The sequence below is a fragment of the Perca flavescens genome, chromosome 4 (genome assembly GCF_004354835.1).
Source record: "Perca flavescens isolate YP-PL-M2 chromosome 4, PFLA_1.0, whole genome shotgun sequence".
NCBI classification, from domain to species: Eukaryota; Metazoa; Chordata; class Actinopteri; order Perciformes; family Percidae; genus Perca; species Perca flavescens.
In genome coordinates this window covers 28,420,005-28,537,504 of record NC_041334.1, presented here as the reverse complement: position 1 = coordinate 28,537,504, position 117,500 = coordinate 28,420,005, and the positions used below count along the sequence as shown (strand labels likewise).

The 117,500-nt window shown below is 42.2% G+C and overlaps 2 protein-coding genes across 4 annotated transcripts in view; both read right to left on the bottom strand.

Annotated features, from left to right (window-relative positions):
- Positions 1 to 5,471, bottom strand: part of mdfi (MyoD family inhibitor) — a 33,914-nt gene extending 28,443 nt beyond the window's left edge. The window contains exons 1-2 of the mRNA XM_028576136.1: positions 5,404 to 5,471; positions 3,961 to 4,162 (exon numbers count right to left, since the gene is read on the bottom strand). Coding sequence (XP_028431937.1) covers positions 3,961 to 4,111 — 151 coding nt within the window. The 5' untranslated portion in view covers positions 4,112 to 4,162; positions 5,404 to 5,471. The remainder of the gene's footprint in view (positions 1 to 3,960; positions 4,163 to 5,403) is intronic.
- A 14,419-nt stretch (positions 5,472 to 19,890) lies between these two features.
- foxp4 (forkhead box P4) lies at positions 19,891 to 114,518 on the bottom strand. 3 transcript variants are annotated; one of them, XM_028575521.1, is made up of 18 exons: positions 113,904 to 114,518; positions 80,168 to 80,338; positions 62,178 to 62,267; positions 50,927 to 51,049; positions 47,855 to 48,010; positions 44,296 to 44,434; positions 41,615 to 41,816; positions 40,999 to 41,097; positions 39,336 to 39,434; positions 36,070 to 36,157; positions 34,812 to 34,895; positions 32,515 to 32,740; positions 31,829 to 31,905; positions 31,633 to 31,734; positions 27,735 to 27,856; positions 26,990 to 27,056; positions 25,752 to 25,921; positions 19,891 to 25,382 (listed from the first exon to the last, which is right to left on the bottom strand). In XM_028575521.1, exons 2-18 carry the CDS (start codon positions 80,327 to 80,329, stop codon positions 25,235 to 25,237), a joined length of 2,154 nt encoding a protein of 717 aa, XP_028431322.1. In that variant the 5' UTR covers positions 80,330 to 80,338; positions 113,904 to 114,518; the 3' UTR covers positions 19,891 to 25,234. The 3 variants fall into 3 exon arrangements, with proteins under 3 accessions (XP_028431322.1, XP_028431324.1, XP_028431323.1); XM_028575523.1 differs by having other exon boundaries at positions 44,296 to 44,431; XM_028575522.1 differs by lacking the exon at positions 113,904 to 114,518 and adding an exon at positions 111,763 to 111,799.
- Positions 114,519 to 117,500: the final 2,982 nt, after the last annotated feature.

Below are 117,500 nucleotides of genomic sequence, written 5' to 3'. Positions count from 1 at the left end.
AGGGCCATCCAATCTCTGTACAACCAAAGCGAGAGCTGTGTCCGGGTTCTCGGTAGTAAGTCGGACTCGTTTCAGGTGAGGGTTGGCCTCCGCCAGGGCTGCGCTTTGTCACCAATCCTGTTTGTAGTATTTATGGACAGGATATCGAGGCGTAGTCGGGTGGGGAGGGGTTGCAGTTTGGTGGGCTGGGGATCTCATCGCTGCTCTTTGCAGATGATGTGGTCCTGATGGCATCATCGGCCTGCGACCTTCAGCACTCACTGGATCGGTTCGCAACCGAGTGTGAAGCGGTTGGGATGAGGATCAGCACCTCTAAATCTGAGGCCATGGTTCTCAGCAGGAAACCGATGGAATGCCTTCTCCAGGTAGGGAATGAGTCCTTACCCCAAGTGAAGGAGTTCAAGTACCTTGGGGTTGTGTTCGCGAGTGAGGGGACAATGGAGCGGGAGATTGGTCGGAGAATCGGGCGCAGCGGGTGCGGTATTGCATTCAATCTATCGCACTGTTAGACGAAAAGAGAGCTTAGCCAGAAGGCAAAGCTCTCGATCTACGGGTCAGTTTTCGTTCCTACCCTCACCTATGGTCATGAAGGCTGGGTCATGACCGAAAGAACGAGATCCAGGGTACAAGCGGCTGAAATGGGTTTCCTCAGGAGGGTGGCTGGTGTCTCCCTTAGAGATAGGGTGAGAAGCTCAGTCATCCGTGAGGAGCTCGGAGAGAGCCGCTGCTCTTTGCGCCGAAAAGGAGCCAGTTGAGGTGGTTCGGGCATCTGGTAAGGATGCCCCCTGGGCGCCTCCCTAGGGAGGTGTTCCAGGCACGTCCAGCTGGGAGGAGGCCTCGGGGAAGACCCAGGACTAGGTGGAGGGATTATATCTCCAACCTGGCCTGGGAACGCCTCGGGATCCCCCAGTCGGAGCTGGTTAATGTTGCTCGGGAAAGGGAAGTTTGGGATCCCCTGCTGGAACTGCTCCCCCCGCGACCCGACACCGGATAAGCGGACGAAGATGGATGGATGGATGGATGGTTCAGAGTAATTTCACCCTAGGGTCCTTTGCACCACGACCTTGAGCCAAACAACCCCCCAGAAGCTCATAAAACAATGGATTGGAAAGTTTGTAAGTATAATAAATATTTTTGTTGTGTCTCTTTTCGGTGTTGTAATTTGTAGACTTCCCTAAGCACTTGTCTTACTGCTGGTAGCAGTAGCAGCAGAGAGCAGAAGCCAGCAGGCAAGTGTTATTTAAATAAACTCCTGGTGAACTACTACTGGTGTAAACTTTCCAATCCATCGTTTTATGAGTACATAACCTATTTGTACTGGTGTAGAAGTTTGGTATCATTTCTTGCATCATTAGTGGGGTAATGTACAAGATACACTCTTGGATCCATTAGCGCCTGCACTAAGCTATTCAGCTGATAACGCTAACTCTCCCAATGTTCGACCCAGGTGAAAAAAGCTTCTGGGGGGGTGTTTGGCTCGAGGTTGTGGCGCAAAGGACCCTAGGGTGAAATTACTCCGAAACATCACTTTAATGTCAGGCCAAATTAATGAAGTAACATGATTCAGTCTGATTATCAGGCTAGTCAGGAACAAGAAAAGAGACACTAATGGACATTTATTATGGGCTGTACATCATGGAAGTAAACCAGGAAGAAAAATAACACAATCTTGGGACCTGTTATCCCTTTGTTATGATGCATCCATGGGTAAAAAAACGACTCAAGTCTGTTAGATCTACTGTATATGTGCCTGTTGTGTTGTTCCAAAGCCCTGCACTCTGCAGGCTGAGGGATGGGTGGGGGGTGAAGCATAGCACTGAAAGCAGGGCCTTGTTGCCCTCAGTGGTAGCCTGACCAATCTTCTCCTCCCCACCTTGGCTCACCTACCCACACACACACACACACACACACACACACACACACACACACACACACACACACACACACACACACACACACACACACACACACACACACACATACACAAATTAGTCCAGTCAGCCAGACAAGCAGTCTAACTTTAGTGGGATAAGCCACAGTTATACTTTGGGTTGGCTTCCTAAGAAGCAAGCACAGGTAAAGTCAGCACAGCCACGAGAACATGCTCAGGCACAAACCTACAGTTTAATAACTCTAAAACTCTACGCAGAGGTATTATCATTAAATCTGATGCTGTATTTACACTCATCATGGTGAACCGCAATGTAGCGGAGAACAAAAATGTGCGTGTGTGGATTCTGTGATTTTGCACATTCAATGCAGTTATAATAAATTGGGTTGAGACTTGTCTTTAGAAAACAAAACAAAAAAACTCCATCAACCATTGGAGGTTTTTGTGGCAGGTTCCCATGGCAACAAGCCACTTAAATCTTTGCACACTTCTCCTAACTATTTACCACACCTACCCCAATTGCCCCATAGGACCTGCGCTCTGATCTAAAGTCTGTGCTGTTGTTTTGTCACTGAAGCTTTAGGGAACTTGATCCTGGATGAGTCATTCAGGCACAATACTGCCCTGAGTTGGGCCAAGTTCCCTTGTTTCCGCCCCAGTGTCAGTCAACCCTTACCATGACCAATCACACAAAGGGGAAGGGTCATGGATTCATTCCCCAATTCCCATGAGTCCCATTGTGGTCTTTAAGCGTTCCACAGCGCTGAACTGGTCCTGACCCCTTAGATCATCCAAGGCGGCACGTCCCCCACGCAGACCGAGAAAATGTTTTTATCTGTCAGTGAGAAGGCCTCTGACCTAATGAATCAACATGACATCCACCAAAACACACAATGATTTTGTAGGAATTAATGGGAGAGTCACTAGAACACAGCTTCTGAGTCTACCAATAGTGATTAGTAATTACCAGTCTGTAAAATTTTAAACATAACAGTGACTCAAGACTATTCCACTCTGGAAAACTAACATCAACCTATGCACACTTTCACAAAGGTGAATAATTTGGTCTATTAATGGTCTCCTATAGCTTGGGGAAAAAAAGGAAAATGTGTTGCATCCAGCTATATATTCACTCCCACAATGGCCAACCTTCTACCATAATGAGAGTCATATGCATGAAAGAGCATAGAGAGATATTCTCTCTCAGCATAAATACACTAGCTTCTCTTTTTCATAATAAATGGCTTGAACTCTTCATAAATACTTTCTGTTTCACTTTTTTTGAGGCAGCCAAACTTACAGTAAACACAGACACACACAATCCATGTGAATACACAATGAATGTTATTGCAATGCAGAATTGTCTAGCTTGGTTATTTGTTAAAAAGTGATTATTCTATTCATGACTTGTATTTATCAGAAATATCTCTTTTACAAAGACAGTTTATTTTGTATAATAATTTATCATTCAGTTTAGATAGACATGACTATAGAAGGAAGTTGTACAATACCGAAACCAAAGCATTAAACGAACGGTCTTGTACGACTGTCATTTACTTACAAGACATATCACACAAGAAAACATTAAAGTGTGAGTTTGATTCTGTTTATAGGTCTTGTGGCTGTGGAGGGTCTGTCTGAATTATGTGTTGGGGACACTGAAGTGAAATGGACTATTTCAAATTATCTGATTATTGTTACGGTTATGATGCAAGTTGTAATCGTTGCATTGTCACGATGTAATGTCTGTTTTGTGGACCCCAGGAAGAACAGCAGCTGCAATGTTGTAGCTAATGGGGATCGTAATAAACTAAACTAAAACTCAACACACACCAAAAAACAACAAAGGGCCTTTAATAGAACTCTGTGGTAGTAGTTATAAACCTACTATTCAAGGCTTGTTCAGACCCATCACATAACTATTCTGTGATGGGACTGTCTCTTGTTCTTTCTCCAACATGTACTGTATAAATACACACAGAAACACTAAACAAACAGCTACACACCAGATTTAAAAAAAAGCTGTTTGTGTAGGTTTGTCTGTTTTTCTACTGCAACTTCTTCCTTACCTGGACTAGGACAGGGCTTTGGGTTTGGACAGCTGTTTGTGCTCTCTGCGGTCAAAGTTGCGTGTGAACTGGGTTGTTGAGCTGGTACACTGGGGTCCACCTCATCAGGTGGCTCTGGGGAGATGGCAGGGGCACTCCTCTCCTCATCCATGGGCGTAGGCCTGGCTCTTGTGGGAGGAGGTGGAGGGGCCAAGGAGTGAGCCTGAAGCAGAGAGAGGAGACAGCCAAAAATATTATTACAGATATGATCACATGGGTCACATGAAAGATTTCTCATTGTCTTTTTAAATTGAGCAACACGCCAACAGGCCAGTGCTTTAGAGAGAGAGAAAGAGAGAGAGAGAGAGAGAGAGAGAGAGAGAGAGAGAGAGAGAGAGAGGTGTAATCATGCACAACTTGAACCAGCATGAATCCCTTACAGCTATAAAATAACTAAAGGAAGGGGCCTGTCGTGCTACTTTCATCAAACAGTGGTAACACACCGGATGTGCCTAATCATAGCCTACTTTTAATTAATAGTGTTTAAACTCTTTAATGTTATGTTGTGCAAATAATAACAATGAGGGTAGTATATAACTAACATGAGATTTAAAAAAGGCAACCTTAATAAAAGCAATAATTCATTGTAAAGATCACACACTCTCAAAGAATAACACGGATACAATACAAAAAGCTGCCTAAATATTGTTCATATTTACTTAATGTATTACTCCCAGTCAAGATTATGAGTTTTCTTTTAATTTTGAAAAGGGTCGTTTCTCAAGTAGATGCAATAATCTATCATACTTAAATAGACTAAAATACTAGACTGTTATTTTTGGCCCAAGACTGCAGCCTTACTAAATGGTAGCTAAGCGACATATATAGCCTAAATGAGATATCTTATGACCTTCATACTTGCTTAATTGCCCACCGACGTGTGTTTTATCTGATGGTTTAGAGAGGAGCTGAGCAGGCAATCAAAACCGAGCACCGGACCCGTTAACTGTGTCACGTGCCAACGTGTGTTTGGCGCGCGCCAACCCTGCCAGAGCAGCTCAGCTGGACAGCTGTTTGCGCGCTCCCGTGGTTTTGCTCTGCACACATTCGCTGCCCCCAAAAGTTTTGACAACTTACCTCTAAGTTTTATTTTATTATTTTTTTTAAATGCGCTTGATAATGCGACGTTTAACGAGTTTATTATAAAAAATGTATTCGTCCTTAAATAACTACAATTGGCTTAGTTTTATACGGTCAAAGGTGTAAAGAAGTTTCGGCAACAGAGAAAAAGACATCGCAACGCACACTTAAACACAGTGCTAAACTTGTAGTTTAAATAGCATGCGTGTACACATGTTTTGCAAATAGTTAAGCATACCTTTAAAGAGAAATGTACGCTGAAATTGAATGTATTAATAGGCCTAGGCTACTAAATGTTACTGCTAACGGCCGTATTCTGTTTACCTGTATTGCACGTCTGCGCCCTGCTTTCCCTAAACGAGTCCCTGCATGCTCAGACCGAGCGCAGCTCCAGTGTGGCGATCCTTTTTCTGTTCTGCATTCATGCTGCACAATTACTCGCTTTGATCTACAACAACACAGCAAAACAACTTCTTACCTTCTCTCTGGCTGGAACGCGGTGCAGCCAAACCTTCGGCTAATTCATTCTCTGACCGCTCCAGGTGGACTTCTCGCCCTCCGAGACCTTTCCCGTCCTCTTTCCCTCCACTCTTGACACCTTACACGACCACCAACTCTCGTTTCGGCTCATGTAAGTTCCCCCCCCCAAACTCCCAATTCAATGCATTTTTCTCCAGCGAAGATAGATTCTCTCCGCCTCCAAAGTTTCTCTCTCCGGCTCGCCCCGTCCTCCAGCAGACCAGATGTTGGGAAGTTTTGTGTGTCTCTACAGGCAGCTCGCTTTGTCTGCAGTGCAGGGCTTACTCACTTTCTGTTGCGTTTCTGCAAACAAAGTCCAAGTAGGCTACACCACTGTCCCAAACTTGTTTAAACTCTTAAAATGAGCAGCAGTATCCGACCTGTGTCGGTCTCTCCTCTCTCTTTACTCCCCACTATACTTGCCTCAGACTTCTGTACTGCAGCTATTGGACAGGAAACTACAGTCAGCAGTGATTGTGCTTCCTCCAGGCTACAAGCTCGTTGGGCTGAACTATACTGTCATATAATTACCCCTTTAACCCGAACCAGACACAGCACTAACACAGGGTAGCTTTCATCAGGAATTATGAGCCCAGGAACCATATGTTTTGTCATTAATGATAGAGTTACAGTTTGTGAATATAACTTTTTATTTAAGGTCAAAGCTGTATAGCCTACTCACTAAAAATCCCATGCCACATTTTGATGCTCAGTTATGAGCACTATTTTAGCTATAGTAATGGCATTTTAGTCTCCTATAATATAGGCCCACCATATGATATACCAATAATTTTCTGTGAAGTCATTGCTGCTATATTATTATAATTTCAGTTCTTAATAAAAAACAATACTGTATGTGTGAAAAATCAGTTGGAGAAATGGCTCGTTAGCTACTTTTTGTCAGCCATTGTTTCTTATTTCAACTATGAAGAAACTCTGAAAACATTACATAATTTTTGAAGATTTTTTCACTTGTGATTTTAGTGTATTTCAGTTCTTAATTTTCATTTCATTCTTAATTCTTTAAACCACTGGCCTTTTTTTAACATGCCATGTACACGTATTGTACTCTGACATGAGTCAACCAAACCCTTGTTCTTCAGCTGCAGGGCCACTGTTTTCATGTTGTGACTCACTGTGGGAATTTTTTTTATTAATTCTGTTGTGCACGAGATCTTTTAAGATGTCCCAGTACAAGACCAAACTAGGTTAGGACTCATGATTCATCCTCATAATAGTAATAGTGTACTCAAAAGCAATTACAAGAAACCCTAAAAAGCACATCCCCACCTGTACCCCATTTGCCGATGACAGCTGGTTATTTTCAGAAATTTCAAGAATAGTAACTTTCATGTCAAAAGCACTTGATAACCATGTTATCAAGTGCTTTATTGACTAACTGAATTAACAAATGTTACAATTTTGCACTCTGTAATCTAAATGAAGACTCATTAGTGAGACGAGAAAGTACTGACTTTAAGGTGATTGCCACAATATAGATAATGTAAGTCATCTGACATTTAATCCACTTCGCAAACAAAAAAAATTAGGTTTAGCTAAATACAAATTAACCAGGGAGGCTAGATAATAACAGTATTTACATTGACACTCATACAAATATCTGTCCTAATTCACTATTGTCAAGTGGTTACCTTTCATAATTGAGTTTTCAGTATTCCGTTAAATGACGGTTGCTAAACAGATGTGCTTATGTTGAAAAATAATGGCAGTAGGTGTACGTATCAAAGGACCTGATATTCATGTTTTAAGACTTTTGATACCATTAGTTAACCAGCAACAACAAATGTTTCAAAATAAATAAGAAGGCTCAATCAAAAATAAACACTTCATGTCATTTAGTGTATTTTACTTTGCAATAAGATAAATTAGTAAAGGTTAATGGCCAACAATAACGATCATAATGAGCCTAATCTGTCTGTCTGTCTTTTTTCTTATGTTTTACAATAACTTTCTGACTTATCTCCAACTTTGTTGACAATAGTCTTTAATTATTGTTATTACAAACAATAAGGTAAGTGGACTAAAACAAATTACTAAATTATAAGAATTAGTTGTGTTGTCTGGGTCACACAGGATAAAAACCTTGTCTGCTCGGGCCATATTGACACCTGGAGCTTGTGGCTGATAAGAGTGTTTCCTGTAATTTACGTTTAGAGGCGTGACAGGGGCGTGAGGTAATTCACAGCAGCAAATCTTCTGGGGCTATTTCTTGAGACAGGCTCTATTTTCACTAACAACTTGATAACCTCTTGTTTCATTTGTGTGTACAATCATTCATCTGAGACATTCAGGCTTTGACACTGAACTATTTGTAGGATCCATGCTCTGTGGGAGAAAACGTCTGTCTGGGCACGAGGGTCAGAGATTGTGTTGGCAATGGTAGCGTTAGAGAGCAGGATTATTTTTGTCTGTTTGTCTTTTGTTTTGTGAAAGAAATCCAGACATACTGTATTTTACTGCTGATAGGTCTGACTCACTTTATGATCCAAATATTTTTGTTATACATATATACAAAAGACAAACAGACAAAAATAATCCTGCTCTCTAACGCTACCATTGCCAACACAATCTCTGACCCTCATGCCCAGACATATACATAATTCTCATAGATATAAAATTAAGACAGATATTTAAGATTTCAGATAATTCAGAGGGGCTGTTCCAGTATAAATGTCCCACTTTTTTTTATTTTAACAAAACCAGGAAGTATGAAAACAACCAAAAGCAGCATTTCAAAGTCTCTTTGAGCTAAATCATATCAACACTTTTCAAATAGTCAACCTTATTTCATCTAATTTAAAGTGTGTTAAATATGTTAATGAGGAAATTCTTGTCTTTTATCGGATATCATAAGATCAGCTAAAAATGATACCGTACAATTATGGTGTTATAAAAACAGACGTCCTGCATATACAAACCAAATACAAACTTCAAAAGACCCTGAAGACTGTTGACATTACGTTGCGGCTACATTAAAGTCTTGTGTGTTTGTACTAGATTCAGTCTAGCTACCTATTCCAACACTGAACAATGGGAGAGGAGAACTTTTCTTGTCATCAGCTTCCTGAAAAGGTTATGCTCTCTATCCTCTTGCTTCTGTTCACGACTCACATGCTTTACCATTCACCACAACCACGGGGCTCTCTACAATACAGTCCGATAGCTTTCATTTCTATTGCTTACTTGGTATTTACATACTTAATTAAATGCTAGTGATTCGCACGTACTTAATGGTAATTTAATCAAAACTTTTGCTTTAATGATTTTTAAACACATTTCTCACAGAGTAGATTTGCCTTTGTTCTTTTTCCACAGTAATTGGCAGCTCCCTGTGGAGGTGAACAAGGACTCTTTGGACCATCCAGTGTCTAATGCACCAAGTAGACCAATATAGCAGCGTCCCTCCACATTCCTCACCTCCAACAGTGCTATCAAATCAGCTTCCAATTATGAAACAGGAGCAGCTGTTGATACACACATACATATTTTATTGTGTGCAGACTAGAGGGACAGAAATAACTGCAACAGCAGATTATATTTTGTCCCTGGTCCTGAACTGCATGTAATTACTGTCAATACCGCTCTCATTTCTGTACAGCAAATATAGTCTGGATCAACGGAAGTACATTGCCAGGATAAGCCTGACAAGCTTTGCCTTTGGCCCTTCGCAATAACCTCTGAGCTAGCAAGCTCACATTACCTGCTGAAAATGGTAAGTTTGGAAGAAAATTTGGTTTGTGCAATAAGGCAGGCCAGCTTGCCTCTTTCAGTGAATGATTGTAAAGATTTAAAAAGAATATGGAGGGAATTGCTATGGACAAAGTACACACAGCGATACACTGGTAAGAGCAAATTACATTTAACCATGTATCCAGCTAATTTAAATATCTGATGTTACTGTATTGTGTGAACAGTTAACTTCATTTAAATATTGTACACCAAGGGCAACTTGTTCTCACAAAGGCAATCATGTCATGCTTCACTTCACAGCACGTAGACCTGTTTAGAGGCTTTCCAGTCCACTGAGATCCAGAAAGAAAGAGCAGGCTGCCTTCTCTAGCTTGACAGCACTGGAGGACTGAGATGAGAGCTGTTTCACTGGTCCAGGACTTCTGTCCAGACTGCATGAGATGGCACATCCAAACCCTATACCCAGCGTCAGATCAGCAGAAAGGCAGGGTGGGAGGGGCAGACGGAGGCAGAGAGAGAGACAGAGTGTGTGTGAGTACAGTGCATGTGTGTGTGTTTGTTTTGTGTGTGTGTGTGTGTGTGTGTGTGTGTGTGTGTGTTCACAGAGAAGTGAAACTGGAACTACACGCACAGAGTATCTACAGAGACCGTCTCCGAATATTATTCTAAACTTTTGACGTTGATTGTTTCACTGGTTTTGAACAGTTTGGTGTGATTGGGACAGAGAGAGAGAGAGAGAGAGAGAGAGAGAGAGAGAGAAAATGTGGTTCCAATCACTCACAAAGATGCTTTTGTTCTGTGGCTGGGGCCCTCTCTCTCTTTCTCTCTCTCTCTCTCTCTCTCTCTCTCTCTCTCTCTCTCTCTGCCACACATGGAGTCGTGGAGTTTCATCCACTTTTTCATTAGATGCATGACGTCTCTGAGGAGGGCTCTTGCTAAAGACAGATGAATTAGCATTGTTTATACACAGTCCATTGATGCAACTATTGTGAAAATAATTAGGTGATTGGTAAAGAAACATGCCGACTTATTGGGACACCCACCGCTAGCCTAGTTTAGCACAGATCCTGGAGGTAACCGGCTCCAACTGGCCTACTGCTCCCAATAAGTGACAAAATAACGTCAACATTTTCCTATTTACATGTTGTGATTTGTATAGTCACAGCGTGTACAAATTATAAGGTCACATGAGACACAGCCGTCTTCTAACCGTCTACATACTGGGAACTATATTCTCAGAAGGCGAAGCTCTGCTACTCCTGCTACTTGGGCAGAGTGATTTGCTCGGCGCACACAAGAAGCCCCGTGGTGAGGAGCAGAGAGTAACAACGGTGCTTTTCAGGTGTTGCGGTAATCACTCTGCCCAAGTAATGCAAATAGGAAAATGTTGGCATTATTTTGTCACTTATTGGGAGCAGTAGGCTAGCTCTATATATGGGTGCCTGCTCTACCAGGCGAGCTACCCAGGCACCTGGAGCCGGTAACCTCCAGGATCTGTGCTAAACTAGGCTAGCGGTGGGTGCGCCAGACAGAGTTGCGACACGCACAGAAATGAGAAGGGTATGTATGGACTTATCTAACTCTGGGGGATACGGTGAATAAGATAAAGTCCCAATAAGTTGGCGTGTTCCTTTAAGACTAAACAATTAACCCTAATGTTCAATAATAATAATAATAATATGATGTAATATAATGATGTTCAATCCTAATGTGTAATATCTATGCTTCATGGTTGGTTCTGATTCAGTAGCATTCACAGTATTTGTATCTGATTCTGCTGTACAATTTTCGGTCGCCTACTACTTCTGAATACTTTCAGCTACAAAAAACATTAAAATATCAAAATGTTCAGCTCTTTAAGGACATTTGTGATTGTATTCAACTTTTCTCCACCATTTATTGTTCTTAAAATATTAAGCCTTTTTTACATTAAAAGTCAATGGGGCAATCTTTAAATCCTCTTCAGGCTTCTTCTACTTCTAAATGCTACTCCTCCCACAAATGTTCAACTACAGATGTTATTTAAACTGTAAACTATTCACAAAATCTTCAGCTTTTAGAAAATGATTCAGCTTTTTGATATCTTTTACAGTGTTATCACTGTTTAAGTTTAGTGCTTCTTTATGCTTTTTCTGCATTTTTAAGGGCTGCTCAGTGTGTGTGATTTCACAGCTGCACTGCAAAGGAGAGAGAACATTGTCTTTAAACTTTCTCTTTAACTTGCTCTCACAGCCACAATTCTTACTTATATACTTGTCTACTTTCAGCCAATGTACTCATTTAAGCATAGGACATATACATTTGGCTCAGTGAGCCTCCAAATGACAAAAGCCACAAACATTCTTTCATTGACAGCCCTTGTTAAACATCCTTAACATTTCTGGACGAAAGCACAGAGTACCAGTTTTTCAAATCTTTTTTATTTTATTCACAAAAAGTATTTAGAAATATGTTCGCAAATGCTTTCTGGGGATTACGGATAGGTCATATATTGATACCATGTATTGTTTAGGCTTTTTTCAGGCTTCTTCAATATGAAGTTTAGAAAGGCTCTGTCAGTTAATGTCAGATAGATATACTATACTATGACTATTTTTATAATTTTTTTTGACATCCTATACCATAACTTATTTATCACTTTTTTTCAACATACTATACTATGACTTTGTTATCACTTTTTCGACATACTATGCTATCAGCATAATATTTGGTGGCATAGTGGCTCAGTTGTTAGTACTGCTCCAACTACCACCAGCAAGTAGGCAATGCAGACTCTGACCCAGCTTCGTTTCCCAGTCTGAGCTGGCCCTTTTCTTGATGTTTTGTTCGACTGACTTTTTTATGACTTTTTTCGACTTACTATGATTGTTTTCAAAATTCTCTACTATGATTTTTTAAACATACTATGCTATGACTGTTTTCAACATAATTTCTCTCGTGGCATTTATTTTCAACATATTATACTGTGAATTTCTTTGACATACATACTATGACTTTTTTATCACTTTTTTTGACATGCTAAACTATGACTTTTTATCACTTTTGTTGACATGCTATAAATTGAAACACTTTTTTCGACATGCTATATTATGACTTTTTATCACTTTTGTTGACATGCTATACTATAAATTGAAACACTTTTTTGGCATACTATACTATGACTTTTTCATATACTATACTATGATTTTTTTATCACTTTTTCAACATACTGTACTATGACTGTATTTTAAACACTATTCTAAGACTTTTTTATGACTATAATTTAAATACCATTGTAAGACTTTTTCATCACTTTTTTCTGCATACTAAACTATGACTTTTTTTCGATATACTACGACTTTTTTTATCACTTTTTTCGATATATTATACTATGACTTTTTTATATACACTACTATGACTTTTTATGACTTTGTTGGACATACTATACTATGACCTTTTGATGACTTTTTCTGACATACTATATTATGACAATTTTCAACATATTATACAATGACTTTATCACCTTTTTTCGACATACTTTACGATGACTTTTTTATATACACTACTATGACTTTTTATGACTTTTTTGGACATACTATACATTACTTTTGTTAACACTTTTTTCGATAAACTATACTATGACTTTGTTGTCACTTTCTTTCAATGTACCATGGTGGTACGGTGGTTAGCACTGCTCCTGCAAGTAGGGACTGCTATCTCTGACCCCTGGTTCAGTTCCAAGTCTGGGCTCTGCCATTTTGTGTGGAGTTTGCATGTTCTTCCAGACTTTCTTTGACATACTATACTAAGACTTTTTTGTGACTTTTTTCGACATACTATAGTATGACTTTTTTATCACTTTTTTTTAACATACTATACTATGACTAGTTTTCAAATACTATTCTAAAACTTTTTTTATCACTTTTATCGACATACTGGGGAGCACGCTCCATGAGGTGAGCTACTTTTTGACTTACAATTTTTTTCGATTGCTAAACGACAGTGGGCACAACTGGAGTCACATGTGCAAAACACTAACTACAGTCTGCACAGCAGCAGTTCATGTGGACCAAACTCTAGTTCGTTTTTCATTGCTTGAACACAGTTTTCAAAACTCTACACACTTATCCAATGACTTTAACCACAACGTGCACAACACTGTAGATTTACAGCACTTTGTTCAAATGCTAACACACTGCTGTCAAAACTGTTAACCACACATTCAAAACAGAATAGATTTCAGTCTGGTGCCTATCAAACACTGCTGATTGCAATTTTAGCTGAAAGCCTAAGCAGGTGTCTTGTTTTAGACTAGTTAGTGAACATATATGGTATTTATACAGAGAAAGCTCAGAAAGCCTTTTTTTGTATACAAACACCAAATAAGAATGAAACAATTATACACTGTACCGTTTGAGAGAAACAGGTAAAAGGGCAAAGATACCAATATGTCCAGGTAAGATGTCTGAGGTTATGTACACAGCTATAAAAAAAGTGAAAAACACTATATCTTTACAATAGTAAAACTGTGTTCTTACTGTTTTTCAGAAAGTAATGGCGGTGAAAGCAATAGAAACACCACATTCATTAGTATTTAGAGATGATGCAGACATCCAATGTGATGAAGAAAACTTGCCACATGATGCTGGAGAGAGGCAGGATTAGTCACACTATTCTTTGGTACTGTTACGTATGTACCTTTAGTTTTTTTTCCCCAGTAATTCCATACATTACTAGAGACAAAATACTTTATTGAAGAAAACTGCTGATTTTCATTCCTTCTTTTTTACCTTATGTAAAAATTGGTATGCTATACAATCTACATTTTTTCCTTAAATAAACTATTGAGTAGTGTCAAGTCACTCAAATTGTTCAAACTGTAAAGATGAAAAAGTTTGTAATTTCTGTATTGGTGTTTGATGCTAGTGTTTTTACTCTCAGTGTGTTCTGAGTGACAGTGTGTGTTATCTCAGTGAGGCTTGTGCATACTGTTTGGCTGCACTGAGCCTGTTTTGCAGGTGATGTGAACTGTTTAGCTCAGGTGACTGTTGGTAGTCCAGACTGTAGTTTGAGTTTTGCACATGTGACTCCAGTTGTGCCCACTGTTGTTTAGCAATCGGAAAAAACTGTAATGTACTATGACTTTTTTTTTCGATATACTATACCATGACTTTTTACAACATTCTATACTATGACTTTTTTCGACATACTAAACTATGACTTTTCTTATCACTGTTTTCGGCATTCTATACTATGACTTTTTATCACTATTTTCGACATACATATGACTTTTTTGTCATGCTATACCATGACGTTTTTATGACTTTTTTGTCATACTCAAACAGTTTAAATCAAATCCTACTCCTGTTGTCACTGGTGTTCCCCAGGGCTCTGTTTTAGGACCACTTCTGTTTACTATTTACCTTTTACCTATTGGCACTATTTTTAGGAAATATGATATTAAATTTCATTGTTATGCCGACGACACCCAACTTTACCTATCTTCTAAACCTTCATCAAAGTTTCCCTCTTCTGCTCTTGGTGAGTGCTTAAGTGAATTAAAAAATTGGTTTTCAAGTAATTTTCTAAAATTGAACAGCAGTAAAACAGAAATTCTTCTTGTTGGTACAAAAAATACGATAAGTAAGTCAAATATTTCTTCTATGGTAATAGATAACTGTTCTGTTCCTCTATCGAATCAGGTCACAAGTTTGGGTGTCATTTTTGACACAACGTTGTCTTTTGAAGCTCACATTAATAGAATTACCCGTTCTGCATTCTTTCACATTCGCAATATAAATCGTTTGCATCCTGTTCTTTCACTCAGGAGCACTGATACGCTGGTGCATGCTTTCGTAACATCACGAATCGACTACTGTAATGCTTTGTTTTATGGGCTTCCTTCAAAATCTCTCCATAAATTACAGTTGGTACAAAACGCAGCAGCTCGAGTCGTTACCAAAACTTGCATTTTTGAACACATTTCTCCTGTTTTACATAAGTTGCATTGGCTCCCGGTTAAATTCCGTGTAGATTTTAAAGTTTTGCTTTTAACTTACAAAGCACTTCACAATTTGGCTCCTTCATATCTTCAAGATCTTCTTCATATTCACACTCCTTCCCGCTCTCTAAGATCTGCTTTTGCACTTACACTTGTTCTGCCACGCACCAGGACAGCTTCTATGGGGTCACAAGCTTTTGGCTATGCTGCTCCCCACTTATGGAACTCTCTTCCTGTGGAGGTTCGCAACAGTTCTAGTCTCTCAGGTTTTAAATCTCGTCTTAAAACGTATCTGTTTAGGCAGGCTTTCATGTGATTAATGTTTGATGCTGTACTGGTTTGATTTTTCTTTTTCTTTTTTAAATGTTTTTTTTATAAATTTTGAAAGGCGTCCTTGAGTGCCATGAAAGGCGCCTTTAAATAAAATGTATTATTATTTTTATTATTATACTAAACTATGATTTTTTATGTCTTTTTTCGTCATACTATACTATAACTATTTTATGACTTTTAAAAAATATTATTCTATGATTTCTTAATGACTTTTTTTCAACATGCTTTACTACGACTTTTTCACTTTTTTCAACATACCATATAATTACTTTATTACCTTTTTTCAACATACTATAGTATGACAATTTTCAACATACTATACAATGACGTTTTTTGATATACACTACTATGACTTTTTATGACTTTTTTGGACATACTATACATTACTATACAATGACTTCATCACCTTTTTTAGACGTACTATACTATGACTTTTTTTATATACACTACTATGACTTTTTATGACTTTTTTGGACATACTATGCATTACTTTTTTAACACTTTTTTCGATAAACTATACTATAACTTTGTTGTCACTTTTTTCAATGTACTGTAGTTGCATGGTGGCTCTGTGGTTTGCACTGCTTTTTGTGTGGAGTTTGCATGTTCTTCCAGACTTTCTTTGACATACTATACTAACTAGACTTTTTTTATGACTTTTTTTGACATACTGGGGAGCACGCTCTACAAGGTGAGCTACTCTTTCATCACTTTTTGACTTACTATACTACGACTTTTTTTCAATTTTTTCGACATACTATACTATGACTTTTTTATGACTTTTTTCAACATACTATACTATGACTTTTTTGTACTGCTATACTATGACTTTTTTATGACTTTTTCATCATATTATGCTATGACTTCTTCATGACCTATTTCGACAAACTATACTATGATGTTTTCATCACTTTTTTCAACATGCTATACTGTGACATTTTTTAAAAACCTTAAAATATTACACTTTTGTTTAATATATTATTTTTATTATTTAATATTTCAACAAAATTCTTATTAATTAAAACCATTCCCACTATTCTTACTACTTAACCTTTTTCAACATACTATACTATGACAATTTTGGACATAGGCTACTACTGTATACTGACTTTTTTATCACTTTTTTCTACATGCTACTATACTATGACTTTTTCAGAACTTTTTTCGACAAACAATACCAAGATTTCTTTTATGAATTTTGACATACTATACTTTTAATGGCTTTTTTCAAAATGTTATACTATGACTTCTTTTTACAATCTTTTCATCATACTATACTATGACAATTTTGGACATACTATACTAACTTTTTTATCACTTTTTTGTACATACTATACTATGACTTTTTTTCAATATACTATGCTATGACTTTTATATAACTTTTTTTGACATACTATACTATCACTTTTTATGATTTTTTTCTGACATACTATAATATGACTTTTTTCAACATACTATACAAAGACTTTTTTATCACTTTTTTATGACTTTTTTCGACATATTATGCTATGACTTTTTGATCACTTTTTTCAACATGCTATGATATGACTTTTTCTCACTTCTTTTGACATGCCTATACTATGACTTTGCTTTAGTAAAAAACTTAAAATATTTCATTTTTGTTTAATAGATTATTGGTATTATTCAACATTTCAATGAAATTTGTACTCATTAAAACCATTCCCACTTTTCCAACTATTCTCACTACTTCACCTTCTTCTTGCCCAATTATGCCAGCAATCTAGTTTAGCTTTAGCAATTAATCTTTTCAGCATTCACAAGCATTTTCTGCAGGAAATGCATTTTCTAAATAATAAGATCAGAAGATTTTTCAGTTATTAATATTATCTGTACACATATAGCAGTGGGGTCTGTGTGACCCCAAGCAATAAGCCACAAGGTTGCACACACTTTAAATGTTATAAGTCCATAGAATAACAAAACAATTTTAGTAGAAACAAGAGAAAGAGAAAGAGTGTCCACTCAAAAGACTGAATAAACAGATCGGGTGGGTGCATGCAGCAGCAGATACACAGTATGTTTTGTTGTTTTGAGTGAGTTTGCGGGACAGCTGACTCTTTCAGCCACAGACACGAAGGGGAAGAAGGGTGAGGGAGGATGACCGAGTAAGTGAACTAGAAGAGACGGACAGAGATGTTAGCATGGCTCTCAGTAAATTTATTTTGTGACTCACAGGGTCTGCCTGGACCTCAGTGCTCTCCATGCTGCTGGGACTAGCAGCCCTACACACACACACACACACACACACACACACACACACACAAACACACACACACACACACAGACACACTCACGCTTATTGATTTAGCATTGCAAGTCCATGAACATGCACTGACAAGCAGATGCATAAACATATATACAAATCTAGGTTCGCAAACGTACAACACATACATTCCTGTGCACACACCTACCACTTACTATGTCCAGATGAGCGTTAAGAAATATATTCAGCACTTTTGCCAAACTCTACTGTGCCACGCCAAGAATAACTTCTTTGTGTGTTGCTCTGCACCCTGGCTCACCTTGTACAAGTATATAGTACTAAGTTTCTGCTTAGTATTCATGATGTGTGCATGCCAGTGACTGTGTTTCTCTGTGTGTGCATGTGTGTCTGTAATAGGCTTAAGATGGGGTCTCTCCCAAAACCAAATGTCACAGGGATTTAAGCGTCAAGAGTAAGTTTCCTCCCAGCTGACTAATGGAGAAGTTCACTAAAAGCACAAGTTTCAACTTTCCAAAAAACATCCAGCCGGTTTCCATTTTTTTCTCCCTGTGGCAACACATCCACCATGCAGTGCACAGGTGTAAAAAAAAGGTGTAGGACATGCGCCAAACCTGCGAGTTAGAGAGACACAGGTAAGAAATAGAAGGAAAATGGAGCAGGTGAGTGAAAAGAAAAGTACAGATAGGTCACAAAAACTAGTTTCTTTCTACTATGTTCAGCATCTATTCAATAATCTCATAAGACTTCAGCCACCTGCATTTATGTTATTCACTGCATCGCACACACTACAGGTAGTTCTTACTTACTTACTGTAATGTCTGTTCTGCACTCTCTGGCCCACCCTGTTGGTCGGGCCATGTCAGTGGACCACAGTGATGTTTGTTGCTGGGTTTGTGTTTATGAGATGCTGCTTGTGTTGTCCGGTTTGTTTACTCCTCCTGGTGGCCATTCTCTGTATCACAACACATGCTGACCTCTCTGAAGGCCTTGCATGACTAACACAGGCTGAACTTGTAGCCCAAGGAAATGTTGCCATTTGAGCAGCAGTTTGTTGTCTAATAAGGTTGGTCAATGTATAATAGGTTTAAATAACTACTATACCGTGATGGCATCATTGGTATGATTTGATACATTCTTTAAAGGCTTTGTGTGTTTGGATAAGGGTGCATGTTTTTTCTATATACTATGACCTAAAAGAAGTGTGTGTTTCTCTTTAAAAAGCTTAGGGCCTTAGCTATTAAAATGGCAATGTCCTCCGGAAAACTCCATTCATAATGAAGCCTCCACCAGCAAACAGATTGTGACAGTGGTTGAGATGACACATTAGGATAAAACTCACCATACAGAGTTCTTACAAGAAAGGAAGCTTAGTGAGATTTGCGCCAAACATTCAACTTTACATCATTGTTAGCAGTTCCCTTAAATCATCTTTCCTTAATTAAAGTGGTTTGTGACTGCAGGAGTCAAGTGTTTATACAATTAGTCTGGCAGTGGTCACAGTGAAAATTGGAGTAGCTGCATTTAATACAGTATATTTTCTGCAAATATCACTGCTTTTTCAGTTAGTTTATGCCTGTTATGTAGTCTCATCTTGCAGCAGGGCAGGCTAATCCTTTCTTAACATAAAATAAAGTATTTAAATGTGGTAATTAGTTTCAAGGGTACTTTTTCCATATACCAGTGGCTTCCAACCTTTTAGTTATATGACCCCTTAAAACAATGCATTGTCTGTTAGTAGTTGTGATCAGTTGGCCATAGTAATTTTTCCTTTGCAAACTGATATATTTCAAAACCTGTTTGAGATCTAAGGAGGTTAAATTAATAAGTAATACATAAGAGAAAAGCAAAGATTAGAGGGAAGTCAGAAAAATAAACATTTTTTGTTGCAAAAATCAATTTTTTCTGCCTTCCTATCCTTCATCTTGTGGCCCTGGCCCTAGATGTTTATCTTGTGATCCCTTTGGGGGTTCCACGATGTGGGAACCACTACCTCTGGAAACGAAACAACAAGGATGCAGCGTTGGACAGTGTAATAAGTATTTTATTGCATTTTATAATGCCATTGTCAATAATTAGTACAGATTACATGCAACTAGACCTACTGTACAGTTTTTTATTGTCTGCATGGACAGACACAAGAAGATTCAGGTTACAAATACACAGATATATGTGTGTGTTTTTATACAGCATGAAGGAAAGGGCAGTGACTGGCATTACATGGCTACCCGGGGTGGAGGGTCAGGGGGCTGGGCTCCACTGTCTGTCTAAAGCCACCACCCAGTCCCTGTCCCCGCCTCTTCCTCGGGTCACACTTTCAAATAACAAGAAACAGAAAGGATAAAGAGAGGTAAACAGATAAACTGAAACTAAAAGAAACAATACAGAGAGTCACTGCTGAAAATGTACACACATTCCTTAGGTTTAACCAGAGGAGAGCTGAAGTGGTAGTTCCATCGGATTCTGGCTGTCTACTTGATAATACCGTCAGGCAATGCTCCACTTTGAGAGTCCCTTCCCCCTCACATGACACCTCAGAACTGTCCAATCACAAGTCAGGATTTGGGCTCCCTGTGTCCTTTGAATCAGTCACCAGCCAATAGTAAAACACTATTACGTGGATGTACGAGAGATAACAGCTATCAGTAAAGGTAATCAGTGAAGTCAATGGAGACTTTTGGAAGTAGCTTGGTTTTTGTTTGGTTAAAGTTGTGGCATTGGTTTGGTTACAGTTTGGTTACAGTTCAGAAGTTTGGACTAAGCAAATGGGTTGCTTTCAATGCCTTTGGTAGTCAGAGGATGAGCTGCATCTCTGAGAGCCATTCCACATTTTGGTATTGAGACTACACAAGAGAAGGAGTATCAAAAATGCAACAGGGCCAGGCTTTGATCTGCCTCTCTGGGACTGGGAGATGAGGTTTGTGACTGGTCACCACCAGACAGGTGTGTGACTCAGTGACACCCCCATGGCGCCTGCAGACGATTGACAGCTCTGCGGGTCGGAGTTCAGCACAGGAATGACGGGTCAGGGGTCACAGGGAGGGGTCACAGGGAGCTGGGACACATATTGGCACCTGAGAGGACCAACAGCAATATCTTTCTAGAGCTCCGCAATTTTTTTTTAAAGCAAGAGAGGGGCTACATATTGTTACATTTTTTCATCTTTCTCTTTTTCTTTTCAGAGGTTTTGGTCCTGTCTTTGAAAAAAGTCCTTCTGAGGTATCAATACATAATGAAGTAACTTTTTAGTTTGTTTTCCATTTGTTTTTTTTTCTTTCCTTAAAAATGCATAAATGCAGTACAGAGACAAAAAAGTATCAAAATAGACCTAGCTAAGATAAATATACAAACAGGTGTTACCTAAACCACTGATCTAACTTTTATTCTTTTCATTTTTTTTGTTGAGATAATACACTTAAAAAATCAGCGTCCCAGACGTTTTATGAAGAACTGAAAAAATGAAAACAAACAAAACAAAAACAAAACTAATAAACCAAGATACCTGCAGCACATAATATGATAAATACATATACTTCAGCATTAGCAGTACAGTATAGGAATCAGAGCTGAAAGCTTTACAATAGCTAAACAGGTGCAGAAAACAAAGAAGAGAAAAATCAAAGGACAAAATGAGAAAGAATGCCCTGGAGAGATAAGTCAAGCAATAATATACAAGAATACATCATGTTATGCCAAGCTGGAGAAAGAACAGAAGTGTTACATGGCGACCTGTGAACAATCTACATCTTTATAAAACAACTTTGTTTACAGGTGTACATTACATCTATGTACTGTATGCAGCAGTTCCTCTTGGTTTGGATATTACTAGTAGTAGTGATGAGTTTCATTAAGTGTGTGTTGGTCCTCTCAGTGTCTCTGCGAGTGTTTGGCGGAGCAGGTGCTGCTGTGTTGTGGGTCTTTGGATTTCTGGATGGTCAGAGCCTCTGTTGCACTAACCCATAGCCCTGCTTCTATGCTTTTGTTATACCCCTGTGAGTTTGTGTGTGTGTGTGTGGTGGCACTGATATATTCTGTCCATCATTACCCCCGACAACCAGCTCCCTGCAACACCACAAAGCCATTAACGACCAGTTTCTCGTTGGCTGAGATCATGAATATGCACACATATTGTCAGAGCACACAGTTGAGAGGCTGTTCACATAGCTCAGTGCTAATCGGGTGCAGGAATATTGTCAGTTTTTACACAGCTGATAGAAAACTTTTCATATATAGTAAGCACTTCACAACAGACTTTGAGACGTAGAGAGTGCTTTAGATGTGGTTTACGGAGAGGTAGTCATTTTTAATTCCATGGAAAGTGAAACGTCTCTATGTTTTTGGGCTCAAGCAGATGTGTTAGGGAGTCCAGATCACCAAATAGCTTTTTTTTTTGTGTCAGTCATACAGTAAGTGTAACAACAATTTTGGCATTCGATATTATCATCGAGTAAGAATGGAGAAAAAAAAATATTTTAGAGAGGTCAGTCTCCCATTGGCTATGTGTTGAACCGTTTTGAAAAGGAGGTAGTGTTATTTTTGGTTTTTATCTTGTTTCAAGATGTCTGTCTGCCACTTTGTACTTTGTTAGAAATCAGTCTCTAATGTGACAGGAAACAGTCCTGTTTGAACACAAAGTCATCAGAAAGGTTCTTTCATTAAATAAGAAAAATCGTCTGAAGTGCAAGAGATAGTTTGACAAAAAGTATGAAAATATGAACCCAACTTTCAATTACATGATGTCCCTTGGTTGTTTTCCTCTTACATGTTGTTGTTTTTTTCATTATTTTTAGTTGTTCCCTCTTTATTGTAATATAGATGTTTTTGGAATAACTCCTCCCATGTGACTTTTGCAACCACATTACAGTACACTTCCTCTTCCTGGAAATACTACATACAGATCAAGAGGGTATGTTTGTTCCCTAGATTGAAAAAAACTCCAAATGTTCGCTACAACAGCCCCAGAAAAGTATCCTTTATAGCGAAAAGTGTTCAAATGCCTCTCGAGTGCATCATTTTTAGGCCTGCTCATACAGAAGTAGGGCCAGTCCTAGGATTGTGTTTGGAACACAGTTTAGCCTGAGCGTGGGAGAGACAGGGTTTCACGTCTAAGTGCTTTTTTCTTTTCTCTTTCTTTTTTGTTTTTCAGAGGAACTGTGCGAGGTTTGTTAATACTTCTTTTTGGCCTCATACCTAATGTGAGTCATTCGTAACCGCTTATCATGTAAAAGCTTTGATGTCTCCAAATTTGAGTTTGCTTTACACACTTTGGTTTTCGGAATGGTCAGCACTGTAACCCATGTATAATTTCAACATAATAGTTATATGAATACAATAATAAGAATTCAAACTCCTGGTTTGTTGTCTTTTGGCCAATCCTTTAAGAAGGAAAAAAAAAAAAAGAAACTCAAAAAGGGCAAAATAAAATACAGGGTTTTTGGTTTTCTACATCTTTCTTTGGTTACCTGTAACAAAAATAAAATGGGAATAAGCAGATAATAGATTAAAATAAATGTTAAATTTGGCATGGCACTGTAGAGAAAAGTAATGCTTTTATGCTCACGGAAAACAAACAAAAACATAAATCGCACGTGCTATTCCTTTAACACAAACTCACACAGTGAATTGCAGATAGCTTCTAAACAGTAACTATTACAACCATAGAGCTTTGAATCGAAGCTGAGCAGAGTTGCCACATTTGGTGTCCCGCGGAAAAGAATTCCCCCTTATTTGTTTATCAATTTGGACACAGTTCCCGGCAGAACCTTTGTGGGATGAGGTATTCTCTGACTGCAGTAATAATATATATATATTTTTAAAGCATTACTGATATTTCTCAACTAAATAAACAACCAAAAACAAGCGAATGAGAGAGAATAAAAAAATGATTCAGCTGTTAAATAATCTGTTTGGATAATGGCAACTTTAAGTGCATTTCCAAATTTCTTGCCTGCTACACTTGGGACAGAAAGGGGTGGGAGTAGGGGTCAGGTATCACAACTTGGGACAATACTGCGCTTTTTGTTGTTGCCAATACTCATTTGGAATGGTGTGAACAGCCAGAGTAAATCAAACAATTTACAATACAAAAACAAAAACAGCATTCTTAGAAATAGTACGTCAAAAGAGAACGCCACCGTGGAAATATTGATCCTCAAAAATAAACAATGATAATAACATCAAATAAAAAAGGAAATGACAAAAGCTACCACACGTTTTTTTTTCTTGTTATATTCCATAATCATGAACAGTTTTCTTTTTTAGTCACAATATTTCTGTAGACGTTTCCTCCCTCATTTCTCTCTGCTTCCCCTCTTTTCTTCTCTTTCTCAAAGTGTTCCAGGCTCATCGCTCCATCCACAGATGGAGGAGAGGAGAAGGACAGCACCAAATGGTCCATTTCCTGCAGTCTTTTGGGGATGGGAAGGGATGAGGGTGGGGTAGGAAAAGTCTTTTTCTCACTTAGAAGCAAAGAGTTTAAAAGACGCCAGTCACTAAGTGTCTTTGCTGGGGGGCAGAAGTTTGGTCAGGGACCAGGGCCACAACCTCGCCGTGGGCTCACAAGCTGACGTGGGGACAGGAGCCTGCTCTGCAGAAGTGTTGGAGCACTGTTGGTGGTAATCTTTGAAAGCGCTCTTCCTTCCTTCCCTCCCATCTTGAAGCCTGACAGTTTCATTTCAATCAACTCAAAGAAAATGAAAAAGCAAGTGAGTGACTCAAAGATGGGGAAGAAGGAGAGGTATAGGCCTACTGCACAGCCCCTGGTGACTGCTCCAAATCTATATACACATGATCCTGTGTGTGTGTGTCTTTCTCTTTCAAACACACGTGCGTCTTCTCAACTGATTTTGAGATAAAACTGCTAGCCAGGCAGCCCGAGACAACAGCGAGGAGGGCGTATGCAGAGTGGTTGGGCAAGGAGGAGAGTGTGTCCAAACCTCTAAGGGTCTCTACACAGAGGCTGATATGACCAGGGAGGATGATGAGACATGGTTTGACAAGTGAATGTGTGTGTGTGTGTGTGTGTGTGTGTGTGTGTGTGTGTGTGTGTGTGTGTTTGTTTATGTGTGTATGAGTATGTATGCATCGAGTGGCACATCTCTGTGTGGAAAAGAAACACATGGAGGTAAAGCAGTGCTCCAAAGTCTTGTCTTTGCGTCTGTAAGTAATGAAGGTCATCTAACCCTGTTTGGAGTTTCTCAATGTTGTCCTTGGTTGCTTGCATTTTCTTAAAAACTAAAAAAAAAAAAAAAAAAAACATTCTCTTTTTTTCTCTCTTTTCTCTTAAGCTATCTTTTCCTCTTCACGCTGACGAGAGGGCTCAGGGATTGATCTCGCTATGTCTCGTCCCTCTGGTCCTTCTGGGATCTGTCCTACTCCAGCTCCTCGGTAGGAAGATCCTCCTCCAGGTCGCGCTCGTCACTCGGCAATGGCAGGTTGTGTGTGATGCCGGCCAGGAGGGATACCGACCGACTGTCCTCCTCCACCTCAGTGGGCTCCTCCTTCACATGCACCTGGTGGCTGGAGGAGAGAGAAAACAGCTGTTAGCTGTCAAAGTTTTTAGGCCGGATGCCAATAGCAGAATTGCTCATGCCAAATATTTTCTGGCACCTTCAGAGTGAGTTCCCCAAAATACAGTACATCAACATATATTTGCTTTGTGTCTGGGTTTTATTTGCAATATTAACCTGCTTTATTTATTTTTTATTTTTTCATTATTCTTTACTTAAAGTTTAGTACAGTTGAGGCAATCAAAGCACAAAAAAACTATATACATTATAATTTATTATATAGACAGACAACACTGACTCGCTGATATATATATGCCACTATTAGCCACTATTCTAATACACTGGCTCTTTTCCTTTGTGTGCGTATGTCCATGTGTACCTGTACTGGTGAGGGCTGAGTGTGGGGCTGCAGCTGCCATTGCTATTGACCTGCTCCACAGTGGAGCTGACATCATCGTGGCCCACATGCAGCATGTTGAGGCTGGCCGCAGACGGAGTCACCAGGGAAGGGCTGTTCAGCAGGGACAGACTGCTTTCTGCCAGAGCCGCCTACACACAAACACACCCACACACACACACAAAGAGTTGTCCAATCACTTTAAATAGAAGCTGGGTTACATTACAGTTGTTTTTTTTTTTCTAAAAATATGATTCATCAAATCAGAAGAATCTAAATGGCAATGGCAAACAATTTTTGTAAGTTGACACATAACTACATGTAAAACTTATAAGAACTTGTCACAGCCACAATGGAATGATGGATAGTTTTTCTCTATTTTAATCCACTAACTTGCTAGTGAACTTGACAAACCACTAGGGGGCACTTATATACAGTGTTTCCCCCCATCATGGCTTGAACATTAAACTCCCTGTTAAAAGTGTGTGTTCATGAGAAAAGTCTCAGGAAAGGTGAGCCACGACCTCAACTTAAACGCACACACAAACACAGTGAAAAATCAATGTCTGCAGAAGAGAAACCAACTGAATCAACAGGAGCAACTTCTGTCACTGCTCCAAACGCTCATATCCAGCTGTTTGTAGATGAGACAGGTTGGACACTAGCTGAGAAACTCATCCCACCGCCCCTCTCAACAGAAAAAAAAGACAAAAGGAGGGAAATTCTAACTGGCTCAGAGATGGATTTTCTGGGACAGGCGATAATTTTATGCGGTAACCTTAATTGACAACTACTTGATGCTATAAATCATCTCAGTGGCAAAATTGCAAGTGCGTGTGGGTTCCCTGTGTATGTCTGCGTAGGAGTGAAGAGATGGGTTTAGTGTGTGTTTGTGTGTGTGTGTATGTGTGTGTGCTTGCAGAGGTGGGGGTCCTGCATGTGTGAGAAAGTGAGATGTGAGGTGAGAGTGTGTGTCGGTGTGGGAGGAGGAGGGAGGTGGTGTTAACGTCGTTAGGGAATCTGCTAATTATAAGAGGGAATTGATATTAGTGCCCTTGATTGCGATTGGCTGCTTGTGTATGTGTGTGTGTGTGTGTGTGTGTGTGTGTGTGTGTGTGTGTGTGTGTGTGTGTGTGTGTTGTGTGTGTGTGTGTGTGTGTGTGTGTGACTGAGAGAGACCGAGAGAAATGTTGAAAATGAAAGGAGAGGGCATTCCTTACCTGGTAGCTGGCATTTAGGGATCCAAAGCCCAGGCCTGAAATCATGTTTTTCACCAGAGTGGGACTTCTGCACAGACACACAAAGAGAGAGAGAGAGAGAGAGAGAGAGAGAGAGAGAGAGAGAGAGAGAGAGAGAGAGAGAGAGAGAGGGAGCGAGAGAGAGAGGGAGCGAGGGAGAGAGGGAGAGAGAGAGCGAGGTGTAAGAATCACAGATTGAGCACATATGTGAAAAGATGTCACCTCAGCCAAAGCTCTCTGACAAGGCTCCCAAATATGGTTGTTACAAGTGGTAACATACACAGACTGTAAACAGATGATAAAACACACATATGAAAGTGTCTAATATATCTGGCGTGCAGGTGTGTGTGTGTGTGTGTGTGTGTGTGTATGTGTGTGTGTGTGTGATTATCCCTGGTTTCTCTGGCGGTTGAGAGAACATCTGTTTACATACGCTAACAAGGTTTTTTTTTTTCCTCTCACACAGCTGCTTACTAATGGTGTCAACAAACAGGGAAAACACACACACATACAGTACAGTGTGTACACGATAAGCCGGCAGCACTTTTTTTTTATTGCTGAGTTGGCCTCTTCCTAATAATAGACGGTCCATTTAAGCAATCATAGTGCCAGCACCCATAAGCTTACACTCACATCAACCTTAACTGTGCACTCTGTGTGTGTGTGTGTGTGTATGTGTGTGTGTGTGTGTGTGCGTGCGCGTGCGTGCGTGCGTGCGCACACTTACCCGGTCATCTTTGGTGGTCTCCTCTTTTGGTATTCAACTTCATCCACAGTCCACACGGCTCCCTTCACGTTCTCAACGCGAACAAAACACTTGTGCAGACTCAGGTTGTGGCGCACAGCATTCTGGGAAAAAGGAGAGAGGAAAGAGGAAGAGCTTTAACATGACTTGAGTCCTTAGTACAGGTATTTTATCGTAATTTATTATCTAATATTTAATTTGTTTTCTAGTTTCTATACAGAAACTTGAATTTAGTTTATTTTGCCATAAATTAAGTTTCTTCTTTCTTTTCTTTCTAAAGGACCGAAGAGTATTGGCTTGTAGCACAGAAAAACACTTGCATGGAATGCATGAAAAAAATTGTAAAAACATTCTAACCTTTATCTTTATAGTGACACATAGTTTACACACTTATATTCTCGGATGTCTCCTGTTAATTTCAGAAATTCCTTAACTTAAATAATCTGAGCTACACCTCTTAAATAAATGATACCCTATGACTTCTATAATATTCCAGCGGGAAATGTGTCCTTGAAGAGTAACCAAACACCAGCTGAAATTGTTATTTTTGTTCCTTTACTTGAAATTCTCACTTAGCTGGAGGTAATAACACTCACTTAGAGTGTGTTCGGTACAAACAATGCTTTCCAGCTTGATGTTAAGTTACCTTTTAAGTAGGGTGACCTGAGGATCCTTTGTATACACACACACATGCTCCATGTACAGAGCTAATACAGGGTAGCAGTTCTGTAGTAGCGTTGTTTTATCTCAGAATATTTCTAATCAGTCACCATCAGCACACACACAGAAACACACACACACACACACACACACACGCATCCACAGGCACTCAGACAGGCACGCAGGCGGGCACACCGCTATCTTCGTCTCACCCCCCCAGGGACAGGCCTCCCTTTTCATCTGCTATTTGTAGTTTGTTCATGCCCAATTTCATTACCAATTTTAATTCGTCTATAATTAAATCCTGCATATTCTCTCTGACACGTTGTTCTAAGCCGAGAGGGAGGGACAGGCCAGGCATGCATCACTCCTCACCGCAATTACACACGCAGATACACACATGCACGCACACACACATACAAACACACACACACACACACACACACACACACACGTAATTACACTAGCCATAATCAGGAGGAACCCTTTCTCCCCCGCATCCCCTCAACCCCCGAGCTGTGATGCTAAGTTTTGTAAATGAGTCTGACCCCAATCTGCGCCCGCCACCCTGACAGTGCAAGTGCAAACACACACACACACACACAAAAACACACATACACACACACAGGCGCCAGACACCAGTGCTATTGCAATGCTATTTGCATTCGTCTCCGTGATGAAAGCCTAATTCTCCCAGTTAAAACATTAGCAGTCATTTACAGTGGGTCACAGCACATGTGCCACTCATCTCAACTCCCTCCGGCTAAGAGAGGGGGGAGGGGAAACTAGAGGCAGAATTTTGGGAAGAAAGATGTGTAACACAAAAAAAGGAAAGAAAAAAAAAATCAAGAGTCTAAATTTATTTTAGGTTCTCCCAGGTGTTACTAGAAGCATGACTGTCTTTATATTGTAAATGTTTGAGCATTATGATCAGTCTGGTTGGGTTTCTGGGGCTGCCTGATTCAGGCTGGGATAGGCTACTCCCATATGATGACGAATAGAATAATGAATAAACAAGCATTAGTGATGACTTTGCAACCAGATTAGTGTTAAATGGTGGTCGATGAATTATTCAGATCCTGTTCTAACCACACTGTGAAAATACTACAAAATAAGAAAAAAAGTAACAGTCCTGATTTGAAAGTTTTATTTAAGTAAAAGTATGTATGCGTTAGCAAAATGTACTTTAATAATCCAAAGTAAGTACTCAAAATGCAGAAAAAGCCCCCTCTGACTGTTACTATTATATATATATATATATATATATATATATATATATATATATATATATATATATATATATATATATATATAATAGTAACAGTCAGTTATATCCAATGTAATATATATATATATATATATATATAGCAGCATTTTGCTGTTGTAGTTGGTCAAGGTGGAGCTAATTTTACATCTACAACAATGTATTATATTTCATAAAATATGCAAAGTTACTTCTAACTAAAATAAATAAAAAATGTGGTGGAGTAAAAAAGTACAACATTTAGAGTAGTATAAAGTAGTATAAAATGGAACCTCAAATTGTTACTTAATTACAATACTTCCACCTTCCAGACTTCCAGTCTTTAATGCATTTCTTTTTATTCTTATTCTATTTTTTTCAAATTTTCTTTACATGTCGGACCTATACTAGGTGCATCTGAAAAACAAAAAACTGTAGAAAACAAATGGGATACTTTTCTGGTAAGTTAAACAAAAAATAAAACCTCAGCCTGAAAGCCTCCAACCCATCATGCAGCACCTTGAAATCACAATCTCATTTTTTCCTCATCCCTCAATCATCCATTTCTTTTTTCTCTCGTCGTCTCGTCCCTTTAGTTTCTATGATCAATGACTTCCACTCCCTGACACCGCTGCTCCCCTCATGAAATATAACGGCTTATTAAAGGACATACATCTCTACGGCCCTATTTGACTCACTGAGCTGCTATATAAATACATAAGGCCATGGCGAGCTATATTTAAAGGTCTGCGAGGCCAACGGCACAGGAAGCAGACACCAGACATTAATAGTTAAAATTCATAAAAGTCAGATGAGGAGGTAAATATATTCCTGGCTGCCCCATCTCTTAGCCCTCTCCTCCCTCCCTCCTTCCATCCCTCCATCATCATCCCATCCCTCCCTCCTTGGTTTAGGGCTATTAGAGGAAGGATAGGGTCTCTCCTCACCCCTCCTCCCACTGTCTCTCTCCTTGCTCATTCTCTCACTTTCCCTCTCTGGAGGAACTGACACTTAAATTAGTGTGAGTTTTCTGTAGAAATGGGTCAGCACCTACAATGGTGGGATCAGGCCGTGTGTGTGTGTGTGTGTGTGTGGGAGAGTGGAGGTTGAGCTAGAGAGACTTCAATGTGTGTGATCATGAGCAGTGTGTGTGTGTGTGTGTGTGTGTGTGTGTGTGTGTGTGTGTGTCAGCTTTTTATGTGCATCTCTGTAATGAGGCTGTATAACGGCTAGATGTGGCTCTACCGGGCTAAGTGGGGCCGACTCTCCATGTGCCATGTTGGAGGTGAGAGAATTGTTTAGGGCTGAAAGGGAGAGAGATAGAGAAGGAAAGAGAGTGGGGAAGAAGGAGAGAATGAGAGCAGTGGGGAAGTGTCTCATAAAGGACAGAAAGAGCCAATAACTGTCAAATCAGTCATATATTTAGGAGCTGAGCAAAGTCAGCTTTAAAACTTGTGTGCAAGTGTGTATGTGTGTGTTATTGTATCATTCTGTGAATGAGTGCTAAACGTAGGCCTTCAAAGTGAATTCACTTTCTGCAAAGTGAGGTCATTTTGGCCAATCCCTAATGTTTCAAATAACACTGCAAAGCCTGCCTGTAAATTGTGTTTTTCTCATTTGGGGTCTCAGCCTGCATCTGTTTGGGTTTTGGGCTTCATCAGTGGGCACAGACCACAATTACTTTGCAGTCAATTAGATCAGCTTTTATCCAGCCAGAGTTGTATACAACATTTTAGTCAAAATATTGTGCTTTGATTGAACCGGCTTTAAACCTTCAAATAAATCTGAAGCTGCTCATTTTCGACATCATCTTAACGACTCCAAACCAGTTTGCTAACTGGTCGTTTCTTCTATCTTCCATCAGTTGATTTCCCATTTAATTTTCACATTTAGAATTTGCATTAGTTACATCTAGCCAAAACAATGTCCTGAGAGGGACGCAGTACAAAGGAGAGTGTGTATATCATAAGCTTTTACCTTCCATGTGGCTGTGTTTCTCCTGAAATAGGCAAACTTTCGTGTAAACCAGTTGTAGATCTCATTGAGAGTCAACTGTCTGTCTGGGGACTCCAGAATGGCCTGAGGATGGGGAGAGGAGGCACAACCAGATTTAGAAGAGGAGAACACAGACGGAGAGAGGAGATGGTGAAACTGGATCACTGGAGAGACTTACATGACGTATAAGAGAGGCGTAGGTAAAGGGAGGCCTGACATCAGCGTTCTTGTAGAACTCACAGTTCTGAGCCAGCTCTGAAAATGAGGTATGACAATTGTAAACATGTGTATTGTAACACATGTAAAATGTATACCAAATTGAAATGAAAATAAATGGAAATGAAAAAATAAAATAAATTCTAAGTGGTATTTTAAATCCATATAAGGATGGAAAAAATTAAAATATACTAAAACTAATATCTTAGCAGTGTGTATCTATATGCTTGATATTATTCTCCTATTAGGCACATTTTAATCCTCACTTTTTTACCACTTAAAGACTTGTGAAAGTCTAAAGTCTATGAATGGGACTTAATTCTCAGCCACATACTACAGTATATGGCTTGGATACCTGGAATTAAAACTAACGCTACAGTAATTTTATTGCAAGAAAGCCAAGAGATGGCTTTCATTGAGCCATGAATGAAAGTGATTTCTAAAGTAAGATATATTTTATTGCTCTTGCAAGGCAATTTATGAAAAAATATGCACATAAAAACAGCAACAAGTACCCTAAGAAAAGACAATAGCAGTCATCAAAACTGGATCAAAAAACATACAATTTGAGTCCATTATAAATCAATAATTAGATAATGCCTAATAATAATAACAAACAAGAAGGGTACTGAGTGAGTGTATGTCTACCTGAGGCGATGGGGGTGCAGTACTTGTCGGAGTTGCGCCTACGTATGGGCCCAACACCGTGCGTGTGGGAATGAGAGTGTGTGTGCAGGCTGGAGGAGCTGATGACTGAGGGTCCCTGGCGCAGTGGGGTGATAGGGGTGGCAGCTGAGGTGGGGGGGTGGGGAAGACCCTCTGGGTAGAGATCACTGTCCCGCTTTAACAGAGAGCCACTGGAAGCCAGGTTCAGCTACAGACACAGAGAAATTAGTTATTAATTATTAGTATTAGTATTTAGTGTGGTGTTTACAGTGTGAATACATTTATATAATGGAGGCTGATGCCATCCTAAAAAAAGGTGAGGAAACTTTACTTTGCAAATAAAATGGGGTAAACTAACTTTAGTTGGGCTTATCCACTATTAATATTAAAGAGAATTGTTTTAGTGCAGGGACATACAATGGATTTTCTATATGATTAATACTTCTCTCATGTTTACTTTAAGGCTTCACCATCTGCTGAGTGCTGCTGCTGTTTACAGTGAAGCATAATCTACTGTACATAGAACAGGTTCAGGGTCAGGTGATACCAATGTATTAAAAAAATTGTTTCTAAACAATTCACTTAAAAGTTGTGCAATAATATTAAACCATCTGAGGTTGTACTGTAACTGCTCTGCAATACATAGAGCATAGAAATGATGCAAACACACAGTAACGAGGGTCGGATGGGCCACGAGCCTACTACTACCTTCATTTTAAAATAGTTAACCTAAAGCAATATAGGGCATAATATTCAGGAAGTGCTTATGTTAAGTCACATTACATTAAAAATGAAGTCCCCAACGCTCCCGATGAATATGTATCTCTACCATTGACCAAATGTATTGTATAGAACCACACATGCTTGCACACACTGAACATGCACATACACACAGCGCTGGCTGCTGCAATTAAACAGGCGCTTAAAAATACAAAACCACACGACAGCATGTTTGTAAGAAGGAAACAAATACATGCACTCTGCGGTGGTGAATTCTTCCCTGACCAATACGCACGCATGCCTACACGCACGCATGAGCGAGCACACGCACGCACGCACACACACACAAACACCAACACAAACACACAAAACACACACACACACACACACACACACAACCAGTATTCCGAGTCTCTCTGGGACAGCCATTGCAGGGCTGCTAATTTAGGACTAATTAAAACGACTTTGTGTGTGTGCGTGTGTCTGAGTGTTTGTTCTCTGTGTGTTTGTTGTCGTCTATATGTATGTAAAATGTGTGAATGGCCATCTCTTTACCCTGCCCCCTCTCTGTACCATTTAAGCAGACGGGAGGAGGCAGGGCTGTTTAACAGGTACTTCATTAACGCTGCAACCCTGCCACATCACCACGGCAACAGTCGAACCCTGTTAATTGAGGCCAAGCTTTGTTTCCATTCCTGACGCTCCTCCCCTGCCCCTCCTCCTCCAATCCCTGACCCTGAGGCTCGTCTCCGGTGGTGACAGAACACGCCTCTTCCTGATTTCCCATTAGTTGTTAATAGCAGCTGATCCCCCAGTGATCAACGCATCATCCAGACACACAAGAACACACAAACACACACACACATACACATTGCCACTCAGCTGCACCCATTTATATCCCCTCAAATTAAGACACTCTACCTCTAATTGACAATTAATTTCAACATCTTCATATTTTAATAAGACTCCTCGTCAATCTGAATAATGAAATATTCATTAGATACCTAATAACAACCTCACCAACCAGTGTGGACACACACACACACAGACACACACACATCAACGTCAAATTTCCCTTTTGTGGGCACACACTGAAAATACTGTGAGAGACCGCTTTAGCTGTTCTCTCTCTCCGACAAGCTGAAAAATTGCAATTTTCGAATGCTGAATCGAATACAAAACTGAAGTTCAACACGGACACAGTTTGAATGTTGGAATGTACAACTTTCTCTGTGGAATGAGAACATTGTGAAAGCATAGTTTTCTGGTAAATTAAATGCACGATATCATGACAAGTTTAAGAGTTTGGAAAAGAAAAAGACAGAAAGTAGTCCCTATGATTTCTAAATAACACATTAACCCTCACTGGTCAATAGGGGGAGTAGATACCAAGCTACAGTAAGAGAGGAATGTGAAATCCCAAGAAGGTTTAGGGATAAAGAAACTGTTCAATTAAGAGGAGTCTGTAGGCGAATAAGAGATACAAGCAAAGGTTTGGGGTCAGAGAGTTGATGAAAAGGTCATGAAATCCAGGTTTTGGGGTGCCAGTGTGTACTCACAGGTTGGTTAAAAGGCTTTGGCTCTGAAGGGCGCATGTGCAGGTGGGTCATCATGGCCTGGAGTCGCTCGCTCTCTTTCGCCAGCTGTGAAACACACAGGGGATGGTTATCACCATGAAAAACACTATCTCATTTCATAATGCTTAGATTGATATAATGTAGTATTAACACAGAATTACAATTACAATTACACCTCAGGCAGAGAGATGAATATAAAAGTCAGCCGCCTCAGCACCCGGAGCTCTCTCACACACTCACACTAGCCTGCAGACACACTCGTCCCCGTTTGACATTGTTAACTGCCATTTAATGGGTGCTGCTACAGCCTGTGGAAACGCTGCATCTCGCATGTCTGTTTGTGCATGACTACAAGCGTACACACGTGTAGCCTCCAGAAACAACGGATCTACACTAAGACAGATAGCACCATTAACATACTCACACACTGATGAGATGTGCAAATATGAGACATTCAAACACAATGCCTGTGCTGCTGCTGTTTGTGTGTGCTATCGGAGGGTAGAGTGGTGGGCTGCCTTGTGGACTGCTGAGAGACGAGGTGACATGTCAGAGAGAGAGAGAGAGAGAGAGACGGTCGTCCTGATGTGATGTGACACCAGCTGCCTCTCTGTCACTTTGCGTTCCCTGGTGGTGGCTTCAGGGGCTCAGCTAAATGCTGTTTACCACCACCATCAAACACAATGCTAACCCTAACCCTAATGCTGGACAGCAGACACACATACGCAGTGATGTGAACGGGGTTTTTCTGAAGTGTTTTGGAAACTATGTCAAGATGTGTGTGAAGGGGCAGCCTTTGTATTCTCACTTTTCTTACTCACTGTTTAGGAACAGCATTTCACTTCTTGTCCAGTGTTGGTATTTTGCTTTTGCTGGAGCATTCAGATGTTTCAAGAGCATTGCGTGCATGAGCCACTTTGAGAACAAGAGAGGCCATGCAGCCTGGTCCTCCGCTTTCTAGCTCATGTCTCTCTCTCTCTCTCTTTTCTCTTCATTCTCTCTCTCTCCCTCCTCCCCTCTCAGCCTCGCTCTCTCTTGCTGGTGACCAGAGCAGCTTTATAATTGGAGCAGCGATGGCAGCTTCCCTGCTGACTGCTCCTTTTAAATTACAAGCTCCACTGCTCTCCATAAACTCTGCCCCCTGCCTCAGACAAGTTACTGCCATTGACAGGATGAGTTTGTTTGTGAGCAAAAATGAAGTGTGTGTGTGTGGGTGTGTGTGTGTGTGTGTGACACTCACCTGTATCTCCAGTTGCTGAACCACCTGCATCTGGACTCGGCACTGAGCAGTGCTGCGATCATCTAGGGCGTGCTCATTGTTCAAGTGCCTAGAGGTGAAGGAAAAATGCAAGATGATAAATTGATATCTACAAATAATATATATTCTACAAAAAGATGAAAGCACTGCCAGTCCTAACTCAATGATCATTTTTTAGTTACACTAAGTCAATACAATCCTTGTTAAATCAATTCACAGGTCCTAAATAATGAGTAAAGTAACAAAACCCAGCTCTTTCACTTTTATTTAAACTGATTTATGAGCTGTACAGCGCTATAAAAATAAATCATAATCTTGGAGGTTTATTTTGTCTAGTGAAGGATGCAGCAGCTGTGTTTTGTGTGTGTATACTTCATTGGTGCTCAGTGAGCCATGATCCAAGACAACCACCTGGATATGAGCTCATGTGTTATCACATAAAGCCTTATCTTCAGACTTTCTGTTAGCTAAACTCCACTCCACATATTAACACTGGTGCGCATGTGTGTGTGTGTGTGTGTGTGTGTGTGTGTGTGTGTGTGTGTGTGTGTGTGTGTGTGTGTGTGTGTGTGTGTGTGTGTGTGTGTGTGTGTGTGTGTGTGTGTGTGTGTGTGCGTGTGTGTGAATGGTGGCGCGGTTTGTCTCCTCAAATGTGGGAGGACCCAGGACCTTCTGATCTTTCCCAGCCCACCCCTCCCTGTCTCCTTTCCTCTATCCCTTTCTCTCTGCTCTGTCATCGCCAAGGTTATTCACAGGTTGCTGCTGCCTGCCCGGTGTGTGTGTGTGTGTGTGTGTGTGTGTGTGTGTGTGTGTAGTTGTGTGTGCTGTAATCAGAGTGAGTTTTGCTATATCCTGTGGTGTTAAATTATAATCTGTGTAATCTTCATAAAGCCACTTTTCTGACTTGTTTATTGTGGAATGTTACACAAGGAAATATGTGTTTATTTGTGTATGTGTGTGTGTGTGTGTGTGTGTGTGTGTGAGTCAAGTGTATGACTATTTGAGTGTGTGTGTCTTTAAGAAAGCAGAAAGTTAGGCAATATCAGGCGAAGTCAAGAAATGAAACAAAAACAATGATGTCATGGCATAGCTAATCCAGTCAGATAGACTGCTCAACACAAGTGCACGATAATAATAACAAAAACATGATCTCACCCCTCTCTTTCTCTGTTTCGCACTCTGTTAAGCTCTCTCTCCCTCGCTTGCACTTCTGTACAATCTCCCCTTCCCACTCGCCTTCCCCCGCAACTCCCCAAATGCCTATGATTCACACTCATTCCAAACAAAATCTGCCCCCAAAACCCTCCCCTCTCTCTATAGCCGGGCCATAAACAGTAGCAGTTTTTTTTCCCGATGTGTCCCGACAATGAGGCTCTGTTTACTCCTCTGAGTGCTGGCAGACAAGGCTTTAACCCACATTACACCCAGCTCCACCGACCACAGCCAGAGTATTATACCAGAGGACGGGGAGGGAGGGAGGTGGGAAGAGAGAAGAGAAGAAAGGCCTGAAATAGTGGAGTGTCTCCCTCCTCTGTTCTTCTGCTCTACCCTTTTCCCTCCTGGGGCAATGACTAAGGCTTGCTGGAAGGGAGTGCACTGTCGGACTGACGGCATTATCTGTCACTGCCTCTATTTTTTTTCATCTCCCTCTTACACACTCACACACACTCTTTCACTCTATCTGTCTCTTTCTCCTTCCATCTGCCCCGGGGCTGCGTGAAATGAGACACCAAACAACAGCTTTCCTCTCCAAACTTTCCCAGCCTGCCTGCATGCTTTGATCTGACTGTCCGATGGCATCACAATCACCACGCACACTTCCGTGATTATGTGTGTGTGTGTGTGTGTGTGTGTGTGTGTGTGTGTGTGTGTGTGTGTGTGTGTGTGTGTGTGTGTGTGTGTGTGTGTACATATTTCATCACCCCGACTTATTAATATCTCCATTGCTCAAATAGCTAAGAGTTCCACACCGATAATGAGAGTGTGAGTTTGTTTAGGGCTTCATTAAAGGCTTGTGAAGCCTTCGTTAGCAGCCACAGTGCCACGGGGATGTCCGCTGTACTGTGTGTGACAGAGGAGGAGGTAGCAGAATGTCAAGGCCAGTGAGTGCATTGACACCCCCCAGTGACTCCAAACTGGCAAATAACATGATGGAAGCAGAGCGGGAATGAGTGACAGAGAAGTTTGTTTGATGTCGTTTTGTTGTGAAAACAAAAAGATGTGCATGCGGATGAGCTAAGTGAGAGTAATTTTCTATTTAAGCGAAAAAATAATGTGTCTGACCTTCAGAGGAAACGCATACAAGACACAGACAACAGAACAAAAAAAAACACTAACCAAGTGAACGAAAGACTTGGTGACAAATACTAACACAGGAACAAAGAGGAAGAGGACAGAGTTGTAGTTCCAAAGAATTCCTCAAAAAACAGAGGACTTACATAAATGTTGAGTCTGTGTACCCCTGTGTGTGTTTGTGTGTGTGTGTTGTGTGTGTTGTGTATGCATGAACGCGCCTTGGTGCAAATGTGATGTAACAGATTGCAACTGATGAATTAGTGAGCCAATGTGAAACACCAGTGTTGTATGTGACTGACACTCCACATTTAGCACAAACAGTAGCTTCACTTTGCTCTGCTTGATCTGTAGTTCCAGAATCAAAGGTGTTGTGTCATTTTTCTACAATGCTACTAGGTCTAGTGTTGTTGAGCCTTTTTAAAAACAGGTGTGTTTGTTAAAAAGAATCTTCAGAATCCGTTTGGGCCTGCTTTTGAGTGAATTTAAGGACGTTTTAATGTGGTCTTAAACCTGGTTTGTGGTCGGGTATGAGAGCGAAGTGTAACTGTAACTGCAAACATTTGGGTTCACAGCCAAGACGTTTGCACATTTGCACATTACCACCTGAAATTGAAAACAATGCTGAAGTAAGACAATTTTGCTGATCTTTATCTGTGTGATGTTTTGAAAAAGTCTGAGAAGAAGTCTGGAAATATTGTCTTTCTCCAAAGTAACTAAAGACACATTCAGCAGCCAACAGGTTTCATAGGTGTGCTGCTCAAAACAGACCCTCTACCACTGTTTTCAACTACAGCATTAAATATACAGTATGGAGAAATGTCAAGTACTTCAGTTTTGAAGTAGTCATCCCTATCAAGTACTAATATATGCTTTTCATTGTTTAGTGCATTACTTCCATCTGTAACCCCAACATACGCATCAAATTTCATATATTTGGGTTGTTGTTAACTTACTTGATGAACTGTCCCATGTCCTCACATAGTGCTTCACAGCCTGGCCACTTACACTCTCCATGGCCGTAGAGAGGATGGGAGCCGGCATGCTCCTCATGACTGTGGGGGGAGGAAAAATACAGAAAGAGTGAGCTAGTAAAACAGATGTTACATTTTTCATATGCTGTTATGTACATAACACATACAGCAAATAAAAGCAATTACTTTCTCATAATAAGAAGCAAAGCCTTAATATTCCACTCTTTCACATGCAAACTCACACATGCTAAACTAACTGTAGCAGCAGAAGTATCAATACAGCCATCTGAGTCTGGTTAGCAGTCATTTAGTTTGTACAATTCAGGAAGCCAAGTGCAGAGAGAGGAGGATAGAGCAGAGTGGGGTCAGTTACAGAAGCCAGGCAAATAAGGGAATTGGTCCAGCAACCTCAGAGGCACATTCTTAAGTCCATGACCTGTCTCTCTCTCCTTGGCGTATGTGCTGCGCATGTGTGTGTGTTGGTGTGTGTTCTTATGTTTCAGGAGTTGACACAGAGTCGGCACAGTACCAACCAGCCATGACTGATTGGCGGCGGCTGCCGTCATGTGCTGGTTGTTCTTTTGTGGTGAGCTTACGTGTGCGTGCACATGTGTGTTTTTGTGTGTGCATCTGTGGATATTTATAAGCATTTGTGTATTTGTATGTGTGTGTGGCGATAAAAGCCTGGGCCGGGTTTGGTTTGGGCATGGGGTAAAATAACTGTGTGTGTGTGTGTGTGTGTGTGTGTGTGTGTGTGTGTGTGTGTGTGTGTGTGGCAGGTCCAGTAGCAGATGTGGTTCAGACCTGGACCTTCGCCTGCGACTGCTGTCTCCACATATTTACATGAGTGTGTATGTGTGTGTGCACGTGTGTGTGGGGACTGGGATGGGGATTCTCCCAAGTCAACATCAGAAGTTTGTCTAACAAAAAACATTTGTCTCGCAGATGGAAACATCCCTCTCCCTTTGCTTTTTCACCTCTTCCTGATCATATGTGCTGGCTGAGGTTGGAGTTTGTGTGTCTGCACGTGTGTGTGTGTGTGTGTGTGTATGTGTGTGTGTGTGTGTGTGCTGGCTGTGGTTGAGTCAAGTTAGAAGCAGCTCAGACAGCAGACATGACAAACTGCTGGCAACCACATTCTCCTCCACATCAGCCATGCATTAGCTTAGCAGGCTAACACACGTATGCTACCCTCTTCGTGTCTACTAAAGCCACTTCTGTTGGGCTACCAGCAGCACATTGTAGCTGTAGTATAACAGTTTGTAACATATTTTATCAACTAATAGAAGTTAACCCCCTCCTTGATTTTTCTTTGTTTATGGAGAAGGATAACCCGGAAATGAGTAGGGGGAAATGCGATGCTACCAAGCTACAGCCAAGCGGACAAATCACAGTTAATGTGGTCTGCGTCACCGTGACGTGTTGTTACATTTTCTTGAGAGGTGCACGTCAGGCTACGGCATAGAGTACAGCGTAGGGTACGGCGTAGGGTACGGCGCAGGGTACGGCGTAGGGTACGGCGTAGGGTACGGCGTAGGGTACGGCGTAGGGTACCTACTGCATTGATTTAACGCTGGACTATAAATTGGACTTAAATCTTGTCCATTCATGTTTGCGTACGTGTGAGTGTGTTTCTGCTACTCACTGGCTGCTGGGGGGTTGGCCACCTTTGGAATAAAGGGGGACATGGTCATCTCCGCTGTCTGACTTGGTGAAGGAGGATATCCACTCAAACAGTCTGGCTCTGAAAGACGGAGACAAGCCCATGAGCAGCCAACAAAAAGCCAATGGGACAACACAGTCCTCATACGTGTGGTACAAGTACTCCTAGCACATGCATCCCCAATATGTCAACATGGTAACAAGGAATTTATGTCTACAGCAAATTCAGATCCACAAATATAGATGACTCTCACAAATAATTGCCATTTTCTAGCAGATGGCCTGCACACACCATCCTCTCCTCTCCTCTATACTATACTTGCATGTGGTTGACAGCATACTGGCAGAACTTACTGAACCCAACACACCTCCTATCAAATGAGCTGAGAGACATTTACACCCTGGTGATGTGTGATATGCTGCATGTGCATGTTTTGTGTTTACTACGTAGGTATGGATGAACAGCTAAAAGCTAAAAGTTAAAAGTCTGAAAATGACAAGAGTGTGTGAGTTAGAAAGACTGCAGGTCAAACAGAGGACAGACGCACCATCACAATGTGGCTATTTGAAGTATTTTAACATACTGCACATTACTGTACCTGTCTCTCTTTGGGGTGTGGCTATGTCCGTTGACCAGGCTGTGCAATGGGATGTGAGCACTGGCAGCTTTGGGGAAGGCTGAGGTAGAATTGGAGCTATTGGTGCTCAAGTCCAGGCCCTCGGCCTGTTTCAGGGCCTCCTCACTGCTCTGCACCCCTGACACCTCCTTCCACAGCTGTTGGAGGTCTGACGGACACATTGCTGCAGAGAAGGAACGCACAGTTAACTTGGCAACCTAACTCAGTTGATCAATTTCACATGTTCAGTGCAAATATGATTATATGGTATTTAAGTTAAGCTAATTCAAACAAAGCTAAGAAGAAATATTGTTAATAATAAGTCAGATGAGACCACAAATAGACACTGTAAATAAACTGATGTAACAGAGAGCTGTGACTAACTACTGTATTCTAATCCACATAAAACAGAAACAGCAACTGTTACAGTCCCCTGGGAGTGGTTAAGAGACGAAAATAGGACAAACTAAAACAAGAGGTTCATTTCTGCATGTTTTTGTTATTTTTCCAGATATCCACTATTCCTTAACTATTTCCTAATCTCTGTTGGCAATTGCTACTGTCCACCAGCACCACTGTTCCTGTCACTACCACTATTTGTCTGTCTGACAGGGTGGGTGCACACTTTGAATTCTTTCTAGTCGCAGCTTTGTTATTTCAGCTCCAATTTCACAGTTAGAGACGCCTAAAATGCCACAGCTACTCCGATGGATCTTACCATGCACGCACATACACACACACACACACACACACACACACACACACACACACACACATACACGGACCTTGCAGCAATCCAAATATTATGTCTGCTTTGTCTGCATTCTTCTGTGGTCCCGCCAAAACAAAAGTTCTCACTCTGGAGGAATTAGGGCGGTGTGTGCCTAGATTTCTATACATGTGTGTGCGTATTATCCAAGAAACCCGACCAATCTGTGGACACGCCCTGAGAGTGAAAGTGTGAAGTAGATAGCGATTGTTAGATAAAGTGTTTCCTCTTCTGACTTGTCAGACTAGCTTATACCACATCCATTCAAACAAAACATGTATAAACAAAAATACAAACATGTAGATATGTAACTTTAGAGGAAAAAAGAGAAGAGAAATCTTAATTTTGTGTGCATTCAGATGAAAATGTTCTCTCACAATTTTACTCAGCTAGTGTTGAAAAGGATGAGAGTGCTTGTGCTAACTGTTATAAAAGTACACACCCACATCTGGCTGATAGGGTTATATTTTTTCACACTGATGTCCGTAGACATGAGCCTTTAGTTAGAAGGTGGGGTCTAACAGGATGAAGTCAAATGTAATGGATTTTTTTGTATAAGAGTGAAGAAACTGCTGAAACACTCTCAATGATGGGTCTGTGCTTAGAAAAAAAAAAGTTTGATTCTCATTAAAATTAGTTTCAGTGTTGTCATTAATGAACATTAGCAGTTATCAGATATCAAAGTACCTCCATCTTACTGCAGTAAGAGAAATAAACAAAAAACCACAGCAGGACCCCCTCAAGTCCCCCCCCCCTCGACTAACTACTCACCGGACACAACAGCCCTTTGAGGCGGGGCAACAGTGTGTGCAGTTGTGTGTGTAAGTGCGAGTGTTTATGCATGTGTGTTTGTGTGTTTGTGTGGCATGGCTGGTCAGAGGAATGCGCTGGCTCACGCCTGGCTGAGCCGTCACAATGGACCAGCTCTTTCACACTGCAGGGAAATTCCACTCTGATACGGAGGGAGAGAGTGAGAAAGAGAAGGAGATGCCAATGCCAAATGTTTGCAACTGTCTGAAAAATAATACTCTTCCATCCAAAACTGTGACCTCTGTCTTTTCATTTGTTTTCAATTTGTATCCACTCTCTCTGTAAACTTGTAATTTAATTTACCCTAATCACACAAAGAGTACAGAGCGAGTATGAGAGTTTGTGTTCTTGTGTGTGTGTGTGTGTGTGTGACTGCATGTGACTGCGCATTAGAAAAAAAGAGAGATCAGACAGACGGAGGGAAGGAAACTGGTCTGTTTGGTCAACTCAGTCAGCGCTTTAGCAATGTTACGGCCACTTTAGAGCCCCTAAAGCATTCTCCACGTGTGAGGTGTGTGTGTGTGTGTGTGTGTGTGTGTGTGTGTGTGTGTGTGTGTGTGTGTGTGTGCGTTAGACATTACTGTGTACAGACAAAAGTGGACAAAGACACACACATATACACACGTTCACTAAGGGCGGGCCAGTCAACAGTCAACATTTATTGTTATAAAATCATGCTGACAAAATGAAGGGACTGTGGGAGAAGTTACATATAGGAACAAAAAAAATCCAGTGGGCACAGCAATAGCAAAACGATGATGTTTTTGCGTCTGGCTAATCTCAAGTACACACACACACACACACAAGCATACACACACTCACACAAGCACATGCACACACCTCCAAGCAGGGGGCTTAGTGGCATATTTTACCTATTATCCAAATGAGTACCTTCCACAAACCCACCAATCAGGTTTCCTTTTATCTTTTATAGGCTGATTAACTTAACAGGCTTCACATGCGGCATTGGATACAGGCCTGTGTGTGTGTGTGTGTGTGTGTGTGTGTGTGTCTCCGTGTGACTGAGTGTTGATGGTTAGGGTTGTGTATATGAATGAATGTATGTGTGCGCGCATGCACGTACCTTGCTGCAGAGACTGCATGGCGGCGGTGGGCTGCAGTGGGACCAGACCTTGTCTCTGGAGGTTGAGGATGTGCTGCTGCTGAAGCTGCTGCATCTGGATCAGCTGCTGCTGGAAGGCCAACTGCTTACTTCCTAACTGCTATGGGCCAGCAGACAGAGGGTAGAAAATGTTATGAAGTTAAGTTTTTCTTACTTATTTCATTTTATCTATTAATTCTAAATAGATTTATATCCATTCTGAAAATAAGTCATAAACACCACCACTGGTCCTTGTTCACATGCGACCAACTCATTTATTTGTCAATTTGTGACCAAAATTAGCACCGCATGCCAAAATGTGTATTAATAAGCCCTCTGATCATTTTGTTATAGTATACTGAAGCAGTGCAGAATCTGCTTGCACCCACAACAAACAAATCTTTTGAACCAAATGCCAGATTTTGACAGTTGCCCTTGATTTAGTCTTTTTTTCTTTTACATCTAAAAAAAAGCCCCTCCCTGTTCTGTTATAATGCTTTCAGTTGGTCTGCTTGGCCCATTACATGATTCAGTCTCAACAAATTCAACTAACACCATATGAAATAAAGTTCTGTATTAAAAGGAAGAAAAGCCCAAAGCCTGAGGACCCTGAGGATAAAGAGAAAGAGAGAAGGGAGTGAGTGAGGTTGAAGGGAGAGTGGGATAGACTATGGGTGCATGGCGATAATGTCGGTGTGTGTTACGGTGATAAATGTCCCCTTTCCTGCCCTTGCAGTCTGGGGCAAACCTGGCCTGTGCTGTGCTGTTTGAAGTCTCCCTTCGACCAACCCCAAGAGAGATTGACTTTATCTCTCACAGATAACTAGTGGAGAGGAAAAATAAATAAATACAACTTGAGGAATTGCTCATTGTGTGTGCAGGTGTGTGTGCGTGTGTGTGTGTGTGTGTGTATGTGTGTGTGTGTGTGAGAGAGAGAGAGAGAGAGAGAGAGAGAGAGAGAGAGAGAGAGAGAGAGAGAGAGAGAGAGAGTGTGGCAGCCTGGAACTCTTTGAACAGAGAGGATCTCACAGGAAGGGCAGATAGGTCACTTCCTTTCAGACTTGGTGCCTGGGGAGAAGAAGTGTGATGGCAATGTGTTTGTGTGTGTGGGAGGGGGCTGTTCAGGAGTTGTAAGGGGGTGTAGAAGAGTAAGCACAACAAAGATTCTTTACGAAAGAAAAACAGAGAAGGATGAAAAAAAGAGAAAACACCTTTTTATGCTATACAATGGTTTAATGGAATTTGGTTTCTGTGTCAAATTCTCATTTGTTGTAATAAACGGTCCATCATGATCTGATTGTCCTGACTGAACTGTTTCCTCCCGCCTTCCTCTTTTTCTTTCACTTTCCATCCCTCCTGCCCACCCTTTTCTACTTGTCTGTCCATTTTATTTTTTCCAGTCCCCCCTCTGTCTCTCATTCCCTCCTGGGATGTTTCTTTAAAACACACACATTGTGTGTGTGTGTGTGTGTGTGTGTGTGTGTGTGTGTGTGTGTGTGTGTGTGTGTGTGTGTGTGTGTGTGTGTGTGTGTTCTGTTTACATTAGCTGTGGCTGAGTGGCCAAAGCTAGCGCAGTAACAGGCTGTCAATGTGATTTATGAGCACATCACACACTGTCTGAGCCTGCCAGTCACACAGATGCACACACATCCACACACATCCACACACACACATACTGTAGACAGACACTCGTAGATGGGCACCCACACGCACACGCACACACACACGCACACATCTCTTGTGATGGTCAGAGTCACTTCATTAAGCTGACTCCTGACCAGTCCCAAATGCACCGGCAACACACACAAACACTGACTCAACATACACATACATACTCTTTCTTTCAATGCATCACTTCCTCACAGACAGGAAAGTGAGGAGGAATTGCAGAAAAGAGGGAAAAGGGCAAAAAGTCACAGCCACTCAAGCACAAACACTCTAAAAGGCATAAGAGAGATTTTCTGTTCTCTCCCTCCTTCCTCCTCTGACTTCTTTGTCTCTTCCTGTTCTTTTGTTTTCTGGGTGTGTTCAAGGCCTGCTGGATTTGGAAGTTGGTTAAAATCCTATTCCACACCTGGTCTGCCGAACACTACTCTGACCAGTATCAGTTTATAGGGTAAGAGACAATTTTCATGGCTGATGGCTGGTTATCTCACACCGTCAGACAGGCTTACGCACAGTACATAAAGGAAACACAACCCTGCCTCAATATCTGACAGTACCTGCTTGACGAGGAGAGATACGAGAGTTGACTTAAAAGGTGTTTTTTGGTTTTGATTGATGGCTCGCGGCAACTGAAAAACACTGACTGCTAGAAATGGCCTTAGTCATATCAGCTGTATGCAGCTCTGTGGGGAGGCATTTTCCCTCAAGTGTATGTGTTTGTGCAGTGAACCGTCATACATCAAAGCCTCTCCCTCTCTGCATGTATGTGTAGCTGTGTGACCAGTGTTTGCACTTGTCTAGTTGTTACAGGAAAACAAACCTGAAAACTGGGACAGCCTCAGAGAGAAGAGAGAGAGGGGAAAGCGATTTAGACACCCTCTCAACATGCGAGTCAACCACAACTGGTTTGCTTTGGTCACGGTCGAGTTGGTTGACCGCTGTCGGAGAGGAGGTTGTGTGTGTGTGTGTGTGTGTGTGTGTGTGTGTGTGTGTGTGTGTGGGGGGGGACGGAGGGGGAGGAAGAGTAGGAGAAATCTAGGATGTGTCTCCTCATGCGTTTATCAGAAAAGTCTCATGAGGCCCTACCCTTAAGTCTGTCTCCTGCGTGGCCCTCTGTGTGTTTGGTAATTCTGGTGAATGAGCATTCATGTGACAAAAAAGTCTCTGTTATACACATACAGTCCACACATGCACAAACAGGCACATACACACACACACACACTCTTGTACAAGCAGGTTACAAAAGTAGTATTGTCTGATCAATTGAGATCTTTGTTGTGCCACGATGTTATCCTAGTTGATCTTCTGATATCCTGTGTGTGTGTGTGTGTGTGTGTGTGTGTGTGTGTGTGTGTGTGTGTGTGTGTGTGAGAGAGAGAGAGAGAGAGAGAGAGAGAGAGAGAGAGAGAGAGAGAGAGAGAGAGAGAGAGAGAGAGGAAAGCAAGGGAGGTTCCTAATGCTGGCGGGGGTTAATTGACAATTAAAAGAGTAGCAGACCCCTCCTACACAGAGATTTCACCTCAGGCTTAGAGCTGAAGGCATGCAAATGAATACTTTGGCAGGGTAACATATGGCTTAGCACAGAACTCCTGCACTGCCTCGACATGGCATGCTGGTGGAAGAAATTAAAATCCATATTCACTAATCCTTGCATTGAGACAAGCTTGTACAAACAACAAAAATCTGGACCAAAGGAGGATAAGAAGAGAGCAGGGAAAAGAGAGCTAACATATGTATCCTATATATTACACCCTTCATGTGATTTTTTTCTCCCCTTCTGCTGGCTCCCATGTCAACCACTTTTAATGCGTTTAAGGGTACTTCTGTACTTCAGAGTATACTTGAGCTGAGTGAGCGTGTACGTGGTGAAGTTCACCTCTTTTGCTGCTTGCTTCCCGGCCTGCTGCTGCTGTTGCTGCTGCTGTTGCTGCTGCTGCTGTTGCTGCTGCTGCTGCTGCTGCTGCTGCTGTTGCTGCTGAGTCAGAAGCTGGAGATGCAACTGCTCCTGCTGCTTTTTGTAGTACTCCTGTAACTAGAGACAGCCACAGAAAGAGGCAGGCAGGGGGAGAGGAGATGGAGAAATATGAGGCGAGTGAGTCACAACACAATTTGTATCAACCTCAACAATACCGCAGTCGTCCAACAGTGAAACGCCCCACTATAGTCAGACACCGTAACTTGAATGGGTGTCTCAAGGAATGCAGTTGATTTTTACTCCTCTCAGTGAAGGCCGCAGTTTATTCTTGTGGCACTGTGCGGTTCATTGACAAACCACACACAACAAGCAGAGAGATCTGACAAAGACTGTCGAACAATATCATGGAGCTATTATGGTGTGTCAAGTTGTCTTGTAAGGTGATTGTTGTGTATGAAAATGCTACTGTACCGCTGCTGAACCTGCTTGGATTATTAGTTCAAACGCTGTATATAAGGATCTGACTGTGGTCAAGAAATACACTGCACGCTCGCAATGCATCACGCAAAGGAGAAGCTTACATAAAATATAGAAAAAATGTGAGAATCTCACACACACACACACACACACACACACACACACACACACACACACACACACACACACACACAGTCTGCATGACTGACCTGCCTGGACTGTGTGGGGGCGCATACTGGCCACCAATGTGTTCATCTTAACTAGCATTTTCTTTTCTGGACTGAACTAGACTGAAACTGCCAAATGGAATCATTTAAAACTACAGGATTTAGTATTGCAGATAATTTATGGAAACACACGCACATGAATTCATGATTCACATATATTCTCAAACACACACACACACACACACACACACACACACACACACACACATACACCCACACACACACACACACACACACACACACACACACACACACACACACACACACACACACACACACACACACACACCCGGTCTCCGCTGACTGGCCACAGCTTGTCTGTTTGTTTGAGTTACTAATCACTAATTTACTCAGGAAGCTCCATTAAGATTCTAATCTTGCTGAGAGGAGAGCAAGGCGGACAGGAAAACTCACACTGACCACAGTGTATGTTTGTGTGTCTGTGTGTGTGTGTGGGAGGGGGGTTATCCTCTTGAGAACAGCCTGTACATGTGTCCGTCGGCAGTTTGTCTTTGTTTCATGGTGCGTCAAATGTTCAAAGAGGCTTTTCAGCAGAGAATGACTTCACAGTGCAGCAGTTGTTTGAGTCTCTCATCCGTCTGACCCTACAGTGAACAGACTACACACCACTGCCCGTCTTCACCACACAGTCTTTATAATGTGATGGTCCTGCTCTTTTTTGTGCAGACTGTTTTACATTTACAGTTCCCATCTTATCCCAGTCATAGTTTCACTTTTGCATAATTTACTGTGCTTTAGTACAATGACATTCCTTCTTGTCCCTAATTTATTTTAAATGCAGGGCTCATTCCATCTTGCTGCTATTTCTTTTCTTTTCCATCTGTCTCTCCTCTCTTTTATTGCTCCTTAGGCCGAGTTAATCTCTCTTTTCTGCATCACTAGCCCTGATCGCCTCCTCATCACACACACTTTCTCACACACACACACACACACACACACACACACACACACACACACACACACACACACACATAATTAAGTGATAATTAAGGTCTTTTTAATGATTTGATTCAGTGGCTCTGTGCATTAAGAGTATGTGTAAGTGAGGCACTCACCTCTCCAGCCTATTACCATGACTTTAGTGAACACACTAAGAAAGAAAGGCAGAGCAGCTGTAGCATAAGTAAAGGTTAGAGGAAACTTAAAGGTTAAAACACACACACACACACACACACACACACACACACACACACACACACACACACACACACACACACACACACACACACACACACACACACACACACACACACACACGCACACACACACACACACACACACAAATCCACAAATGAGCGCCCAGTGCAGCAGTGGGCCGTAAACCTTACTTACACATTCTTACACAATGCTGTATTGCCATGGGGATATGAAATTTAATGCTTCAGTGAGTGATGTGTTGGTTGATTGTTCTGTATGTGTGTGTCTGTGTAAAAGTGCCTGATTTGCAGATATACACTAAGAGCAAGTCCATACTGTGGTTAATTAAGTGGGAGAGCAATGTTAAACTCAGTGGTTTTAATAGTGTGTGTGTGTGTGTGTGCATTATCAACCCCTCTCCCCATCTCCTTTTTTCTCGTTAGAGAAAAAAAGAGATGGTGAAGAGGTTCTTAGGCATCTACATGTCTGTTTCCAGAAAGCCAGCACATTTCACATTTCCCGTATGATCCATGTTGTCAGATCTTCCCACTGCAATTTATACTCGCCTAAAGCTACCACTCCTTATTAAATCTTGCCTGCATGTATGTATGTATGTCTTTTCTAGACATCCCCTATGCCGTAATTACCTCTCTATCCCCACTCTGTTAATAGCCCTCTTCACAGCGTTTAAAAGGTTGCGTGTGTGTTTCGCGTGTGCAGGTAGGAGGTCAAAGGTTGGTGCCGTTGAGTATTTGACTGATCTTTTGCAGATGAAGAGTGTTTATTGGTTTGTGTCGACATGGCTAGCCCTCTCTCACCTACCAGGCACCAACACACACTCCTGAATCCCCAAGATTCACTGGGTGATGCTAAAAAGTGTGAGCGTGGATGTGTGCACATTTGTGCCTGCATGCGGGTACATGTGCATTCTCCAAGCAACGATGCTAAAAAGGAGATACTTGAAATGACAATGTGTGTATAAGTGGATATGTGGATCTGCATTTATCTTCAAAGATCTCTGAGCATTGAATAAAATACAATCACACCCAGTGTGTGTCAGTGCCTACTAAAACAGACACATCCAAACATGCTGGCCTGGGACCGGGTCCAACCAGAGTGTGCATATGTGTGTGTGTGTGTGTGTGTGTGTGTGTGTTTGTGTATGTTTTACCTGCTGTAGCATTAAAGCCTGCTGTTGCTGCAGCAGGGCCTGGAGCTGAGGGGGAGACAGGATCTGTTGCATCTGCTGAGGAGTGATCATCTGTGGACTCATCATAGCCATGGACACAGGCACCTAAAGATAGTACAGCACACAGACATGTTTAGATTATTCCCACTTAGATACTTGTTTGCAAAAGTAGGACAACTCAATCAGTGGGTTAAGCTTTGTGTAAAAGGGCCCAGCCGGCACAGCGAGCTTTAAGCATGACTGTGCCTGCAACTGAATGCTCAACTCAAAACAAACAGTGTGAATGGAGGTTGTACAGTATACTGGTATGGACAGGTAAAGTTAGAGAGGTGTGCTGTCTCTTATTCTCTGTTGTCAGTCACTGCTAAGAAAAGCTGGCAACATCAGACAAAGATAAATAGACAGACGCATCACAGCACACACATATTGTTGACACTTTCCTCCACAAGGCTGGCATTGTATTTGTAAAAAAAAAAGAAAAGAAAACTGGCAATTTCTGTGACAACAGGCAGATTAAAGGACAGATATGCAATCTCACTATAAAATATAAAATCGTATCTCCTTTTATAAACACACGATTAAGACTGCCTCCGATTCTCTTTCCACACAGTCAAGCCTGGCTAAGAAGAAAGAAACAACAAAGTGGCTAACTGATGAGATGTCTATCTCATCAGATAGAGCTCCAGGCAGGCAAAGACAGAGAGAGAGAGAGAGAGAGAGAGAGATAGATAGAGAGAGAGAGAGAGAGAGAGAGAGAGAGAGAGAGATAGAGAACTGAGAGAGAAATGTGGTTACTCTTGCAAATGTGTTGTGCAAGCATTCTTATTGCACATGCATTGTACACAGATGGGCAGAGATGCTAATCTGATGACAAACAGTGCAAAACTAACACACATGCATAAATGCAGACTGAATATATAATAAAAACCACAGAGACAATCCTGCTGACTAAGTGCTTTTGTATTTATTTCCTGAATTAAGGTTTGAGAAAACAATAAGAAGGAAAAAGATACAGACAATGAGAGATATTTAGGAAGAGAAAGGGAGTGAGATTGAGTCCGAGAGCTGATATTTCCTCTCCGTTTACAGGCTGAGTCTTCCCTGCCTGCCTCAACATCAATAAACTATACTGCCTTCTCAATACAAATAATCCTGTCGGTTAAGAGGGGATGTCTGTTTTACAGAGAAATATAAGGGTGAGTTATTACCTCTGAAATTGGCCATTTATCGATATTCACTCCGGGGTGATATATCAATCTCTCTCATGGCCAAACTGTGTGAGTCTGTGTGTGGGCTTGTGTGTGTGGGCTTGCACAAGTGCCAGTGTGTGCAGAGCTCTCTTCAGGCCAGTCTATCTTCTCACCACCTCCATCACCATGGCAGGTAGGGAGGGTGATGGGAGAGGGAATTGTGCAGTAGGGAGCAAGAGAGGAGACAAGCTATACCCCTGTCACTGGTAAAGAGGTAAAGAGCTGATTTGACTTTGTAAACAAGATTGGCCATAAATACTAACACTCTTTTACCCACCTGCCCTCTGTCTCCCCCTCCCTGCCTCTCTTCTTCCATCCTTCTCTGTCTCTTTTTCTCTGTGTGTGTCTGTCAGTGGCCCCACACTCTGCCTTTATCAAAGCAGGCTTTCCGAACTAACACACTCCCAGCAGCATGTAACGGCGAAGGGATGGAGAATAGGGTTATGTAGATGAATGAGCTGTAGCGCAAGAGTGTGTGTGTGTGTGTGTGTGTGTGTGTGTGTGTGTGTGTGTGTGTGTGTGTGTGTGTGTGTGTGTGTGTGTTTGTTTGAGCTGAGGGAGAAGAAGAAGAAAAGACAAAGTCAGAGTGGGGTGAGGCAGGGGAAGGGTGGTGTTGTGGCAGTTGGTAAAGGAACAGGCAGAGAGGATGGGGTGGTGGGGTGTAGCGAGTAGGGTGGGGGTGGTGATGGGTGCCGCTTGGCGTCATGCCAGCTTGCCCCCGCCGCTGGGCCTTGTCAGTCTAAGCTGCCAAATGAAAAGCTGTAATTAATTGCTCTTGTGCATCCCATTCTTCCTCCTTGACAACTCATACATTCTATTTTATACACACCGCCATTGACATTTTCAAGTCACAGGCGTAATAATTACTGGAGTTATAGCACCTTTCTGTGTGTTGGCTGACGCTCTGACGCCAGAATCAAATGCGCGCCCATGTTTGCAAGTGCTGATATACTGTAATGCGTGTGTGTGTGTGTGTGTGTGTGTGTGTGTGTGTGCGTGTGTGTGGGTGTAAACGTGCACATACGCATGTGTTTAGGGCTCAATGCGTGTGGCAGGCTGAATGCTGAGTAGTTAAGGTTTGACGCCATTAATTGCCCCTATAATCTAATATCACAAAGCGTGGTGATTATGGGGCATGCGTTGCCACCGCCATACGACACCGCCAGCCTGAGAGCGCCGCCACAAAACAAAAGCCTCGCCATTAGCGATTTGACGGGCCAGGACAAAAGCCCTTCACAATGCGGAATTATATTTTCATTCGGCTTTGTCTCTCCTGGTGAATGATTTCTCCCCTTTCATTGGACTGTGAATAGGGAGAGTCTGAAAAGCTGGGCGATTTGAAGTCAGCCATTTATTAAATGCATTTAATTTTTCTTTCCGCTGTCGTCCCATTTTTTTCATGTTGCATGTTAATTTAAAAGAGAGAGATGCGTGGTAGATTACATAGTGGGAGAGAGGTGAAGCTTGGGGGGAAGTAAGTGGAGGGGCGAGCAGAGAGACGGGAAAAGGAAGGGTATCATCCACCCAGTGGAAGAAAGGAAAGGAGACAAGGAAAGGACAGAGATGGGGGGAAGAGAGAAAAATAATGGTTGAAAAATAAAAAGATGTGAGACAAAAGCAAGGAGAAATGTGGCCTGGATCTTAAGATGGTTGCGACAGCAAAGACACACAAATGCAGGTGAACAATCGCACAATCCTGTACAGAAGGTGTTATAAGTATGAATAAATATGAAAGTTGAACCACCAATAACAGTAGGATTTTAAGATGTCACTCCTTTCATGAACATGCAAGAATCAGTTGTACGTGCAAACACACACACACACACACACACACACACACACACACACACACACACACACACACACACACACACACACACACACACACACACACACACGCACACATGCACACACACACACTGCTGAGGGGGTCGGGGGCTGACAGAGGTCAACCCCTGTCTTGGAAAGAGGGAGCTGGGGGTAGGGAGGGAAGGAGGGAGTAGAGGAGAAGCGAGACAGCCTTGTCGTTTACAGAGAGTGGAGGAGTAATTAGAGGGGTTGTTTGAAGAGGGAGTTTAACTGATTAACAAAGGAAGAGAGGGAGCGAGGGAGTGCCTGAAAGATGGGAAGGAGAAGGAGGAGAAAGGCATGGAGTCCCAGAGGAGTGAAGAGAGAGATGGAAGGGGGATGTAACTTGCATTTCAATGAGCCTTCATTGCTTTCTCCTCTCCTCCCTTGATGACTTTTCATTCTAACGAGGAGGAAAGCCCCACTTTCCATTTCAGATGAAACCTCGGGAAGAGAAGAAGGAGGGCTATCTGATATTAAACCAGCATGCAGCTGGGGGAATAAGCCCAGTGAGGCTCAGCACCATGTTTATATAGAGACAAGCTGGTGATATGACTGAACTTTGGATTTCACACCTTCACCTTCCTTCTAATTGAGATATCTGACTACAAATACACCCAAAACGCAGCATCCTTAACAACCACTTAATTATGCACACCAAATTGTGACATTTAAAATAAACAAAGATGCTGAAGCACACAAACCATGTGTTTCTAAAAGAGCAACATCCAGCATGCCCTCAACAGATACATTTACTGCTATTCACCTCATGCTAGCTCAAAAATGCAGCCAGTATGTGGTGTGTGTGTGTGTGTGTGTGTGTGTGTGTGTGTGTGTGTGTGTGTGTGTGTGTGTGTGTGTGTGTGTGTGTGTGTGATGGCAGTAAGTGGTGAGAAGAAAAAAGGCTATAATCAGAATCTAAACAGGCTCTCAGTCTAAATGATGCGGGCCCTGCCTCTGGGTCTATGGGGACACGCAGGAGAGAAGGATAATTGAAAAAATGACAGAGGAGAATGCAGGAGGAGGAGAGAGAGGCTGACACAGACCTCATCCCCTCCTCCTTCTCATCCCCCTCTTCTGGTAGGAACAAACCCCAGCGCTGTTTATCCTTGTCACTGAGCATTACCACCTCATCCTGGACGCCTGCCTCTATTCCTGTCACACACACACACACACACACACACACACACACACACACACACACACACACACACACACACACACACACACACACACACACACACACACACACACACACACACACACCTAGAGGCGCATAAAAACTTGTCTTCCAGTCTTTTGTCCACTCCATAATAAATTGTTAAAATTAATGTTTTTCTGGCATCTTTTTTCTTGGATGCCACTATTGTCACAAACTTCTCTTTTTCTAATTGGACAGTGGCAAACGTTTGACACATTAGCAGCAGTGATAGAAAAGGGAGAAATCTGTGCTTATTCATGCACATGGCAACTGCATGACCCTGTTCTGACACTGTAGCTGCCTGCAGGCTGGGGGGTAAATGACAGCCTCCCGTTTAAAATACAGTCACCACTGCGCTGGCCGTGTCTTGGTGTGTAAAAGCTTTAATGATGGAACTCTTCTCCTTCTTTTTGGTTGTTTATTCACCAGCTATCATCACTATCGCTCCTTACCCTGTTTCAGTCCCTCCAGGTAAACAGCCTGTCTGTGCTCATCATGCCAAGAAATGAAAGGAGAGCATGTGGGGGTGGAGGAGGTGTGAGGTGGGGGGAGAAGAAAAGCGAGGAGTGAAGGAGAAAAGCATTTGAGTGGAAAAAGAAATAGAAGGAGCGCCCACTGTGCTGAGAGCGTTGTTTGGAGCTCAGGGCCTGGCCTCCACTGGTAGTAAAAGGGCCCCATTGTGTGTGGTGAGTACCCCTCCTCCAGCTAATCTGCAGTGGGGCCAGGGGCCACATTACTCTGGAGGGAACTGATGAGCGAAGCCAGGTGGGGTTGAGGATGAGACAGGCATCTTACCGCTTCAGACGTTTTGCTGAGTAATGTTTGTCTGTCTATGAACAATGTGTGTGTGTGTGTGTGTGTGTGTGTGTGTGTGTGTGTGTGTGTGTGTGTGTGTGTGTGTGTGTGTGTGTGTGTAAGCTGGTGCCAAAAAACATCTCAATGTGCCAAAGGAGTTTTGAGTTTTATTGAAACTTTGTGTGTGAGTTTCTATCTACAGTATTAGTAATTCCCTTTACATCTTGTGTATTTTTGTGCAAGCCACTACAGCATATGTTGTACGCCAATGTGGCAGAATGCAGTGTTTTTATTAGTTATTTAGTGAATTGTACATAATTCTGCATAAAAGCTTTATGTTGCTGAAGACATATTGTCGCTGTTCAGTAAAAACAATGTATCACCAAATGTGGGGATTTTGAATTGTTCAAGTAGTTTTTAATGGGTTCCTCAACTTCTTAAACTGAACAAACTGTTTGAGAAACAGTGGATTGTCTGAACAAAGCTTGACATTTTGGAGATATATATTCATTTATTTTTGAGCTGCTTTACTGCAATTTATTACATTGTTTGCAAAGTTGCTCACAGCTAACAAACATACTTTAAGCAATAAGGTAGTTTTCACATCAAATATGATCATATACTGTAGATATATATTTGGCTTTTGGCAGCTTTCCAAAAACAAACTGAAGTGGAGTTAAGGTAAGAACAAAGGGGCTGGGATGAAGGTTGGAGGATGGATGACTGGTTGTGTGAATGCATGAATCTAAGGATGGATGAATAGATGAAATGATAAAGGTGTGAGGACAGTAGAGGGACCTAAGCCCACAGAGGAACGCAGGCTGCTGAGAGCAGCGAGTTGGGATCTCAACTGGCCTATTGCTGAGCTGGGCCTTGTCCTATACTCACGCAGAAACACATCCTTATACACGTACACTATGCATAACACTCAGCTCTCCCTGACAGGGGCCAGACAAATGAAAAAAAAAAAAAACGTTAGAAAGGACAGTGAAAGACCAGTAAGTTTAAGTGGAAAATCCTCCTCTTCTTCCCCCCCTCACTCCCTCCCTTCTTCTCCCCTCGTCCGCTGCCTCCATCTATCTAACGCCCCAGTGCTTCAGAATAAAAATGACAACACATTTCCAGAAACACACACACGGACACACACACTCAGGGCATTTCATTGGGAAGTGTGAGAGGCCGTTATCGACCATATTTCATTACTGATTTCACTCATGTTTCAAATCACAAAATAAGAGTTTCACACTTCAGTGGCCAGACCCAAACCTCTCCTCTCCATCCTTCCCCTCTGTCTGTCCACCCCTCTACCCATAGCCAAACCCATTCCACTGGCTGCTCAACCTCCTCCTATACACCCTTCACAAACTGTCAGGACCCCATACTAGCCCCTAACACACACACACTAACCTACACACATGCGCGTGCACACGCAGCCCCAATTCCCTCCACATCAAATAAGAGAAACTGCCAACTAAGCACTTTCATTGAGTGGACAAAAGGAGTGCTTTGGGAAAAACACTTTGAAAGGAAATAAAAGGGAAGGAGAGAAGGAACAGCTTCAGTACCGCAGACTCTGGGGGGCTAAACAATCATCTTTCCACGTACTTTTGTTGATAAGTTAAAAGACGTTGAACCCTGCCTCAGAATCCGTATGTTTGGTAGTTTTAATAAATCTGTAGTGATCCAAATAAGGCAGCTGGGGGAGGCAGAAAACTATTTAGCGCCATATAGAAAATGGGTGAATTATTGTTGTAATATTGATTTAAAATGTTTTCATTGAAATAAACTCTGCTTTAAAACTGACATGACTCAGTTTCTTTCTGCGTGGCTCCCTCTCTTCCTCCATCCCACTGTGCTGGTGCCAGCCCTCTTCAGAGAGCAGAGAGGCAAGCTAATTAACATATCTCTAATGAGTCTTTTCATTTTTTTCCTAATTAAACGAGCTCCTCAATAATACATGAAAACAGGACACCACGCTATTCAATTACATACGTATGGGCCACAGCCAAGCACGTGCGTTAATCTGTATGTGTGCATGCCAAGTGGCAGTGTGTTAAGTGTGCCAGGCGTGTGTCTGCCAAGTGGGTGTATACAGTATGTGTCTGCTTGTGCCCTCCCAGTGTATGAGCGCCTGCCAAGTGTGTCCATTGTAGAGAACGTGTGGCAGGTCATGGAGGCATGGTACGCATCCTGCTGGGTAATCCCCCAATTGGCACTGTCTGCCAACTGTGTGCCCACCAATTCACTCAGTGGCACGCTTGCCACGACCAATTACGGTATCTGTGGCCACTTATGTGCAAGACCTACTACAAACACACACCTAAAGAGTGAAATTATCCAAATACCGCAGAGGGTATGGATATCCCATACAAAGTAATGGCCTTTTTCACATTTTTTTAATTTGGTTTAGCCACATGTTAATGCATGCCTTGCTTATGGGAACATTAGCAGTAGTTGATGAATAAGGACATAGAGTTACGACTATCGACTTTCCAAGCCAGTACAGGATTCAAACCTGTGATTGTGTGGTTGTGCATGATTTTTCATCTTTTACCTATTTGTTAACAATCCTCAATTTAATATATCATATCCCATGTTGAGTAAACAACCATAAAAATCTAGTTTAATTATTAAACATCATACAATAGTGAGCAACAGACCGACAAGACCATAAGCATAACAATCTTTGTAACACATCCAGTCAACATGGCAGTATTTCTCCTATTTCCAGATTTTAAGTCATTATATACCAGCATTATTAAGTATTATTTCTGTTTTAGTAAAAATGTATTGCTAACGTCAAATTAAAAACCTGTATAGTTTTGAATCATCAAACTCCCAAATAATTCCTCATACTACTCTGAATATTGTGCTATTCAGCAAGTGTAGCTACATTTTTGTTGCACACAATCAATTTTTCCTGCAATTGCCTGTCTAGAGACTTGAGCTATTGTCTAGGTTCTCTTGAATCTGACACATGACAGTGACACGTACACACGCAAGCAAGCACGCACACACACACGCACACACTCACACGCGCACGCGCGCGCACACACACACACACACACACACACAAACACACACACACACCCACACACACACACACACACACAGAGTGGATTGATACCATCTCACACAGCCAGCCAAACACAGAGACCATCTCGGAACAACCAATCAAAAAGCAGATATAATCTCAGAGTTTCTTTTTCTTTCAGCTCAGATCCTACCTTCTATTATAAATAAAGAAAAGAAGAGAAATATGATGGGGAAGGGGGGCATGGTGGGTGGGGGGGCGGCTTGTCAGCGTAGACCAAGGCTTCTCCAGAGAAGTCAAGACACAAATAGAAGTATTCCCGCTCTCCCTGTCTGCCTCTGTCGTTCTCCCTCAGAGAGAAGGGAAAAATCTAATTATCGAGCTCCTAAAGATCTCATTATTGGCTGGGGCTCATTTGCATGTGTGAGAGCAGCCCAGCAGGAACCAACCTGAGGACGGCCATTTTGTGCCTGATGTGAGCCACTGTGTCACTGTACAGTTGTTTACTGCCACCTTCAGAAATGTCCAGATTAAATGTCTGGCCTTCACTCACTCCATCGCTCACTCACCCTCTCTATGGCCGACGGATGATTGCTTCAATTACAGCAACTGTGATGATCATATGATCAAAAAACTGGAAATTACAGTAATTAAGAGATTTCTGTGCACCAACTTAGTAGTCAGGCTTGTTGTGAGGTCTGGTAAACAACTTCATTGCTGCTGCTGCTGCACACAAACAACATGCTTTGGTGCTTGCGCCTGTGTTTCTGACTGCGAGGATCCAAGTACAAACACACACACACACACACACACAAATGTAAATCAAAGTGTGTGTGTGTGCGTGTGTGTGTGCATGCGTGCGTGCGTGCGTGTATTGGCAGGGTATGTGGGGCCATGCGACCTGACAGCTCAGACAACAGAGATGTAGCGTGGATGCCCTGGAGAGTACAGAGAGGCTGGCCAGGCCAGGCACCAACAAACAAGACAAACAAGACAGATATGGAGAGAGTAAAGGAGGGGGTAGTGTGGTGTGTGTGTCTGTGTATGTGTTCAAGACAGAGAGAGAGGGATGGTAGTGGAAGGTAATATAAGAGATGTATGTATAATGCAGTTCAACTAAACCTGCGTTTGACCCCATTTATGTGAGAATATTGTAACAGGTTAATCCCTTGTCTGGTTCACAGAAACTCAACGGTAGTTTCTTACATTTCATTGCTAAACAACAGATTTACAATACATGTCAACTTTCTGTTCCCTCTACATGCTTGCGGTCTCTTACTTCCCCACTCTCTCTCTCTCTCTCTCTCTCTCTCTCTCCCTCTCTCTCTTTAGTTCTAAGTAAGGGAGAAAATAAATCAGCAACATTTAATTAAATCCCTTTCTTATGCCAAAGCAGAGTTGTGTCCGATATATGTTTGACCCAGGTCAGAAGGAGGGTCTGATGACACACACTGACCCATTTGGATCAACCTTCAATGTGGATTTAAACCATGTGTGTCAGTCTGATAAGAGTATAGGAGGGCAAGCCAGAGACCGGACTTTAGGTGAATGAACTACTGTGACACATGTATTAATATATTAATTTAGGCCACATATGCACCATTTTGTGTTGATTAACAGTATAAATGCAATTTCAATCTTTGGGACACTTTAACAATAAAGATCTAAAACAAAACGGTATCTATTTTATTCTCTTACCCCTTGAAAGTCACCATGAACCATAATGTCTCCAACTGCCAGTTTTTATCCAAAGTAAATAAAGTGATTCTGGTTCCAATTCGTGTTTTGATTAAAGTGTAATCCGCCAGATCCCCTTTTATAAAATTGTATTCCATTTCTGACATCTTTAGTAATAAGCAGTCATTCATTCTGTAGCATTTTTGCACTTCCCAATTAAACTGTGTGGCCAACACGGCAAAATCTTTTTCTTTGGTCTTTTTGTTGATGACGTTTGAGCTTGAGGTCTTTTTTCTGCTCTGTCATGGAGGCCACTGCTATTCATACTAAAATCCCAGCTCTTCCTCTGTTTATTTCAAACAAAACCCTCTTCCTGCTGCTGGCCATACTGTATAAAGGGCAGTTTCTTTTCACCAGAGGAATTTTCCTGGAAAAACATGAGCCAACACCAAATATTTATGAGAACAAATGAAAATGCTTCCATGAAGCATTGATTTTATGATCTATCACTTACATGTAAATGTTGCAGCATATCATTCTAAAACAGAATTGCCTTTTATCTAGATGACCTCTACTGTATTGTCACCTTTAAATGAGAAATGTTTCCCATTTTTACCATGAGCACCTTACTGGCTGCAGACGCTGCAAATGAAATCTGACATTATCCTTGCTTCTCACATCTGCCTTTCTCTCCCGTCCATCTCTTTTTTCATTGCCCGTACTGTGTTGGTCCAGCTGTCTGTTTATCATGTGGCACGTTAATGAGAAGAGCAGTGCAATAGGCAGACTGCTTGCTGCTCAAGTAGACCCATGGCCCCACTTTATTGATATGAGGCATGGCTACAAATCACACTTCTGCATGTACTCTGCACATCACATAATTGTAAAGAACTGCCAGAAGTAATGTCATGTGTGATATTCATCAACGTACATTGATAGTAATAATGTGTGTGTGTGTGTGTGTGTGTGTGTGTGTGTGTGTGTGTGTGTGTGTGTGTGTGTGTGTGTGTGCATGTGTTTCCTCCTCAAGTGTCTTTTACTGGGATTCCTGCACTCCAGCTAACCCCACTCTCTCTGCTTACTGTGGAATTCAACTCTGAAAACAGCTCGCTACCCAATCACTACAAAGACCTCACACACACACACACACACACACACACACACACACACACACACACACACACACACACACACATACAGAAATAAAGAAAGAGAGAGACACAGACAGAGAGATAGAGAGAAAGAGAGAAAGGGAGAGAAAAGTATGCGCCTATATCACTGTGTAGTTGACGTGGCAAGTTGGTGAAGGCAAAGCTGCAGCAGCCAGGGGCTTAATATTATACAGATTCTGACAAAGCAACACTTGGGTCATGCATGTGTGTGTGTGCATGTGTGTGTGTGTGTGTGTGTGTGTGTGTGTGCTCTGACCTGCACAGGGCTCTGTTTGACCTCGTTGCTGCCAGAGGAGTTGAGTCCAGAGGCCTGCTGGAGGAGGAACTGTCTGGCTGCCTGGAGCGCCTACGAGGGAGAAATAGAGATGATCAGATGTTCATCGTGCACACGTCATACCGTGAATTATTTGCAGAATCAAACAACACACTAATAAAAGTAATACACCTTTAAAACACACCTTACTTCAAATATTTTGACAAAATGCATTGCTAGGTTCAGTTTCAAACAACAAATACCCATACAATCAAACTTGTTTTCAATTTAGAAAAAAAGAGCAACACACATGCTCTCCCACTAGCCACTCTCTGCACGCCCTTTGCCAAGCTGTCAGGTTGGATTTCCTCAACCTGAGACATCCACCTGGCGCACGTACAGCATGCTTGAGAATCTGCGTTTGTGTGTGCGTGTATGTGGCTGAATTAATCCCAACTAATTCCAGAGGTGTCAAGTAACGAAGTACAAATACTTCGTTACCTTACTTAAGTAGAAATTTTGGGTATCTATACTTTACTGGACTAATTATTTTACAGCATACTTTTTACTTCTACTCCTTACATTTTCACTGAATTATCTATACTTTCTACTCCTTACATTTTAAAAATAGCCTCGTTACTCATATTTCAGTTCGGCTTGTTTTCATTCCGGCTCGTCATCGTTCAAAAAAACACACACAAAAAACCCTATCCAGATCGCTCCATCCGGAGAGAGTGAATGTGATTGTGGTTGGATGAGAAGTATAAACATAGTCATTCCGACACCCTATTGGTTTGTACGCGATCCATCAAACCTGCACAGACCCGGTGCTAATACGCCACCGGTGCTTTAACGACCGTTATCTACCGGACCGAATAGCAACGCGGATTTCGGTGCCTTATTTAGGTGCCACTTAAATGTCTGCGCTTCTCTCTGATGTTCCGAAAACTGACGTTAGAGGGAACTGAAACATCGCCTCACGGGACGCTAGTTAACACTACAGTTGGCAGCAGCTAACATTAGCCTACGGTTAGCTAGCAGCAGGAGTAAACGGTTAAAATTCTGACAGCTAAACGGTGTAAAGTGTGTCTGTATTTCACTGGAGAGGATTGTAACACCAGACTGTAGCTGCCGTTGTCTGAAAAACACAGAAGAGATGTGTCACCTTTTTCAGCCCTTCTGAGTTTGCAGGTATGATTTTAATATTACATTATTATAGTCATATGATTTTGTCCTAACATTTTGGGGTTAAGCTGTTGTCCTTAATGGCATTGTTTCCCCCTTACATCAGGGGTCTTCAACGTTTTTTAAACCAAGGACCCCTTAACTTAAAGTGAGATGTAGCAGGGACCCCCTACTACATATTGTATGAAATTAAGTTGCCTATTAAACTGGGCCTACAATAAAAGTTAGGGCAACCTAAAGCGTTCTTACATACCCTTTTTTCATAAGCTATTAAAATATTAATTGTTGGCATGATTTATAATATTTTAATGTTACATACTGTATGTGGCACAGTAAATCTAGGATTAACTGTATCTGTGGGCTGATATCTTAGGGACTCCCTTACCTATAGGCCAGTAAGCCTATCATCAGTGGGAATTTATATTTGCTAATAATATGTTGGAATTATGTTAAGGCATTTTAATTTTAAATGACTCAAAGATAATAAAAAGACTCAAAACTGTACAATAATTTGGAGGCCCCCCGGCAATGACTTTGAGGACCCCTGTTGAAGATCTCTGCCTTACATTACTTTTACTTTTATACTTTAAGTAGTTTTGAAACCAGTACTTTTACACTTTTACTTAAGTAAAAAGCTTGAGTTGATACTTCAACTTCTACAAAAGTCTTTTCAAACCCTAGTATCTATACTTCTACTTGAGTAATGAATGTGAATACTTTTGACACCTCTGACTAATTCAAAACCTTCTTTAACTCTGAACTCTGACCGTCTCCTTCTTTTTAATTATTTGTTTCTCTGCCCTCCCCTCTGATTCATTCTCTCTTCCACACCCCTTTTCTCCTCCTCTTCCTCTCTTTCCGGGGAAGGTGCAAAGTGGGTATTCCACATCCTCTGAGGCAGAAGTGTGTCAGCATATCTTTGTGTGTGAGTGTCAGAGTGATGTAAGGAGCTGTTTGCCCTGATGTGCCCTAAAGTGCTTTGACTAACCACCACCCACCTCTTCATTCCTCCTCCTCCTCTCCCATTTCTTCCCTTTCTGCCCTCCAGTGCTGTCCATTCAAACCAGTGACACCATCGCTATCCAGCTCTCTGTCTCCTTTCAATCACTCTGCCCTTGAGTGTTGCTGATTCATCCTTCCGACACCGCTACCTCAGCCATCCCTCCCACTGCTTTGCCTGTCATACCCCCCCCACAATACTTTCCTCCTCACCCTTAATTTTATTATAAACTGTATAAATGTCTTTATTTCATTACATTTCCCTCTTTTTTTGCTGTGTTGCTTGTTGTAGCCTTAAAGACTCAAGCTCTCTATCATTAAAACAAATCAGGTGCAGAGGAAAGGGCATTTTTGTTGGAATGTCTGAACTGCTCCTTTAACAAAACAAGAAAACACCCATCTCAAAACAAAAGAGCCGCCTTGCACTTACTGTAAGCGCACACACACACACACACACACACACACACACACACACACACACACACACACACACACACACACACACATACACACACACACAGCACAACCTCATGACAGAGGGTTAGAGAGGGGAGACAGCAGGATGCACATTTGCTTCCTCTGACTCAAAGGGGAAAGGTTCCCTAGTAAATATTGATTTATGAAAGTGTGTGTGTGTGTGTGTGTGTGTGTGTGTGTGTGTGTGTGTGTGTGTGTGTGTGTGTGTGTGTGTGCGTGTGTACACCACATATTAACGGCCAAAATGAGGGATGTTCTTTACCATGGAAGCTCTTACTCAATCATGCATCACCAGAAATCTGTTCTACTGCATCATTTCACAACCACAGAAAATTGTAACACTGTGAAATGGTGCAGCGCACACACTTACAGTATATTGTCACATATTTAATGAATTGTCAAATTAGAAGCTCGGGTACATTAAGTAACGTTTAATTACGAAAACAGAGAGGAGAGATTAGAGGGAGACAGAAAGAGAGAGAAGTCCTCTGTGCAGTCTGAGTGATGAAAACCATCTGTATCAAGCCCACTTGCTAGTTTTGCTGAGACCGCAATTAAAACACACACACGGACGTTGGTGTGTATGTGCTTACACACACACACACACACACACACACACACACACACACACACACGCACACACGCACACACACACACACACATACACACTAACACTTTTACAAAAATCTTGGGAACCCCCTCCCATTTACTGGTTTGACCTCAGCATTAAAGCAGGCACAGACATACACACATAGAAACCCAAAAAAAACACAACCGCCCAGTTTGTTGGCATGTGGTGTGAATTACTCGTTGAACACCATGTCTGCCCAAGAGTGAGTGTGTGTGTTTGTCTGTGTGTGTGCGTATTCGTGTGCGTTGGCAGGAGTTGGGTAGGCATGTCTGGCAACAATAAGGGACAATTCCACCCAAATTACCACCCTGATTACCACTATATTAAAGAGCCATTTATGGCTTTCATAAACGCTACAACCAAGCAGAGGTGATGCCTGTCTCCTCTCCTGTGCCTGTATTCATGGATGTGGGTTTATGCAAGAGACACGAACTACCAACAAACCAATGCAATTCTCTAGATATTTAAACTAAGTCTGTATTGTAGATTTCAATCCCTTTTTATTCAAATTTGCCACAGCTAATAGGCAAAGCTGTTGGAATTAGATACTGTAAAGACAGATTTTAAGTGTACTTTTATACTATAACTACAGGAGGAAAAGTGTTTATTATCGGCTGATATACAGTATATAGAAACAGTAATGCATTGATTGAATGTGTCCCACAAAACATCACACAAAACTCTCTCTCAATCTTCTACACCTATAATTGTCTTGGAATTAAACAACTAAAATACAGACTTTGGTAAAGGTATAACGTTATATGATCATCATGATATGATCTCAAAGAAAGTTGATATCTGGTAATATTGAATTACTGCCCAGGCGTAGGGCAGCCTAAACACAACAGTTTTGTCACTGTTTTAAATCAGTCTGCAAGGCATAGGAAACTGCAGGTCACTATAGCAACAGTGCTTCTATTTTACTTTAAAATAGTAGTGGTAAAATGTTGTTGTTTTTTTGCCTTGGTAAGGGCATTAGTATATGAGTAATAATACACTATGAAGCATTATAAAATACCAAATCTTCACCAAATCCTTCATTTTCTTATATCAGGACATATTCTTTTGCACTATCGCTTCAAATCTCTACATAGTACATTACATTTTACACATATTCAAAAGCTGATGATCTGTTGTATTTGTGTCTGTATATGTGTTTTGTATTAGAAAAAAAAATGAAATTGTCAACAAGTTATTGGAGTAATGTTACTGCAAATGAAAAAGCTGCTTTTCTGTTTTCACCAAACCTATAGATTTTATGGGTATTATGTCTTGATTGGGATGGGAGCATTGTAATTTCACATATTTTATGGGTGAATAAATTGCACCTTGAACTTTCAACATATGAAATGATAAAGAGGACAACAGGAGCCAGTGCCAAACTATACCTTGTCAAGAAGCACTCCGCTGCTTTAACCCTTCTCTTTCATTTCTCCTTTTCACATTCACTATTTTCCCTTTGACCTGGGTGAGCTGTAGCATTGTAAAGTATGCCCTCCCCCTCCACCCACTCACACACATACACACCTCCTAGACTCCCCCACCCCAACTCCCCGCTCCCCCTGTGGCATTCTTGGGGGCGCACTGCACCTTTAAAGAAAATATGAGGGAGGCCTAAGAGGGAGGCCCAACAACAGAGTCTTTGTGCTGCCGCGGAGCACGCACACACACACACACACACACACACACACACACACACACACACACACACACACACACACACACACACACACCCGCACACAAATACACACATCAGTGGTGTCAGACAGGTTTTATTAGAGTGAGAGAGGGAGGGAGGAGGAGGAGGAAAGGGAAGGAGGGGTGAGGAGGTCACTGCTCAGCTTGGAGGCCTGAGAGCACAGTGTGAGTGTGTGTGCGTGTGTGTGTGTGTGTGTGTGTGTGTGTGTGTGTGTGTGTGTGTGTGTGTGTGTGTCACTTCGGTGTGTGAGTTCTTCTGACTTGTCATCGCTCCCCTCTGTAAATCATCGCCTCTGACACAGCCTTTAATAACAGTGCATTTTTTAATTCAGCAGGGTCACACACACACACACACACACACACACACACACACACACACACACACACACACACACACACAAAAGGCTACTTTCTATCCTTAACAGGATTCCGAAAAATGGCTGACAACTAAGTTTCTTTGAAAGGGGGGAGGGTTGGTAAGGCAGTTAGAGGATCCATTAGAAGAAAAGGATGGAAATTCCATTTTGCTATGTGTGTATGAGGATCTTGTAGCACGTATGGGAGTGTGTGTGTACATGCTCATATCCATACTCTATGTGAAAGTGTGTGTGTGTGTGTGTGTGTGTGTGTGTGTGTGTGTGTGTGTGTGTGTGTGTGTGTGTGTGTGTGTGTGTGTGTGTGTGTGTGTGTGTGCCTGTGCCTGGCTCAGGTTGCTAAAGCAAACAGGTCTGTATGTGTGATGAATCTGGCCTCTAATCCGCCCAGTGTGTTTGGGTGAGACAGGGAGAGAAAACGCAGGAATAAGCAAAGAAATCTAAATAGAGAGAAGTAGCAAAGGAGGAGGGGGAGGCAGGGAGAGAGAAAAGAGAGAGAGAGAGAGAGAGAGAGAGAGAGAGAGAGAGAGAGAGAGAGAGAGAGAGACACAGACAGGTGGGTACCATATGTTGGAGTAGTCCGTCAGCACAGACTAAGGTCCATTGTTGACGGCCGAAAAGAAACAAACCGGTCCCCCTCCTACCCTCTCCTCCTCATCTCCCCCCGTAGATAAACAGCCCCCGGGGCAGACAGTGGGCTGTCCTTGAGGGAGAAGGAGGAGGAGGGGAGGGAGTTAGGAAGGGCAAGGGGGAGGCAGGTGGTATCAGATTTCTTTGCTCTAAGACCAGAAGAAGAGAGTACAAAAAAAAGTAAGGAGCACAAGTGAGGGTGAATGAGAGGCTCATTGTTGCATCTGTCCGCACCAAAGCCAAACCAGGCTAGACGAAGCGCGTGCTTCAGATGTTTCAGCAGCGTCGGACACAACAGATCTCCAAACAAGTATCCCCTTTTCGCCTTACCAGCAGCCTGGGAAGACAGGCTAATAGCCATTCCTAAACCCCTGTTCCTTCCCATGAGAGAGCGAGAGATGGTGAGAGGGCTAGAAGGATACAGGGTGAAGACGTAGAAAAGAGCTCGTCACACCCAGCTGCTTCTCTACAGGTCTGCACGCTTTCTGATTTTTGGATCAGTGAGAGAGACCGGGTTCAGAAAGAAGCGGTGGATCTTCTTTTTTTTGCACTTACTTCCCTTTTTCTCTCTATCTCCTTTCTTGAGTGCTGTCATTGAAGCTGAAAGCCAAGCTAAAGCTGCGTCAATGCTGCCGTCCTCCTGGGTCACCCTGCTGTGATCCCTTGTATCCGTTTGCACTGCACTTCCTCACATTAGCACCAAAAGAAACCACCTCCAAACTCCAATAAACCCCTCTCCTACTTTAAAATACTCTCTCCTTCTGGTCTGTGCTACTCTCGGTTAGCTTTCTCTGCCTCTAAATCTCTCTTATCTTTGATCCTTTCTTTTTCTCTGGATGCTCAGTGGAGTATCACGATCAGAGAAGAAGATGAAACAAGACTGAACAGATGTAACACAATCTACAAAGCATGTAAATTTGTTAAAAGCATGATGATACTACAGCACCACCAGCTCACCTGTGTTCAGAAGCTGGTCCAGTATTTACACACACACACACTGTACACAAAGTGGGATTGCTGAAGAGGTGACAGTTAGTGGGATTGCGATATGACTTTGGGGCATATGTGAGTGAAGGCTTGGTTACAGCCGCGGTGGAATCTCACGTATCAAATGGATCACTGTCAGCCACCACAAAACCAGATTGCTTTCCCAGATCACTCCTACTTTCTTTCTCTCCATCTATATCACCCGATCTGTCTCTTGCCTTCACTCTGCTTCTCCATATAATGTATAACTCACAAAAGTTTGGATGGCATTTCTCCAAGTCTAGTCTGTCTGTCTTGTGCCCTGCCCCCTCCCCCCTCTTCTCTAGAAATCTGTTACCCATAGCCTTATTCGCCACAGTAAATTCTGAGAGCAGATATGGGTTAGACGGAGGCCTAAAATAGATTGTCCAGGCCAATGGAAACCAAACCTTGTGAATGCAGCTGTTGGCCTTATGAGAGGAGGCTCGCCATCCCTTGACTGTCAGACAAAGACCCACTACCATGACGGCAGCTGTGGGACTGGGATAGGTAGTTAAAGGTAAAGCCGTATTTAGGATTAGCAAATCAATATTTAAGGGATGGTTATAATAGATTTGTCGCATTTTAACAATGAAAATAACTACCTTATACAGTTTTGTTACTTTAAATTGCTGAGAAGATTGACAGTCTCAAAGCTCGTTGTAGTTCTTAACCGTGCAACCATCGAGGCCAAAGTCTGGAAGTTTGTATCCCAACTAAACATTATAGGAGCTGATTTCACTGATGCTCATGTTTTCCTCCAGACGTTACATTTTATGGGAAGTTTGCGGGATTATGTTTGGGCAACAATGTAAGTAGCTCTGTAGCACGGAAAGGGGGGGAAGTCTGCTGAGCAGGTAGCAGCATTTACTTTGTGGCAGTAAGCAATAAGTGGTCTTAAAGTAGCTGGAGAAATGTCAGCACTAACACTAACTTAATTTGTTGGGAGAAAACTTTATAATAATTACAACAATTTAAGAAGTAATTTGTCAAAAATACACTGATTTAACGACACATTTAAATTCTTTAAAGGTAGATGCAACTCTACTATAGGTCCAAGGTGTAAGGGAACAGGGAGTGGTTTATATATTTAGGGCAGATCAGGGGTTTCTAGGGGTAAACATACAGGGGTAAGGGGTAGTCTGAACCAAAGCCTGCTAAAGCTGCTCAATTTCACGGTGGGTTACAAATAAACTATGCTCTGCCAAGACTTCGCCCCTTTCCCCTGACTCTTCCTCACATACTCTTTTCCTTTTTCTGGTATTAATCAGGTCTTTCCGGCTTTCCTTCACCAGCTTTCCTGCCATTTGTTTTTGCTCATAGCAACGTGGAATTTAAACCAGTTGTCCACCAATATAACTGAGCTTAAAGAGCACTGAATACCTCAATCTGTTTAGGCTGCCGCCGAGCTGGAGCTATCTGGGACACCTTCAGAAACACCAGCCAGCCGCAATCCCGTTCAGCTATTTAATGTAATGTTTCCGCAATATAAAGGCACCGTTCGAGAGCTGAGGTTTTAAAACGGCTGAAGCAAGCTACTTTGGGCCCAGACTGACCATTAAAAAGAGGAAAGACCGCGTTCAAGAGCCAACGCAATAAAAAGTCACAAACTCCAAAAGAACTTCAAAATATGCCGTAATGTTTGAAAACCCTGGCCGTTTTAGATTTTTTTTCAGATCCTATTTTTCACAAAAGGGACCTGTTCTAAACTACGGGGACCCTGCCGTTTTCCAGATGGTTCTCTTCAGTTCAAAACTGTTTTGTTGGACGAGAAAACCTCTCCCCTTCAACTATGTCCTTACACTCATCTAACGTTTCTATTGATTCACAGGGGTATACGCAGAGTCATAAAAAGGAGCTGACTGAATACCCAGGACTGCTTTATATCATTACACGATTCATCATCATACACACACACAGAAAGAAATCTACCTATCTTCCTAAGGAGATGTTGTCAGCTTTTCTCTGTTCAGTGAAGGGAAAATGGCATAAAGAGATAGACAATTAAAGATAATGATGAGGTGAGCAGAGACAGAAAGAAAGAGAGGAACTCCCAGCTTGATAATATAAAAGCAGCTCCCTCTGTACTGTAGGCCTCATCTTAGTCCAGGCGACTAATTGATGGCAAATAGCTCTAAAGCGGTTTCCTTCCACACACACTCACACACACACACACACACACACACACACACAAACACACGTCATACATTATATACACATATGCAGTTTCCCTGCGGTTTTCAACACAGCTCGTTTGGCAAGAGAGAAAGGTCTCACTCCAGACAGACCCAGCCCACAGCGGAAAAACACACACTCACACTCACACACACACACACACACACACACACACACACACACACACACACACACACACACACACACACACACACACACACATACATACACACCTAGTGTACCATGTACTATTTAGCCCTCATCTTGTATAAGATAGGACAGTTAAGTAGTTTGGTTATGCTCCTGTGAAGACAAGGCCACTTAGGTGTTAGGAGTTTAAGCTGCTTCTCCTGCCCAACAAGAGCAAGTCCTGAGAGGCTAGACTGTGAGGCGAGGCCAGCCCATGATGAGGATAGCATTAGCCTGGCAACCAGACCTCACATATGGAAACCGTTTAACTGTTATTATTAATATCCCAAAAAAAAAAAAAAAAAAAAATCAAACTAATAACACATGCAAGACACTGCCAAGACTCAGCTCAGGAGACAGAGGGAAAACACATACATACACAAACAGAGACTGTCTGCCATGTGCACATGCATACACAGACACATACACACATCAAGACAAATGTACACACACAGACGCCTATTGGTTAAACAGAAAAACACGCTCAGTGGCCTGTAAAAGTATTAGCCTGCCTGCCTGCTTCGATGGAAATAAACCTCTTTCATGTTTTTGGTTCAGAGGGTTTTTACACCTGGTTGTGGCTGTGGAGATGGAGACGGACACACCCTCGCACCCACCCATACCACACTCACACACACATACACACATGCGCGCATACAAACACCGGAAGTGGGCAGGCACAACAAAGGCCGGCTCCTCTACCAGAAGTTCTAAACAAGAAAAAAATCTTTAACTTCCCCAAATAAGAAGCAGGGGTGTTTTCCAAAAAGGGGAAATGGGAAAGTATGTGTGTGTGCTTGACTATGTGATTTAGCAAGAGGGTCAATACAACCAGATGTGAACAGGCACATTTTTCAATTTAGAATAACTCAAAACCCAGTTTATTCTTTTAAAACTTGTTTGACATGGTATTTTGTTGATGTGGGTATCGTTTTATCGCTATTATTAAATTTTTTAATTTAACAATTTTGTTTAGAAACTTAGGAAAGTGGTGACTCTGCAAGACAACTGTTTAGTTCATAAGGACAGGAGTTATATGATTAACTCACACTTATTTGGGTAAGTAAATAGAATGTTATTAACCCAACTTTTTTTTATGGTGAGGAGATTTTGCAATGATACAGCCTGGTTCAACTTTGACCTACTGTACATAATGTAGTTTTGTGTGTCAGTATTTAACTAATTAATTTCATAAAGTGCCAACAGAGAAAAAGCTTCAAATAAAGTTTTCAAAAATCCCATATTAATATATAGCAGTATTGTTGCAGTAAGAAATCTAAGGGTTTGTCATTTGCTGATTTGACTTTGTCTTAATGAGAAGACAAAATGCTATCTTACTTAATCTCAAATTAAGTTTCACTGTACTTTTTTCAGATGTTTTTAGTTACGTAAACTTGCAAGGCAAGACAACAAATGCATTCTGCCTGTCAGGTGAAAAAAGGCTGTCACACACTGTCCCAGAGCTCAAGACAAAAGCAAAGAGAGAGAAGAGCTACATTCCTCTCCTCCTCCCTGTTGACTCTAATCTCTCCTTTAAAACGGCTCACACAAAGAACCAGCGTAGACTAGCTAATTAGCAACACTTTAGGCCTCTGCAGCTATTGTGTGCGTGGTGTGTATATGCGTGCGTTCATTGTGTGCACCGCTGGGCTCTCGACTGTTTCCTGGGTAACTACTTGCCTAGCAGCCTTGTAAGCTTTCCACATTTTGTCTTTACTCTTTACCTTCTCTCTTTCCCCTCTCGGTGTCTATCACTTTCTGTGAGTACGGAGTGGTGGAATGAAGGCGTAAGGGACTTTAAGAAAAGAGAGGAGACTTAGGTCTAAGATATGGGGATTTTTGGACCTGTGTGGATGGGGGTTGTAAACTAATGCTCTCTTTTTTGAGTGCCTTGCCCCTATTGAACTCCATCCAAGCACATGTCAATTAAAACCAATTACGGCTGCTTCTTTTTGAGAAAGCAGAAGACGTTGACCAGTGTGAACAGGCATCAATGCACATACACACACACACACACGCAGTCTCACCTCAGTGTCACTGACTAGTAGTAGTAATGAGGTCATGCAGATTTGCTCGCTGACCTATGACCCCTTAAAAAGGCCTCAGTCACCATGGTGATACCTTCTGAAGAGTGAGAGTCAACAATCAACTTTTTCATCCTCAGAAACTTTTCCATGAAGAGTGTCTGTCCTGTGTGTGTGTCTGTGTGTGTGTGTGTGTGTGTGTGTGTGTGTGTGTATGTATGTGTTATTTACCTTACGGTACAGCTAGGCCTGCTTGGTGTAAGTGCTTCCAAACACTCCCATGGCAACCAAACCTAACCTAACCCCTTCAGGTGCCCGGGGATGTGTGTATAGCTCAGTCTCCACAACAGAGACAGGACACACAAACACACACACACACACACACACACACACACACACACATCCTTCTTCTGTTGGTATCTGTCTATTCTTGTCTCTGAGCCTCTTGGCTGGTTGGGTCAACCAACCGTGACTGTGTCCATGCCGGCTGATCTGGACTGGTGGACCATGTCTACTGTCTGTCTATTCTTTATCCACAAGACTCGCAGCCTTGTAGCATGCTTCTTCAGAGCCCCTTACACAATAAACGTCATCATTAAGTAGATTTTAGAGTTTCAGTCCAGTCAATGTAAAAATGATGACATATCTATTAGCTATGATTTCAGAAACTTGTCAACCCATGGTTGCCCCTCAAGAACATTACTCTTTAATGAGAGAGCAAAAGAGTATATGTCATACAGCAGAGAAATACAAAAGGAAAGGAATTGAAAGGACATCAATAGTTAGAACAAAAATCACCCTCAGTGGATCTCCAACATTCAACAGTCTTGCTGAAAAAAAGCCATAAAAAGATTTTATGGACGCTCATAAATACAACATCTTAGCATCTCGGAATAAGGTCTCAATGTGTGACAAAATCACTGAATGACAGATATGAGGAAGGAGAGTCATGTAAAATACATAACTGACCATGAGATTTGCACGTGTTTATGTCTGGAGTGCAGGAATGCAAACATGTATCTGATAAAGTGCATATGCCTCAAATCCCCCCCATACAATTCTGAACTGTATAATAGTTTTTATCAATCGATACGAGCAGATTCATATGCTGATAGACCGAGAGAAAAAAAAGGCAAGTAAAAGTCAAAGAAGACGGATAAAGGGACCTGGTGGTGCTTTTAAGACTCCTAGAGGAAGTTGGTGTTCTATAGGTCTCTTTGTATCGCCGCGGTAACAGCAGTGGGTGTTCTGTGATGCTAGGCAACCGAACTGGCCCCTCCTCTGTCTCAGCATGGCCTTTGGTGACCTGTGAACTATACTGACCTCAAACATAAAGAGGAAGGCCTGGCCCAGACCGAGCGAAAGCTTTTAGGAGGTGACAGCACTCAGAGAGAGGCCTGGGACTGATTTACTGGCCCGCACACACGACAGACACACGAAAACCCGCACACACGCAGACGGACATATAGACAGGAACATGACACACACGGGATACAACCTGTCATGCAGATGCACAAAACGCCAAGTGTAATGGAATTAAATTAAATCCCACTGCACTGACAAACTAGAAAATGTGTCTGAAGATTTTTCTTCACCTCCTCCTCCTATTCTCTAGTCACCCCTTCACCTCCGTCTCCTCTGCACTCCTGACCTGAAAGTGAACTCTGGTGGACAGCTGGAGGTCAAACAGAACATAACTGTCCCAGTGACCAAAATTCACCCCCCATAATTTAGCAACGGCCACGCAGCCGGAGCTATAGAATCGCATGTGTCTCGAAACCTCCCCACCTCCATCCACACAGGCCTTAATTACAGTCTGGCCAATCTAACAGGAAGCCATACGTTATCTGAATCATCCAGCATCTCTCATCATCTGTTATAACACACAGCAATCTCAAACATCTGTCGGCACAACACTGCCGGCATCAAACCTAAATGCACAGTCTTGCACATGCGCACACACAAACACACACAAAAAAACAGCTATCTTTCATCAGTGTTTGTGGATATCTGAGCTATGTATCGGTTCCCCCTGATCTCCAGTCATCACTGTGGCTCCTTAATTACACCCTTCATTAACTCACATCAGCTATGTGCATGTGTGTAACTGTCTGTGTGTGTATATGATAGAGGGATAGAAACAAAGATTGCCAGTATATGTGTGTGTGTGTGTGTGTGTGTGTGTGTGTTTGTGTGTGTGTGTGTGTGAGACAGCAAAAAGAGGGAAGCGTTGAGGAAAAAATTTATTATGACAAATAGGAATTGGGATAAAAGCTCTGAACCAATTTCTAAAACTGCCTTTTCCTCAACCAGTGTTTCTTTTTTCTTTTAAAAACCTGGGGAAGTGAGACCACCGCTACAGTCTGCCTCTCACTTTCTATATGGGCATAAGAGCAAGTTAAGGGCAGCAGAGAGAAAAAGACAGAGAAAGAGTAAGAGGGGAAACCCCTCCCTCACTGTTTAAGCTGACCGATGAGTGGCAATCCTAAGCGGTAACGGCACCTTTTTGTCACCATCTCTCTCTTTCCTCTCCCTCCTTCTTTCCCCTCCTCTCTTCTCAAAATCACCGGCCGTGACTACTTTAGCTGCTGGAACACCAGAGGCGATTCATTGATAGCGAGGGAAAAGGAGGAGACATGAAATGGGTGAGAATAGAAAGGAGAGGGGTTAGTGATGGAAGTACACACATCGGGAAAAAAATAAATGGGGGGATGAGAGACGTGAAGAAAAGGAAAGAATTGAAGACACCTGGTTCTCATCAGTGCCCCCCCACACACACACACACACACACACACACTTTGAGGTTTGTTAGGATTTATCCTGCTTACATTTCTCCTCTGCTATGCATCATTTCATGTCTACACCCATGCCCTGCACCTCAACAAAGTGCCATACACTCTCCACTGCACTCTCACTTTTCCACCTCTCCTTCCTCTCGCCCTATAACTCCCGTCTTTGTTTTCCCTCCCTCCTCTCTCCCCTCGATGATGGGGCAGAACTGGTCTTCGCCCCCTCTTCCCTTTCTTCCCTCTCTCTTCACTCTCTCCTGCTCTGTTCTTTCTGGGGAGGCAGACAGGCCACATTCCACAGGGAGGCCCAGGCGCCCTTTTCTGACACGTCTCAGCGTTACACCCCTCCCTCATCCCTCTATTCCTCCTCTCAAGCACACCAATATCCCCCTCCTCCCAATGTGCTATCTCGTAGCCCCTCCTTTTACCTTAATTCCCTCTGGCTGTATGTCCCATTTCCCCAATTCCTCCTCTCCGCACACCCACTTCCTCATGTGTCCAATGACAGCAGATACCTTAGACCTTGTTTTAACTACCTACCTACTTACCTACCTACCTACATACCTATTTATCTATCTATGAGAAAGACAAAACATGAAAGAGAGAGAAGGACAGAGTCAGGAAAGATGGAGATCCTGAGAGAGAGACAGAAGACGGAGAGAGGCCAGTGGAGGGGTTTGATGGCTGGAGATGGCTGTGATTTCTCTCAGGTTCCCAAGGGGCCCAAGGAAAAGATGGCTTTGTGTTCTGACAACACTGCGCTGTCAGGAGTTCTGTGTGTGTGTGTGTGTGTGTGTGTGTGTGTGTGTGTGTGTGTGTGTGTGTGTGTGTGTGTGTGTGTGTGTGTGTGCGCGTGTGTCTTTTTTGCTCCAGTGCGCACTGGCATGGTGTTTAAGCACCAACACTAGTCTGCACTACACCTTCAGGTGAGAGACTCAAGCGTGGAGGAAAAAGGAACAAGAGACAGAGGAGGAGGAGGTATATCTAAGACTTTAAGGTTGAAGCATGAGAGCAGGCTCTTATATAATGCTGTCAGGTGAGCAGTGTCAGTAAGGGCTGTCTGCATCAGACAATATTGATTTTATGATTGGTGTGCACAGCTAAAAATACGACGATAACACCATATGAACAGAGCAAAAATTTACAGATTTCAGGGTTTCAGAGAAGGATATGTACTGTGTTTTCTCAGGGCATTTTTAATCTTACCTGCCTGACATGTAAGTTAAGACCAATTTTAAACAAATATAAATAAAGCTGAAAACGGGCCTTAGCTAATGACAGTTCTGAAACTCGAAGTGGTCAGGATGAGAACACAATTTGTGTTTATGAGGTAAATGAATGAAAATAACAAATGTTTCAATATTCTGTGACAAAACCCCATTCTGTATTAATTTACGATTATACTTGCAACACAAACTGAAGAAATAACACCTCCACTCCACAAATGTAACATATTTAAATACTTTTTCAAGGCCGTGAATTTAAGATAAATAAATGTAGTTTTTTTTTTCTTTAAATGATGTGATTGGAGAAGAAAAACTGAGCAAGGGTAAGAAAAGAAAGAGATGATTAAAGAAAGAAAAATCAGTTGGTTGTGATATCGGAGCAGCCACTCAACAGTGCTCACTGGAACAGAACTCCCATCTTATCCAGGGGGTGAGGGGGGGTGAGCGAGGTGTATGACAGCAACTGAAGGCTGGTAATACTGAGCAGAGATGACAGGGACACATGCACAAATATAGAGTAATACCCTACTTCCTCAAAAATCCACAAAGTCTGCCTTCATATAATATTCTGACTTACCACTCAACTGTACAGTAACACAACCATAAACTAGGAAAAGGCTTTAGTGGCAGAAAAAATATCCGTAGAACAGGAAAGACACACCTCTGCCTCATGACAACTCAAATCTTTTCAATCTGTGCAAATTAAGCGTAACAGAAAGCTCTAAATAGAGGATTGCTACAATAAATTGCTGTGTATTTACTGTTACATATGTGGCTGTAATATGTTTTTGAGAGGTGAGGGTTGGGATCTGGAGGAAAGGTTGTGCTTGTCTTGCTTTCATGGTCCACAGCGGATAGAATGAAAAAGAAGTACAGTGAGAGAGAGGAAGAGAAAAAGATGGAAAGGGAGAGGGAGGTACGTTTGCGGTTGGTATCCCGCTCAAGAGAGGAAATACCAGTGTGTGTGCGCACGCACACACACACACACACACACACACACACACAGGTGCAAAAACATAGAGAGCAGAAACATGTCCGAGAGAATAAAGACTTGCTTTGTATGAGCTACAGGTTTGGTGTTTATGTATGTGCATTTGTGCGTGTGTGTGTGTATGTGTGTATGTGTGTGTGTCCTCGGATGAAGGTTGCTGAGGAAGCAGGGTGAGGATGCAGTCAGGGGAAGGAGGAGGGGGTCCAGGACTGGAGTGAAGGGCCTTGAGTGTTCTTCATTCACCTAAGGCTCCATCATTATAATTAGGGGGAATAATTTTAGCAGCAGGGAGGAAACCCTGATTTTTCCCCCTGGGTTTCCTCAACTAGAAACTCAGCTGGTGTCACATAGCCCAGAACTCACACTGACCCTCTGTGATGGGCAGACACAACACACACATGCACGCACATACAGACACACACACACACACACACACACACACACACACACACACACACACACACACACACACACACACACACACACACACACACATACACACACAGCCAGTATATACATATGAGATTTTGTGTACCTGTTTTTGTGTAAAAAGGTTTTTAAATGATCTGTATGTGTGTGTGTGTGTGTGTGTGTGTGTGTGTGTGTGTGTGTGTGTGTGTGTGTGTGTGTGTGTGTGTACTACATGTATGTCTGAAGTTTGGGTCCTACAGAGAGCAATCAGAATTTTTGGGGAATGAGAAATAAAAAAGTAGAATTTCATCCAAGAAGTTCCGGGAAGTTTGGAAATTCCATTTGACACAGTGGCCAGTGTGTGTGTTTGTGTGTGTGTGTGTGTGTGTGTGTGTGTGTGTGTGTGTGTGTGTGTGTGTGTGTGTGTGTGTGTGTGTAGGGGGGACTGACGCACAGGAGGCAAGATAAATAGCATAACTTGAGACACTACATGCTGACGTGTCAAGCACACACAAACACCACTTCATGGATCAGTGAAAAAATAAAACAGACACTCCCACACACACTCCTTGAGCGTATGAGTCCTATATCGAGTGTGTGTTTACATTGTGAGAATGTGTGAGTGTCTATCTGATCCCCACAACGGGACAAAATGGCTTCTCTCACCTACAGCAGCAGGTAGGCCTATGTCTAATAATATTGTCTCAGCCAGTAATGTGTAATAAAATATCAGTGGGAACCTCCTGCGTATGAATTATTATGGTGGACTTTGTCCCTTTGGAATTAGTTGGCATATTAGGAATGCTGGGTAATTAATAAAGCACCTATGAGCAAACCTGTCAGAGCTTTTCACTGTTCGCACATGCAAAGCTGAGAATTTACCAGAGTGTGGCCGACTACGTGTTGTCACATCTGTACATTATGTAACAGCCTGGTGTGTACATGCTGTTCCAGATAATGTACACTAAATATGCACGAGTTGCACAAGTGGAAGGTGCTGCAAAACAAGTCTCGCAAGCACGTATACAGGTACATGGGTAAACACAATGTCAATCGCATGCATGACAGGTACACAGAAGCACACATATAGGCTCCAAAACATGTGCGCGCGCACACACACACACACACACACACACACACACACACACACACACACAAACACACACACACACACACACACCACACACACCTGTTGCTGTTGCAGGTGCAGTAAGTCGACTGGGCTGATCTCTCCGTTGGCGTCTCCGTTAGACCCGCCCTCTCTACCTCCCCCTCCATCTGATTGGCTGCTGACTCCGTTCTGGTTGGACGGTGTCGTTCGAATGGTCTCAGAGGCTGATTCCACCATCATCACTGGCACCTGACAGCAGATACGAGGGGTGGGCGGGGGGAGGGGGACAAAACAACACACTGATTGAACAAAAGTGACCTGGGTAGTTTGAGCAGAAAGCCTGCTCCCATCTGAGTGAACAAACAAGGCAGGAAACTAAAGTAAACACACGCAGAGATAGAGAAGTGAATTGTGTGGTTATGTGCGCGTGTGTGCACGTGTATTTTATGAAAAGTGTTTTTGGTCATGAACCACCCACACACGAACATGGCCAAGTGGCCACAAAGCAACACCTGAAGCAGACACTTTTTTGTCTGTATGTAAATGTGTGTCTAGGATCGTACGCATGGCAATGGATCAGAAGTGCAGCAAATTTAAACTGACAAGGCTTTTAATACTCTATATACACTATATAGTTAAATAACACAGACATTTCTCCAATAATCAGAGGTGGCATGTGTGCGCCGTGTGAGAGCCATGAGCAGGTTGGTCTTTGAGAAAGATCTGTTTGATGCACCTTCACAGGGCCTCTCTAATTAGAGCGTGTTCCTTCCACAAAACCCGACAAAACGAGCCGTTCCTGGATGTGTTGTTGTTTTTGAGAAACAACGCCTCGCAAACACACAGGCGCATTTGCCATCGTTAGGAGCCTGAGCGTGGGAGAGAGGAGACGCCGAGACACACACATATGCGCGCAGAACACACAAGGCAGCTAACACAAAACAAAACAAACCTTCATACACGCACGCAGGCTGTGAACTCCTAATGACAAGCTCAATCTCGTCTTTCTGCCTCATCCAGTTTTAGAAATTAACACACAAGCGCATAGTTTTTAAGTGGAAAGTTCTAATGCTTTTGTTTCAGCAACCCAGGGTGGGTACAAAACACCATCGAGGCATTGTACCCTCCGTCTCTGTGCGACTGTGTATGTGTATGTGTGTGCTTTTCAGAAGCGTACAACCAATGCCTTCTGGGGAAACAATAAAAGGCATTTCATGAGAGACTCTAACTTTTCTTTTCCTCTGAGGTAAGAGCAAGTGAAGCTCTGTGTGTGTGTGTGTGTGCGTGCGTGCCTGCGTGCCTGCGTGCTTGCTTGCGTGTGTGTGTATTTTGTCTGTGAGACTCTGCCAGCAGGTGACGGTGTGAAAGAGCGCTGGTGGCTCTGTTATTGGAATGCTGCCAGATGCTTGCTGAGGGACAGGGACCTGAGCGTGTTTGTGTGTATGCGTGTGTAGGATACAAGTGTGTGCAGGTGGATGAGGCTGGTGGGTGTGCTAGTTAAAGGGTCAGTTAACCCAAATCCCCCCAAAATATGTTGTGTCGAGCCATGCAGATGGTTTTGTTTTCCTAGGTTTGGGGATACCTGCTACAGAATTTTCTGATGGTGCCTCAATACAATGGAGATGAATAGACTATATACTGTAGAATACTCAATGCATTGAAAATGACATTTTAATAATTCTTCAGCAATTAGTTTTTTCATAGAAAATGTCCCAATTACTCTGAAATCAGTAAGGTCTGTGGTTTATCCCAAAAAAAATGAAGATATATGTTTTCTGCAAATGTTTTTTTTTAATTCTTTGAGCAGCACAGACTAAATTCCAATCACTATCATTGTATTGTATTTGGAGAGTTTTAGAACATTCCAAGGTAGATTTCTCAAAGCCCATAAAACCACTGAGGGCACATGAGAAGAAATATGTATTTTCTTGCCATTGAAAGTTCCTTCTTCACCTTGGTAAGAGCAGGTGAAAAAGAAACAGCGATGAGCCTGTTTTTGTCAAATGTATTATTTTCTTTTGGTTGAACTAAACCTTCAAACGTACAGGGTGCCTATGAACAGATTTCACCAGTTCTCTCCTAACAAGGAGCACAATTTGAAAACCACAAATTACACTGCGGTATTCTTCCTTCCCATTGACTCTCTCCTGTCTCCCTCCTGGCACCCATCCACTTGTGAAGTTAAGATGGAGAAGTCAAGCGTCATTGTGACATTTAAAGCTAGACTTAATCTCCAACCTCATTCCTCTTCCCAACACTTCCTCACTTCTTCATTCTCCTTCCACCTTCGTCCAGATCTATGCTAGGCCAAATTGCTCCCTGAGGTAATATTATGAAGCGAGGCATAGTGCTGAGTGATCAACAGATCCCGCCGCACAGTCCACTGACTTTGCACTGCAGTAGAAACTCCTCGCATCATCACACGTCTCACTAAGCATGATAGCTAGTGCTATCTAGCCCACACTATACTGCGCTGTGCTGTAATGTACTGTACACCCATCTGCTTCTTACTCTTCCTCATTGACCTTATTAGCAATGAAGGGAAAAGAGATAAAGACAGACAGAGAGATAAAGCTTGCAGGTGGACAAGGACCTAATGGGAATGTGGGGAGTGTGTAAAGATGTGAGCGCATGCCCTCTCTATCACACACACAGGCAGTGTGGTATATGCTCGTCTAAAGGGTGTGTACTCTGTCATATCCTGTAATGGGTGTATATAAGCTGGTGTAATGGAGGTCGGGGAAAAGGCAGGGGCATAAATCTACCCTGAAGTCTCTGATTAGGGCTATGATACACACACACACAATGCTTTAAGTTTAAGTGTTTCTGGCAGCAAAGAGGAGCTGCCCGTGCAGAGGCCTGCCTCAACCCGCTACTCACTCTTTCGGCGTCTCTTACTCTCTCTACATGCTCAGACCCCTCCAGCTGAACCCCTGACCTGAGAGTGTGTTGGGAGAGACATTCCCACTACCCTGAGGGGACCGAGCGAGGGAGGGAGAGAGGGAGGGGCGCAGATCACAGAGATAAAGAATGTGTTTGGAGGAGAGGGAAATAAAAAGCCTCCGTTGCCTTTTAATTGGGATGGAGAAGAGAAGAAGGGAAATGGGACTCAACATGTTTCTGATGACTCTGGTGTATACGTGTGTGTGTGTGTGTGTGTGTGTGTGTGTGTGTGTGTGTGTGTGTGTGTGTGTGTGTGTGTGTGTGTGTGTGTGTGTGTGTGTGTTTGTCTAAGAGGCTGACATCTACCTTTGTACTGTAATGGATTAGCTCACAGCAAATGCTAGGTGGATGTGTTTATGTGTGTGTCTGGTGTGATTGATGAGTGGAGAGGCGCTGGGATGAGTCCTGTTACGACATGTAAGTTTGTTCAGATGTTCCCGAAAATGTAGCCCTAATAATAATCAGAACTCAGCTCTACCTCTGTTCCTTCCCACTGCTCTGGGTGTGTTGAGTTCAAACAAGCCGTGCCAAATGCCCAGTGAGCTGGCTCACAGCGGCTGACTCTCAGGCTTTGTTAGAGGGATTGGCTCTGTCAGATTCCTCCTGGTCACAGCTCGTCAGAACCGTAAAGCCGGCCCAGTTTCACTTTCTGTGAATGTGTGTGTGTTTGTGTGTGAGAGTTGTGTACAGTGTGGATTTATGTGTGCATCTGTGTTTACAGCAGCTTAGTGAGATAATAAGTCTTTATCATGTTATGCCTCATGTGGGAATATTTCCAGCAGTCCCAGAACGCCTGTTCTGTTTCCTCCGCCTTGCATCAGCTCGCAGGAACGCTGCTTATTAGGCAAAGAACTGAGGGAATACGGGTGGGAGGGAAAGAAGGGGGAGGAGGGAGAAGGAGGGAGAAGTGGGGTGTCGGGTAAGGAAGGAAATTTTCTGTACCAGTATCTACACTCCATCATCTATCTATTTTCATCTGACTCTTGAATTATCTGTCTTTCTCCTACTCTTTGCATGCTGTCTTTCTCCCTCTGGTTATGCCTGGTACCTAGTGGCAGGTTCAACCCTGGAAAAACATTAAAGTTTTCACCCTGAAATAGAATCCACATAGGTTATTTCTATGATCTCTGATAGTTCAATCAATATTTGTGAGCAAGAAAAAAAGTCTTCCCGGAGACTGAGGAAGTGGAGCTCTAACCTGTTTTGTAATCAGGAAACAGAATTTGGAGGAGCCTCTGTTGACAATGAGTGGCTGTGTGGATTCATAAAATATTTGGTCTAGCTGTTACACCCAAAGGGGCTTCATTTCATTATAATTGACAGTCACGAACTAAAAAACACACATGAAAAAAATGACCCTGGCTGCTGTCATTGTGTCCACAAAATGTCCTACTTAGTGTTGGTGGAACGGCTCCAGGATTTGTCTTTAAAAAAAAGCTGCACAAAGAGTCTAAGCTGTTTCATTTCTATGCTTCGACAGGGACATGAATACTGACACACACAGACAGATAAAATAATAGTAAACATTTGCACACCCATGTTCTCACACTCTCACCCTGCACGCTCGCAAAAACTCTGCTACTAAATAAACCGTGACACTGGCCCCGAGGGAATCTGCTTTAACCCCAAACCCCAGAACAAAGCCAACTATCAGGGCTGGGCTCCTATGTCTCCATTAATCACTTCTTAAGTTCATGTGTGAGAGATGCAACAAGAAACAGTGAGCAAAATGAAGTGCAATTAAAAAAATAAAATGGCACAGTGAGGCACTTAGTGGCTTTGTGTGTACAAGGAAAAAAAAGTAAATATGGTTTGTGTTATTAACGTTCCAGCAGAGATACAGCAGCAGTGACTATTAGAGATGTGTTCTTGTATTATTTTAGTTTCAGGAAAGGATTTCCAATATAGCCCTGCACCTCTTATATATCCTGCTATTAAAGCATCTTCTGCTTTATATTTACATGCAAGCACATATTCAAATATCTAACTCATGAGGCTACCTTGTGTGTGTCAAGACATGTTGAATCTCAGAATAGAATCACCCTAAATGCAATTCAGTGGCAGACAGTTCATGTTAAGTAAATCTGCACTACTACTATGGCTGTCCTCGACTAAAGAAATTCTTGGTCGATTAACACTTATAGGATTTTGTCGACTAATCGATTAGTTGATTTAATTGACAGAGCTGTGCGCTTTGAGAGGTGGTTAAGACTAGAAAAGCACAATATAAATGTAGTTAATTAACTATCTGTAAAACGGAGTTTCTCCACAATTAATCCTGCAAAAGCACCACTTTAAATCTTGTGTTCACCATGAATGTGCTCAGAAGTTTCCTGAAATAAATAATTAAGCATGAGTAAGCATAAAAAATGACTTATTGACTAAAGAAATCTTAGTCGACTAAGACCAAAACGACCGATTAGTTGACTAATCAACTAAGAGGTGGCAGCCCTAACTGCTACATCACTGCAATTCAGCTGTTTCAAAAAGATTCCACACTTGTTTCTTCTTCAATCTTTCAATTAGCTAATTGAGACACAAGTTTTTACTAGCTCCTTTTGAAGACTTGAGATAGCGACATTTTCTTAGTGAATTGCTAAGATTTTCTTTTCAAAAAACATTTGAAGTTTTGGGTCTTTGTGTAAAACATTAATGTATTCAAATAATTTGGTGATTTGGGCTTAAAACACACAGATGTAGGCCTACATAAAAAGTATATCTAACAACTATAGCCCCACTCTGTATGTAGATCTTGGCAATCTTCTCTACTTTCCTGACTCTAGAGGAATGACAGAAGGACGAAGAGGGAAAGGAGGGATATCTGCGTGGCATTTCTGTGCTGACGTGTATTGACTTCAATAAAAGAGAATGAGGTCAGGGGAAAGCTGAAGAAATAACACACATGTATTCTCATACAAGCAAGCACACACATAAAAACATAGTGCACACATTCTTTTTCCATCACTTCCCGGTCCAAGTTTGGTTGTTTCCTCAGCAGCTGGCCGTTGCTACATGCTAGCCAGATTTGCAGCAGGATACCAGACCAGAGCGCACAGGTTGTCTTCCACACAGAGCTAAAGCTAGCAGCTAACAGCACTGCTCCAGGCTACTCTGGCTGCCAGCCAGCGCTAACAGGTTGGCTAACAGTAAAGGGCTAATGCTAGATGTCTGCGGCTGCCCTGGCCCTGCTCCAGAGCTAACAGGTGAACTCCATTATTCCACAGACAGATAGTCAGTCAGATGTGGGCCAATATCTACTACCGGCTGGCCCGCTTGCTGGCTGGCCTCAAAGAGCATCATCAACCCAAAGAGAGAAGCTAGCAGCACTGGCCTATGGTCTGACCGCCAGTGTGCTGTTCAGCTGGCTAATAAAGAAACCAGTGCTGTTGTTGGGGAGTGGAGAGAAGAAGAGAGGGGCTCAGGGTGCAGAAAATCCCCAGCTATATAAACATGGGGAATTCTTCTATACTTCTGCAGATCTGTCTGCCATTATGGCGTTCACTTTGTCTGAGCATTTAAGTAAGTATTTGTGTGCATGTAGCCTCTGCACGTGTGCTTTTCTGTGTATTGGCTGTACAGTATGCAACCTGCCATATACATTCTTTTCCCCTCCCCTCTGGCTTGTATGTCAGTGTGCGCGTCCATGTGTGAATTGTGCGTCTGCTTGCCCGCCTGCAGTTCTCTGAAGACAAAGTCCCTGTTTACAGAGCCCATAAAGATTAGCCTACCTCGGTCAGGTGGGTTCTGGAGCCATAGGTAAACACACAGCACATTCCGCACCGATGAGATCGCTCTGTATGTGTGTATGACCGGGGCAAACATACACTCCTGCCTTCACCTCGACCTTCCTTTAGAGTGCAGTAAGTGATTTACCACCTTGCAGACTGCTGTCTGTTCGAAATACTGGATACAGACACAAAGATACACACACTCACACCGCACACACAAATATTTGTAGAAGGAGCGGACTTCATGCACACCTCATTTATCTGAGCCTAAAATCACGGGTTGTACATTCCTAAAGAAGTAAAGCTTGTGCATCTGCGTGTTCCCATGTGCCAGTTGGAAATCATCCTGTGATCATGAGGATGAAAAATCGCCGCTTTCCCCTTCATCTCTCCCCTCTGTCCGGAGAGGTAATCAAGGCTGAGGTCAGGTTATGACAGTCCACACGGTTAATACTCAGATTGTATTTAACATGGTGGAACAGAGATGAAGAGGAGAGTTGGAGGAATGGAGGGCAAGATGGAGAGGAGCTTGGAAAAAAAGGCAACGTGCCTTTATTTGGATCTGAAACCAGCTAGAGCGCCGCGGAGCAATTAACAGCTCTGTCCTACGAGAGCTCTTTATTAGAATGACCTTCACTATGAGGGGGAGGGAGGGAGGAGTGGGAGAGAGAGAGAGAGAGAGAGAGAGAGAGAGAGAGAGAGAGATGGAAAGGTGTCAGTAGGGAAACCGATGACATTAAGGTGAAATAGTTCTTGTGTGTGTGTGTGTGTGTGTGTGTGGCCTGTCAATAATACATTAATGCACACTCCTAACCATATAAAAAGTGGACTAGCATTCAAGTCCTATTAAGAGAGCCTACCATTCTTACAAGAAATTGCTCCATTCCTGACACTGATATTTCTACCTTTGCCAAATAAATGACGAACTTTAATTACAAGGGATAATTTCTATTCCTCTTTCTATTAGAAAGAGGAAATATATTTTCTAAAGAGGTAACTTTGTTTTAGTTGCCTTTGGGTGAAACATACATTCATTTATGATCAAAATTCACATAACAAGGAAGATAAAGTGAATAGATTTAGTATTACTTGTAAATGAGCAAAAGTGACTTCCAATAATAAAGGGTTACATTGGATTTTTTTTTTTTAAATGTGGCGGATAAAATATGAATAAATAAATAAATATCAAAGTGGACATATAATTTTATACATTGGCTTTCAAGTCGGGCACTTTGCATTTCCTAGTTAATTAATAGATTGGATCAGAGCGAGTTTAATCAAATATAATTGAATAAGTCCACAGTAAAAACAGGCCAGACTTTAAAGGAGACATGCAGAGAAAATGATAGCATGTCCACTTTTCAAATTAATTGAATTTTAGTACTTTTGAACTTGGTCCAAGCTGTTACAGAGGTAATTAATTCACATCCTATCCAAAAGTGCTAAAACAAGATGATATCCCTAAGCAATCACTATGAGTGCACGCACACACACACACACACACACACACACACACACATACACATTTTTTCTTACAAAAAAGCTAACTAAAAATCAACACTGTTGCACACCAATGATAGTCTGTAATGTATTCCATGTAATTGTTAGTTTTCTGTTCTTATTGCTCTTTTCTCCTTACTTTTGTCTTACAGGCCACAACTAAAATATTAATAATTTCTCAGGCGGTTCTCATTGTATTAAAAAATGTCTCCTTTATAATTTATCAGAGAAAGAAAAATCTTTGTTATAGTGACAAGCATGCTAATTAATAGAAGTAGGAGGAACATTGAGGGAAGTCATACTAATTTGGAACATGCTAATATTAATAGAATAATTTATGGCACAATATAAATAAATTAATAGAGTATTTCGTTTGAAAAAGGGATGCCGTCATTTCAATTTAGGAGAAAAGAGCAAAAAAATCTCTTGGAAAAGGACATTAATAACAGTGCTCTATCCCCAAAAGAGTAAAGGAAGAGACAAACTAAACATGCACTATTCACTTTTAAAATGCATCAATATTTCAGTCAGCTAATGAAAACTGGATGAGCAACTTGTATTCCTGCCTTGTTATTTTCATTTGCTGTTTAAGGACTTTTTGACTGGTAAATTTGTGCAGAATCTGCGAAAGGCAGAGAACGTTTTTTTTTTTTTTTTTTTTTTAAATGAGATGAGATGCATCTTACTCTTCCCATTGGCTTCATGTAAACTAACAGCTGTGTGCCAGGCAGTGGGTGAGAGGCAGTGAAATAGATGGAGGGGGAAAGTAACAAAGACCAAGAGTGAGGGAGAGAGAGAGAGAAGTGGACTGAGTCATTACCATCCTTATTACTCCTCATTAAAATACACCCATCACAAAGACATTCTGCGGTGTGTGTGTGTGTGTGTGTGTGTGTGTGTGTGTGTGTGTGTGTGTGTGTGTGTGTGTGTGTGTGTGTGTGTGTGTGTGTGTGTGTGTGTGTGCCTGTACACATACGCATGTGACCGAGCAAGTGCACGTTTCTGGTGTTCCTGATGTGCACATGTGCGTCCATATGCAAAAGTGACAAAAAAAGAACAATATAATTGGAGAAATGTACGCAGTAATAATAGGTATTCAGAAAATGATAATTCATATTAAACAGGGTGCACAAAGTCAGCCTCATTTGCATGTTTTAGATTATATGCATTTCAAAAGTAATTTCCGCAGGGCATATGAATGACATTAATTCCCGGGCGGGTTCTGCTATAGACCTCAAACTATCAAACACTCAAACATTTAACAGATGAAAAAAAGAAGGAGCTGGTGCCTTGGCAAGGGGAGATTTCAAGGTTAAAGTATTTGAATGTGAATTTTTAAACTTCTGTGTTGGTTTGTTTAAAGTTGTTCCACAGCCAGACTAAGAGTTCCATTAATTTGGAAATTCAGCGAACCACAGATGTGTTTTTTTTTCTTACTCAGCTGTATATGTGCATGTGTATGTGTGTGTGTGTGTGTGTGTGTGTGTGTGAGCAAGAGAGAGAGTGCGTATGTGTGTGTTTTCCTGTACCAGTCCGAGAAAGACACTTCTCCTCCTAATCCACCACCATTTCCTCAGCAATAAGCCTGAATTGGTCTGACTCACTTTGTGAGTCATGTGCTTGTGTCAATCCAGAACCAGACTAGCATAATCCAACAGAGGAAAAGAAAAGACAGAGCTCCAATAGCCCAAATCAACTGACCCTGAGTAAATGCGGGGAAAGAAAAAGTGATGAAACGGCTAAGAAAAAGGATGTGGCGAGGAGAGAGGGGGACAGGGACAATAACAAGTGCCCGGAGAGGGAGACAGAGGGTTCCCTCTCCTCGTGTGTTCATGCCGAGAGGAAGACTCCGGGGGAAGAATACAGGCTGGATGAATGTGTAATTCCAGTGGAAAACTCTGGATGCCATGGACAACATTCTTCTCTTATTAGGGAATCTGGTCTGCAGCCACATTATAGCGCCTGACTCATTACTGCGTATGTGTGTCTATAAGACAGACACACATCTCACTCACACACACACACACACACACACACACACACACACACACACACACACACACACACACACACATCAATATGTTCCCCACCTGTTATTCTCGCTAAGTTTTGGCCAACGCACAAACTCACAGCTAGAGAAGAGTGGAGTACAGTAGCGAGAAGAAAGCGTATAGGAGAGGAACACTAAAGAGCTCAGCACGTCTGTGTCTTGTTTGTGGTTTGTCTTCATCTGTAAACAGAGCTGCTGCTGTGAGTATGTTAGCCTGTCATTATCTCATTAAGAATTGATGGCTTCTGCACAGAGAGTTCAAACTGTTTTGTTTGCGAGCGTTCAACGACTGATGTTGTACAAACAAAACAACCACAAAACACACATCCTACAGTGCAGCTGACACACACATACGCTGGTAGAGATGGTAGCTAAACTCTTGTTGCTTCAACACACACACACACACACACACACACACACACACACACACACACACACACACACACACACACACACACACACACGTATTTAACAGAATCCCTTAATGTTTGTTCATCTAAAAACACAGATTTAAGAAATACACTGATGGACAAAAGTGGCACATCTCCCTCTTCATCCCTGCCTCCCTCTCCTGTCAGTGTGTTCCCTGGCCACCTTTTTGTGTTGCTGATGTTTAAGCATTCTCAGTGATGTGAAGCATTTAGTGTATGCAGACTTCAGAGAGTGAAAGGGGTGGGGAGGGGGGAGTGAGGAGGGTGGGAGAGCATATCTAGGGGCAATAAAAGTGGGCTAATTGGGGCCTGGGAAACATGTTTGTTTTCTCGCTTGTTCTTTTTCCCCCTTTCATTTTTTTTCCCAGCCAGTCACAGCAGATCTGTTCATTGGAGAAGGATGAGCGGATGAAGCAAAGAGGATTAGATTCTGTAAGACACAAATCAGTGGGCGCGCACATGCACATATAGTTGTGCAACTGCGCTAATGTGGACACAGATTTAACATACCATAAGGTAGCCGTGGGGTGTGTGTATTGAACAAGATCTGTCTGTCTTAACCAAATGACCAACAGGGTGCACAGGGTTCTCCATTGGTCCACTCTGCCTTATCAATACACTTCTGCTCGGCCTATTCAGCAGCAAAGAGCTTTCCTATGGCTGCAGCTCAACACTGGATCAATGTTATGAGCAATGCAGACAAACTGCTGCTAAACAGACCGGCCCCTGCCTCGAAGGGCCGTCACAACACTGGCTCCCCCAGGCTTGGATCGTTCCACTAATGGAGGTCTCTGCCGGGGCCCCCAAGGGCCCCTAACCACCAAACAGGCCCCCAAGGATTCCCCCCATCTCTCCTCAATCTCTGGCTGTCATCCCCCTATCCCTCAATCATTTCTCCATCCACATGGTGGTATTGACCTCCATCTCTTTAATCAGCAGTGCTGACTTGTCCTCATGTGGGCATTTGCTTGTGTTCACAGCATACAGGCTATGTGTTTCAACTTGTGACTTGTAAAAGTCCAGCTTAACTGTTTCAGGTAGTGAAAAAGGGAGAAAAAAAATCCCCTCTCTCTCACCCTCCAATTCCCTCTCTTTCACCCTCCCCCTGAACATTGTTGGGATCCTCACCACATGACTCCTGACTAGTCATTCTTCTCGCCCCTGCATTTGTCTTCTTTAATAACAGTGAAAATAGCAAGAGATGAAAAAAGAGCGATGGAAAGAACTTGCATATTTGTCATTTCCGATTGTTTACCTTTTTCACGGCAAATTGATTCTTACATATCCTGTTACTGGAAGCTCTCTGTGCTCGACTGCCAGGCCTGTCTGGCTCTGGCCTATGCTGCCAAACCCTGTCTCTGGGCTTTATGACCTGGCTCTGGGGAGGATTTTTAAAGCTTTCAACTCACAAGTAATTTTCAATGGTACAATACTGCTTTTGTCCTAACCACCTTTGTTGTTTTCTTTCTCTCCCTGCCGCCTCTGACTCTCTCTTTCTTTTCCTCTCTTTTCATCTCTCATTCCCAAATCCATTTTCACTGGCTGTGAATGTGAATCCAAAAGACTCGGGCCTTTTTCTTGCCCATACCTGTTTGTTTGCAGAAAAGGTGGACTTGTTGCATCATGATGGGTTGACTATATAACAGAAGAGACAAGCAATAGGACACACACGCTAAAACCCTCCAGCTGACATTTAAGGCTTGCTGTGGGGCGAGCCTGGTTGAAGCAGGCTAGAGTTTCACTGTGGTGGCTGGGCGGTGCACTGTGGTTCGGATCTTCCTGGGTTCTGGTAGGACTGAGGTTTGACTGCAGGGACCTCCAGTGAGCCAGGCAGCAGGCCTGAGCTAAACTGAGGCCAGAGCCCGGAATAGTCCTCAGTGCAGAGGGCAGGCCTAATGGTGTGTTTGTAAGGGCGAACCCAAACAAACAACCTGCAGTTTGAATTGAAGGACTGAGTCTCTATGGCCAGATGCTGTCTAACGGGAGAAACACACACAAACACACAAAAACACACGCAAACACAAGGCGTGTATGTATACAGAGAAGCAGGGGCTGAAATAGACTTGTGGCAAAAAGAAGTGCACCACCTACCTCCAGACTAAAGTCTGCCATCAGCCCCAGCACATGTCTGGACTTCTGCCTTGCACACAGCCTCTGTGTGTGTTTAGGGTGTGTGTGTGTGCGTGCGTACGCATGCTAACTGAGGTTCCGCAATTTCTCTCCATATTCACACTAATGAGAGAAAAGGGCCAGCAAACCTCTTCTGTAATTACTCCCCAAGGAGCCAGGTTTCAGCATGAAAACAAATACACACACACACACACACACACACACACACACACATATGCTGATACATCTGAAACAGCATGAGGTTGACATTTAAATGTGTTCACCTGTTGAAAAGTGTTTGTGGGTGTATGGGAGCACATGTAAAAGTGAAAGAGAGAATAATATTGCTAATAATATTATATAATTATGGAAGGTAAGGATATCTGCTAATTAGTACTCTAGAATTAGTTGAGTGTGTGTGTGTGTGTGTGTGTGTGTGTGTGTGTGTGTGTGTGTGTGTGTGTGTGTGTGTGAAAGGGCATTTCGTAAACAAACATTAACACCATTAACCACACAATTAAACCCTTCTCAACTTCGCCTACACAGTGGTTGAACTCAGTCCTATCTCTTATAATGACAAATCTAAATGGAGCTTTGCCATAAAAACGCTAGTCTTGCTTTATGTGAGTGTGTTTGTGTGCCTTTTTGTGCCTGTGTGTGTGTGTGTGTGTGTGTGCGTGTGTGTGTGTGTGTGTGTGTGTGTGTGTGTGTGTGTGTGTGTGTGTGTGTCGGAGCTAAAGAGGAGGGGACTGAGAGAGAGATTAGGGGGCATACATAAGGTCAATGTTTTTATCAAATCATGTCTTTGTCACACTGCATCAGTTCTCACTTTTCTGCATTTAATAGCACCTTTAATTCAGCCAATGTTAGCCTGCATCAGCTTTTAACAACTACAATGGTCTTATTCAGCACACACACACACACACACACTCTCCCACACCATATTTGAAAACCTGCTCACACTCAGACAAAGAAGCAGAGATATACGACAAAATCAGGCAATCATTTTGTCTGTCTGTGAGTGAATAGTTGGGAAAGGAGTCTTTAAGGATCACACATACACACATACACACACACACACACACACACACACACACACACACACACCCTGCCCAGTGTTTGTGGTGGCGGAGCACAGCTGGTAACATCTGGATGTATTTTAGAAGTGTTTACATTTCCAAAATGCTGAAAAACTACACAGAAAGAGGGAGACAGGATTCTGAAAAACATCACAGGTGCCAGAAAAGTAATGAACAAAGGAGCAAGTCCCAAAAGAAGATTGTTTAAACTCTATCACAGTGGAGTTAGTTCACTTACACACACACATGCTCATAACCGTTGGCCAATTGCAGTTATTGCCATAATCCTAGTCCAACAATAACTGACATCTGCTCCACTAATTGGCAGACTACAGTTTCTCCGTCTGAGTTTTGTCCCATCAAGCTTCCCTTACTGTAGCTGCTTGAATGAAAACAGAGACTTTGCACATCAGCTTCACTACGCGCCTTCTCTTTACTGCTTACCAGCTGACAACCACTCTTACGCACTCACGCCACACACAACACAGCAATTTCAGCCGACACACACACACACACACACACACACACACACACACACACACACACAAACACAAACGTGCACGTGTGCAGATGGATGACTGCAGACACACAAACAGCTGCATTTCCATTTTACTTCCCCTAAATGACGAAAACACAAAAACAGTTGGACTTCATTCTGCCTAATCAAAGCTGACATCCAGTACATCTCTGTGAGATGACGTCAACAATGAAGAGACGCACACACACAGGCACACACACAAAGGCACACACACACAGATACACACACACACAGTCTTTGGGATGTAATTTCAGTGATTGGGTGTAATTTACCAGTGTAAGTTGAAACCAGACAGGGCAACTAGAGTGATCCCTGCTAGATCAAAAACAAACCATACACGCTGGAGTGGGGGTCAACACACACACACACACACACACACACACACACACACACACACACACACACACACACACACACACACACACACACACACACACACACACACACACACACACACACACATACACAGACATACACTCACGGTATGCTGAAAATGAACACAGTGACTTTTCTTTTAGATTGAAAAAAGGCTCAGGTTGTGTGAGGTGTTACAAAATGGCTATATGCTTGAATGTACACAAATCAGTATTTAAATCCCATTGTCCCATGCAAAAGTGTCCTTTGGGATCACTCTAATCCCCTCAGGTATGCCACTTTCCCATGGTCCAACCTAACCTCAGCACACACACGCACGCATGCACGCACACACACACACACACACACACACACACACAGGGGAGATTATTAAAGCAACCTCGTGGCACATGGAGGCTCCTGATGGATTTAACATCAGGAATGATTGTTAACTTTTAGGACTAAAAAGACTTGAAGTGACTCCTGAGAAAAACAGAGCTCTTAGCCAGACAAATGGATCACATGACAACTGGACCAGCAGCAGGGACCCCTGGGAAAACGGCACAGTGCCATCTCTCAGATCACACAGACTCAGGAGCCAAGCCGTAATGACTCTGTGCAGCTCTCTATCACATTTAGGTATGAATATACCATTCACGTGTATGGGTTGAAGTGGGTTTTTGCCGTGAATATGTGCATCATAGTCAAGTGGTTATTATAAAAAAAAAAGATAATCACCGTGAAATAAATTAAACCTATTAAGAGGAACATATGCTCAAGGTGACAGAAGAAATTAATTTGGCTCAACTATTGAGACCCATACCTCCACCCCGCTATAGGATTTCTTCCAAACTAATTATCACGCTCCACTTTCAGAAATAATAAGGAAAGTACTTAATAGGTTAGGATTCACCCCTGCATTCATATGTCCATTTAACATTCCTGCTTTCATGCCCACACACTCTTGCCTTAATGCAATTTCACATCCGTGATTTTAAATAAGGGAAGGAATTATATTTCAAGTGGTGTCAGGATTAGAATGTACAAGCAGTGATATTTAAATACTGTAAAGTCTATTGTGTACGCGCTGAGCCTTTCTGAGTGGCTGAAGCAGAGGTAAAGATGTTAAATAATGTTTTTGTCACAGTTTAGGACGACGGAGAAATTATAATAATAACCACAGATCTCTGATTAGTCTTCTCTCACTGTATATTAATTTGGTTCCCTCTCTGCTTTATGCTGGTTTAAATTTTTAAACAGAGAACAGATATGGAAAGACCCCCAAGTGTGTGCTCCTACGCTAGCAACTGAAGTCTGTTTATCTAGTCAGCTATTCGCTCCAATTATAACAACATCCAAATGCAACTATTGTTTCATATCAAATATTCTTTAAAATTAAAATAATTTTTTTTGTGTTTTTATCCCTCTACGCACCACTAAATTAGCATTTCAGCGCCCCAGGCTATGGAGAAAGTGCGAAGTCAAAATGCAGGTTAGGCCAATTTTGTTCATTATCAGTGCAACACAAGTTAAGCGTAAAATACATGAATAAAAAGATTAAGCAAGCCCTTAAGATAAGTTTTATCAAATTTATGTTTTCCATTACTTATTTTTCAAGGAATATAAATGCAATGCAACATTAATCATGCATACTTGAGGATCTTACTGTGAAGTACAGCTCTTTTTTTCTTCATCTAAAATATATCCTTCTGTTGCTTATTTCTCCCTGTGTGATATGTCGTTGAGCTCCATGTAATTGTGTGCCCTGTGAAAGGTAACAGGACGCTAGTCAGGGAGAGAAATGGAATCAATATCCTGATGAAGTCTGAGAGGATTATAATGTCACTTCCTTTAAATACAGCTCAAACTACAGAGTATAGCCACACATGCAGTGCGCCAACATGACCACAAACATCTCCTGTCCCCAAATCAGCTGAGCTACTGTCAGAAACATAAAAATACAAGAAATAATAATAAAATAAATTAATAAAAAAAACAGAGAGACTGAGAGGGAGAGGTCTATTAAGTGCTGTGGTTTTCTATTAAACTCTATGGAGAGAAGGCGGGGAGAAAAGGGGAAGAGGAGTTCACATTATCTAAGAGAATTCCAATTAACACTCTCCCCCTCAGTAATTAGCTACTAAAATAGCTAGCAAAAAAAACCCAAATCCCAACCCTGACGCCACCGCGCTGCCTAATTAATTCTCAAATCGAGAGCATCTGATGCAGAAAAGCATCTGATAGTGTAGATGGCACACAGACTGGTCAGAATAAACCATGAGGACTAGTGTTTAAGTGTAAAAAAAAAAAAAAACATCCTTCTTATGAGCTCAGCTTTTTTTTTGTTCTTCATCATGTCAGCTAGGTTTTTGTGTTACTTTTCTTTTGGAATGTCTCGATATTTTAAAAGAGAAAAATACTGTAGTAGACTTACTGTAACAGAACTAGAGTTGAGCTCATTTGTAAATACTTTTAATCACAGACAAAAGCAAATGGCGTTTATTTACCTCAATGAGGGGGGGAAAAGTTCAAGAAGTGAGATGAAAAATAGAGATATAAAACATACTGAGCAGATCCAGGCCAAATAAAATGAAAAGAATGAGGGAGGGAAATCTGAAGTGAGGGACATAGCCAAAAAAGCAGATATCTTTTAGCCGTCTGCCGCTCATTTGCTCCTTCGCTGGTCAGTTCTTCCACTGTTTAATGCAAACAGATGAGGCCTTTTCTCGCTCTTTTTCCAAATCCTTTCTTTTTAACGGTGGCTTCTTGGCCTCTGCAGTAACGTCAGCACTGCGTCTATTAAAACAGCATGTGTCCCAGACTGCTACACACACACACACACACACATATATATAGAAACACACATAGCTCTGCACTTTCTTTTGGTAAACTTTGAACCTCTTTCCATAAAGTGACATCTGAGTCATGGGGGTTAAGGTGTGCTGAAAGTTTTTACACACATTGCCGTGCACACAGCAATGTAGATAAAACATATACAAACGTACAATCAGAGGTAGGTATCATTAAGACATCTATCTGCATCTCCTTTCAGTGATCAGTGCTGATGGATAACAAGACAGAGATAAACCCAATCAGCCAACAACCCACCTGGCCACAAGGTGGGCCGTAAAATCCCACTCTAATAATACCAGCCTTATTTATCTGCTTTTCAATAAGCACACGGTCGCCTGTTTCAATTAGACCTCTACACACACACACACACACACACACACACACACACACGTCCTCACACACAGAGCTTATGCTTTTAATATATTGAGATACCCATCAGGTACATTTTACACAGCTTTTCACAGCCCACACACACATACACACACACACACACACATAAACTACAGTAAGTCACACACACACAATGGCATATTATAAAAAAAAAAAAAAAAAACACACGCTGTCACACGCTGATCAGTATCTGGACAAGTCAAACTGTGATAAAGTCATTCTTCAACTACAGCAATCGATGGAAGTAATTTATTTACCTCACCAGGCTCTGCTCTGTCTTCAGAAAAAGAAGGAGAGAGGGAAGGAGAGAGAGATAGAGAGACAGAGGGAGATTTGGCAAGCATGTGTGAGTGGTGTGTAAATTAATCTAGCAGCAGTGAGATCCAGAGCCATGTATAAGTCCATAAAACAAGAGGAGGTTAAAGCAGCTCACATCATACACACACACATCAGGCAAAGGTCCAACACCAAAACCACTTCTTCCAGAGAGAGAAGAAACGTGAAACGTCATCTAGGTTCCATTAATGTGATGTGCTATCCCTGGATGCCACTAAAAAGAGGAAAAAAAGAACAGTTAAGAGTCCTTTCTCCTCCTTTTTCTTTCTTTCTTTCTTTCTTTCTTTCTTTCTTTCTATCTCTCCATTCAAAAGCAACACACACTGGTGAGAGAGGCCTGTCCACGGTCCTTAACTTTAACTCAATGAAATAAAAGGCACTTAACTAAGCCTCAATGATCGATACAAACACTGCTGCTGGCTGGTGCTCAAACACACGCATGCAGACACACACTTATCCCACCTCCTCAGATGCTCATGCATATGCATGTCCATTGTGATTTATGCATCCTGGCGGGGGTGTGAGCCTATCTGAGAGCAAGGCCAACACACAGGTCAGCTCATTTGTAAATCAGTTGCCTATTTATGGATGTGTACGCGTGAGTGTTTGTGTGTGTATGTGCATATGTGTAGCTGTTTGTGCCTATAAATCTGTGTGCCTGTGCGTATGGGTAGAGGTCAGTGTTGGAAACAGGCTCATAATCACTGTAGCGCCTTCATTCATTATATTTATTGAGCTTTTGCTCCTGGTGTGTGCAAGTCACACAAGTTCTACACTACGGGTTGCAGTCTATTCAGTGTGTGTGTGTTTGTGTGTGTGTTCCAAGTCATGTCCGCTGAGTCCTGCTGGCTATTTCTGCCAACCGGCGCTCTGAACCCACTTTTTGCAGCAGGAAGTCACCCAACTTTCTGACCTCTCTTATTATTCCCAGGAAAGGTTAGGGGAAAGCCTTTAGAAAAACGCCTTCCCATCAGAGTGGCTGTCAGTTAATGGGGTCCCCATAGTCTCTTCTGTCCTTTGCACTGGATTATGGGTAAAAAAAAAAAAGTAAGACAAGATCTACACCCGAATAGGTGTTGGGGGTTAAACGTACGTTAATTTGTGGCATAATCTGAGAATTTAGCCTTCTTTACACACAAAGTGAAGAAAACAGTGTGTGCTCCTTTGTGGAAATTCAGTGGTGTTGCTCCACCCTCCTCCCACCTCCTCTGAACAACAGATTTGGGCTAATAGGGCAGCTGCTTGTCCCCCCTCCCCTAAAGCCCCACTATGCTGCTCCCTCTGCAACCCTTCCACCCCATCTCCCTTCCCAAAAAAAAGCCCAGAAGGAAGCCTGTTGTTTTCAACTTGTTTTTGACATGGCTTTGAATGGAAAAGTTCCAACTGCTCATCCCAGAAAAAAGTTGAATTTAATTGGTTCACTATTTTCCTTAAGTGTTGCTTCCATATCATTAAATGATAACAATGAAAGGAATACAAAAAACACTGTCTGTTTATCCACCTATCTATCTTTATGTCTTTCCTTTCCTTCATTTTGCTACGTTGTCAACACAAGCAACCGTATGCAACCCTGGTTTGTAACAACATCACTCACACACACACACAACAGTTTATACCCTCCACAATGCAAAAAATATAATTTGGAAAGCAAGTGTCTTAATATACAAAAAAGGAAATATTAAAATATTGCAAGCCATTGCAACACAAAAAATAATACCAGGGGAAATGCTACGGAGATAAAACCCCTCAAACACAATCAATCCCTTGTGGCGTGTGCAAGTGAGCTCATAGAGATGTTTCAATGGATTGAAAACTGCGAGTATGCGCCAAATCACATAAGACAGCAGGGTCTGACCTCTATGTGTGTTCATTTGTTTTTGTTTGTGTGTGAGTGTGAGTGGTGCCCATGTGTGTAACTGGAGCCAAACTGTAAGCCATATGCCATTCTACCACTGCAGCCCCCCCCCCCCGCCTCCCCAACCAGACACACACACACACAAACACACTCGCACATATGCACTCATAAACACACTTACATGTACACACACACATGCTTCCCTGTTTAAAAAAAAAGCCCCTCCACTTCATTAGGAAAGTAAACACAAGTGCTGTCTGAAGTGGCTAATTAGAGACTAATTACTCCCTGCTCGTTACTAATGCAAATTAGATTACGCTGCTTAACTTCCTCGTGTCCACAACACTGCTGTTAATTGAGGCCTTTTGAAATTAAATTACCCGCTAATTAGCATATCAAAACCATTAATTCTGAGCAAGGACGGGGAAAAAACAACAACAAATGGCAAGTTTTGCTAATGCGTTTTGCTAATTGAATATGTACGCTCGATACAGGGGTTTGTGCCAGGAATACCTATTCAGCAGATGAGCGTGCACATGCATTTTGTGTATGCATGTGTGCGCGCCTGTGTGTGTAAGCAGCGAGACAGAAACACCATGCATCATCATAAGAGCAGCATATAATTAGAGAAACCATTCCATCTCTCCAAATGCTTTGTCAATATTTCCCTCTGAACGCACAACTCCACTGATATTCAGCATGCGGGGAGCGAGGGATACGGCAGAGACTCAGAGAGAAAGGAGTGTGAGAGGGGATGGATATTCATCTCATGAGAGGCAAAAGAGCCATGTATGTGAATGTGGAGTGTGTGTGCTGCAGTGGTATGTGAGCGGGGTTAGCGTTTGTCCAGGCTGTAAGGCTTCTTTGAAGTAAGGAACTCTGCCTCTCAGTTGCTCTCCTAAAGCCCCGGACCCCCGCCAGCTCTTTCAGTGCAGCCCCCCCCTTCTCTTTAACTGCCCCTTCTTCACCTCCGCTACAATACCTGTCCAATTAGGGAAGCACACACGCACATACATACACAATCCACTTTTTATGGCCACAAGCAGGTGAACAGCCCAATCTTTCCTGCAATCAAAGCTGAATCTATTTTTTCTCTCTCTCTCTCTTCTAACTGAATAGATGATTTGAAACTTTTTGGATTAGAAATGGTGAGCATATTCATGGCCAGGCCTACCTGCTTATGAATAAGAGAGGACGCACACAGAGAAGCCAGGAGCTATTAGCTACTTTAATCTGCTGATGAAATAAAAGAATCATACATCTAAAGATCCATCTCAGCTTTGCATGTAAAACCAGCAGAAATAATGTCATTCTGAACAACTCCCCTTTCCCTATTCCAAAATATCTATCCAATCAGGGTGCGTGAAAAGCCCCATTCAGGTTGGCCCTTATAAAAGTTTCATCTTATTACACTTTCCAACTTCTCATTTCATTATCCCTATAATGGCAGATGAAAACCCGAATGGTAAAATTGAGAGGTAGCCATACAAAAAAATTAAATAACCATGATAATTAGATGTAAAGATATTATAATTCCTTTAACAGGATGCATAGAAACTGCTGCTCGACAATATTTGCCCTAATTGCTAGAATTATCATATTAACCAGTTACCATTTGAGTAAGTTGATTAAAAAATTGATTATTCGTCTATTTCTTTTAGGAGTTTCTTAATCAAAATCTTACATCCTTGAAAAATTAATTTGAAGCCGTTTCTTATCAGTTAATTAAATCGGGTTGGAAGTCATTTTTTCTGCGCGGCATGATTAGAACGGTTCTGTTCTCTTCTGTTCAGACACCATGACGTTAGAGGGGGAACTTTTCACTGTCTCATCAAACATTCACAACCACAAGAATAGGACTTCTTTGAAGGGCCCACCGCCTTTTTTTTTCTTCCAAACCTCTGCCTTTCTGATGAATTGTGCTATACCCAATAGATCTTTCTTTCTCGTTAACACATTCTCATTAACGGACAGAGAAAGCGAAAGGAGAGGGGAGGGGAAGTGAAAAAGGAGAGCGGTGAGGAGAGGCAGAAGGGAGTGGGGGGGAGAGGCACCAGAGGTGGGAAAAACAGAACCCATGGCAGAGATAAAGTCAAAGGAAGAAATGAATACACTGACACATTTTAGTACACAATGAAGAAAATTACATATAAAGCCAACACACACATACAACGTTGCCTGGGTGACAACCTTGGTATGGTCTGAGCTGAGACTAAACAACTAAGCCAGGAGCTAAGCTAAAACAAGACCTGCTGTTACTACAGGGACAAAATGTCTATCTGACCAAAAACTGTTCTCTCGCAGTCATTGTTTCATTTTGATAATACTTTTTGCCATCTAAATATTTTTATTTTGGAAAATAGTATGTGGTAGGTGGCGGTGAAAATAGATTTTCCAGATATATATATATATATATATATATATATATATATATATATACACACTGTATATAATAGATTTTACTTCATTTTATATTAATTCAAATTTGCAGCTTTAAAAACTACACATCAGAGGGTGACTTCACCTCAGAAAACTAGTTTTCTATTTCTGGAAGAAGACTAATTATAAAGCTCTGCCCATGGGAAAGAAAAGCCCCTCTTGAAGGAGAGAGGGAGGCAGAGAGTCCATTCAGCACTGGCATCAGTGGAATATAAGTTTGTCTCTCTCCACTTCAGCGAGCAGCAGAGCAGAACCGAACAGATACAGTGCGCTCCACTCATCTGTCCATCCCCGACTCCTCAGGGAGGTATGGGAGGAATGGAGGGGCAGGGAGGGGGTTCAAAAGGGGAATCAGTGAGGGTGAAGAGCAGTATGGTGAGTCTCTCTGATTGGATAATGAATAGAATGATTATTAGAGCCCGGCTAGTAAAGTTACGCACAAATCTCAGCTCGTCATCAGCCAATCAACATGCTCCCTCATCAACCAATCAAACCCCAACCCAAGAGGGTGCAGCGGGGGAGGTAAGCGGGGCTTTTCTATTTGCTCTTCCATCTGCCTCTCTCCCCCTTTTTCTCTGTCGCCTTTTCTCTTACAACACGTCATCCTGTCTTCGGTACAGCTGCCCTCATCTTTCTCCGTGGGAGACAGAGAATTCTCAAAGCCACAATTACCGCACAGAACTATCAATTTCCCCTTCAATTAACCCTGTGGGAAGAGAGGGGACGAGGGAGAAAGAGAGAGCAGAGAAGGGGATGAGAGATTCAAATTTGGGATGAGAAGAGCCACCTCGGTCCACTCCTCTTCCCCCTAGGGTGCAGTCATGTGTTTGGACAGAGGAGGGAGAGAATTACACCTCGCCGGGATGAACTTACCCCTGCCGCTGGAGGTCAAACAAGTTGCTATACAGCACCGGCCCCCTATCCTCATTACCAGCAGAAAGGCCCAGCCACTGCTCCACTAATGCAGACTGTATGTTAATAACCAAATCACAGCGCAGACAGGCCGAAAGCTCAGAGACACGGAGGCAGAGCGGCGAGGATGGAGGGAAAGAGAGGGGAGAGAAAAAGGGTTAAGGGGAGAGGGGGGGAGGGATAAGGAGGGGAGCCAGGAGTTGTGTTTCTTAGATCAGCGACTAAGGGCCTGTGCGCTGTAACAACGGACAACTGTGACGGCATGCCTGCTCTCTGTGCTCTGCTCCCCTCTCCTCCTCCTCTTTGCTTTCCAACTTCCCTTCCCACCTCCTCCTACTCCTCCCTCCACCCTCCACCCTCTCTCTGAGCAAACCCCCTGGGGGAGCCGCTCAAACCAAACCCAGCCTTCAGCAAAGTTTTGCAGGCAAACTTTTCACAAAGCCCCCAGAAGCCGTACGCCCGCCTGACACCACGAAGCATGCCAGGGTTTTATTGCCACTCACCCTCCCTCCTGTCCTTTTTTTTTTTTTTTTTGTACTTTAGTCCTTCGTTCCTCCCTCAGTCCCCTCCCTCGTTTATGCTGACTACTTTCCGAGGCTAATGCACTGTTCCTGACTGACCTTTAGACAATGGAAAGCTGCAGCAGCAGGAGTTGCCGATTAAAGCTACAGGTTGCATACGGCAGTGCTGACCTTCACTGGGCAAATGGGCATTGTGGTGTCTGCTAATCAACAACCCAATGGCCGCCTTTCAACCTAGTAATAAATGCCCTCAGTCCTTGAAGAAAATATTCAGTTTTCTCCATTACTTGCTGTTTGTTCTTCAAGAGAAAGTCTCATTGAAATAGTAGAAATCAGTTCATTTGTTGTTTTTCTCAGCGAATGTGGCTAAAATCTGTCTGTTTTCGCACTGTGAGGCACAATCTTCCAGGGACAAGCAGGTGTGTTGACAAAACACTGCATTCATGTTTCACAAAATGCACTGAACAAAAAGTTCTCACACTGAATACAATTCTTTGACAGAGTAAAAGCACCAATAAAGTTTACGAATCAAAATTATTAGGAATATGTGCGAATGCACTACAGTAATAGTTTCCTACCTCTCCTACATAAAATTTGCATGCAAAATACTTACAACGCTACAAAAATGATGTTTGAAATTTCTCTTTGAATCTTACAATAGAATAAAAAAAATGTTGTCCTTTTAAGACACACACAATACTCAGTTTCTCAGAGACTGTATTGATTGACCTTGCATTGAGTCGTGTCTTCGTTTCATACGAAATAAATGATTATGAGGACAGGTAGCAAATGTTGGAGGTAAACTGATGACAGCTTGGATGTAATGAAGAGGTTGGGGGAATACAGAGCCATGATAATTAGAGACAACAGGCATGACAGGGAGAGGGGGGAGCGTTGGGGGGGTAGATGGACAAGAGAAAGTGCAACAGAAGAGGCGAGGAGGAGAAAAGAGAGAGTCCTTTACAGTGAGTGACTATTACTACGACAGGGAAAAGAACACTTTCCGACCAACCACGGACCAGAAATGAAGGCAGCCCTGGCAACTGCAGGCACGCGTGCTGTGTGTGTATGTGTGCAGCATTATGAGTGACATACAAACATCTTTCTCAATAAATTTCTTTAAAATTTAAGTAAAAAAATAAAATAAAACAGATACAATTTTCTTTTTGTATGTCTTGTCATAAGTCGACCAAAATTGTCTGGAGAAGGAGGAAAACGTTCTGTGTTTAAAACATAGTGTTGTGCCTTTGTAGATACAGTGGAACAGTGAGAATGTGACAGCATTATTTGAATGATGTTTTTCTCTTTTAATCCAGGAAAAAGTTGTTTTAATTAATTGTTGAAAGAAAAAGAGATGAGCATTTTCTTTTCTTTCTTATTTTTACTTGACTTGATGTATTGAAGTTGAAAATGAAAAACTTCTCTGTAATTAACATGAAATGTGATAACAGTAAATATATTTGAACTGTATCACATGCAGCTTGTTAGAATAATTTGAAAATTACCTTGGCTTCAACGGTGAACCAATAATCTAAGTACTGAAAGACAATACTACTCTCTTCACTACTTTTCCTACTCTTTTATTCTTGTTTTTCAGTGCTCTCTGCCTTCCTTTCCTCTCACCCCCTGACTAGCATTTGGCTGGCAAACAGCTAACGCTGCTTCAAAGGCCAACAGCCCACAATGCAAACACACACACACACGCACACGCACACACGCACACACACACACACACACACACACACACACACACACACACACACACACACACACACACACACACACTCTCTGCCTTTTCTCTCCTCAGGAACATGAGAGCTAGCTCTAATTCACAGGCTGGTAAAGCTGTGGTGGACAGCAGTCTTGATCTGGCAGGATTACGCTACTTTTATTTCCCCGAGAGTCACGGGGAGAGGGGGATAAGGGGAGGGGGACCAAAATCCTTGTACAAATGTCAGACAATGACCGGTGACCATGGGCTGCAGCGATACACACTCACACACATACACATGCAAGCTCACACACTCATAAACGCTGCTGAAAAATCCCAAAGTGCCACCCAGAGAAGAGACTCATCACCCTCCGTCTCATCACTCTGAGAAAGAAGGGATGTGGGGGCAAGAAGGGAGCCAAGCAGGAGGAGGAGGGAGCGAGGGAAAGAAGGAGGGAGTAAAAGAGGGAGGGAGGGAGTGAGTGTGTGTGTGTGCGGGGGGGATTACACAATTATTCAGATAACAGCTGGGTATAATCTAGTGGCAGATGTCTTTCGGTCAACAATGCCCACCACACACAGGCGTGCATGTGTATGCGCACACAGTTTCAATGCCCAGCGAGCAGCCACAGAGTGAAAAAAAAAAAAACGGCCACTGATGAACCAGCACCAACTACTTAACAACACAGCTTTCTTATCGCTCTGTCTGGGAACATTATATTTTTTTTTAAATCAGTGTTCGACGCAGATGAAACAATCTATAAAAATAATGACACGGAGCCTGTTTTGTTGGTTGGGAAAGAGACGACCTGTTTGCTTTTCTTCTCCTCTGACAGCCGTCTGAAAAACAGAACCTAAAACCTGAGGAATTCTGTCCGAGGAGGAGAGAGTTGGAGGGTCACCGGTTGATTGACAGTTAATTGTTGTTGCACACACATACACACACACACACACACACACATACACACACACGCACACTCACTGGTCTGTGAGCGATCTCCAAGACTCCCGATAGTGGCTCTAGCAGGCACCCTCCTCCCCTCCTGCCTCCCCCTCCCCTCTCTGAAAGGGCACTATAGAAGCCATAGAGTCCGCACCCCACTGGGCAAAGCCTGTACAGTCTCTTCACCTTGAGGGCCACAGCAGGAGGAAGAAGAAGAAAGAGAGGAGGACAGAAGTTGACAAGACAGAGACAAAGAGAGCATGTAGTCCTTTTCCATGGGCAAGATGATAATTCATCAAATATACTCTAAAAAATTCTATAAAAAGATCTCTGATTGTTTCTTCAAGAAGTTTTTGGAAAACTTAATTCCCAAGCAAACAAGTCTTCATGAGAGGTTAAGCGTAGCAGAGGAGGAAGGAAGGGCGGCCCAATGCAAGTGGTGAGAGCGAGCTCTGTCAATCCGTCAACCCAGGCAGCCTATTGTGATTTGGTTTAACACTGGTTAACAGCTCGTCCTGTCAGGGGATGGATCATCCCACGGCGCCTCACATGCTAATAGCTTAAGTAGGCATCCCATGTCCTCCGGAACTAATACCATAAATACTAATACCATAAAAGAGCAGTGCACGCCAAGTTTCCAGCTTCACTTTCGCCTGCGTTAGCCAACATCCCGATACTTTACGGATTAGAAAACATAATGAGATGCATTTAAATAGTTATTACCTCCCCGGTCCGCAATGGCAAAGAAAAGGGACAAGGGCAAATACTGCATTGCTAATTTTCTTATCCTCATATGTTAATGTAAACTCATCCTGGCTGAAGCAATTTGAATATTCCGATGTAAATCACAAACTACAAAATACTAAAATAATTGATAATAATAGATCAATGGTAGATCTGATAACTGCAGGAATGACACGAGCAAAGAAATCTAAATATGTTATTATTTGTCATCAGGTACTCGTAAAAGAATAACATGTAAAACTCATTTGAGTTCAGTCAGGTTAGTTTATGGACTTGGATATGAATCCCTGGGCGCTCCTCCTCCTCTGGGAATCTCAGCATTTTATCGGGCCGCTCACTTATCCGCTCTGCAGATTTTTACCGCCGCTGCACCACGGACAAACGAGCACTCGATGGCTGCGTAACGTTTCTCTACAGTCAGATGGCTTATGAAATGTGCAAAGTGCGTCTGTGTGTGTGTGTGTGTGTGTGTGTGTATCCATAACATTCTGAGTCTTGCGCTTCACAGCTGTCACCTACCCTTCACAGCCATCCTTTCAATACACATTAAAGCAGTGCTGCAGAAAGTTTAGTCACATTGTTGTTCTGAGCGAAGCTTTCCGCTGATCTGCTCCCTCGGTTCCCCCGCTGGATTGACGGCTGCCCTGTCAGTTTGTCGCAGCGCTTTAGAAAACACCAACGGCTCTCTGATGAAGTGCTTACAAAAGGTCAGAGGGTGGAGGCAGCGGAGGGGAGGGCAGTCGACTACTGAGAGAGAGGGAGGCAAGGAAAAAGGAAAGGGAGACAGGACAGAGTGAAGGAAAATCCATAACACAAATACAGCTGTCAGAAGCAATGCAGAGTTAGCAGGGGACACCGCGACCGATGAGAGCTTCTTTTTTTTTTTTTATAAATGAAGATGCTCTGCTCGAACACAAAAGGCCTTCTCTCACTTTCTACACAAAACACTGCTGTTTTTTTTATTTTTATTTTATTTTTTTATGCTTCCTCCGACCATCTCTTGTGCTCTACCTGGCTGTGCCACTGATCTATAATGATCCCGTGTGACTCTGTCTGTGAAATCACACTTGATAGCTCCAACTGCCTTACTTCATTTTCCCCAGACTCCACAGCCTCAGCCCTCTCTTTCAGCTCCAGCCATGGCCTCAGGTGCCAAGCGCACTCTGGAGAGGCTGATCTAATGCTTCCTCAGCTCGTTTCCCTCGCTTCTACCAGCCTTTCACTCACATGTTCTATTTCTCTCTCCGTCCCTTTCTTGCTTCCATTTCCCCCCCCTGTGCCCATAGGAAACCGTCTCTTCCGCTCTGAGCTGTTGGGTCACTCCTTCCCACATCCATCAGCTGTTAATGGGCCGGTGCTCCGTGGAGCTGCAGAAACATCTCTAAGCCCCCCCACACGCACACGCACACACACACACATAGAAAAACTAATCTGAAATGCATGGACATGTTAATGACTACAGGCTAAACCACCACTATGTCAAGCAAAATGATTACCTTATCAATCAGAGGGAGAAAAGTGCGTACATTTTAAAGAATGAAGTTGGGACTGCGAGCGGGGCTGCTGTCACCACATATGCAATGACAGCTCTTTCAAAAGGACACAAAAGGAAGAAAAGGCAACAAAAGACAACAACTGCTCCCTCTCACAGGTGGTCAGCTTCCTAAAGACCGCTTAGATGCATCTTCCCGCTTTCCAACTCTGGTGTCCTGCAACTTCCCTGCGCGACACCGCCTTCTGACCCGTCGCAGAAACACATGTCATCTTTGAAAAATGTGTGGGATTTATTATATGCGCGCACGCACGCACGCACACACACACACACACACACACACACAGACAGACACACACACACACACACTCACACAAGTATTCTGCCCTCAACTTCTCCTAAATAACAGGTTCAATTAGAACCACATGTATAATCAGGCCTCAGTCTAAAGCAATGTGGCGGCACTTTCACTGTGCAGTCAATCACTTCACAACCAGAGCACTTCCCCACATGCTGCCTGCCCATAAGGAATAACACCTTCATTTATTCCATTAATTTGCCAATTATATTTCATTAACATATTTTTAAAGCGGTAGTAGTGGTACTCGTTGATTGCATGTGTGCACGTGTAGCTTTTTGTTTTTATATCTTTTTATATCACAAAAAAAGTAACCGTTTTATTCCATAAAAATTGGAGATATACTAAATTAAAATGCTTCATTTAAACACATAATTACACAGTTGTTACAACCTGTAAAATATCTTATCCTACACTGTTTCCACATTTAAAAGCCCAACACATGTTCAACTCAAATGCGCACACCCTGCACTAACGGCAGCTTCAGGACACTGGACACTTGAAATAATTCCATTTAAAAACGTGCTTTCGCTCCCTGCACAGTAACATTTTTTTGCTTTCTCAAACCCCTTCTAAAGGATATTGAAAATTTAACCATTTCAGCTTTTTAAGCAGGTAGTGCACTAAGTGCTGCAATAGAAGTAAACCTGTGAGTATCTATCACGGGTCAAATCCTACATGTATAGCAGAGTTGTATACGGGTGCTCTTCAACATCACTTTGGAGCCAAAAGCCCACTCAGACTTGTGGGCTAGGGATAGCAGGAGGGCTTTAATGAGGAGAGCGCGAAAGATGGAGAGACGGACAGGCAAGCCATCAACGCTACCGACGCACAGGACATTTAAAACTTCAAATACTGTCCATTTCCACTCAAGCAGGACAGGTGAATTGAGAAAAAAGCACTCTTGTACACACACACACTCCCGCACTCAGATATATACACTCTTCCACACATACAGTACATTCACACGTGCTCATGCTGGAGGTAAGGACTCTCTGAGTGAGTTTATGGACTAACACAATCATGTTGCTGGCTTTTAATCCTGCTTGAAAGGGTTTTAAAGCGCATGAGATTCACAGCCATTATTGCCCGTCTCTAGACGGTCTCATACATGCGCTGGAGTCACACACCGACACACTGTAACACACACACACACACACACACACACAGGACCGAGCTGAAAATCATCATTTAAGTAATGTGTCAGTAAGCATAACCAAAACAATTGTCTGCTGTAGAACAGAGTCTGAAACTGATAAAAATCAGCAGCACACTCTTACAAACAATGAAGCAAAACAGGACATGGAAAAGACACAGCTGTCGAGGGGAGGGGGAAAAAAAGCAACGAAGGAAAAGTGTTGAGGCAAGTCAGATGAAAAAAGGTGGCAACGCTGAGGCCAACACAGACACCGACGACGCACAAGAGCCAACAGAGAGTAGAGAGAGTGGATATGTCTCTGACACCTCTAGCTTCCTTCAAGACGTACACTCTTTCTTTTCCTCAAATAACTCCTCTCAAATACTTTTTTTTGCATCATTGTCTCCCATTATATTTCCATGAAAGCCTGTCACTGATGTGACCAATGAGCAAAGCATATCATAGAAATGACAACTTCACGGTGAGTTCACATACTGTTGGTAAATGCTGCAGTGTTTAAGTGTAGCTTTTTTTAGTAGAAATAATCAAATACATCCTTTATCCTTCAGCAGTGTCTCGCTGTTCTCCCCGAGCCCCATTGTAGGTTCATTTTAAAAGGGGTTATCAGTCAGGCAATTTTAAATAAAAATGTACAAATCACTCAATTGTTCAGTAATCTGTATTTTGTTGGAAATCGTATACCTACGACTCCAAACATCATTGTTTTACAGTAACTGAGACATCTCAGCTGCCGAACCTTCACTGTGCCAGAGAGAAATGAAGCAGCTGAAAGAACATGTAGCTACAATTAAAAAAATAAAGAAAATGTTTTTTTTTTCTCCCATATTTCTGGGAAATCATTTCAGCAAATATAGCATATGGAAACAATATTATCTGAGATGGCCTGGATTGACAGTTGCTGTCAGCATACACTTGTGTAAATTATTGTGACACTATCAAAATGGTTCAGGTGTGCTGACATGCAAATTAAATACATTCAGCTTCTTATGTCCTTGCTAAAATTAACAACTGAACCATCCAAAAATTCGGATCCCATTTTGCTGATTTAAATAAACCGCAGCATGAGGGCTGTGTGAACACTAAAAACGTGAATGTGCAGATTTGTATGAAGGCTGCAACTCAATGTGTAATTAGTCCAGGTGAAATAAACTTTTTTGGTTTGTTTTTTTAATTGTAATTCTGCACACACTTTAGGCTACACCAGGGTCTCCGAGCCACCACAAAATACCTGCTTTCCTGTCTGACACCAGAAATGTGGTCATAAAACGTGATGAAGAGCTTTTTCATTCCCGCTGGATCTTCTATTAAAGTGCAATTAAAAGTGTGTCATCGCATCGCGGAAATGCCACCACAGAGGACAGGAGGACGGGGGAGACACCGGGGGTTGAGGGGGGGGGGGGGACGAGTGGACGAGTGGACACAACAGGAGAGAGAGAGGACATAGTAAATAAAATTAATTATGCCAAATGCCCCGGCGCCCATCAATCACGGGGCAATAATGCCCGTGTCAGGGTGTGCACCCACACGGCCTGTATGCTTTTCTCTCAATGACAGACAACTAACAGCAATTAATTGTCATTTCATCTCTCCCTCTTTTTTTTTGTCTGCAGCTTTCCATCACGCGGGACCTGAGTCCGTCTGACATGCGGGAATGTTGTGGCTGATGTATCACATTTGATTCGATGAGTTTTATTTTTTTTTTGGGGAGGAGGGGGGACGACAAAAGAACACCAACTTAATTTTCACAACACTTAAGTTGATGTGACACGTTGTGTTAAATTGCGCAAATTAAAGGTATTTTAAACTGTGTATCTCATTATAATAGCCTATGTTATTTAAAATATATATATATATTATATTATATTGCCCCGGTAATAAGTTTGTATCTTTTTTTCTAGAAAGAAAAGATAATTTTCCTTTGTGGTGTGGGCCTGCTTTCAGGCGGTCTATGACTGCAGAAAGGAAGGAAAAACATGGGTCATGCAGAGGTTCTGTACAGGCTTCAACCCCCTCAATTTCTATATTTATAATATTGCCTAAACCAGCTCAAAATGTGCAGGCATATTGATTTCTCATCAAAAGTATAACACGTGTATTTTAATTCATGCAATCAGTCTAATTTATGAATTATAAAAATACACTAAGACGCATGCAGTGTTATAATGCACTATGTTATCACAAGCCTGCAGATTAGATCCGTTTAAATATTCTCCGTTCAACTTTTACTTTGCATGAACAACTTTCCTCCACGTACGCCATGCTGTTAAGACCTTCAGCTGTAGGCCTATATTGCTATTTATTTAATCCGGTGAGATTATATAGAAAATACAACAAACCCAAGTGAGGTCACATAACGCGGGTCCAATTTCAAAAATCAAAAGGGTTTGAAAAGAAAGTATTGTCCCCTGACCTATTGACTAGGACCAGAAATCATTTTTGTCTCTCTTAAAACAAAGGGTCTATTATCCTCAGTCAGGGGTGTTAATCTAATTATTATTTTTTTTTTTCTTCATTTTAAAAGTTAGTTTAATTAAGAAACTAAATGAAACAAAGAATTGTAAGACAGCTCTTGCCGGCTAGAGTTAAACGGGTATAAAGCGATGACAAAGCATTCACACGGTTCGCACACGGGTGTGTAAAATTATCACCACATAACCTACGTCGGTGTTTATTATCAAATCCCTTAACAAGGCTTATTAACGAGGACGCAAAGTTACGTTTGATGCCTCCGTTCAAATCCTATACCGATCATCTTAGTTAGTCCCAACCTGTGAGACAAACTTTTTGTTGCCACATGAGCAAATAGTTTGGACAATGACACTTTGCACCGGTCCTCTCAGTCCACCAAACTATGCTTTGATAAATTATAAGAGTTCACATAAACCGCCCTTTAAAATAAACCTCGATTTAAATAAACAGTTTGACTCAACACGTGTGAAAAAAGATGAAGAGAAACTTTTTTTTTTCCGATTGTAGAAATTGAAAAGATTTTTTAAACAAACTTCAAAGAGGATTTTTTTTTTAAAAACGAGGCTTACAAGTTAAGCGTTCAACAATCCGGTGGAAATAAAGTTCAAATGAAACATGGACGGAGGGAAATCTGAAAGAGGAAAACTGCGAGTCTGCCAAGCTTGAGTTTATAACAGGCTACTCTCTAATAGTCTTCCCTATTATATTATTAGGCTGACTTGGAGGAGTTTCACAAACAATGTGCGATGAAAAAATGGAAGTTCGATGTTTTTTGGCTTTCGGTATAGACTAATGTGTGTGTCTCAGAGAGTTTCAATGGAAGCGAGGAAAGAGGAAAGAGTGAGGAAGGTAAAAAAAAAAATAAAAGGGGGGAAAGGAAAGTGTAGATAGTGCATCAACCTGTTCTCTTGTTTTCTGAAGAAGTCAACTTTCACGCCAGTGGTTGGACCATGTGGACAGCCCCGCTTCTGCTCCTCGAAGCCCCCGGCGCGTCCACTCTCTCACGGCGACAAAGGGGGACACAAACCGACGGGACGAATAAAAAAAAAGAAAAATGGAAAGAAACAGAGAGGGGAGAGAGAGAGAGCGAGACAGAGAAATCTAGGATCTAAGACCGCAGGACCATTACTTTAAACGACAAAGCGTGCTCGTTAGTCCTTTCCTTTTCCCTTTTGTGTGCGTCCTCTCTCCTCGGAGTGGCCCCTCTGGAGTGAAGTCAGAACAATACTGCCGCTAAAACTCTGGCACTGTGCGCAAGTTGCAGCGGAGAAAGCGCGCAGCTTCTCGTCTTGTTTGGTTGCGTCTGCTTCTCCTCGCTATCTCTTCAAGAGGCTTACTCAGCTCCTCACTTTTTGGCATCCCGTCTGTTGCTTGCTCGTTCGCTGGAAATCACTGTTGAATCACTAGGGCTGTGTGAGTGAACGAGTGGAGTGTGTGTTGCGAGGGGGACAGTTTGCTGCGCTACCGTAATGCCTCTAAAGCAGGTGCGCGTTTGCATCGCTTGCCCGAACCTCGCAAAGCCCTGGCGCACAATAGGAAAACAGCAGCCGGTGAGAGGTATCTCTCTCTCTCTCTCTCTCTCTCTCTCTCTCTCTCTCTCTCTCTCTCTCTCTCTCTCTCTCTCTCTCTCTCTCTCTCTCTCCCCCAGTGTGTGTGTGTGTGTGTGGAAGGCACTGATCTTTTGACCTCTCTTTGCATCCCGGCTGAGTTGTGCTATTGTGGAGGCAGAGAGGAACAGATGTTTGCCTGCACAGAGTTTGAGCTCAGAAACCGTCAGAAACTAAGCACAATAACCCAATAAGGTTTTTCTACACTTCTAGCCTATATTTGATAGGTTGTATTGGTACATTTTAAAACAAAACAGTATAAATAACTTATATTTTTCGACCCTTTTTGCTCTTGACAGACCTTATTGTGATATGACTTTCATCTTTTAAACACTGCCATGGAAGCCTTTATCGATTTTCATGCCAAAAAGATTTACATCAACCTAAGAGATGCTGTATTCGACTAATAAAAAAATAAGTGTAAAATCAGTAAAAGTGGGTTCACTCTTGTCTTACACTTACCTTGCAAATAGACAGTTATATTGTGATTGGACACATTTTACTGTCTGCCTACCTCACTACTCCTTTATGTATTTTGGAAGCTTGACAACTCCTTTTGCAGAGTTATTACCAGCTTTTTTTTTTTTCTTTCTTCACCACCACATTCATTTACTAATTGACAGAATAATCAGTGTTGAGATTTCTGTCTCTGATGAAATTTGGAAATTACATCATACCTGTCGCTGCAAAAAAAAAAAAAAAAAAAAAAAGTGAGGGAAAAAAATTGCCATAACTCATAAGAAGATCTTGGAATAATTTTGCTTTGGCCATTAAATGGGATTCTGCCCTCCTGCCTTTTCTCTATCTAAGCTTTTATCATTGGAAAATGATGGCAGTCCATCACAGCACCGCCCAACAATGGGCCACGACTGCAGTAAATCACAACACATTCATTAGCACGATCAATACCACTAAAAATATGTGTCTGTGTGTGTATGTGTGCAAATGTTTTGGGTGTGTGTTTGTGTGTGTGAGTATATATTAGCACCTATATATATATATATATATATATATATATATATATATATATATATTTAACTTACTCATCTCTCTTCTGAGCCTGACAATTTCTTGCCAGGAACACTTTGTTATATATCTCCAATAAATCTCCGGAGAAGTGACAGGTGCTAATGTGAGCAACTGGATAGTGATGCTTTTTTAAGTGGCTGTTATCATGAAGGTGCACTTTCAAGTTTGATCTAAAAAAAATGAGACTGTGAGATTATTAAAAAGAGGTGTAGAACTGAACCCGAGCGGTTGTGTATACGGTTCCTTCAAATCTTTATAGTGACAAACAACCTGAATACTGTAACTGGATTTACGAGAGAAGCACAAAAGAGAGCAGAGAGACTGAATCATCTCTGTGCTTGTTGTTGTGTAACTGTTGACATTTTTACTAAAGATATCAATCACCCCCGCCTGTTAGGAGAATAATGATTTGGTAGTTGTTGTTTGTCTGTTTTGGCTCATGGTTGCATAAAATAACAAGATTAAACAGAGCACAGGAAACTCGGATAGAACTCTGGGTCCTGCGCGGCCTTAATAACGCCGAGCCAGGCCAGGCTGAAGCGGGCCAAGTATGAAACCGGATCAAAAAAAGGGCTGGCTTGGACATCTTAAGTCAACACCTTCATTCTTGTTCTTGAAAAGGAAAGGAGAAAAACGCTGTTTGGCCCTCTCACCCATCTCCTATTCCCATTTAGGAACCTTTCTCTCCCTGTTAATCAGGGGGAATAATTATCAAAATGGACAGGTAATTAAATTAAAACATAAGTGGCTACATGAGCTGGGTTGGCTGTACTACAAGGTTTTCCCTGGCTTAATTAAAGAGAAATATGGGAGAGCTCACCCACAGTGTCACAGAGCTGGGAAAAAAAGCAGGAAAAAAAGCTCCTGCCACTAACTTGAATAACTCAATCTGATTGTTTAAACACAGGATTTTGGATTGATAAAAAAAAGAGCGGATTCTGGCCTGTGTGCATATGTGGGGGGAGAATTCTTCTTCACTGCTCATTCCTGAACAAATCAGCCCTGCAGACGATGTTGTTTGTTTGCGTATGAGAGCAAAAGCACATGTGTGGCAGGGAGTGTGACTCTCTTTAGGGTTGACTCTCAAGGCATTGTGGGATTTTGTGGGGGTTGTTTGTAAACATCAACAGCAGTAAGTTTGATTTTATTGTGGCTTTATTTTACGACATTATTCCCAGATGGCCTCCAAAGCTTGCAGTTTTTTTAATGCGCCCGCCACACATTCTGCGCTTCCCCGCCTCTCACACACACACACACACACACACACACACACACACACAAATAAACAGACCCAGAGCGGGAAAGCAGTGCAGAGACCAAATTATCAAAACATTCACAAACACGATCATATGTGCCCACACCCACTTTGGTACACATATGAGCGTGCATGTTTACAAATAAAGACAAAGTGGGAAGGCTGCATACACACACTCACATAAACAAACACACACACATTCACATAAATAAACACACAAACACAGCACTGCCGCCACTGCGGTTATACAAAGACAACAGAAGTCTGCGGCTGAAAAGCACCACTGGTATCTCAGGGCTGGGTGTATTACAATAATAAGTGGCTGAGTGCATCCACACCAAGCTTGTAGTGCAGTACCTGTGAACAACATGTGTTTGTGTTTGTGTGTGCGTTAGTGTTCTATTAGCAGATGTTTCATAAAACATGTTTACTGTCACAGCTGCTCCGCATCACACAACCACACACACACACTAAAGAGAGAGAGAGAGAGAGAGAGAGAGAGAGAGGCATGCTAAGAGTGTGTTTATCACTACTCTCTCCCATTCTTGGCCTTTAGTTGGAAGGGAATAATTAGGGAGTCCCAGCCAAGGCAGTGGTGTACGTGTT

Bases quoted from the DNA above. Each gene is read 5' to 3' on its own strand.
- foxp4 (XM_028575521.1), bottom strand. From the start codon at position 80,329: ATGATGGTGGAATCAGCCTCTGAGACCATTCGAACGACACCGTCCAAC. The intron at 62,268-80,167 runs GTGTGTGTGGTG...TCTCCCTCGTAG, and splicing joins TGCACCTGCAACAGCAACAG to GCGCTCCAGGCAGCCAGACA. The intron at 41,098-41,614 runs GTACAGTAATGT...TCCGTCTTTCAG, and splicing joins CACACCCCAAAGAGAGACAG to AGCCAGACTGTTTGAGTGGA.